Source organism: Microcebus murinus, chromosome 17, assembly GCF_040939455.1.
Source record: "Microcebus murinus isolate Inina chromosome 17, M.murinus_Inina_mat1.0, whole genome shotgun sequence".
Taxonomy (NCBI): Eukaryota; Metazoa; Chordata; class Mammalia; order Primates; family Cheirogaleidae; genus Microcebus; species Microcebus murinus.
In genome coordinates this window covers 57,839,206-57,983,384 of record NC_134120.1, presented here as the reverse complement: position 1 = coordinate 57,983,384, position 144,179 = coordinate 57,839,206, and the positions used below count along the sequence as shown (strand labels likewise).

Here is a 144,179-nt window from a genome sequence, read left to right as displayed (position 1 = left end):
GGCCAACCAAAAATATATAGAAAAAATCAGCTGGGCATGGTGGTGCATGCTTGTAGTCCCAGTTACCCAGGAGGCTGAGGCAGGAGAATCGCCTGAGCCCAGCAGTTTGAGGTTGCTGTGAGCTAGGCTGACTCCATGGCACTCTAACCTGGGCAACAAAGCGAGACTCTGTCTCAAAAAAAAAAAAAAAAAAAAAAAAAAAAAAGATAGAAGACCCTTATCTTAACTCAAGCATTTCTTTCCACTGACTCCTGGTCTTTTAGACAAAGCCTAACTTTTTCAGCAAATTGTCAACTAAAGACTCCCTAAATCTGCCTATGACTTCTAAGCCTCCACTTCAAGGTGTCCTGCCTTTTCGGGCCAAGTCAATGTATGCCTTCCACGTATTGATTTATGACTTTACCTACAACCCCTGTCTCCCTGAAATGTATAAAACCAAACTGTAACCTAGCCACAGTGAGTCCACTGGCTCAAGGCTTCTTGAGTATGGCTCTGGACCATGGTCCTCAAATTTAGCCCTAAAGAATTTAAAGAATAAACCTCTTTAAATTATTTTAGAATTTGGCTTCTTTTCCATTAACAAGATCCATGCAGAGCAGGTCATCTATTTGGCCTTTTATTGTACTACCCAACAGTATCAATTTCCTCCTTCGCCCCCTAAAAGAGAAAGGGAATGATTTGGTGTCTAAACTATGCAGTTTGCCTCTCTCTCTTTTTAATTTAATCTCTCTCTCTTTTTAATTTTATAATTTACATACCATAAAATTTACCATTTTAAAATATATAATTCAGTGGTTTTTAGTATATTCACAAAGTTGTGCAACCATCACCACAATTAGTTTTATAATTTTTTTTCTTGAAACAATATTGCTCTGTCGCCCAGGCTGGAGTGCAGTGGCACCATCATAGCTCACTGCAGCCCCAAACTCCTGAGCTCAAGACATCCTCCTGCCACAGCCTCCAGAGTAACTAGGACTACAGGCACGCGCCACCACACCAAGTTAATTTTTTTATTTTAAAATATTAAGAGAGTAGACATGTTTTGGTTACATGGATACCTTGTATAATGCTTAAGTCAGGGCTTTTGGTGTGCTATCACCAAAATCAGTAGCATTTCCATATACTAATAACAGTCAAGCTGAGAGTCAAATCAAGGACTCAGTACCATTTACCACAGCTACAAAGAAAATAAAATCCCTAGGAATATACTTAGCCAAGGACATGAAAGATCTCTACAAGGAGAACTAGAAAACACTGATGAAAGAAAACTCAGATGACAAACAAATGGAAAAACATCCCATGCTCATGGATTGGCAGAATCAACATTGTTAAAATGTTCTGCCCAAAGTGATTTACAGGTTCAATGCAATCCCCATCAAAATACCAACATCATATTTCACAGATCTAGAAAAAAATAATCCTAAGCTTCATTTGGAACCAAAAAAGAGCCCAAATAGCCAAAGCAATCTTAAGCAAAAAGAACAAATCTGGAGGCATCACATTACCTGACTCAAATTATAATACAAGGTCACAGTAACCAAAGCAGCAGGCTACTGGTATAAAAGTAGAGACACAGACCAATGGAACAGAATAGAGAACCCTGAAATAAAACCATATAGCTATAACCAGCTGATCTTCAACAAAGCAGACAACAACATACACTGGGGAGAGGAGGCCCTATTCAATAAGTGGTGCTGGGAATATTGGATAACCACATGCAGAAGAATGAAACAGGATCCCTGTCTCTCATCATATACAAAAATTAATTCAAGATGGATTTACGGCTGGGCGCGGTGGCTCATGCCTGTAATCTTAGCATTCTGAGAGGCCGAGGCGGAAGGATCACTCAAGGTCAGGAATTCAAGACCAGCCTGAGCAAGAGCAAGACCACGTCTCTATTAAAAATAGAAAGAAATTAATTGGCCAACTAAAAATAAATATTAAAATAAATAAAATTTAAAAAAAGATGGATCTAAAAAAATTTTTTTAGAGACAAGGGCTCATGATGTTGTATGCCAGGCTGGTCTTGAATTCCTGGCCTCAAGTGATCCTTGCACTGCAGCCTCCCAAAGTGCTGGGATTACAGGCATGGACCACCACACCCGGCTATTTTTTTAATCTCAAAAAGAAACTCCTTACTCATTAAGCTTATAAACTTTATGAACAGTTATAAAACACTTCTCCTCTTCTCCCAACCCCTGCCAGCAACTAATCTACTCTCTGACTCTATGGAGTTGCTTATTCTGAATATTTCATATAAATAAAGTCATGCAACATATGGCCTTTTGTGTCTGACTTCTTTCACTTAGCATAATACTTTCAAAGTTCATCCAATGTTAGGGACCGACCTTCCACAGCCCCACCGGACAGAAAAGCAGAGACATCGAGGATGTAATTACACAAGAGGAGGTTTATTTTCTGGCTAGCCAGGGTCCAAGCCCTAGAGCACCAACGCAGTGGCCACTCTCGCAGGCAAGGACCCCGACCGGGGTTGCAGCATGCCTTTTATCTCTATGGTGCATGTGCTATGCAGTGGCTGATCACGCGTGGATCATGCATTGACCTTTAACATGATTGGCTGGCTGGCAGCCCCACTATACAGGGGTTCGAACAATGCAAAGTTGGCGCAAACAAGCGAGCAAGCAACGGTTTCCATGGCAAGCAAGCAACAGTTTCCAGAAGCCGGATGTTGGTTCCGGCTTCACTGGAGGTGTGGGCCTTGCAGGTGTGCAATGTCTCGACCCCTCACACCATGTTGTAGCACATATCAGTACTTCATTTCTTTTTGCTGCCAAAAAACATTCCATTTATGGATATACTGCAATTTGTTTACCCATTCTTCAGTTGATGGACATTTGGATTATTTCCACTTTTTAGCTGTTATGAATAATGCTGCTATAATTGTGTGCCAGTTCTTGTGTGAACATATGCTTTCATTTGTCCTAGGTACTCTATTTGGCTGGGTTCTCCAGTGAACAAAAATGGGACTTATAGGATATACATGTATGTATAGATATACACACACATATACTGTATTATACTGTATGTATATACACATATACTTATATATATATATATACACACACACAGACACATACATGTATACAAATATACACACACACTTCACGATAAGGAATTGACTCACATGATTAAGAAGTCTGAGAAGTCCAAGATCTGCAATCAGCAAACTGGAGACTCAGGAGAACCAACGCTGTACTTTCCGGTCTCAGTCCATGGACCTGAGAACCGGGAAAGCTGATGTGGAAGCTCCAGTCCAAAGGCAGGAGTAGACTGTTGGAGACAGTCACACAGAGAGAAATTCTGCCTCAGTCTTTTTGTTCCATTCCGACCTCAGTGGATTGGATGAGGCCACCAGCATTGGCAAAGGCAGCCTGCTTTACTCAGTCTACTGATTCAGACTTTTTTTTTTTTTTTTTTGAGACAGAGTCTCACTCTGTTGCCCAGGCTAGAGTGCCATGGAGTCAGCCTAGCTCACAGCAACCTCAAACTCCTGAGCTCAAGCAATCCTCCTGCCTCAGCCTCCCAAGTAGCTGGGACTACAAGCATGAGCCATCATGCCCGGCTAATTTTTTCTATATATTTTTAGTTGCCCAATTAATGTCTTTCTATTTATAGTAGAGACGGAGTCTCGCTCTTGCTCAGGCTGGTATTGTACTCGTGAGCTCAAATGATATGCCCGCCTTGGCCTCTCAGAGTGCTAGGATTACAGGCGTGAGCCACCATGCCCGGCCCTGATTCAGATATTAATCTCATCCAGAAACAACCTTACAGACATACCTGGAAAGAATGTTTACCAAATATCTGGGTACCTTGTTGTGGCCCAGTTATGTTGACATGTAAAATGAACCATCACAAACACATACCTAGGAGTGGAATTGACTGGTCACATGGCAATTCCATGTCTAACTTTTTGAAGCCTGCCAAACTAGTTTCCACAGCAGCCCTGCCGTTCCACACTCCCACCAGCAGGTGTGAGGCTCCGGTCTCTCCGTACCCAGCCTCAGCCATCCTGGCGGTGAGAAGAGGTGTGTTAGTGTAGTTTTACTACACTGGATCTCAGCCAAAAGGCCGAGAAGCGATGTAGTTTTGATTTACATTTCCTTAATGACTAATGATGTTGACTATCTTTTCGTGTGCTTATTGGCCATTTTTTATCTTCTTTGCAGACATGTCCATTCAGAAACTATGCCCATTTTTTAATTGGGTCATTTATCTTTTTATTTTTAAGTTGTAAGAATTCTTTTTACATTCTGGATAATAGACTCTTACCAGATATAAAATTTTCAAGTATTTTCTCTGATTCTGTAAGTTGTATTTTCTCTTTCCTTCCTTCCTTCCTTCCTGTCTTCCTCCCTCCCTTCCTTCCTTTCTTTGTTTTGTAGACACTCAAAACAAAGTCTCACTGTGTTGCCCAGGCTGGTCTCAACCTCTTGGCTTCAAGCAATCCTCCTGCCTCAGACTCCCAAAGTGCTGGCATTACGAGTGTGAACCACCAAACCTGGCTCTTTGATTTTCTTGGTAGTATCCTTTGATACTCAAAAGTGTTTAGTTTAAAATGGATCTTTTTTTTTTTTTTTTTTTTTTTTTTTGAGACAGAGTCTCACTTTGTTGCCCAGGCTAGAGTGAGTGCCGTGGCATCAGCTGAGCTCATAGCAACCTCAAACTCCTGGGCTCAAGCAATCCTGCTGCCTCAGCCTCCCAAGTAGCTGGGACTACAGGCATGTGCCACCATGCCCGGCTAATTTTTTTTCTATATCTATTAGTTGGCCAATTAATTTCTTTCTATTTATAGTAGAGACGGGTCTCGCTCTTGCTCAGACTGGTTTCGAACTGCTGACCTCGAGCAATCCGCCCACCTCAGCCTCCCAGAGTGCTAGGATTACAGGTGTGAGCCACCACGCCTGGCCTAAAATGGATCTTTAAGTTGAGTGATGTAAACCCGGCTTCCTCTCACCTACAGAATCTTGGGTCAAACCCACATTGCTCACTAATGTGTTAATGTGAATACATTCCTTTGACATTGAGACCCTAAGAGAATAAGTCCCTAGGGATTCACAGAAATATTCTAGCTGCTTGGGCTTCCTCACACTATAGAACTGGGGTTTGAGGAACTTTATTTCAGCTCACAGGCCAAAGGGCCCAGTTCTCATTTAGGTTTTATCACTATTAAGGAAATATTATTTACTATTCTTCATTGCAAATATTGTTTACTACTTTTTATTGCAATTAATACATTAGTGTAGCTACATTTTGGGTAAGATAGACTTTTGTGACCCAACTTAAGAAGCACTTTTATTTTATTTATTTATTTATTTATTTTTGTGAGACAGAGTCTCACTTTGTTGCCCAGGCTAGAGTGAGCGCTGTGGCATCAGCCTAGCACACAGCAACCTCAAACTCCTGGGCTCAAGCAATCCTACTGCCTCAGCCTCCCAAGTAGCTGGGACTATAGGCATGCGCCACCATGCCCGGCTAATTTTTCTCTATATATATTAGTTGGTCAATTAATTTCTTTCTGTTTTTAGTAGAGATGGGGTCTTGCTCTTGCTCAGGCTGGTTTCGAACTCCTGACCTTGAGCAATCCTCCTGCCTCAGCCTCCCATAGTGCTAGGATTACAGGCATGAGCCACCGCACCCAGCCAAGAAGCACTTTTAGAGTATTATGCCTACGTGTAATGTTTAGAGTTCTGAACAACCACATGATAGAAACACAATCCACAAATAAGATGGGAACTTCCTATGTACAATTCCATGAGTTATTTCAGTAATTCAACTTGGTTGATTTTGAGTAATCAAATTTCCATCTTTGCAATATATGTTTCTTAGGGCATAAACTCTTACCTAAATAACTGTCAAAAGCAGAGAACAAATATGTTAACAAAAATCATTGAAACAAGATCCTTTTCAGTGAAAGAAAATACTTTTATGTTGTAATTTTACTAGGCTTTTAAAACTTTTTCTTGATAAATAGGATCAGTTTCTAACTACAAAAACAATGCATGCTTACTATAAGAAGTTTAGAAAAATCATCAACTATAGTTAAACAGCAATAGCCTGAAACTGGAAACCCTCTTTTTAGAAGTTCTGTATTTCTGCTTAAGATTAGGAGAATGACATTTTAAGACAGGGTCTCCATCCTCCTCCTTTGCTGGCAAATTAATAAACTCCTCTGTCCTTTTCTCAAAAAAAAATGTTTAGAAAATATAGTATAAAAGAACATTTAAAAAAATATACATCATCCATAATCCTTACAGCCAGAGTTAAAAATTATTAACCTTCTGGTGTGATTCTACCCAAATTTTTTTTTTTCTTTTTTTTAGATTCTCACCTGCTGTGTGATTACCCAAATTTTTAAAAACACATATATAAGTGTATTTACACACTTTTAAAAATAAATGTTATATTGTATATGGAATTTTGTATCTTTTAAAAATTCTTTAGTTATAAGTGACAAATACATTCTCACTATAAACAATTCAAACAATACAAGCACAAAATGCTCCGTCCACCTGCCCGCTCCACCCCAGCCCCTCCTCCCCAGGGTGACAGGTTTGCAGTTTGCTGCGCTGGCTCAGACCCGGGTGTGTGCACGCCACTAGAGAACACACGTCCAGCTTTCTCTTAAAACTTCCAGCAGAGGGAACTGTTTGACTATTTTCTCTTCAGATATGAATATTATATTTCTTTGCAAAACTTAAGCATCTTGGATGCCATTTACACAATGGAAAATGGTATATCAATTTATAAATATATTAATATTTAGCTCTAATGAATAGTTCCTAACCAAAATAAAATTTTAAAATTTTATTTTCTCCCTTCAACCTCTTTTTTTTTTTTTTTTTTTTTGAGGCAGAGTCACTCTCTCTCTCTCCCTGAGTAGAATGCAGTGGCATCATCATAGCTCACAACAACCTCAAACTCCTGGGCTCAAGCTATCCTCCTTCCTCAGCCTCCCAAGTAGCTGGGACAACAGGCCCATGCCATTACGCCTGGCTAATTATTCCATTTCTTATAGAGACAAGGTCTCACTCATGCTTAGGTTGGTCTCAAACTCCTAAGCTCAAGGGATCCTCCTGCCTCCGCCTCCAAGAGTGCTAGGATTACAGGTGTGAGCCCCCGTGCCCAGCCCCTTCAACCTTTTTATTGGTTGATTTGTTTTTGTTTTCTTTGACCTTGAGATTACATGGTTTTGCGCAGGCCTGTGTTCCCAGCTACTCGGAGCCTGAGGCAGGAGGATCGCGTGAGCCGGGGGTTTAAGGCTGCAGTGAGCTGTGACGACACCACTGCTGCCCAGCCTGGGCCAACAGCGGAGATCCTGTTTCAAAAAAAAAAAGTAAGATAAATATCAAGTCCCCTTTAAAAATGGTGACAATGATCTACATTGAGACATCCATGGAAATCTGTTGGAAATGATGTAGCTATAAAATGAATGTCTATTTTATAATTTATCTTGAATTTTAATGAAACCCTATTAATTTATTTAATAACAAAAGTGGTGTTATAAAAAATTTGATGACTTGAAAAAAATGTTCACAACCATGTGGTTAGTTCATGGTTATATTACAACTTGTTCCCTGGGCACCCTCATGAAGTAACAATAAGACTATATTTACCATGTAATCACAGTTCAGGGGGAAAAGAATATGTATATGCATAGCAGAAAGATGAGATAGATATTTACCAAAATGTTAACAGTGGTTATTTATGGGTGATTGTAAATTTTCTTGTTCGTTTTTTCTGTAAAGTCTAAATTTTCTGCAGTTAACATATTGTTCTTTTGAAATAAAGAGGGGAAATGTTGTATCTCATAATACTTTGTTTCACAGTGGTTTAGTGCCTGCTATGGCCTGAATGTTTGTGTCCCTCCCCCAAACTCATATGTTGAAATTCTAATCCCCAAGGTGATGGCATCAGAAGGTGGGGCTTTCGGGGTGATTAGATCATGAGGGTAGAGGCCTCATGAATGGGATGAGTGCCCTTTTTTTTTCTTTATTCTATGAAATAGTTTGAATAAGATGAGTGCCCTTATGAAAGAGACCCCAGAGATCTCCCTTCCCCCTTCTGCCCTGTGAGCTTACAGAGAAAAGATGGCCGTCTATGGACCCGGAGGCGGGCCCTCTCCAGACACCAAGTCTGCAGGCACCTTGATCTTGGGCTTCCCAGCGGCAGAACCATGAGAAACAAATTTCTGTTTATAATCACCTATTTGATGGTATTTTGTTTCACAGCCTGATAGACTAAGACGGTGCCAGAGCCACGGGAGGTGCCCTTAACTCTGGCAGCAGGCTCCCAAATTCATGCCACGACTCACAGAGGAGCCAGGTTCTAAAACATGGTGGTTGGTTGAAATCAAAATTATTCAGTATGTGGCAGGAGTTACTTGTGCTTTTGATATCAATTGGGTCTAGCTATAGTATCCTAGTCATATTCAAAAGAAGGAAAACTTTCCAAATTTAGTGGAAAGGAATCGATATTTCAAGGGAACAAATCAGGCCAATTTTAAAGTACAGTAGTCCCCCCTTATCTACAGCAGATATGTTCCAAGACTGAAACCTCAGATGGTACTGAGATCCATATCTACTGTGTTTTTTCCTATACATACATGGCTATGATAAAATTTAATTTATAAATTAGGCACAGAGATTAATAATAATAATTAATAGTAAAATAGAACAATTATAACAATACACTGTAATAACATTTATGTGAATGTGAGCTATCACTCTCTCTCTCTTAATATCTTATTGCACTGTACTCACCTATTTTCAGATTGTGGTTGACCAAGGGTAACTGAAACCACAGAGAGCAAAACTATGGAGAGGCGGGGACTTCTGTAATAACAGTGGAGGAGGAAACTCTACACCTAATGAAGTTGCCCAGGGAGCAAGTTGTAATGTAACCATGAATTTACTCACCATTTTTGGTAAAATGACTCAAAGAAGATGCTACAAGGCCACAGGTACAATACACTTAACGTGCTTTGTGTGTTTCTACTTATAAATAAACAACTTCAAATCCACTTCTGAATCTTTACCCAAGAAATTTAAAATCCAAATGTTGAAGAAATTGTTGCACCCCCATGTTCACTGCAGCACTATCCCTAACGGCCTCGCTGTGGAATCAACCCCAGTGTCCACCAGCAAATGAACAGATAAGCAAAATGTGGCACATATGCACAATGGAATACTATACAGCCTTTAAAAGGAAGGAGTTCTATTATTTGCAACAATATGGATGGAATTGGAGACCATTATGCTAAGTGAAATAAGCCAGGTGCAGAAAGACAAATGCCACAGGTTGTCGTGGCCTGATTACAGGCCAGGGGATGAACACATAGGACATAGACATAAGACGCAGACAGACAGAGTCGGCTGCAATTCCAGAAAATAAACTATGCAGAGACGAGACATGGTTGAAGACTGCAGCATCGTAAAGTGCCAGTCATTCTATTTTTATACTGTTTAACTGGGCGAGCGTCCCGCAGCTACTTTCTCATGCCAGCTACGTTCCCAACCACTTTTTGGTACGTGACTTCCAATGGCCAACAACACCTGCTTTTCCAGGCAAAGGAAAAAACATGCCTTCTACAAGACATAGCCTCTTTGATGCTTGATATCGCTTGCAGATAACAAACACTCTTGGCTCGAGTGTGAGACCCCAAGTCCTTGGCCTTTTTGCAACGTTTGGCTCCGTGTGCAGGACACCAGACCACCTCGGCTCGCATGCGAGACTGCAGGTCCTTGGCCATCTGCCCAGAGAAATAGTTCTTTTCGGCCGGTCAACAAGCCACATCCTGCTAATTGTGGGAACAAGCAATGGGCTCCCATTCTGCTGACTTTGGGTCTCGGCCAATCTGACCCAGGGATGGCTTGCTTCAGCTCACTTCACATGTTCTCACTTATATGTGGAATCTAAAATAATGAAATTCAAAGGTGCAGAGAGAAGCCAGGTATAGTGGCAGGCACCTGTAATCCCAGCTACTTGGGAGACTGAGGCAGGAGGATCGCTTGAGCCCAGAAGCTTGAGGCCAGCCTGGGCAACATATTGGGACCCTGGCTCAAAAGACAGACAGAGAGAGAGAGAGAGAGAGAGAGAGAGAGAGAGAGAGAGAGAGAGAGAAATAGAGAGAAATGAAGAAGCAGCAGAAAGAGAAAAATGATGATTATCATAGGCTGGGGGGCGGGGCAAATGGGAAGGTGTCATCCTCAGACTGTCATTGCTTTAGTTATTTATAGAACTTATTTTGTGCTATGCATTTGAAGTACACAAGACCATTTTCCACTTTATGCTGGGAAGATTGTTACATCACAGGTCACATTTATGGTATTTAAATGTGCAGGGTGTGGGAGAAAGGGGAGAGAAGTTGGTGGGGAGTGGTGGGCTTCATCCCCAGCGATGACAGTCCCCGAGGGGGTGAGTGGAGGCAGCTCTCTTACAAATTCATGCTTGGGTGGCAAAAGGACCTGCCAAGGACACAGAGCTGGCATTGGTGACCTCTGTGGCCCATGCAAGCAAACACCCATGATGAGTCGTAGCTTCATCTCTGGGCAGATTTTTTGCATTTAAAGTAGGTGAGGGGCCAGGTTTATGCCTGTAATCCTAGCACTCTGGGAGGCCAAGGGGGGGGAGGATAGCTTGAGGTCAGAAGTTCCAGACCAGCCTGAGCAAGTGCAAGAACCTGTCTGTACTAAAAATAGAAAAATTAGCTGGCATCATGGTGTGCACCTGTAGTCCCAGCTACTCGGGAGGCTGAGGCAGGAGGATCGCTTGAGCCCAGGAGTTTGAGGTTGCGGTGAGCTAGGCTGACGCCACAGCACTCTAGCCGGGGCAAAAGAGTGAGACTCTGTCTCAAGAAAATAAAATAAAGTAAAATAAAATAAAATAAAAACTAAAGTAGGTGATAAGCCAGGCGTGGCGGTGCACCCCTGTAGTCCCAGCTACTGAGGAGGCTGAAACAGGAGCATCACTTGAGCCCAGGAGTGTGAGGCTGCAGTGAGCTGTGATCATGCCACTGTACTACAGCCTGGGTGACAGAGTGATACCCTATCTCTAAACATTTTTAAAAATATATAATAAAGTAGGTGGCACATGTGAACATATATGTGCTTGTACACACTGCCTCTGAGTTTAAATGCAAGATGATACACTGACTCTCAGTAGGTAAGCATGTTTTCAGGCTATTTTGTTCTGTGCTGAATGACCAGTGTTTGAAATTAGGGTTGACATGCTGAGTGGCCATTCTTCACTGAACTTTTATTTGGGGGAAAAATAATTTGGTTCCTGAATAGCAGCCGATACTGTGGTCTCTCCAACTCCCACTCTTCCCCACCCCCGAGGTGGTTTCCCACTTCCCTCTCAGAGCAAAACGATTGCTCCCAGCGGCTGCAGCCAGCACTTTCCCAGCCAGACCATCCTATTCTCTGTCAGGGCCCTTTTTTAAAAGTCAGGCATGCCGGGCGTGGTGGCTCACGCCTGTAATCCTAGCTCTCTGGGAGGCTGAGGCGGGCGGATTGCTCAAGGTCAGGAGTTCAAAACCAGCCTGAGCAAGACCCCGTCTCTACTATAAAATAGAAAGAAATTAATTGGCCAACTGATTTATATATGTAAAAAATTAGCCGGGCATGGTGGCACATGCCTGTAGTCCCAGCTACTCGGGAGCCTGAGGCAGTAGGATTGCTTGAGCCCAGGAGTTTGAGGTTGCTGTGAGCTAGGCTGATGCCACGGCACTCACTCTAGCCTGGGCAGCAAAGTGAGACTCTGTCTCAAAAAAAAATAAATAAATAAAAAAATAAAAGTCAGGCAGATGAGTTTCAATACAGAGAAATTCACTCTTACTTTCCAATATCTCCCTTTTCAGTATTTGACTTTTGAAACGTTTTTGGTCTCGAGACAAATTTGCAAATAGTCATTATTCAGCAAATATGTGCTGAGCACCTGCTATGTGCCAGGCGTAATAACAGGCGTTGCAAAGCCCTGCCCTCTTGGGAGCGTACATTTTAGACAGGCAATAAACAACAACCATATGAAAATGCACTCTGATGACGATAGCTAATAGCAGTGTTCTCACCACCTAAAACTGCATTTGAGGCAATGCGTGTGTTATTAGCTCCATGCAGCCACTCCACAATGCACACGTATTTCACAGCATCATGTTGTGCACCATAAATGCATACAACTTTTAGTTGTCAGTTTTAAAAAAAGATACTCTGCATGACATGTGGGAAGGTAAGCAACATGGAAAGAGTGGATTAGTCTGGGATAGTCTCTATTGCCAATTTTTTTTTGTCACTGTCTCACCCAACAGTAGCCGCTGCTGCCCTTAGTCTGCCGCTCAGGCCCTCTGTCTGCCTCTCGCCTCTGCTGGCGTCTCAGTCCCAGAATCTCCCCTCCCGCTGCGCCTGTGCGTCCTCCCAGCTCCCCTCCCTTCTCCCCTCCCTTCCAGGCTCCAGCCCTCCTTGCTGGCTGCTTCGGACTAGGAATTGCTCCCTCCTCTTGGGTGTGGCCAGAAGAAATGGTGGCAGCTTCCCCCAGTCTCTGGGGACACCAGCACACACACTGACCTCCCTGCCCTCGGGACTCCCTGGTGTTTGTTCTTGGCCCCTTAATCACATGCCTGCTTGGACTGCTGCTTAGTGACCAATGGCCTGCGTGCGCAGACTCCCCCGTCCACATTATCAACTCTTGGAGGGAGAGGTCCCACTCAGGACTTAACTCAACTGCTTTCCTTGGGCATGACGGGCTCTCGGAAAAAATCCTGTTGTTCACTAAAACAAAGAAAAACGATTAAGTAGACACATTTGTATATGCAACTTCTAATTGGATGTACCAGAACCTTCCCTGGCTCTTAGGTGGGATAAACAAGCACAGATGAATGCTGATTTTTTTCTATTTGACAAACACCAGTTTTCAACCTTTGAGCAATTGTTTATAAAACTGATTTGATATGACATCATATTTTCTTTTTTCCCCCATATGTGCATTGTGCAATGACATCATATTTTCAAGCCATTTGGATTTTCTGTCATTACTCTCTAGGAACATTCTGTAAAGGATTTTTGGCAGGTTGCTTCTAAAACTCTAAATTATGGCCTGCTGTATTAATTCATTAGAATCCCATACAATCAAGTCCCTGTAGTGACAAACAGCATTGTTGTCTGTCACAAAGCCTGTGACTTGGCACAGCCGCTCCAAGACCATGACAAGAACTCTGAATGTGGTCAGGGCAGCTCAGATCCTGAGAAGCTCTTCCTTTTGAACAGGCAGGGAATGTTGACAGACATCTTGGAGAACATTGCTTCCAGGCATGGATTTTTCAGTGACTGTGCACTCAAAAGACAGAGCAGAAACGGCAAAGGGCACAGGTGTCTTGGTGGAATTAGCAGCCTACTCTGAGGACCCCAGAGCACAAGAGGGTTTGCACAAGGGGACCCAGCCATGATGTGCTGTTGGCAGCACCCGCCTGACACTGCTGTGAACTTGAACGCTGGATATAATCAATGCACCAACTGATGAGGTTGTCAAAACACACACACGCACACACACACAAGGTTAAAACTGATCATTGGAGCCAAGTGGACAAAAAATGGCGTCAAATGCCAGCGTCTACAGAGAGGCACAGTGATTGGTCCGATAGCCTAAATGCAGGCACATGACACGTGAACTCCTCCAGACTTCGTTTGACCTACACTTAAGGCCACGCCCAGGCAAAGTCATGACGCGGAAAGTAGCCCTTGGTGGCTTCAGTTTCCTCGTGTGATGTGTCATCCTCCTTTTTCCCTGAAACCTCCCATCCCCTTCACCTTCCAAATCTCACGGGGAACCCGTGGTATCAGTGGTGGCTTGAGAGAGTCGTTGCTCATTCCAGGAAACGCGGAAAGGGACCGGCGCTGGGCGCTGGGGCAGGTCTCAGGACAGAGGGCGCGCGGCGCCGGGTGGAGGGCAGGCCTTTCTCCGGCTCTCTTCCCCTGCGAGCCGGAGGACACACGGCCGGTGGCACTGCCCGCCGTTTAGCGGCCCACACGCCGGAAGGGAGGCGGCGATCGCGGCCCTGCTCCGCGCGGCGCGGCCTAACCTGGGGCGCGCGGAGAACGCGAGCGCACTCGGGAATGACACTTGGGCGCGCTTGCGTGTGTGCACGTGTCTGCGCGCGCGTGCACGCGTGCACGCGCGTGTACATGTGTGCGTGCATATCTGCGCGTGTGTACGTGTTGTGTGCGTGTGTGCACGTGTGGGCGTGTGTGCGCGTGTGTACGTGTTGTGTGCGTGTGTGCGTGCATATCTGCGCGTGTGTACGTGTTGTGTGCGTGTGTGCACGTGTGGGTGTGTGTGCGCGTGTGTGTTGTGTGCATGTGTGCACGTGTGTGCGTGTGCGCGCGTATGTGTTGTGTGCGTGTATGTGCGTGTGTGCGTGCATATCTGCGCGTGTGTACGTGTTGTGTGGGTGTGTGCGAGTGCGTGTGTGCATGCGCGTGCATCTGTGTGTGTGTGCGCGCGCAGGTACAGCAGACAGTAGCATAGTACCGAATAGCACAGTTCATGTGATCTTAAAATGGCTTAAGAGAATGAAAGAGAAAATGTTTGACTCAGTAACACTACAGGGATCCGATTTAGCTTCAGATACAACTGGATCCTGGGGGTACTGCCCTTCCCCGAGGGGCCTGGGCTGGCCTGGTGGCGCGCCAGAGGCGGCACCCGCCAGAATCCCACACACTGAGGGAAAGCCAAGAACTACAGCAGGAGCTGTGGGCCAGGTGGCGGCAGCAGAAGTAACAGAGGCCACTGTGTAGGTACTGCTCTAGATGCTACTAGCGGGCTCTGTCTTTAGTATCTGGTTCTAGACTAAGGCATCGTGTCTCTCCTGAGATTCCTCCGTGCCACTCGCCTGAGTGGGGAAGTGTGTGGCATAGTGACTTCAGCAGGCCTCAGCCCCAGAGTGAGTCAGGGCTGCCCAGGACAGAGCAGGGAGACAGAACAGATCTAGGCCTGTGCTCAACACTGAGCCAGGGTTATGATAAGCTTGGACCCTGCCCTTACTTCTTCTGGACTCTTCTGTGGGAGAATATATTTCTCTTATTATTTGAGTTTATATCAGGTTTTTAGTGGCTTCCAAACAAGAGCATCCTAACTGATACATCTATAATCAGAAAGGTAAAAGAGAAAAGCACATTAATTTTTTAAAATGATACTTGTTGGGGGCTGATTCTGGCCTTGTGCCTTATGCTAACCATGCACTGCAGTCCGTGATGTCCGTGTGCTGCCGGACGCAGCGGTAGTCGGCATTTTCTTCAGACACGGTTGCTGCCCTGTGACTTGGTAAGAGGCCTGAGCTTCTGCACATAAGGAAATGTTGCCCAGCTCCCACACGGAGGGCCCCTGGTGGGAGTCTGGAGGCCATGAGAACAAGAAGAAGAACTCTCCCAAGAACTGGCTCCCGATTGATGGTTGGTAGTCAATGACGGGTAACACTCCCCATGGGGGGGCGACCTAAGACGGACACAACCGTGGGGGCCAGGGAGGAGCCACCGCCTGGGATTGAGACCAAGAAGCACTTCAAATGGCTGCACTGTCTTATGTTGCCTCTCTCATCTCGGCCTTGGCTTTTGAGCTCTGTCCGGCACCTTAACTTTAGTAACCGTTAGAAGTCTGAGACCATGGGAAATTGTTCCCTTTTAAAACAACTCCAGAATTGGCTGATATCGCTGCTATGCTCAGATGCTCACATACAAGGAACTAACCTTGGGTCTGGGGGGTATAAAAATAAGGCGACCGGTGCATTGATCACTCGAGTCATTGTCATGTTCAAGCGTGCCTATGTCGTTATTTTATGTTCTGTGTCATCCCCCGTCCTGTAATCGGGCCATGACAGATACTCTTCTTAGATATTGATATTCTTAGATGATATTCTTAGATATTATTATTAGAATGATATTCTTAGATAATGATATTCTTATAAATTTTTCTGAACCTGAATATTTAGCTGTGCCCCCTACCTGATAGCTCTCTAAATTATCCTGATTTTTCCCAGTTCATTAATGCAAATATTTAGAGCCAACTTGAACTCTGAGTCTTGTGACTATCTGAAATAACTCAATCAAAAGTTAAAAGCCATGTGTTTACAATGGAGAGATCTGTTCACATGATCCTAAATGAGTGATTTAGCATCATACTCTTGGGACAGGCAGGTATTATGTTCGCTGAATAGAATGTAATATAAAGTCGACCGCATTACTCCTAAAGACTTGCCATAAATGTTTAACCTGAGTCTAAGAAAGACTTTAGCTTTAACTTCTAACATATGGGAATACAGGGGATAGAGGAATAAGTTAAACAACATCAAGAAGAAACAACCTGCTAAATCTAAAAGGTAGGATATTTTATGGGACAACAAGTGTATTAATCAGACTACTTTATAGACTGCTATAAAAAGATACCACAAAGTGGGTGGCTTACACAATGAAAACATATTTTCTCACAGATCTGGAGGCTAAAAATCCACGACCAATGTGCCATCAGGGTTGGTTTTTGGGGAGGCCCCTCTGGTCTCAGATGGTCACCGTCTTGCTATGTCCCCACGTGATCTTGCCTCAGCCTGTGCAAGGGGTGTTGGGTTAGGTCTGGAGTCTCTCCCTCTGTTTATAAGGGCACCATGCCTGTCAGAGTGGGCCCATCCTCACGAATCACCTCCCGAAAGGCCCCATCTCCAATTGCAGTCATGTTGCAGCAGGGCTGCAGCACATGGAATTTGGGAGAACGCAATCCAGTCCATAACAGCAAGTGTCGTCAACAAGTCAGTGAGTGGCAGTTAGGTGCTATTAAGGAACTTTTAATCTTGTTAGATATTATAATGTCATTGCAGTTTCTGTATTTTTTCACAGTTGTATAATGACGTATTCAGGAGTATGTACATGATGTATGCAATTTATTTCACAACACTTTACTAAGACAGATAAAGCAAAGGGGGGAAATGATGAATCATAAATCCAGTTGATGGGCATATATTTATACAATTTTCTCTACTTTTCTCTATACTTACATTTTTCATAAGTTAAAAAGATTAACACATAATTATTTTCAGGTAAATATTTTCAGAACAATTTTTGTAAATGCTATAATAGCATTTCTAAATGAAATTCTAGTGGAAGTATAAGGTCTCATATATTTCACTGTTTGTGTCAGAGATGGAGGTCTGAGCTCTGTCGCTCAGACTGGAGTGCATGAGTATGATCATAGCTCACTGCAACTTCAACCTTCTGGGCTCAAGGGATCCTCCTGCCTCAGCCTCTCGAGTAGCTAAGACTACAAGGGTGCACCACCACGCCTGACTAATTTTTTAAAATTTTTGTAGAGAGAGGGTCTCACTGTGTTGCTCAGGCTGGTCTCAAACTCCTGGCCTCATGTAATCCTCACACTTTGGCCTCCAAAGGGCTGGTATTATGGCTGGGAGCCACCAAGCCTGACTCTATTACATTTTTTGTTTTAACCGAGATCTTCCTTGAAGGAATCAGTCCTATTAGTTTTTAAACTAAGAATTGACATTATGTGTTAGCTTCTTAGGGCTGCCAAAACAAATTATTGCAAACTGGATACCTTGAAATAAGGAAAGATTATTCTCTCACTGTTCTGGAGGCAGAATACGAAGAGTAAGATGTCAGCAGGGCCACCTGCCACAGGGCCGCAGGGGAGGGCGCTTCCTTTCCTTGCCCAGCTCCTGGGGTTGCCCGCACTCCCCGCCGCCGCTGCGTCCCTGCAACATCTGCCCGCATCTCCCTGGGCCCTCTCCACTGTGCCTCTGTGTCTCTTCTGTATTTAGAAGGCTGTTGGGAAAATATGATTGAGGAATTAATGAGATGTGGCTCATAAGATCATTATTTTATTATATAACCCAATATTACTATATTAAAGACAGAAACAGGAGTTTGCAGGGTTTTGCCCTGAAGGAATGTGTGAAGGACTCAATGGTTCACTTATTAGAGGCTGCTATCATGGGAGAGCTCTCAAATCTCTGGTAGGGATGTTTTCCAGGAAGGCTTCCCAGTATCTCAAAATTTGTGAGCTTCCCTGTGTCTTGAAAGACAAGACAAGGCAAACATGGCCCACAGGATGGGAGCCAGAGACAATGAGTGCACTTTGCCCAGAGAAGTGCCCCAGTGGTTATAAACAACCTGCTTATTAGAGATGGGCTTCCTACTCTCTCCTGTCTGTCTACCTTTAAGTCCACCATAACTAATCAAAGAAATATAGAGTCACTATACCTCTTTTATTTTACCTTTGTTAATTGACAACTACCTCTTAGAACTTATAAGTTAGCCCCTGAAAGACTTTGTACCTGTTTGTTCACCTAGATAGATTAGAAGCCCCTTGAGAGGACTTTTGACCCTTACCCATTACTTGTATCCACTAGCAACTGCATTCCCTGATATGCAAATATGTTACCCTGACAACTGGTAATTGATGTCTGTGATTATAAAAACCTGTATGAATCTAACCATATTGCTGGCATTTATGGAGATACGCCAGTCTCCTAGGTGCCCCCCGCTGTGTTATATCTGATCTTTTTATGTATATAAAACTATAAACTATACCTTAGTCTCTGTGTATTCTTTTATTTCTCTCTGTTGCCTGTCAATTTCCTTATCCTCTGTGGCAACCCCTATCTTAGGGACTTGGCTCCGTGGGGAGAAGCAGCTATCTCCTCATGAGCCTGCCTCAATACTACTCTCCCCGCAGAAGGACACCAGTCATATTGGATTAAGGGCCCATCCTACTCTGCTGTGCCCTCGTCTCACCCTAACTAATTACTGTCGCGCCCGCCTCGCCAGCAAGGAAGACGCGGCAACTGGAGTTCTTCTGACAGTGCTTTAATGGGGTTCCCTTTAGACTTGCATGATGCGGAAGACCCTGAGCACAAGCTCTCACACACTTATATACTCTAAGGAAGGAGGGAAGTGATGGGGATAGGTTAAAAGCGCGCGAGGGTTATTACTGATAGGCCAAGCTAAGATCCTTCATATGAATACTTATAGAACAGGCCAGGACTTACTCTGCGCATGCACTGAACTTGTTTACTACAGGCGGGCCACCGGAAATCGGCGCCATCTTGTAATGGCGTTGTCACCGCGCCCCACATCTCCCCGTTTTATTAATTTAATGAGAGCTGAGCAACCGTTCAGCACCGTCCTTCGACCATGCGATCAAGGTTGCAGAGCCTCACTTTCACCAGCAACCACCTTACCTCGTGCAATGAGCAAAACTCGGAGGTGTGCAAAGGCTGGCTGTGGGATAGGAGACATGCCTTATCTGGTGCAATGGGAGAAATCCCTCAGAGTGCAAAGGCCATGTCTGCTAAAATACCCGGGGGTAGGAGCGGGTGCAACCCAAAACTAGGCTAACCTTTTAGCATGGTCAACCACACCTGTGTAGGCTGTCCCAGTTCAAGCGCAGCAAATACCTGTGCCAATACCACATGGTCCCTCCGTCTCTGGGCCTGCAGCCTACAGATGGCCCACAGCCCGCCGCCAGCCGCAGCAAGCAGCAAGACGGCCGTGGCTGCAAGACCGAAACAGAGTCATAGAGCTAGGAGCTTCAACAGGAACAGGAATGTATCTAGGCAAGCGGGTAACAATGGCAGAGGGGTGAGACGTGGCATTCTAACACAATGTATAATTGCACGTATTAGAGGAACAGTTCACATGTGTACCAGAGGGTTTTTCCGTGGATACCACCCAGATAAACGGGGGCCAAACACAGACGGGTGTAGGGGCAAAGGTCGAGTTTCGCCCTCCCGCAATCACCCTCACAGAACCTTCAAAAGAGTCGCTAAGATTCCATGCGAAACTAGCATTCCCTGCCATACCCCTAGCCACCAATGGACAGGGGGGCCAAGTCCGTGCAGCTTCCGTTAACCCCACACAAAACACAAAGTCCCCTTCAAGGAGAAGGATCTATTTCCCTAGGCGGGGGAAAACTGATGCGTCATGTGTCACAGGCAACGGCAGGGGAAGCACTGACAGGATCCCCCAGCGTGGCTCCGCTGCCATCCTCGCGATCATCCATACTGTCGTCAGGAGGAGTAGCCACTGGGTCCCCATGCTGCTCTGGAGGCTGCTGCACCGTTCTAGTCAGCCGCGTGGGCACCCAGATGGGATTGTCCTGGTCCTGTGGAAAAATACAAATAGCTCCCCTGGATCTCATTAACACTGGATCCGGGCCTTTCCATAGGTTAGACAACACACCTTTCCACTTCACTAATTCTTTCTGTGGCGGAGCAGGCGTGACATGCCTGTCTGCTGCCGAACGTCCCTTGACATCTAAATTTAAAAAATTTAAAGTAAAGAGAGCAAAGGAAAGGCGTCTTTGGGTGATAGCCCTAGCTGTAGGGCATCTCCCCCTTTTTGTTTTTGTAAGTACATTTTGAGCGTGCCGTGAGCACGTTCCACGATGCCTTGCGCTTGAGGGTTGTAGGGAAGACCGGTACGGTGCTCCACACGCAAGCGAGTGCAAAACTGCTGAAAAGATTTTGAGGTATAAGCCGGGCCATTATCTGTCTTAATAACCCGGGGCTTGCCCCAGGCTGCCCAAGCTTCTAGGCAGTGAATGATAACGTAACTTGCCTTTTCTCCAGCCAGAGGCGTGGCATGAAGGACGCCTGAGCACGTGTCAACAGATACGTGAACATATTGAAGCTTCCCAAAGGATGGGACATGAGTTACATCCATTTGCCACATATGTAGAGGACGCAAACCCCTAGGATTCACGCCCGTATGAACAACGGTGCAAAAAGGAGCACAATTTGGACATTGCAGTACAATCTCACGAGCATCTGCACGTGTGATGTTGAACTTAAGTCGTAAGGTTTCAGCTGGCACATGATAAAGTTTATGAAAGTCTATGGCGGCGGCGTGGCCATCAGACACCCAGAGGGCGCGAGTGGCGCGATCTGCCATAGAATTTCCCGCAGCCATAGATCCAGGTAACAAGGAATGAGCTCTGATATGCTGAATGGAAAATGGGTTTTTCCTATTTTGAATAGTATTCCTAATTTCTGTAAATACAGAAAAGACAGTACTCTTGGCAAGAATGTGAAAGGAGCTCTCTAACTGTTTAACTGCGTTGACCACATAAAAGGAGTCTGAGATGATGTTGATAGGTTCAGTGATGGTACTGAGAACCAGACCGACTATGGCACACTCTACTAGCTGAGGAGAAGAATAGTTAAACTGTTTGGTATACACCTTGTCCTGAATGACATAGCTCCCAATACCCGTCTTAGAGCCATCGGTATACACATCCAAGGCATCAACCAAAGGTAACAGTGAAGTTACTCTTGGGAAAATAAGCTCATTCCTCATTGCAAACTGCAACAAGGCATGTCTGGGATAATGGTTATCAATGCTCCCCGGGAAGGTGCATCTCAATATGGCCCATGCATCAAGAGTGGCACATAAGGTGTTCACCTGATTGGCAGTATATGGACAAATCAGGCTATCAGGGTGACGCCCAAAATGGGACACAGCCAAACTAACACCCTTTAAAGCTATCTCGGCCACACAGGTAGGATAATGGCCAATCACCTTTCCTGGAGAGGCTTGAGGATGCACCCATAAAAGGGGACCATCCTGCCAAAGCACTGCCGTAGGGAGCGTGGGAGAAGGGAGTACACAGAGGGAGAAAGGATCATGGTGTTGAATGCGCACTAGTTGCGCCTTTTGAATGGCTTCTTCTACCTTATGAAGAGCCTTAAGGGCCTCAGGAGTCAAAGTTCTAGGAGACGTGATGTGTGAGTCTCCCTCTAGAATCTGAAATAATGGCTTCAGTTCTGCTGTGGTAAGACATAAAAAAGGTCGAAGCCAATTGATATCCCCTAGCAGTTTTTGAAAATCGTTTAAGGTCCTCAAAGCATCTCTTCGGATGGACAGTCTTTGAGGCACAATTTTGTCAGGGAGAATGCTACTACCAAGAAACACGCCTACTTCTCCCTCTTGCACCTTTTCTGGAGCGATCAGCAAGCCTTTTTCCTTTAAGTGAGCCTGAAGGGACGCATAAGCTTGGCGAAGTACGCCATCATCACAATGACACAAGAGAATATCATCCATATGGTGTATAATTCTTACCTTTGAAAACTTCTGCCTAACCGGCTGGATAGCTGAGGCCACATAAAGTTGGCACATAGTGGGACTGTTAGCCATGCCCTGAGGCAAAACCTGCCATTGATATCTTGCATCAGGCTGCTCATGGTTTATGGAAGGAAGCGTGAATGCAAATCTGCTTTTATCTTGTGGGTGCAAGGGAATAGAGAAAAAACAGTCTTTAATGTCCAAGATAATTAGACTCCAATGTTTAGGCAAAGCTGAGAGAAGGGGCAGTCCTCTCTGAACAGGCCCTATAAGCTGCATCTGGGCATTAATTGCTCTAAGGTCATGCAACAATCTCCATTTACCAGACCTTTTCTTAATCACAAAAATAGGGGTATTCCAAGGAGAATGAGAGGGTTCAAGATGCCCAAGAGTAAGCTGCTCTTGCACTAGATTATGGGCCGCGAGTAACTTTTCAGAGGGTAAGGGCCACTGGGGTACCCACACTGGCTCGTCTGTATTCCAGGGTATGGGCAGAGGATCCCCAGCGGCGAGCGGCCCCTAAGAAAAACCCAGCCCTTCCCAAGGCGGGGCATGCGGAGGTGGGCGGTACCGCTCACAACCGGCCGCTTCCTGAAAAACTGGTTCCTCTTTCTTTTCTAGTTCCTCATCTGACTCTGGGCTATTTTCGCAGTCTGACTCAGAGTCAGCAGTGTCAGATAAATGTAGATTGTCAAAATCTGGTAAGGGGTCACAATCAGGCAGATCGGGCTGCGCTTTCCCTCCCTGCATTTTCCTTTTTTGAGCTCTATATTCCTTTTTTCCACCTTTTACCGCGGTCCCTCCCTTACTGCTTCTCTCTGAGCTTGCGTCTTGCAAGTCACTCAGTGCTCTTTGGCTAGCTGCTACGCGCGGGCCTGAGCTTTCATCATGCAGGCACTCCATAATTAGGTTGTAAACAAGGAGAGTGCCTGGCCTCAGAGTCCCCACACTACGAAGGTCCCGTCCTAACTTCCCCCAAGAGGGAATAGTCAAGGAACCCGAGTGGAGGAACCAAGGAGCTACACGGTCCACCTCCTTCAAAAATTTTATGAGGGTCCTTTCCTCACAGTGCACTCCTTGTGATGCTAAGAGGTTCTTAATAGGCCACAAAAAGCGCCGCAGCGGAATATTACCCATTTTTTGGAAGCAGGGGAGTTTTGGCCGTCCCACACGTCAGTTCTGAACTCACCTCTGTTGAGGTCGTCTCCGCTGGTGCCTCAAAGTTGTTTCAAGTCCCGGGTTTCGGCACCACTTGTCGCGCCCGCCTCGCCAGCAAGGAAGACGCGGCAACTGGAGTTCTTCTGACAGTGCTTTAATGGGGTTCCCTTTAGACTTACATGATGCGGAAGACCCTGAGCACAAGCTCTCACACACTTATATACTCTAAGGAAGGAGGGAAGTGATGGGGATAGGTTAAAAGCGCGCGAGGGTTATTACTGATAGGCCAAGCTAAGATCCTTCATATGCATACTTATAGAACAGGCCAGGACTTACTCTGCGCATGCGCTGAACTTGTTTACTACAGGCGGGCCACCGGAAATCGGCGCCATCTTGTAATGGCGTTGTCACCGCGCCCCACAAATTACATCTGCAATGACACTGTTTCTAATTAAATCACATTCTGAGGTACTAGGAAGGATGTGACTTGGAGGGAGACATTATTCAGCCCAGTAAATGTCATCTCAAGAGCTTTGTACGCCTACGTGGATCTCTCTGTTCGGGCTGTGCCGGGGGCCGTCCCTGGCTATGTTGCAGGGTTCCTGAAGGTCAAAGTTGTCCCCACAAGTACTGAAGGGCGATTTAAGCAAAATGGCTCAATGAAAGGTCACAGACGCAAGTTCCAGGTTTGTATCAGGTATACCAGGAAAATCATCCCTGAACATACTTCTTTCCCTCTTCATCATTTCAGTGTCTCAAGACAAAAAGTTTAGAAGGTTTTATAACTTTTCAAATACAAAGTAGTTTTTCAAATTTTATGGGTATACATTTAAGGGGTACAAGTGTAATTTTGTCACATGAATATATTTGGTAGTGACAAAGTCATGGCTAACGTATAGCCATCACCTGAATAACATAAATTGTATCCATTGAGTAATTTGCCATCATCTGCCCCCTTCCTCCCCACCCTTCCAAGTCTCCAGTGTCCATAAATCCACACTCCTAGTCCGTGTGTGCACACATTTAGCCCCGACTTCTAAGCGAGAGCATGTGGTGTTTGTCTGTGTCTGACTTGTTTCAGTTCCATCCACATTGCTTCAAAAGACAGGATTTCAATATTTTTATGGCTGAGCAGTCTTATTCCATTGTGTATATATGCCACAGTTTCTTTATCCAATCATCCATTTAGGTTGATACCATATCTTTGGTTTTGTGGGCAGTGCTGCAGCAAACATATAAATGCAGGTGTTTTTTTTTGATATAATGATTTCTTTTCCTTTGGGTAGATGCACAGTAGTGGGATTGCTGGATCGAACGGCAGTTCTGTTTTTCATTCTTTGAGAAATCTCCATACTGTTTTCCACAGAGATTGTACTAATTATATTCCCACCAGAAATATGTATGCGCTCCCACCAGCAACTGTTATTTTTTGTCTTTTTAGTAATAGCCATTCTGACTGGTGTAAGCTCATATCTCATTGTGGTTTTAATTTGCATTTCTCTGATGACTAGTGAAGCTGACCATTTCTTCACGTGTGTTATAGAGCAAATGAGCTCACTGCCTGACACGCATCCAAGCCAACGGCTATGGCACTGGATTTTGAGAAAAGCCTTCCTTGCAAGGCTGACCAACAAGGAGAGATGAGGCCTGGCTCAAATCTGTCTCCCTGATTTGGAGTCCGAGGCAAGTTTTAAGGGGTTGGAGGGCAAGGGAAAGGATTAGGAATGTTGGCTTGGCAGAGTCTGATTGGAGGGCTTCAAGTTTGACCATTTACAGTAAGGTATGTTGAGGCAGATTTTAGCCGTGGGTGTGATTGGCCAATGGACTCCTAGCTTCTGAAAATGTCCAGTGGTCAAGTTCTGGTCACGCCCCTGTCTTTTGCTTCTGTGGGGGAATATTGGTTCTGGGCATTGTTAGAGATGCGAGCTTTTTCTATTGCACATGCCCAGGCTACGTGACTTGCAGTTTGGCTCTGTTATACCCACAAAGTAACTCAACATTCTGCTATCAACAGAGTAGGCCCAGTTTGGGCTGGTTCTGTGGTTACAAATTCTGGTTGACCATTCCAGTGTCTTCTTTTGAAAAATGTCTATTCATGTCCTTTGGCCATTTTTTAATGGGATTGTTTGGGGGTTTTGATGTTGCTTTTTGAGCTTTTGTATTTTTGGTTTTAGAATTTATTTGCTTAATTGCTTGGAAAAGAGTTAGCATTGAACCATCCTTGGGACCAGCTGAGAGAGAACAATCAGACATTACGTATGATTTGGTCTCAGGGCTGGGAAAATTTTGTCCATCTGTGAAACTGAGTGTGAAATTGTTTGCTTTCAAATACATGAATGTCATCTGTAAAATATGACCTCACGAATTTATTCTTAGGTCATGGATAATTAAAACATTCTTTCCCTAGATTTTGTATTTGTCACTGCGTTTCTCAATTACTTATTTTATAGTAGATTTATAAGCTCCAGGAATTTGATTTAATGCAAAGGATTATCTCTGGTTCCATTTAAGTGAAACAAAATTGAGTGATAATATGAATACACTAGCAGAAGTGTACATAGTTCTAGTAAATGTCCCTACCTCCCCTGCACCATTCTTCTCCCAACTAGTTCTCCATAGGACTGCTGTTAATATTTTGGTGTCTTTCCTTCAAGACTGTTTACATGAATATAACAACTACTTATATATGTTATATGAGTCAGTGTGCATATTGTTTATTTATACAAAAGTTGAATTATATCACATATTTGGGGGGACTTCCAATGCCCTTTTTTAGCAGTAGCTTTGCTACAAGCTCATTAAAGGTATTTGGAAAAATAAGGCTGGAATACAGAAAGCAAGGAGTTAGTCAAAAGAACATTCAAAACTTCTAGCAGTTTTTATTTCTTCAGTTTTATCGCTGACACTAAAATTAACAAAATAGTAAAGAGAAAAACTAAAGGGGACTTCTGGTTTCTGGTCTGGCAGGTAAGGAACTTGGAAGTCATCATTCCATCCTAACAGGTGAAAAGCTGAACAAACTAAAAGCCAAGGACTCTTCTTAGATCCCTCAAAGAAGTGAGGTCACAGGACAAACTGCTGCCCCCCCAAACTGAAGAGACGGACAGGTGGACACAAGGAATCACATGTACCGGAGCAGAAATCACCACAGGAAACAGAACTGAAGTATGAAAACCTAAAAACCTAAATTATAATTAAAGAATTGCTAGAGGCTCATATGGACAAGTCTCAGAGTCAAAAGCATCAAAGGGACACAGTCACAGGGGGGTCCCCACCCTTTTGTTTTATCTCCAGGAGCTTGACCAGGTTCCCACAGTAAATATCGGAGAAAAATCTCCTTGAGCTTCCAGCAAGGGGAAGAGAAAAGGAACCCTTGTGAAAAACACCAGAGCATTCTGTTCTTAAGAAGGTCTGCCCTCAGGAGAAACTAGTTAACGAGTCTAACCTGCTGGGGTTTTACCAGAGGCTAACTAACCTCATCTTGCCTTACCTAAGGATGGGGAGGGGCTGAGAAACACGATGACCCTCACAGTCCAGGGACACAGGCCTGGTCAAAGGAAGAGCCCTGACCATGAGACAGTAGAGCACCCCTCCCCCAGCATCAACACCACACCACTGAAGGCCGATGTACCAGAGTCACTTTTACCCAATACATCAGGTCCACTTTCAAAAAAATATTACATGTAAAAAGGCAAAAAACACACTTTGAAGAGACATCAGAACCAGAGGTAGACATGACAGGGATGTCAGAATTACCAGGTCATGAATTTAAAACCACTGTGATTAATATGCTGGGGGCCCTAGTCAGAAAAGCAGACAGCGTGCAAGAGCAGACAACAGCACCAATGTGATCTGAGAGGTGAAAATCCTAAGTCAGAACAAAAATGAAATGCTAGCAATCAGAAACATTATACCAGAAATGAAGAATGCCTTTGATGGGCTCATTAGTAGACTGGATATAGCCGAGGAAAGAATCTTTGGGCTTAAGGATATGCCAATAGAAACGTTCAAAATGGACAAGCAAAGAGAAAAAAAAATCTTAAAAAAAAGAACAGAGTATCCCAGAACTGTGGGGACAACTACAAAAGGTATAACATACATGTAATGAGAATATCATAAGGAGAAGAAAGAGAAAAAGAAAAAGAAGAAATATACAAAACAATAATGACTAAGAATTTCCCCCAGATTAATGTCAGACATCAAACTGTAATAGAGGGAATGGCCTGGGAAAGGGCAAAATGTATTAAAAGCTGTCTCTTTAAAACCTCTTCCTCTCTTCTTAGGAATTAAAACCTGACTCCTTGCCCCAGGCCAGTGGTCAGGAGGGGCAGAGGAGTGCCCTTTGTTCTTTGTACCACTGGAGATGGCTCAATGAACCAGTGTACTGTCTCTTTGAGGTCTGGGCAGAGCTCATAAGATTGTCTTTGCAGTATATGGGACAGATCAGAATCACCAACTCTAGCTAAACAGCAGCAGCTCAAAGCTGAAAACCCTCCCTTTAAAAAGCTCTGTATTTCTGCTTTTAGTTAGGAAAATTGGTACTTTAAGATGGGAGCTTGCCATTTTCCTCATTTGCTGGCAAATTAATAAACCTTCCTTTCCTTTTCCTCAAACCACTGTCCTAGTTCTTATTATGCAGGCTTGGGGACAAATGCCAAACTTTTGGTCACAGAACTTGGTGTCCCTGGGTGGGCCCATCAGCACCCTGGTGGAACAGCATCCTGCAATGGCTGGAACCCGTGGGGAGCAGCCTGGGGTCAAGCCATGGGTCTGCACTGGTAAAAGAGAGAGAAACCACCCTAGCATTGCAGGAGCCTGTTTTAGCTTCGGGGGAACGCCCATCACATCACTCCCCCACCCAAAGTAGATGCAGCTCCTGCAACCTGAACTGAGTTGAGGAGAGGGAAAAGGATTTGCAAAGTGTCTGGACGCCAGGTCATTTGTCAGAGTGAGCTTCTGGTGTGCACACAGAGACCCTGATTCCACCCATTTGGGAGGTTTTCAGAGTGTCCTGCTCTGCAGCAGGACATTTTGTTTGCATTTGTTTGCAGGTGCTTGTTTGGGGGTGGAAGTCACGGTTGAGTGAAGCTAGGGAATCTGGTTTGGATTTGGAACTCATTTGCAGTTCCCAGGGAACCAGGAGGGATTGGGAGATGTTGGTTCTCATTTGGATTAAGAGATGCTTGTTCTCAGTCTGAGACTTTGGTTTCCTGTGGATGGTTTCCATTTTGTGGGCCTTGGCATTTTTGTTGGGGATTCCCTGTATCATCTACGCTTCATGTTTGTGAGTTTTATTGCGACATAAGGAAACTCCATCTGAAAGCCACTTGGGGAAAATCTTGTCTGAATGGTCAATCTATAACTATAAGTCTACGTCTAAGAAGGTATAGTGTTACTGTAATCCGATGTAGGTGCTGGAGTGTGAGGAGAAGGGAATGAAACTTTAAATTACAACTGGAATTATTTTGTCAAAGGTCAGATAAGTGAGGCGATATCCTATAGGTACAAGAGAGACCTCTACTGGCGGTGGGTGGGATAGCAGGCCCCTTGTGATAAAACTGGGAGGACTAAGTGGGTTGGGTCTCCTGTGCCCACTCTCCCGCTGCCAGCTCCCCACCAGCTGGGGAGGCGCCATGCTCGGCCATGCTTCAGCACACGCTGATGGGCCCCCTGCCAGAGGCCCAAAGCTGGTCCAGGAAGTGACCCTGCACAGAGCCCGGCCTGGGTTAACTGCCGCCCAATGCCACCACCGCCATCCCGGCACGGTGAGAGAGGCGGCAGGAGGGAGGGCGCCGCTGGAGCTAATTCTTTAGGTCCATGCCCACTAGAGTGTGACTCTGGGTTGGGTATGGTCTCTCCTGGCAGGGAACTTAATTGGGCCAGAGGGCACCCCGAGCTGTAGCAGGACAGTTTATGGCAATAGCAGATAAGAGGCTTGAATGTACGAGAACAGCTGTCAGGATCCTTTGAGACAGTCAAAAGGAAAGGGTGGAAAAAGCCACCCAGATGGATGTACAGTCATTGTGCTTTTTGTAAAGAAGGACATTGGAAAGAGCATTGCCAACAATTGCAAAGGACTCCAGGTAACAAGACAGCCCCAAGAGAGCAAATGGTTTTTTTCTCAAGTTCAGGACTCAGATGATGAAGGAGGGGGTGCAGGGGCTCCAATGCAAGTATCCCCACAGGTGAAATTGAGAGGTGATTCAATTGGTGCCAAGCCACCTGGACAGAAGCGGACCAGGGAGTCCCTTTCCGTGGCTGCCACCCCAACGCCTGGGACCAGGCATGAATGGCACTCCACAAGCCAGGCAGGGCATGGTGAGGAGAGGCCAAGCAAAGGTGAGGCAACCATAGGCAAGCAGTGGCTGAGGAACTCGATGAAGGGTACTCAGTCACAGCACTTATGTTTGCCTCCACTTTGGGTTGCCTGACTCACAGAAAAAAAAATTTTTTTTTTGAGATAGGGTCTTCCTCTGTCACCCTGGGTAGAGTTCAGTGGCATTATCATGGCTCACTGTAACCTCACACTCCTGAGCTCAAGTGATCTTCCTGCTTAAGCCTCCTGAGTAGCTGGGACTATAGGTGCCAGTGACCACGCCTGGCTAATTTTTTCTGTTTTTAGTAGGGACAGGATCTCACTCTTGCTCAGGCTGGTCTCGAACTCCTGAGCTCAAGCAATCCTCCCACCTCAATCCTTCCACCTCAACTCCTGAGCTCAAGCAATCCTCCCGGAGGGCTAGAATTACAAGTGTGAGCCACCATGCTCAGCCTAGAAAGAATTTTTTTTTTTTTTTTTTTGAGACAGAGTCTCACTTTTGTTGTCCAGGCTAGAGTGAGTGCCGTGGCGTCAGCCTAGCTCACAGCAACCTCAAACTCCTGGGCTCAAGCGATCCTTCTGCCTCAGCCTCCCGAGTAGCTGGGACTACAGGCATGTGCCACCATGCCCGGCTAATTTTTTTTTTTTATATATATATCAGTTGGCCAATTAATTTCTTTCTGATTATAGTAGAGACGGGGTCTCGCTCTTGCTCAGGCTGGTTTTGAACTCCTGACCTTGAGCAATCCGCCCGCCTCGGCCTCCCAAGAGCTAGGATTACAGGCGTGAGCCACAGCGCCCGGCCTAGAAAGAATTTAAATAACATGAAAAACAAGGAATGAGACTTGGAGTCTTAGAACAGGTGCGGGGAGACACCCCACACCAGTGGCGCACTTGTCAGAGCCATTGAGCAGTATTGTGAGAGGAAGGCCTCTTTGCTTCCAGGCAGTAGCAGCTACTTGTGAGTTGTCATTAAACACTGTGTCATTGTTCTCAATCCTGCCACCCTGTCACCAGCCGAGGAGAATGGGCCTTTGCAGCAAGACCGTTTAGAGGTTCTGGTGGCCGTCAGCCAATGCCAGAGCCAGGTTGGAATCTTTTCACCGGCAGGAGCAGCTTCACGGACAGCGAAGGACTGAATGCACGCTGGTCACGGTCCTGGCACGCACTGCCGCTTGGGACTTCAGCCCGGGAAGCCGAGGTGGTGGCTTTAACCAGAGTCTTTCAGTTATCCAGAGGAGGAAGGATGGGCATTTATACGGACTCTATGTGTGCTTTTGTGGTGGAGCATGCTCCTGGTGCCGTTGGAGGGAAGGGGGTCCTGACAGTGAGAAGTGGGGCCTTGGGGCCTTGACAGAAGCCAGAGGAGAAAAAACACCTTACCCATAGAGGAGCAAAGATACAAATTACATCTGTGAACTAAAATAAAATCCTAAGCCCCCTGACTGACTGAACAGACCCCCTTTTGGCCAAGGAGATCCCCGAGAAATCTTACAGCTGAGCTCCCAGCAGTGATAGGCCAGGAGGTCAGACAGCAGCCTTGCGTGCCCTGCCCCCAACAGCCATCAGCCTTTCTTCCCCAAGGGTGAAACAGAAACCAGACTCATGATCTGCTCCTCCCTTATTGCGGTTTTGGTGCTGCAACTGACCAGCATTCTTTCCTGATAAGAGACCAGCAACCATGGAGTGGTTCTGACTAGTCGAGGGACTATGCACAGTAAGGGTGTTTGTGTCCTCTGCTTCACCTGCTGACATTTCAGGGCCCAAAACTCCACCTGCTGATCGTGCTAAGAACACCATTTTCTGAGCATGGACACGTGGAGAGGCATGGAGCTCAGTTGTGCAAGTGCATTTTTCTCCTTTCATAAATATCCATGACTCCTCCTATAACTTGTTAAATATGTATATTTGACCACCCTGCTCAGCATAAATTCCTGTTTCCTGTACCATTCTCTCAAATTATATGTTTTTGGTTTCCAGCTGGAGGCTGTGCTTCCCAGCCTGTCAGAATGGCCGCTTGCAGGCTGCAACCCTTCGTGAGAAATAAAGCTCTCCTTAGCCGGGAATGGTGGCGCGTGCCTGTAGTCCCAGCTACTCGGGAGGCTGAGGCAGGAGGATCGCTTGAGCCCAGGAGTCTGAGGTTGCTGTGAGCAAGGCTGACGCCACGGCACTCTACCCCGGGCAACAGAGTGAGACTCTGTCTCAAATAAATAAATAAATAAAGCTCTCCTTTCCAAATTCAAGAACCACATCATTTCTTCAGTCGGTACATCTGTGTTCCCTCAGAAACCATGAAAGCAAGAAGAGAGTGGAGTGAAATACTAAAGACCTGAGAGAAAAAACCCACCTACCTAGAATTCTATACCCTGTGAAATTATCCTTCAAAAGAGAAGAATACTCTGGGAAGATGTCGAAGTAGTAAGGACTCTGTCTCCCCACCTAGACAACAACCACGCAGGTAGACTCTGTCTGATGGAACTATTGGGGAACACGAGTCTATTGACTCGCAAGCTTCTGGAAAAGCTTGGAAGGTATACTGTGGTTAAATTTGGTCAATTCCAGCTCTAGCACAGTAGCAGCCATCCATCCACCCACCCCAGCCCCCGGCAGCAGCGTGCAGGAGCCAGGACAGACGGTATGCACCCTGTTTGCCAGACGTTGAAGATCTGTGCTCGACTGCTCCCTCTGCTAGAAGTGCAGACAAAAAGGTGGCAGCCATTGTTGTTGCACCTCCTCCATGGTCTTAAGCCCTTCTGCCTTCAGCTGAAGTGACTTATAGAGGATTTAAAGGGCCAATGCCAGGTGCGGTGGTGCACATTTGTAATCCCAGCACTTGAGGCAAGAGGATCATTTGAGGCTAGGAGTCTGAGGCTGCAGTGAGCTATGACTGCCCCGCTGCACTCCAGCCTCACCAACAGAGTGAGATCCTGACTCAAAAAAAAAAAAAAAAAAAGACCAGTGCCCTCCCCCCATTTTTCTCTTTCCCCCATTTTTGAAGCCAGATATTCAATAATAGGACACTCAAAAGTAACTGCATATACAGGGAATATTAGAAAGGAACCATACATGCCCAGGGAAAGGCTGAGTCTCAGGATATTGCTGAAAAGACCTTAAATTTACCCCTCAGGCTGATCCATGGCACAGAGACATTCTATAGCAATCAAAAATACAACAAAACAAAACAAACCAACAAGCATGGTGCAAGGAGAGAATCTGATTTTCAGAGACCATATTATTAAATTCAAATATCCAGTTTTCAACAAAAAGTCAGGCAAACAGGAAAATATGGCCCATTCAAAGAAAGAAAATCAACAGAAGCTTCTGCTATATAGTGAATATTTGTATCTTCCCCAAGTTCATATTTTGAAATCTAACCCCCAGTGTGGTGGGATCTGGAAGTGGGGCTTTGAGAGGTGATTATGTCATGAGAATGGAGCCCTCATAAAGGCTATTCCTGCTCTTAAAAGGGACCCCAGGGAACTCCTTCATCCCTTCCACCAGGAAGAGCACTAGAAGTTAGGCGACGGTGTCTGGGACTCAGGAAGCAGGTTCTCACCAGACACTGAATCCACCAGTGTCTTGGTCTTAGATTTCCCAGCCTTGAGAACTGTGAGAAATAAATTTCTATTGTTTATAAGCCACCTAGTTTACAGTGTTTTGTTATAGCCTGCCAAACAAGGATACTGTTCCTCAGAAGGAGCTGATGGCAGATCTACTAGACAAAGACTTTAAAACACCTGCCTTAAAGATGCTCAAAGATCTATAGGAAGATGTGAAGAAAATCAAGAAATGATGCCAGAAGGCCGGGCACCATGGTTCACACCTGTAATCCTAGCACTCTGGGAGGCTGAGGTGGGCGGATAATTTGAGGTCAGGAGTTCGAAACCAGCCTGAGCAAGAGTGAGACCCCTATCTCTACTAAAAATAGAAAGAAATTAATTGGCCAAGTAATATATATAAAAAAAATTAGCCAGGCATGGTGGTGCTTGCCTGTAGTTCCAGCTACTTAGGAGGCTGAGGCAGAAGGATCGCTTGAGCCCAGGAGTTTGAGGTTGCTGTGAGCTAGGCTGATGCCACGGCACTCTAGCCCAGGCAAGAGAGTGAGACTCTGTCTCAAAAAAAAAAAAAAAAGGCCGGGCGCTGTGGCTCACGCCTGTAATCCTAGCTCTTGGGAGGCCGAGGCGGGCGGATTGCTCAAGGTCAGGAGTTCAAAACCAGCCTGAGCAAGAGCGAGACCCCGTCTCTACTATAAACAGAAAGAAATTAATTGGCCAACTGATATATATATATAAAAAAAAAATTAGCCGGGCATAGTGGCGCATGCCTGTAGTCCCAGCTACTCGGGAGGCTGAGGCAGAAGGATCACTCGAGCCCAGGAGTTTGAGGTTGCTGTGAGCTAGGCTGACGCCACGGCACTCACTCTAGCCTGGACAACAAAGTGAGACTCTGTCTCAAAAAAAAAAAAAAAAAATCAAATGATGTCAGAAAAATAAAGCAAAAGACATGAACAGATTTTTTTCAAAAGAAGACAGACAAATGGCCAATAGACATATGAAAAAAATGTTTAATATCACTAATCATAAGGAAATGCAAATTAAAACCACAGTGAGATACCATCTTACCACTATCAGAATGACCATTACTAAAAAGTCAAAAAACAACAGATGCTGGCATGGATGCATAGAGAAAGGAATTCTTATACACTGTTGGTGGGAGTGCAAATTATTAATAGTACAAGCTCTATGGAGAACAGTATAAGGATTTCTCAAAGAGCTAAAAGTAGACCTACTGTTCAATCCAGCAATCCTACTCTTGGGTATCAACCCAAAGGAAAATTAATCATTTTATCAAAAAGACACCTGCACTCAAATGTTTATTGCAGCACAATTCACAATTGCGAGATATGGAATCAACCTAAATGCCCATCGATTCATGAGTGGAGGAGCCCTCTGGAGCGATGTGGTGGTTCTCTGGAGGCTGAGTGTCCTCTGTAGTTTCCAAGGAGGTCAAGCTCTGTTACTCTGAATCTCAGTAGTCAGATCTGCTCGTGTCTAGGCCTTTCTCCAGGACCAACCCTGGATGGTGTGGAGAGCAGCACATACACCTGTCACCGATCCGCCATTCTGGCTCCAAGGCTGCGTCTCTCCACTGGACCAGTGAGAGGGATGCCACTGTTTTGCTCCTGGGCCTGTTTTCAGCTGCTATTTGAATCCTTCTTCTGCACTGGACTGCTCCCTGGCTGCAGCCCTTACTCTCCACAGTCACTGGGGCCTTGGACAAGTTGTTACTGACTATTTTCACGGAGATACATTGCAGAAAGCTGCCAAGGCAGGCCTTTTGGCATTTTTGGCTTTAACTTTTGTCGGGCTTTGTAATTTCAACCATCACAATGTGGAAATTTACAAAGCTCTTGCTGTGCTGTGTAAGCTCTGACCTTTTTGAGTTAATACCTTGCGAGCTGACTGTGTGCCTCTTGGCCTCTGCTTTGTCATGCCATTCAAGTCATAATAAGGAGGAAATAGCAGATAAGTCCACTAGTGGGCAAACCTCCTCTCATAATCACATGGTTATTTGCAAAATTTAATCTTTGAAGAAAAGGTTTAAGAGGTACTATGTCCAAGAAATTGTGAGACTGAGTTCCATATTCTGGTGGGTTTGTGGAGTTGTCTCTAAACTTCTCACAAGACTCCCAGTGTAATTAAATATGATATATGAGCTTTTGCCTTTTAATTCATCAATCTCTTAAAGAGAATTGAGCTTTACTACTGTCAATACATGATCAAACTTCTATATTTGCTCTGGGAATAATGGACAAAGGAATAAACTGTTAATTCATGAATAAAGACTTTGCAGAAAATTAGATAGTGTTTGATTTTTGAAAACTTCCCTCTCTGTTCAATTGATACCAGCTATTGATGGTTACACGTCCTAGGGAAACTTTAAAATTAGGAAATACTGATATCTCACATTACAAATTTCTAAATTCTAGGAAAAAGAGCTTGGAGAGCTTTTGAATATAGGGAAGTTCCATTTAATGACTAGGTACCCCTTGTATATGTATCAAACTATTACAAATTTTAAACTGAGACTTAATCCTCAAATGTGTTTTACTTGTTCTAAAATAATCTGTCCACAAATATAAAACTATAAGTAATAAATTGTTATTTTCCCACTATGGAAATCTAATATGAAAATGTATTCTATGAAAAGAAATTTTTTTAAAAACATTGCATAATAGAAATATATTCTACTCTTTTATGTAAAAAAAATACATGAGTCGATAAAGAAAATGTGTATATATATTCCATGGAGTACACTACCCAGCCATAAAAAAGAATGAAATAATATCAATTTGTAGCAACTTAGATGGAACAATAAAACAACTAGGAATAGAGGAAATTACTTCAAAATAATAAAAGCTATAATGCAACACCCACATTGAACATCATTCTCAGTAGAGGAAGACTGAAACCTTTTCCTCTAAGGACAGGAATAAAGCAAAAATGCCCACTCTTGTCACTTCTATTCAACATATTATTGGAAGTTTTAGCTGGAGCAAGAAAAAGAAATAATACCATCCAAATTGGAAAGGAAGAAGTAAAATTATCTGTGTTCACAGATGATATGGTCTTATATACAGAAAACCCTAAAAATTTCACACAAAAAAAGTTTGAACTAATAAATTCACCAAGGCTGGGCGCAATGGCTCCAGCCTGTAATCATAGCACTCTGGGAGGCCAAGATGGGTGGATTGCTTGAGGTCAGGAGTTTGAAACCAGCCTGAGCAAGAGCGAGACCCTGTCTCTACTATAAATAGAAAGAAATTAATTGGCCAACTAAAAATATATAGAGAAACATTTAGCTGGGCATGGTGGTGCATGCCTGTAGTCCCAGCTACTTGGGAGGCTAAGGCAGAAGGAGTGCTTGAGCCCAGGAGTTTGAGGTTGCTGTGAGCTAGGCTGATGCCATGGCACTCTAGCCCAGGCAAGAGAGTGAGACTCTGTCTCAAAAAAAAAAAAAAAAAATTCACCAAATTAACAGAATACAAAATCAACACATAACAATCAATAAGGTGGGTATATATACATAATGAGTGAGATGTACACCATCTGGGGGATGGTCATGCTGGAGACTCAGGCTTGTGGGGCGGGGGAAAGGGCATTTATTGAAACCTTAAAATCTGTACCCCTATAATATGCCGAAATAAAAAAAAATTAAAAAAAACAATAACATTTATATACAATAACAATAAACAATATATAAAAAGAAATGAAGAAAAAAATTCTATAGCATCAAAAAGAATAAAATACTTACAAATAGCTTAATCAAGCCGGGCATAGTGACACACACCTATAGTCCCAGCTACTTGCGAGGCTGAAGCAGGAGGGTCGTTTGAGCCCAGGAGATGGAGGCTGCAGTGAGCTACAATGATGCCACTGCACTCTTGCTTGGGCAACAGAGCGAGACCATGTCTCAAAACAATTTGAAAAAAAAGTAAACAAAAGAGAATAAATAATTTAAATAAGGAGGTGAAGGACTTGTACAATGAAAACTATTTAATACAAAGTATTAATGAAGGAAATTTTAAATGTTAAATACATTGAAATACATCCCATGTTTATGGACTGGAATACTTAATATTGTTAAGATGTCAATAGTACCCTAAACAATCTACAGATTCAATGCAATCTTTATCAAAATCCCAATGATATTTTTTGTAGAAATGGAAAAATCCATCCTAAAATTCATATGGATTGTCAAGGGACCCCAACATAGCTAAAACTCTGAAAAGGAACATAGCTGGAGGATTCACGCTTCCTGATTTCACAATTGCCTATAAAGCTACAGTAATCAAAGCAGAACTTGTGTAACCACAGACATGTAGACTAGTGGAACAGAATAGAAGCCCAAAGATCACATATATGATCATGTTATTTTCCGGTAGAGATGATTCAATGTGGGGGAAAAGCAATCTTTTCAACAAATGACACTTGGAAAACTGGATACCCATAAGCAAAAGAATGAAGTTTGGGCCTTACTTCACATCATCTACATTAATTATTTCAAAATGTATCAAAGACCTAAACCTAACAGCTAAAATTATAAACTTTATTATTTATTTTTCCTTGAGACAGGGTCTGGCCCTGTTGCCCAGGCTGGAGTACAGAGGTGTGGTCATAGCTCACTGCAGCCTTGAACTCCTGGGCTTAAGTTATCCTCAGCCTTCTGAGTAGCTGGGATTACAAGTGTAAGCCACTGCATCTGGCTAATTAAAAAAAAAAAAAATGTAGAGATAGGGTCTTACTATGTTGCCCAGGCTGGTCTCAAACTCTTGGCCTCAAGCAATCCCCCCACCTCTCCCTCCAAAAGTGCTTGGATTACAGGTGTAAGCCACTGTGCCTGGTCTAAAATTATAAAATTTTAGAAGATAACATAGGGCAAAACCCTCATGACATTGGATTTGGCAATGATTTGTTGGATATGACATCAAAAGCGAAGGCAACAAAAGAAAAAATAGACAAATTGTATCAAAAGACACTACCTTTCTCTGCATATCAAGATGTAGTAAAAAAAAGACACTATCAATAGAGTAGAAAGGCAATGAATAAAATGTGAGATAATATTTGCAAATCTCATGTATGATAAGGGATTAATATCCAGGATATACAAAGAACTCCTAAAACTCTACAGCAAAACCAACAACCCAATTTTAAAATGGGCAAAGAATTTGAATAGACATTTCTCCAAAGAAGACTTACAAATGATCAATGAGCACATTAAAAGTTGCTAAACTCGGGGCCAGGCGTGGTGGCTCACACCTATAATCTTAGCACTCTGGGAGGCTGAGGCCGGCGGATCGTTCAAGGTCAGGAGTATGAAACCAGCCTGAACAAGAGTGAGACCTCATCTCTATTAAAAATAGAGAGAAATTAATTGACCAATTAAAAATATATAGAAAATATTAGCTGGGCATAGTGGTGCATGCTTGTAGCCCAGCTACTCAGGAGGCTGAGGCAGAAGGATCACTTGAGCCTAGGAGTTTGAGGTTGCAGTGAGCTAGGCTGATGCCACGGCACTCTAGCCTGGGTAACAGAGTGAGACTCTGTCTCAAAAAAAAAAAAATGTTGCTCAACTGCACTAATCATTAGGGAAATGCAAATTCACACTACAATGAGACAGTCAGTCCCTCATATCCAGTAGAATGGCTGTTACTAAAAAAATTTTTAAATGTCTGGTGCAGTGGTACACATCTGTAGTCCCTGTTACTCAGGAAGTTGAGGCAAGAGGGATCCCTTGAGCCCAGAAGTCCAAGAGTTAGAGGCTATAGTGTACTATGATCATGCCTGTGAATAGCTACTGCACTCTAGCCTGAGCAGCACAGTGAGACTCTGTCTCTGAAATAAATAAATAAATACATAAATAAATAAAATACAATAAAATAAAATAAAATATAATTTTATTTTTATAAAGTAAAGTAAAATAAAATAAATAAGTAAATACATAACCAGAACAAAACACCAGAAAATAGCAAGTGTTGGTGAGGATGTGGAGAAATTGGAATGCTTGCACATTGTTGGTGGGAATGTAAAATATTATAAGCACTGTGGAAAACAGTATGGCAATTGCTCAAAAAAATTAAATATAGAATTACCATATGATCTAGCAATTCCACCTCTGGGTATATACCCCAAAGAATTGAAAGCAGAGTCTCAAAGGGATAGTTGTATACCAGTGTTTATTTATAGCAGCATTGTTCACAATAACCAAATGCGGATGCAGCCCAAGTGTCAATCAATGGATGAGTAGTTAACCAAAATGGGATTTGTACATACAATGGAATATTATTCAGGAAGGAAATTCTGACATGTACTTAAAAAGGAAAGAAATTCTGACATGTGCTACAGCATAGATGAAACTTGAGGATATCAAATTAAATGAAAAAAGCCTATCATGAAAATACAAATACTATACGATTCCACTTATATGAAGTATCTAGTCAAAAATGACAGAGACAGAAAGTAGAATGGTAGTTGCCAAGGCCTGGGAGGAGGCGGAAATGAGGAGTTATTATTTAATGGTATTTAGTGGGTAAGAGTTTGCCAAGATGAAGAGAGCTCTGGACACGCTGGTGGTAGTGACTGAATAACAATGTAAATGTACTTTAACACCACTGCATTGTACACTTAAAAGGGGGGAAAATGGAGGCCAAGGCGGGCAGATTGCTCGAGGTTAGGAGTTTGAAACTAGCCTGAGAGGCTGTCTCTACTAAAAATAGAAAGAAATTAATTGACCAACTAAAAATATATATACAAAATATTAGCTGGGCATGGTGGGGCTTGCCTGTGGTCCCAGCTACTTGGGAGGCTGAGGCAGGAGGATCACATGATCCCAGGAGCTTGAGGTTGCTGTGAGCTAGGCTGACGCCACGGCACTCACTCTAGCCTGGACAACAAAGCGAGACTCTGTCTCAGAAAAAAAAGGAGGGGGGAGTGCGGGGGGGGGGGGGGCGGAGGGGGGCCCCGGAAATGGGCCAGGTGTGGCGGCTCATGCCTGTAATCCTAGCACTCTGGGAGGCCGAGGCGGGTGGATCATTCAAGGTCAGGAGTTTGAGACCAGCCTGAGCAAGAGCAAGACCCCGTCTCTACTAAAAATAGAAAAAATTAATTGGCCAACTAAAAATACATAGAAAAAATTAGCCAGGCATGATGGGTAGTCCCAGCTACTTGGGAGGCTGAGGCAGCAGCAGGATTGCTTGAGCCCAGGAGTGTGAGGTTGCTGTGAGCTAGGCTGACGCCACGGCACTCTAGGCCAGGTAATGGTGTGAGACTCTGACTCAGAAAAAGGGGGGGGGGTTTGGGGGAATGGTAAATTTCATGTTGTGTATATTTTACCACAAAAAAAAAAAAAACAGGAAAAAAAGTAAAAGAGAAATATGACTTTCTCAGACAAACAAAATTGGAGGAGATCCGTTGCCAGTACACCTGCTCTGCAAGAGATATAAGAAGGAAAATAACCTAAGTCAGAAACTCAGACCCATATAAATAAGAGCATTGGAGAAGGAAAAAATGAAGTTAAAATAAAAATCAAAGGGAATAATGTTTTCCTTCCCTCTCTCTCTGTCTAGAAAACGTAGCTGGATGAGTTGTAATTGTTTCTGATGATTTATAGGCATTCTTATAAATAAGAAATCACTTTGTACACATTATGGGTATGCATATACATATTCCTAGATCATTGTTGCTTAAATTATAATTTTTATTTAATTCCAGTGAAGTAAAAGATGTTAATTTTAATCCATAAAACTATAATTACCTAAAATTATTTTTGTCCCTTTTATACATACTCTTAATTATTAGAAAAAAAATTGTGCTCTTGATTTAACAGAGATTTGAAGTCAGGAGAATTGATATGCCATAGAAAGTTTTGGATTGGCCTCTTTATGTCAGGGAAAATCTTTACTTTTGTGTTGAGAAAATATAATTGAGGAACTAATGAGATGTTTTTCGTAAGATCATTATTTTATTGCATAGCCCAATATTGCTATATAAAAGACAGAAACAGGAGTTTGCAGGGTTTTGCCCTGAAGGAATTTGTGAACTCATTAGTTCACTTATCAAGGGCTGCCTGACCTTGGTAGAGTTCTCAAAGCTCCAGTAGGGATGTTTTCCAAGAGGCTTCCTGGTTATCTCAGAATCTATGAGGTCTTCCTGTTCCTGAAAGATAAGACAGGTAAATATCTGGCTCACAAGATGGGAGCTGGAGACAATGAGTGCCCTAGGCAAGAGACATCCACCTGTGGTTATGAACAATTCGATTTGTAGAGATGGGCTTCCTGCTCTCTCCTGACTGTCTGCCTTAAGTCCACAACAACTAGATAAAAGAAATATAGAGCCACTAGACCTCTTTGTTATTCCTCTGTTAATGGATAACTATCTCTTAGAACTTAGAAGTTAGTCCATGAATGACTTTGTGCCGCTTTGTTCACCTAGATAGATTAGAGTTTGTTAGAAGCCCTTTGAAAGGACTTTTGACCCTAACTCACTACCTATTACTATGTAAACCTGTTACCCATAGCAACCAAAATTATCTGATATGTAAATCTGTTACCCTGGCAACTGGTAATTGATATCTGTGATTATAAAAACCTATGTGAATCTAACCCTAAGGCTGGACCACTTACAGAGATGTGGTCCAGACTCCTGAGTACCCCTGCTTTATCTTAATTTCTTTATATAAAACTATAAACTATACCTCGATCTCTGTGTATTCTCTTATTATCTATATTTCTTATCAATTTTCTTATCCTCTGTGGTGACGACTATCTAAGGGACTTGGCTTCTCTGGGAGAAGTAGCTGATCTCCTCATGGCCCTGCTACCCTGAAGTTTTGTGCTCTGAATCTTTGCAAAACTGTTGTTCAACTTCATCTAATTTGAAAGATAACTCTCCCTTCTTTGTTGGTATGCTGATTTTTCCCACAATTTTACATGGTTTTAGAGATCTAAGTCATGGTCTTTTTAAAAAGCTACAAAAAATATATTAAATTGAGAAAAGACAGAAGATACCAGATCAGTCATTCATTCTTCTTTCTACTACCATTTTTCCCTGAAAATAAGACCTACCCATAAAATAAGCCCTAGCAGGATTTCTAAGCATTTGCGCAATATAAGCCCTACCCCGAAAATAAGACCTACTGATGGGTGTGGCTATGCAGTGTATCTGCACAACCCATGCATTTCATTGCGGAGTGGTAAAGAAAATGAGCAGCCCTTCTCATCTGCCCCATAAGAGCTCTATTGCTCGACATGAGAGATTGGGGCCAATGGTTCTAAAGAAAATAGAGTCACAAGAAATTTAGGATGGAATTTGGAGAGTTATGATGATGTTCCAGAAGAAGATGACTTAACTACATTGAATAAATGTAGATTGTTGTACCGTACTTAAAAAAAAAATAACACATCCCCTGAAAATAAGCCCTAGGGTGTCTTCTTGAGCAAAAATAAATATAAGACCCTGTCTTATTTTCAGGGAAACACAGTATCACACTGCACTGAGGAACATGCCTTGGGAGGGAACCGAACATCTTCTTGTGTCCCCTGTATCCCCAGGCAGGACTGGCTGTTGGGTGGCTGCTCCTCCAAGGTCTAACGCTGACTGTCTCAGCAGACGCAGAGGAATGCTGCCCCCGCCCTGGTCATGGCCACGAAGTACAACACCAAAAGGGTAGGATATTAGAGTCATGTAATGAGACTGGGCTTCAGAATGCACAAACAGGAGAGATGCAGGATAATGAAGAAAGGAACTACCTTGAGATGTTAAGGAACAGCCTCAGTGCTGGGAGGCCACGGCGCACGGATCGTTAGAGCTCAGGAGCAGCCTGAGCAAGAGCGAGACCCTGTTTTTACTAAAAAAATAGAAAGAAATTAGCTGGACAACTAAAAATATATGGAAAAAAATTAGCCGGGCATGGTGGCACATGCCTGTAGTCCCAGCTACTGGGGAGGCTGAGGGAGGAGGTCGCTTGAGCCCAGGAGTTTGAGGTTGTGAGCTAGGCTGACAGCACGGCACTCTAGCCTGGGCAACAGAGTGAGACTCTATCTAAAGAAAGAAGAAAAGAGGCCGGGCGTGGTGGCTCACACCTGTAATCCTAGCACTTTGGGAGGCCGAGGCGGGCGGATTGCTCAAGGTCAGGAGTTTGAAACCAGCCTGAGCGAGACCCCGTCTCTACCAAAAATAGAAAGAAATTAATTGACCAACTAAAAATATATACAAAATATTAGCCAGGCATGGAGGTGCATGCCTGTAGTCCCAGCTACTCGGGAGGCTGAGTCAGTAGGATCACTGAGCCCAGGAGATTGAGGTTGCTGGGAGCCAGGGTGATGCCGTGGCACTCACTCTAGCCTGGGCAACAAAGTGAGACGCTGTCTCAAAAAAAAAAAAAGGAAAGAAAAAAGAAAGAAAGAAAGAAAAGAAAGAAAGAAAGAAAGAAAGAAAGAAAGAAAGAAAGAAAGAAAGAAAGAAAGAAAGAAAGAAAGAAAGAAAGAAAGAAAAGAAAGAAAGAAAGAAGAAAGAAAGAAAGAAAGAAAGAAAGAAAGAAAGAAAGAAAGAAAGAAAGAAAGAAAGAAAGAAAGAAAGAAAGAAAGAAAGAAAGAAGAAAAGAGAGAGGAAGGGAGGGAGGGAGGGAGGAAGGAAGGAAGGAAGGGGCTCAGTGTCTCTAATTCTGAAGCAAGATATCAGAATAGCGGATTTCTATTATTTAAACATTTCATTAGTTTTCCTTTAAAATCCCTATTTCTGTCACCACAGTCTATGTCTGGCATAAAGTGATTTCTCTGAAATGACAGTTTTCTGTGAAATGATATTTTACCATGGCAAGAGTTGCTGTAGTTCTCCCTTTCTCCCATTATAGTCGCAATAAATAATCTGCTCTAAACATCTATAGTTTCAAATTTCTGGAAAATGAAAAAAAAGAGCCCATAAGCTTTCTTAAAGGAGCAATGTGAATTGAAGTTGCAGCAAATGTCACGTTGCAGCTTTGCTCACATTGCAACACGCCGGCAGTGTGCACGAGATGTGTTCTCTTTTGCCCGTGTTTAGGGTCCTTTCATATCGCTCCTGTGCGTTAACTCAGTCAGAATTTCCCAGAATATAAAGGAGTTGGGATGAACTATGAATTGAGCTTTAAATTAGGAATGCAATTTATCATGGCAGGAAAAGTTCAGGACCCAGAATCACTCATGATGGCAAAATATTTTTGCGAGGCAGAGTTTTTTTGTTTTGTTTTGTGAGACAGGGTCTCACTCTGTCACCCAGACTGGACTGCAGTGCCACAATTATAGTTCACTGCAGCCTTACATTCCTGGGTTCAAGTGATCCTCTTCCTCCAGTCTCCGGGGTAGCTGGGACTACAGGAATACACCACCACACCTGGCTGATTTTCAGAAATTTTTTGTAGAGATAAGAGTCTTGTTATGTTGCCTAGGCTGGTCTCAACTCTTGGCCTCAAGTAATCCTTCTGCCTTGGCTTCCTAAAGTGCTAGGATTACAGGCGTGAGCCACTGCACCTGGCCCTGGGTAAAGTTTTTAATTATAAAAGTAACACATGCTGTTGCAAAAATTTCAAATAATTTTGTGCAAAAACACAAAATAAGGTACTGAAGTCCCCACCAACTTCCATCCCAGTGCCCAGGGTAACATTTGGAGTTATTCTTACCAGCTGTTTGCATGTGTGTGCCATTTATTGATCACACCACACTCACTGTTAGTAAACTCTGTTTTTCATTCACAAAATATCAAGGACAACTTCCGTGTCATTTTTAATGTGTCTTTTGAAGAATAATTTGATTCTGCAGATTTTATTTTTAAAGTAATACATGCTCATGGTAAAACAACAAAAATGACGTCAGCAGCATGAAAAGCTGTCCCCCAACTCTGCTCCCACGCCGCCAGTCCCTGCCCAGAAGCACGTGCTATTGGGGTTTTTTCTTTCTGGGGAATCCCTCTGGAGATACTCTCTGGTATTTCAATATTAACTGAAGCTCCCCCGAATCCTTCTGCAGGTTACACGGTGACCATCTCCCCCTTTGGTTGGACATAGCTAATGCTTCGGACTGTTGTGATAGGAACAGAACAGAAGGCACTTAATACTGGCCTTAGGTCTAGGTTCGGAAACACATAGCACCATCATGAGAGTGAAAGTTTTTGCTAGTAAGAGTTGGGATTTTTTTTTAATTGAGTAATAACATACAGATGGTGAAGTGTGGAAATCTTAAATTTACAGTTTAATTTTACATATGTGAACTTCCATGTAATTCTTACCCAGATTAAGAAATGGAACATTTCTAGACAGCAAGAAAGCAGATAGGCTTTTGAGAAAGGAACAGGGTTTTGAGTTCCAATAGGCTAAGAATACAATTAAAGCATAAAGTGTATACATTAAAATGCCTTCCAAAGAGATAAAATATTATAGTAGGAGAAAAAAGTTTTCTCTCACCCTGTACCCTGCTTCCTGCTAAGGCCAAGTATGGGGTTGGTTGGTATTGTGGACTGATTTGTTTTTCCCCAAAGTCATGTGCTGCAGCCCTCACCCCAATGTGATAATATTTGGGGACAGAGCCTTTAACCACTTCAGTACCAGGGTCGACTGTAGCAGGCAGCCACCGATGAGCGCGCACAGCGACTGCAGCCGTCAGCCATAATGTGACTTCTCTCATTTTTCATTTGTCAAAATAAAATTGTGAACATTTAAAACTAACGTAATGAAAACATATATGTACATGTTACCTGTTCTGTTTTACGCTGCCTGTGAAGTAGAACAAGCGTTCAGGGTTTGGAGGTTTCCTCACCACACGAGCAGACGGCCGCGCCGTCCATGGCAGCGCACGCCGAGCGCCCGTGGTGCGGCTGCGCGCCAGGCGTCGCGGCCGGGGGCGCCGCACCCAGGTGGTTAATGTACGTTGAAAAAAAAAAAACATAAATGCCAATGACAAGGATCTGCTTATGAAAGTTAATGATGAGCAGCAGCAGAAAAAATAAATGACCCAGCCAGCAAGCCAGCAGCCATCTTTATTGAAAGAAGAGGAGAGACGCCAGCGACTCCCGAGCACCCTCGGAGAGGCCGCGCGGGCGCAGCAGGGAGCCCGGCAGCGAGCCCGGAGAGGAGCTGTCGCCGGAAGCCGGATTTGTGGGCGCTTCGATAATGGACTTCTAGCCTCTGGAACTATGAGAAAATAAATGTCTGTTCTTTAATGCGCCCAGTCTGTGGTGTTTTGTGATGGCAGCTTTAGCAGACTGATACAGTAGGGAGGGACAAAAGAAACCCCAAACAGATTTTGGGGTGCAACAGACTGAATGCTTATGTCCCCGCAAAATTGCTGAAGTCTAATCCCGCATGTGAGGGTATTAGGAAGTGGGGCCTCTGGGAGCAGAGCAGGTCAGGAGGGCTCTGCCCTCACGGGATGAGTGACCTTATTATAAAAGAGACCCCAGAGAACCAGAAAGCGCCTAGCACGTGGAGCACGCCGCAAGAAGGCGCCGTGTCTGGGCGGGAAACGGGCCTCACCAGACACCGGAGCCGGCGGTGCCGGATCGCAGACTGCAGCCCAGAACCGCAGCCGCGGACAGCCGCAGTGCCGGCGCCGCCAGACAGCAGCCCGGGCAGGCGAACGAGGTGCGAGGGCAGAAGACGCCCGCACTCTCTCTCCAGGCCCGGTGGCGGCTGCAGTCCTCCCAGAGACAGCTCACGCCTGTAATCCCAGCACTCTGGGAGACTGAGGCGGGAGCATCACTTGAGTTTAAGAGTTCTAGACCAGCCTGAGCAAGAGCCAGACCCCGGCTCTTCCAAAAATAGAAAAATTAGCTGGGCACACCTGTAGTCCCAGCTACTTGGGAAGTTGAGGCAGGAGGATGGCTGGAGCCCAGGAGTTGGAGGTTTCAGTGAGCTAGGCCGACACCACAGCACTCTAACTCTAACCTGGGCAACATAGTGAGGCTCTGTTGAAAGAAAAGAAAAAGAAAAGAGAAAGAAAAGAAAGGGAAGGGAGGGAGTCCATATAAGGAGTCTGACAGCTTCTACAACTGCCCCAATAGGAACCCTTGTCTCCTGCAGCAAGAGGGCTGAGATTTCTGAACACCACAACTGAAGTCCAACCCTGTGTGGCTGATGACAATCTAAATAGATCCCCAGCCTCCCAGCTCTCCTTTTCTGACATCAGGCACTGCTTAGGAAGGAGGGGACCCAGACAATTGGAATGGGGACATAGGGGCGGGTTCCAATGTGGCAGGGAGACTTGAAGCTCTGAAATTCTGCTGAGACTTTGTTGCCAATGGAAGCAGCCTTTCTGACTCCTGCCCAAGGGAGTTTCTGTCCCGTGCCTTGGGAGAGACTGCTGCTTTTCAGAACCAAGCCTGGCTGCCGCTCCTGGTTGGTATGTTAGGGACCGACCTTCCACAGCCCCACCGGACAGAAAAGCAGAGACATCGAGGATGCAATCACACAAGAGGAGGTTTATTTTCTGGCTAGCCAGGGTCCGAGCCCTCGAGCCCCAACGCAGTGGTCGCTCTCCTTGGGCAAGGACCCCGACCTGAATTGCGGGGTGCTTTTTATCCCCCCCCAAAGGGCCCTAGCAAGGCACAAACTAATTACGCGCTGGCCATGAGCTGACCTTTGAAGTGATTAATTTTCTTTGAATTCTGCGCGATCCCTGCGCATCCCACCTCCCTTTTGCCTTCCTTCACAACCCAAGAGATAACTGGAGGTAAGAGTATAAACAGATGTGTGCTGTTCGCTAATTGCCTCACCCTACTTCACACGAAGGGGGGGAAATTCCTTTCTTGTTGTGCCACTGAGAGGCTGCCGAAGGGCCATCGAGGCGCCCCCACAGGTAGACCTCAAACTAGACTCAGGTCCCAGCAGGTCCCCGAGGGTGAGAGACAGTGTCAAGCGTGCGGAGGTGCACTGCACACCAAAAGAATTGCATGATTTTGCCAATTTATGTTGATAGAAGCCTTGGCAGTATGTGTGGAAATGGATCTTAAGGGTATGAGGTCAAGGCATGCAAGGTGGTCTCAGGCTGTCTTCGTTGACACGGCCCATCGTGCGGCCTCCAGGCCCAGCGTGTCGGTGTGGGACTGGGAGAGGGTCTCAGTGAGCTCCAAGCATTTCTGAAACATGGACCCAAGGGGCCATGGCAGATGAAACGTGACTGCCAGGGCTTCCTTGGTGTGCTGTGGAGGAAGACAGTATGCAAGGCTTTGGGAGACGGGAATGTTAGTGTGGGCTTACCATGTAAGACCCACTCACCATCACACTGTCCCCAGGAGGGTCCAGAAGACATGCTCGTCACCAAGGCTCTGGGAAACAGATGTGTGAGGGCAGCCAACACCCTTGCGGAGTGCCACGGTGGCAGGAATTGTAGTGGGTCGCTCTGTTTGACTGGCACCCCTAAGCTCCCTGGGAATGGTGGGGCCCAGGGTACAGCGGCCAGGCAATGGCATTTCATCACCAGACACGAGGGGGTGGTTCCTGCAGTAGCCAGAACGCTCCGACTCAGCGGGCCCTGCGGTGCTGGCTGCGGGGTCAGGATGTCCCTAGGACTGAAGAAGAGGGACAGCCCACTGAAGTCTCATCTGATCTGCATAAGCAGAAACATTTTATAGCCAGTAGACGGAAATCCAACCTGAATTGCCAAACTCATTGATCACGTCCCGATGTGCCCCACCTCGCACACCCAGAGCCCCTTCTAGAAAGGGAGCCAGGTCCCTGGGGAAGGGCCTGTGACACTGCAAACATTCGTCCTGTTAGTTTCCACCTCAGCCTACCCCGAGGGACACAGCCATCTAGTGCAACTGCGCTGCGGAAGGGAGAAAATCGGACCTTAGAAGACGAGACGCCGGCTCTGAACCGGACACCGCTCACACCGCCGAGGCCCACATCAGGTGACCAGTGGGGTTGGGGCGCATGCTTGCCTCATGGGGCCAGCAGGTCCCAAAGCCACCCTGTGGCCACCGCCACAGTTAGGAGTGCGTAGACGCACGCAGCAACCCGCAGAACCCCACAGTTGAGCCCTGGTCAGAGGGCAGTTATGGCAGGAAAGGCCAGTGGAAGCCACCAGAACTGCCTCTGCCGACAAAAATATTAGCCCCCAAAGCAATATCACGTTCCTGGACAGACTGCAGAAATAAGTGTTATCGAATGTAGAAATGTCATGACTCTTGAATATTCCTGTAGCTAAAATGTAATGAGCTTCTTTTTTTGGGTAAGGACAGTTCATATTGATCTTCCTGTTTATCTTCACCTTCTCCTTGTCACTGCTGTAAGGCAAGGGCGTGTTGCTCTCTGCTGTCGCGTGTGGGCTTTGGTGTCCCTGTGACCTGTCCCACACTGGGCTGTCCGCTACCACCCCAGCACTGCCCCTTGCTGAGCCTGGAACATTCCCTAGGATCTTCTTCCCTGCATGGTTTCAGGTGCGAACGACAGAAACACCAACATGAGGTGGGTGTGGCAGTGAAGCTGAGGCCGTGACTCCCCAGGGCAGCTGTGGTCCGATGTGCGGACACAGAAGAGACCTGGGCAGCTTTCTGGCAAACTCTGGAGAGTCACTCGCTTCACTGCCGCAGACGGAAATGCCGAGGCTAGCAAGTGCACAGCAACCCAGAAAAGGTCTGAGATTTATCTGCTTAGATGCGGCAGGCTGGGCGCCTCCCTGGTAACTTCTGGCGCAATCATGCAAGCCTCAGCCTTTGGCCAATGGGACATTAAAGGAAACCAAAATACAGGGTGGTTAGTATAATATACCAAGGCCCCAGGCTCTAGCTTTGCGGACAGACCTCCTATACAGAGAATAGTGATAGGAAAATCAAGTTTGAGATCATCCACATTCCCATTCTTCGTTCTATGGCTTAAAGTTATTAACGTTGGACTCTAATATAACAGATTTTGGATACATACAGATATTCATTACCTTGGTATTTTATCATCTAAACTTCTTCAAAGCCAATTAAGAATATCAGAAACACAAGTAAATTAATATTAAGAATTATTCAGATGCTTTAGTAACTTTATCTAAAAAAATCGGTGGAATAATTTCTTTTGATTCATATAATTTTCTTAAGATTGTGTGGGTTCTGCAATAATCAGTTCATGAAGGATGCCTGCACGTCTGGATTACAATGCACATCAGTGCAATATTTGGTCTGCCTTATGTCTTTTTACCACCCCTACTCTAGGCCAATACTGCCTAGAGTAGAGACATTGTTTATTAGAGAAAGTGCAGGACAGTCGTGGAAATTCAGCGCACGAACCCAAGTCCTTACGCGGCCAGCATGCGCTCTGCCCGTGCTTCCAGTTCTGCATTCGGTGATCACTGTTCAAGTACCGCAGAGGTGAGATGCAAAGACGCGTTCTCTTGTGCTACTTGTTACACGGGACTCAGAAAGATCCTGAGTGATCTCCCCTATATCCAAGCACATCTCCCAGGCGTTCAGCTTCCTGCTTGGGTCTCAGCAGAAAAGGGCTGTGGATTTGTTTTTACTGTTTATAGCAGGTTGTGTGTGGGTAGCTCAACTCCCTTTTTTTTCTTTTTTTGAGACAGAGTCTTGCTCTGTTGCCCAGGCTAGAGTGCCGTGGTGTCAGCCTGGCTCACAGCAACCTCAACCTCCTGAGCTCAAGCAATCCTCCTGCCTCAGCCTCCCCAGTAGCTGGGACTACAGGCATACATCACCGTGCTCGGCTAATTTTTTCTATATATTTTTAGCTGTCCAATTAACTTCTTTCTATTTTTGGTAGAGACAGGGTCTCGCTCTTGCTCAGGCTGGTCTAAACTCCTGAGCTCAAGTGATCCACCCACCTCGGTCTCCCACAGTGCTAGGATTACAGACGTGAGGCACCGCGCCCAGCCTTCAACTCCATTTTAACAGAGCAGCAGTATGCCTGCTGAAATATTTAATCTTCCAGATTTCCTTGCAACTAAGTGCATGGATGTGGCCAAATTCTGGCAGATGAGATGGAAGTGGAATGCCAACTTCAGGAACACCTGCTTAGTGCAGTCCCATGGCCTGTTTGCGGGATGGGGGATGAACACAGAACAAAGAGACACAAAAAGAAAGACACAGACACACAAAGATGGTTATAAGACTGCCGTGCCAAATGCACCAGTTGTTTTATTTTTATGCCCTAAAAAAAAAATCAAAGTTACTTCCTTGTACGTGACCACCCAGGCATTGCAGCAATGGCCGTACATTCCAGAACACGTAGCCTAAGGACACAGATGTCCCCTGACTCAAGGTTTCCAGGCAGTTGCTTGAGGCGCCAGGCATAGATCACAGGCTGAGATAAGAAAAGGTTAAGCAAGGCAGCCACAAGGGGCACTTTCTGTCCCCAGTTCCTCCTGGCTATGCCGGGCCTGCCCCCCCCCCCCAGCTGTGTCTGCTTTAGGTCGTTCCTCCTTGAGGAATTTTACCAGTCATTGACTAAGCAGCCATTTTACAGGGCAAAGCAGCAATAATAGGAACAATGTGCTTATTCTGTGGCCTCCAGGCCTCCACTTATGGTGGGGCTGGGCAGCTCTTGCCTCAATGCAGAAACTCAGGTCTATTGTTGTGCCTCTAGGCAGCAACCTTGTCCAGAGCACATTACTCTTAAACATTCTGGGCAGGGCACGTACATTACTCACTAAATTTAATTCTTAAACCAAGAAAGTATACTGTCAGTCCCCAACAGTGGAGGCTGACTCAGCCAGGAGTGTGCTGCACTCCCGGAAAGTGAAAGTGATATCGCAGGGGCCTCAGCAGCCATCTTGCACTGGGAGGCAATGATGAGAATAAGAAGCATATGTGGTAGAGTAGAAAAATAGATACATGGGTCTCTGAGTTGCTCCATGTATATCTGAATTTCTACCTTGTGCAGGCCATTCTTTTTTCCAGTGTGTCAGTAGTAGCCAGAACAGTTCCTAAGATAAATTATGTGATTCTGAGGTATCTCCATGTTTCAGATTAACCTCTACAGTGTGGCAGTCCCAACTCATTCTACTGTCACTGCCAGGAAAGGCCACTAGTTCCCTGGGGCAGAGAGCTAAGCTGATCGCCACTGGGCACTCGTTACTTAGAGCAGCAGCAGGCCTAAACTTGCTTCCATTTCTCTTCACATGGGAGCTGAAGAGTGCTAGGTACCCCTGGCCCTGCCGCCTCACCTGAGCTCCCTCCGGCTGCTCCCAAGACAGGCAGGAATCAGGGACTGAGGAGCTAGGGATGGCGATCCCTCATGCCCCTGAGCCTCCTGCCATGGGGTCTTTCCCTGCTCTAGTTCACTGTCTCAAGTACTCTTCATAAAATACTCATTTTACTGATTTCCCTAACTTCACACAGTCTTACTAATTAATGCCAATAATCTAACAATTTTTCCTCCTGCAATGATTTTTCCTGTGCTCAATAACATTAATATTCTCCCATTATCTGTCTTCTAGTGTATATCTCCACACTTAATATATCTTTTAAATTCTTTATCTCCCCATAGAAAGAAGTCCACCTCTTTGTTTTCAAGCTGGGTGACAGATAAAAACTTCACTAACAGCCCCTTAGTTTGTATGGATCAATACAAATAATTTTTTGGTAGAAAGTAGTAAGAACTCTTAACTGTGTCACAATGACCTTTTACTATGGGTGGGGTTGCTGCTGCTCCTCAGGTCAGAAGCTCTGGGCTCAAGTAAAGTTTCCACAGAAATGCAAAATACAGATCTTTCCAACCTGCTCCAACCCAAAGACTAGTGTCTATCTTTCTGTATCTCAGTTGTCTCCAGTACAGCAAAGCCCTCTCCTGAGTTAGGCGGTCCCAGCGTGTCAGTGGTCTCTCACCACATGTCCTGCCATGGGTCTGGCAGGACACACTCCATAAAGTCACCTAAGGATGCAGGCCAGCAGACTCTGCCTCCTTGGATGACTGGGCAGGGGCAGTAAGGAACAATTGTGCGTGGCTGTGCACACCTCGTGCCTCACTGTCAGAGGAAGTCATGTGCCCCATCCAGCAGCTGGGAGCCTGGGAGAAGCAGCGAAGAAACGGGGTACCATTGTCCCTCAGCATCTGCAGATTGGTCCCAGGACCTTCAGCAGATACTGAAGTCCATGGGCGCTCAAGTCCCTGATATAAAATGGTGTATTTGCTCATCCTCTTGCATACTTCAAATCACCTGTAGATTACTTATAATATCTAATATAGTATAAATGCCATGTAAACAGTTGTTATACTGCCTTTATTGTTTTGGAGACAGAGCCTTGCTCTGTTGCCTGGGCTGGAGTGCACAATCACAGCTCACTGCAGCCTTGAACTCCTGGGCTCAAGCAATCTTCCCGCCTCAGCCTCCCAAGTAGCTAGGACTATAGGCAGGAGCTCCAACACTCAGCTGATTTTAAATTTTTTGTAGAGACAGGGTCTCACTATGTTGACTGGGCTGGCCTTGAACTACTAGGTTCAAATGACCCTCCCAACTCAGCTTTCCTAAGTGCAAGGATTATAGGCATGAGTCTCCACTCCTGATCTGTACTGTGTTCTTTATTTGTATTACTTTTTATCATTGTATTTTTATTTCTCTTTTCTTGAATATTTTCGATCCATGGTTGGTTGAATCCAGAGGGCCAACGGTATTTGGTGAGGAGTAAAGGTCTCTCTACATGTTCCAGACAAAAGTAGATCAGTCATATTTGTTAACATTAAAATCAAGTCATCTTGCAGTCATTTGAATTAAGAATTTTTAGCTTGCTTAGAAGCCATTATTTTCCAAGCAGAATATTAGTTACTACCTGTCTTAATATCAATTTCTTTTCATTTTTCTCATTCACTTAATATGCACAATTTACAGAGCTCTAGACACAGTTTCTTCCAGCCTTATCTGTGGGAGCTGCAAGGTTGGTTCACACACACTAATTAGAAGTAATTCTGAGTCAGGCGTGGTGGCACACGCCTGTAGTACCAGCTCCTTGGGAGCCTGAAGCAGGATCGCTTGAGCCCAGGAGTTCTAGGCTGCAGTGAGCTGTGATCCAGCCACCACACTCCAACCTGGATGGAGTGTCTCTAAAGTTTTGTTTTTCTAAATTTTTAAAAAGTAATTCTGATCCTCCCCCTGCCCCTTGCAGTCTGCTTCTGTACCCTATGGCACATTTTCCTCCCTGGTAGAGAAAGTTACAGCATTTCCTGCCCTCACTCTCTCCCTTCCACACCTAACAGCAGTTATTTGACTTCAGCTGGGATACAACCGTATGCCATCTACAGAGGGTGTCCTTGGGGCCTCCCCCATTTCACCATTCACCTTTTTGAGGGAAACCTAAGTGTTCCTACTGTCTTGATTAGTGGAAGGCTGGTGTGATGCCATCAATCTGACTGGATCAGGGGATGCCCAGATAGCTGGTAAAGCATTATTCTCAAGGCTTCAGGAGGTGCTGAACCCATCCTCTGCCAAAGGGGAAATGTGGGTGGCTTGGAATTTGACTAGAAAGACTGTGCTGCCCCAGGTGTGTCTGGGTGTTCGTGGGGGAGATGGCATGAGTCTACGGACTGAAAAGGGAAGATCCGCCCTCAGCAAGGGTGGGCACCGCCCTATCAGCTGGATGCCTAATGGAACAAAAAGGCAGGGAAAGGCGAATTCTTGCTCTTCAGGAGCAGGGACACCCTTCTTCACCTGTCCCCGGACAAGACAAGGTTCTCCAGGTTGTGGACTCTCACCAGCAGCCCCCAGGTTCCCAGGCCTTCTGCCTCAAACTCAGAGGAAACTGTGGGCTTCCTCAACTCTGAGGCCTTTGGACTTGGACTGACTTCCCTGGACCTTCAGCTTGCAGGTGGCCTGCAGTGGGACTCCTTAGCACCAGTCACTGAGTGACCAGTTCCTCAGCCCCTTCTCATCTCTTTCTATGTATTAATATATTCTACTGGCTCTGTCTCTCTGGAGAACTCTGACTAAAGCACCAGGGAATTGTGTTGGGCCACCTTGCCTTCATCTCAGCTTCCTTAAGCTGTCCACCAAGCCAATGAGAAGTACTAGAACAGTGGGTGAACTTTGCTGTTACAGCTTGCTTTTAAAAGGTCCCTCAACCTCCCAGGCATTTCAAGCCATGCGCTGTCTGGTCTCCATCTGGTAAGCGTCAGCTCAGCACTCCTTCAGTTTTCCAACTCTACTTCCAAAGTCCAACCACAGTGGTTGGGGTTTTCACACCAATCCCATTTTGATAATAGCTGCATTTCAAGAGTCTAAGAATCGTTGGGAAGAGATCCATCCAAACACCCACAAGATTACATTTTCTGATTCTGTTGGTCGAGATAAACCTTTATCAAAAGGTGACCATGTAGGGCAGTGGCAGGCAGCTTACCTCAGAGGCAGCGCCCAGGTGCACAAGCCAGCGCAGTCTGCAGCCACCAGGCCGGCTTCGCATTAGACCCGGACGGCTGAGTTCTTGCCTTGCCACTTCCCTTTCCACACTGAGGGCCTATGCTGCCATTCCAAAAGAGCATTTACTGCCCAAGTATTCCTATCTCTGCTTCTGATTTCGTAAGTTCTGGAAAGTTCCTTCTCCACATCTAGATGGTAGGTATCTGTTTATTTCCATCACAGCACTTTAACTGCGTATTTGCTTATTTACATGCTTATTTTTTAACCCCCTTAAGACTGTGGTAGCCTACAATGTTTTCCTCCCCATCACTGGATAACCAGTGTCTTGTATATTGCCGAGCATGACTGTTTAATAAATATTCATTCAGATATAAGAGCAATGTTCCAGGAATTCTAAATGGTGTGGTGGAGCTGCAGCTTGGGGTGCCCACTGCGGAGGAAAGGCAGATAACAGCCAGAAGATGGAACAGAGCACACAGCATATTGAAGCTTTGGGATTGCAAGTGAAGGCAAAGTGGACTAAAATGCAGTTGAGAATTTTAAGGAAGGTAACAGGTATGCAGAGTGGGCTGGCACGAACAGGTGCACACTAGGCAGGAAGACTGCTGCTGTGGCCCACAACATAGGAAAGTTTAAACTGCTGCAGGGGCAGTGGAAGTGACAGTGTGCAGAATTAACAGGACCTTGTGACCAAACTGGATGTGGAGCCCAAGTGGAGGAACTTGCAATGGAATGAGGGGCTGAGGGTAAGGAATTTACGCAAAGACCATTTAAGGGAATGGGACTAGATATGTGGTTTACAACGCTGAAGTAAGATCTGGCCTGGAGTTGAAGACGTTGCATATAATCAGCTTAGTGTTAAAGATTTGTGCAAAGATGAGATCATCCAAGGTTAAATGTGTTAAAATCAAAGGAAGGCCCAAAGATGGAGTCCTTGGAAATGCCAATATTCAAGAGTCAGGCACAGAAGAACTGACATGAAGAAAACCCAGAGAAAGGTCTTACAGAGTTAAAGGAGAAAGCTTCAAAGACAGAGTTCTTAACATTGCAGCCAAGGAGTCATACATGGTAAGAATTGAAGAGTGTTAGCTTTATTTGGCTACAGTACCAGATAAAATGACCTTTTTGGGTCAATTTCGGAGTGCTACAGAAGAAAAGTCAGGTAATGGTGGGATAAAGAGTACAGGAAAAGTAAGGAAACAGAGGTAGCTGAGAGTGTACAATGCTTTCCAAGAGCTTTGTTGACACATGGGAAGATTATTTTCCTGTGCTGCTTTGTATTAAACAGTATAATAAACTTTCCATGTATCCTTTAGGAAAGATCTAGCAGGAATTAATAAAGTTTACTTATACCTAAAATAGACACAGAGAACCTGGCATAAAAGGCAAAAAGGAACATTAAATCATTTAAATTTTTAAAAGATGAAACAGACATATTTATGAATGGCATAAGAATTTCACAGTTGGCAAAACAAAAAAAATTGAGTTGTAATACCCTTAAAATGCTGCTCATGATGTGGAGGCTCGAGTGTCTCTGGATAACAAGAATACCTCCAATAATCTGACAATAAGTGGATACACAACCCAAACCCATCAGTCGACTGGGAAACGAGATGGCAAATACACCGAAAGCCTCACTCAGGAAGGAACTTTTGGCTTTCTCATAACAGAAAATATTTGAGTAACATCCAACACAGAAATAAGACTGTGATTTTTAAAAACTGCATTGCTGTACTTATTTGAAATTAATTTAAAGCAATACCATTACCTATATTAATATTTTTCCAAGTAAGAAAAGGAACTTTATAACTGTTCTATCATTGCTTTCACCTAACCAATACTATTAGGATAGAAAGACTACAGAGGATAACTAAAAAACCCTATAAAGCAAACGACCAACATTTTGACCCAATTACAATTTAAATATCAATTGCTAGTTATAGAAATTTGAGAGTAAACCCATAGGAAAATATCCATTTAAAATAGGGCTATCCTAAGATAATTCACACAAACCAACATAGTCTATTTAATAAAAATATTTAATGCTGCCAAAGAGTATAAAAATACAGTAGGAATGGCAGTACAATACAAAGTAGTCTCTCCTAATTTATTTCTTATACATCTTTCTACATTTCATACATGTATTAAAAAACACTTAACAATACATCAAATTAAAGGTTCTGCAAAGTCTTCTGCTGGTGGGTGCTCTTCATCCCCTGGATGTAAAGTTTACTTTGTAAACACACAACTGTGAGGCAATCTACAGGGTTAGCAAGCCTCACTTCAGTTTCCGGAGTGGGCTTCAGGTCTTGCTTTGCACATCAATGGTTCAAAATTTATAGCTGCAGAATATTTTCAAGTCATGAATATTTAGGTGTCTGTCAATCTTGGCCTAAAACATAAAATAAGAAGTCATCTATTCAATTCATATTTACCAAACACACAGACATACATAGATACACACAAACATAAAAGGACTAACAATGAACTAAAAAGGCAACCAAAAATCATTCCAACATATCACATTCAGCCACACTAAGTGCTTCACTGTTTTCTTGGTAAAACTGCCAAAGTGCTCGATTTTCAAACAGAATTGGTGGTATGAGGTAGACTCATGTTAACGCACTGTAACTCATATTCTTCAATAATTACTATGAATTTTTTAGGTCATCCTGTTTTACTAAAAAAATGACCTCTAAGTGAGATACTGACAGACAGGTTAAAAAAAAGATGTACCCATAAGAATTTACAAAGACTATATGGTATATGCTAAACTTACCAATACTTTGAAATTCAATGCAAAAGTATAATCCCATTTGGACCTCCACTGTTTAATACTGATAAAAATATTATTAATGTAATGTTTGAACATAAAGTTGGTTTATATTTTTAAATCACAGACTGTTAGACAGCTTTTGTCTTGAAGGATAACATGAATGATTATAGCTACAGAACTGAAATGGCATGATACTTAAGTTACTTACTAACAATATAAAAGAAAACAAAGACATAAAATAATTGACAGATTTATTGTTTTAATGCCAAAAAGTAAAAATAAATGAGAGATGAAACAAGCAATAGACAGATGGAATAACTACTGTAAGGACAGTTGAGTTTTTGATGTTATTGCACAATATTTGCAAATAACTGAACGTTGGGGAGGTTGATGGTATTTCCATTCTTCCCCCAATTCTCGTCACTACCACAAGAAAACCCCAAATCTAAATATTTGTCAGTATTTTATCTCCACATATAAAAATAGGAAATATAAACCACATCCACACATTTAGTCCAAACCCCCAAAATATTGAGAATTGGGCTTTTTCCTGCCCACTGGCTCCCTCTTCTAAAGGCAGGCACCTTGGACCAAGCACCTTGGTGTTCTGAAGTCCTTTCTTCTCTGATTTTCCAATGCTTATGGAGAAATGTCAAGTCATCAAGAAACATTCACATCAGATGTCTGTGACTCAGAAAACGACTATAGAAGCTTATTGCAGGGATCTTCAGAACCCTGAACTGAAGTTGATAAAAATAAGGAAAAGTACTTTTTATCGATTCTGACTGCTGCAAAATATATATTTATCTTCTAAGCATTCAGAGGTCTGTTCTTTAAAACAAAGAAACAATTCAATCAAAGCCAATGAAATAATGATTAGGTTTAGAGAATATTCTCATGTTCCACTCCAAACTGTTGCACAACGTTGGTTTTTTTTTTTTTTTTTTTGCTCCACTTAAAAAACTAAAGAGGACTACTGTAGCCTCCAACTCCTGGGCTCAAGTGATCCTTCAGCCCCACCCTCCTGAATAGCTGGGACTACAGGCACCACCATGCTCATCCAATTTTTTCATTTTTGTAGAGACAGGGTCTATGTTGCCCTGGCTGGTGTCCAACTCCTGGCCTCAAGTGATCCTCCCACCTAGGCCTCCAGAGGTGCTGGGATTGTAAGCATGAGCCACTATACTCAGCCTACTCTGGATTTATTTATTATTTTTACCTTGGTTGTCTGTTTCCCCACTTACATGTTTGGTGTAAATATTCCATAAAAACAGAATTAGTGTGACATAATGGAGAAAGTATGAGTTATCGGAATTCTACAGATTAGAGTTTGAATCTCAGCTCTGTCATGTACTAACTAGCTGTGCAATCCTGGTAAGTTATTCTTTGACTCCATTTTCTTATGTGAAAATAGGGCTAATGCTATCTACACCTAGAATAAGCGTTATGCGGGTTAGATTATGTAGTTAAACCAGTTGGCAGAATTGTAGCTGTTCAACATACTGTTGTCCCCTGTAGTCTGTTAAAGACCTATTTACTAAGGACGAACTATCATTTATATCTACTAAAAATCAGTGTTTTAAAAAATTCACTCATTGTTCCTTTATGTAAATATAATTTGGCTGGGGGGGGGGAGGAGAATAAGATTAAATCATTGGTTAGCTGTTTTAAAAGACTATTTTAGGCCAGGTGCAGGGGCTCATGCCTATAATAGCTTAAGCTGAGGAGTTCAAAGCGGCCAGGAGCTATGATCACATCACTGTGTACTCAAGGCTGGGCAACAGAGCAAGATCTTGTCTCTATTTAAAAAAAAAAAAAAAAAAGACTTTTATTTGCAAGACTAAAAAGACAAATGGGCTTCATTTTAGAAAATGCTAATATATTGACTTGAATCAATTTTTGCTATTTTTATTTAATAAGGCAAAATAGTAAAATGGGTCCAAACAAATCAAATGTAAAGAGCTGAACCCAGTAACTGGGTACTTCCTTTGCAGAAGGTGGCCCTCGCAGACTGCTCCATGCTGGTGTGGTGCACAGGCTAGGTACAGTACAGGGCATGCTCTTCCCAAGTTAGCCCCATGCCTGAGGTGATACAAAGTCAAACTGCACCAAAAGTAGTTTTTGCCACCAGGTATGCACACTATGATTCTACTGAAATGAATCAAGGTTCATCACAGACTTTTCCGTGGTAAGCACAGCACTGCCTTAAAGATGATTTACCACCTAGGTAAATTTCACATCCTGAATTCACTAAACTCAAAGTAGAGTTTTTTAAATAGTAGTAATTTGAAATATCAACAGCATCATGTATCTGAAAAATATATGCCAAATTAGAGCAACAATAATTTGATGCTTCTTAAAAAATGGTGTCTAGAAAGAAAAAAAAAATTCCCATGCAATTCTCCTTGTAGCTCCTCAAAACATACTATATAAGGTAAAACCAGACAGTATCAGACTCTAAGTAATATCCTCATTAAATTGTATAATCCCCATATTCTACTCTAAATTAAACAAAATGTAAGCAGTTCAAAAGGTTTAACTTTTCTTTCTCTCAAGAGATTGCTCAGAAATGGTTAGGGCTCTTTCAAATGTTTTCATTGTTAGAATGTTACTCATAAAATGTCAGCCTCTCAGACCAGTCACTGCTTACACTTGGTAATGGCTCTGTGCTGAGGTAAATAGCATACAAGAGGAGATAAGGTTCAAATGACAGTGAAGAAAAGTACTCCCCACAGGACAATGAGCCTTTCTAGAATACAGCAGCCAGGGAAGAGAACGGTGTCCCAGAAGAGTGCTGAGAGGAAGCACTTGTGAAGAACTGCTCAATGCTGTTACCGGAGCAATCTGAATGTCCCAAATATTCAGAAAATTCCTGCTGCTGAGGGAAAGATAAGAGAACCAAACTCATACCATTTTCCTAGAAGTTTTTACTTTAAGAACACTACCCAAAGAAGAGAGAAAAAACTTAAATTCCTGAATCTGGATGAAAAGCAAAATGTGTGTTAGAATCAGGCACCGAATACAGCCAATAAGTGCATAGTATTTAAACTGGAGATTCCTTGGTAGGGCAGGGACTGAGGAGTTTACACAACCTGAGTTTCTTTCTAGCAAGGCATGTTACCATTTATACGTATATTCAATGGAACAAAAATAGCTGTAATTTCCAGTATATACACTGTTATAGGGGCTCTTGGTGATGCTGCCCCATAAATATTGCTTTGAAAGTAGGTAGAAGGAAAAAATGGAATCAAATCCAAACAAATTGGAAAAAAAGATGAATGAAATAGGTCAACTCCAGAGTAAATCGTCCAGGTAATAACCAAGACCAACACCTGTATTTTCAAGACCTGTATTTTAAGTCATGAGAAGACAATTTTACTACATGGAAAAATATTACATTTTTATTTTTCAAAATCTTATTTATAAGATTCTATGCCCTTATCATCCTAATAAGTCAAAGCCACATAAGGGCTTCTTAAGAGAAAGAGACTTTATTAGCTATTGATGTATAAATGAGAAGGCAGGACGGACATTTCTGTTACGTACTTAGTTCCAAACTGTGGATATTTGAGTCAAGTACAGCAAGCAAAGGATGACTTCAGAAACACCCACCGCCGCCAAGTGTACAACAGACTGTGTACAGCTGTGCCCTGGCTACATTCTCGATATTCACTGAGAACCCATGTACAGATCTACTAGAAGAAAAAATAAACCGATTTTATAGAAGACTTGAACTCCTGCCTGAACATGGAAATAAATGGACTACATACCTAATGACACTTGGCTTATAATAGACTACATTTTTTAAAAATCTCTTAAAAGATTTGAAAAGTAAAGATGAAGGCAGACGAGATTTTTAAATCTGTACAACCACCAGGCAGGCAGGAAATGTAGGTACTCACTATGAAATACAGTGGTTAATAAAAACACGTTTAATACCATCAGGTTCTGGGCTGTGACTAGATATAGAATCTGGTCAGTGATATTTTTCTAAGTAGGAAATGAATTGCAGTCTTTCTTTGAGAATTATCTAATTCTAAAATATGCTGTTCATCTGAGACCCTTCAATGATAGCACCATAAAAGGATGTAGAAATGCCATGTCTCAGGCTGATTATGGCTGAATAGTAACACCACCTACCTCATACGCTTGTGGTGAGGATTAAATAGATAGTATGTAAAACGTGCTTGGCACAGTGCCTGGCATATATTAAACGATCAATAATTGGTAGCCATCATCACTTTGAATTGATGCTGAAAGCAAAGAAGGAACTGATATAAAAACTGGAAGACTGTCAAAAACTACTTTTTAAACCAATACATAGTGTTTGATTCATATCATTAATTCTAGTTTAAGACAAAGGGGACAAGCACAAGTGCACATAAAATTAGAGTTATAATCTCTGACATACCTGTTGAGCAGAGCTATTTTAAAAGAAAATGATTAACAACCTTTTAAAAACTTCCTTTCTCTTTTCTTGTTCATTCCTAGGTAGAAATATTAAAACAGTGAAATCGACCAAAAAGCTAGAAGAGAAAAGGGACCGAGAGGTAGAAAACTTGTCAAATATATAAAATTTCCTCTGAACATGAGAAATGGTCTTTATAAAGTCCTCTATAAAGTGTTCTAAAGTCCTCTTTATACTTATTAGATATTACTTTAAAACCATTAACAATGCAGAAAATGGGTCTGATTTTCATTTTTTATATGGAGAAATTAAACATGGAGAATTATATTTTTACATTTTATATATGTACAAGTATAGATAAAAATCACTAGTAGGGTAACATAAAATACTTGGCTGAACTTGGAAAGGGGCACATAACCAGTTGGTGGAGTGAGAAAACATGCATTAAACTGAAGGTTATTGTCAATTTATTAGCAGGCACAGACATGAATGGAAATGAACTAAAGATTCTTTCCTGAAAATAATAAAGCCAGTTTTAAAAAAAATCTTTGATGTTCCTTAAGCTATTCAAAAAGTAACACTCCCTCATTGAAGTCAAACTACACATCTGACTTCTAAAATGTGTTAAAATCAGAAAATATTATGTATAACATGCTGCCATGTCTTTTCAATAATTAGTACATGGCACCCACCAAAATTATTACTGCTGGTAAAAACCGAATACCATTTATAGTTTCCACTGTCAACACCATTCTCAAGGATCTGCTTGGAGAAGGAAAGATGACTAACCTTGGAAGAAGTAGGCCAACATGTTCACTATACTGAATGTGATTTTAAAAATGTATCACACCAAACACCACCCAGAAGCACAAAAAAACAGACAAAAAGCAAAGCTGAAATGTCAAATCCAATGAAGCACGTTCACTTAGCAAAGGGGTGAGGGTGCATTCTTATTAGCATGTTTCCTTAAGTTTAAAGCAAGGCTATCTTCAACTGGAAGTTTAATAAGTCCTACCCATATCTGACTTGCAGAGGAACATGTTGTCTTTCAGCAAAGATAAACCAATGCAAACTGGGAAGAAAGACTTTAAGCCAATAATAGCCTACAATGTTAGGGTCTTGATGCCTCCACACAGGTTTAATGCAGACAGATATATGAAATGCCCCTCTTACCTTCTCTCCATTTCAAGGCTACAGGACACAGTAATACTGAACTAGGACACAGGCACATGTTATATAAATCTTATTTAATATGTTGTACCACCTACATCCTGCTTTCATACTTGCAGTATAATTTAACAAGTTCAAGAAGGCTACTCAAATCAATTAGAAGTATATATCTATACCAATGGTTTTCAAACTGTTTTTAAATTATAATTGCCCCCTTTAAAATAATTAAGTCTATGCAGAAATCTTATGTGGCATATAAAAAGAGATGAGATGCTGTGGTTGGAAGTAACCTCTTGGTGACTCCCCTGGAAATCCAATGAGCATAGTTTGAAAACCACTGAAATAATGTTTACTATCTATGCCTCCTAGCAATTAAATTTATAACAACTATTTCAAATAAAACAAGCTAAACATTGAATGCAATGTTGGGATCTGGAGAAAGTACTCAAATGAGCAGTTAAATTCATTAAACATTATGCTTTGAAAATACTCATTAAAAAGTTAAAATGACAATGTAAGGTTTGCACATCATCATACTATTTATTGAAGTAGAAAGAACTTTAAAAAAAATTTTACTTCAAAGCTTCAGTCTAGTAAACTGAAACTGTGGATCATAAAATGCTATTTCTTTTACTTCCTAAATCATGACTTATCCCAATTATAAATTAGGGTAATTACATTGAAATTTTCATGAAAAGTAAACATTATTAGTAATGGGCTTTACAAAAACCAATTTCTTTACAAAGCCTTGACCAACTGTTACCTGACTATCCCAGTAAGGAGAGCTTTCCTTCAAAGATATTTTTAGGAAAAAATTTTTTTTATTTTTCTTTTTAAAATGGGAAAAACTGCAAAACAAAAGAAACGTAAATATATAGTAGAAATTGCTTATTCATAGTTTTAACTGCTCATATCAAACTTCTCTTCAGAAAAATGGAAAATGTATCCAGTACAATTGAATCAACATACAATTTATTTTTTTATGGTAACAGATTTTTCAAATTGAGCTTTCAAAAAGTACAGTTAACTACAAAATTAAGATTAAATACTTGTAAAATATATCTACCCTGAAATGGTTAAGAATATAAAGTGTTGCTGCCCATGTCAACAGAACATTATACATTACACACATTTGTCATTTTCTTTCCATTATTAATGTAGATAAAACCACAATATTTATTGCTTATATCAACTGCAGGTTAAAATCCAGATAGCCTCCCAAAATAAATCCTAGGATAAAGGATTTCTCAACATTGGTCAGGCGAAATACTACTTTTGACATGTATGAATACAGTTGCAAAATGTACCAGTTTTTACAAACATGAATGCCTTTATTTTAGACGCTGTTTACACTTTGGGTTTCAGAGGAACCTGCAGTAAGAGAGTCCTGAGATGCTGGGCTTCTGACTGTGAATACCACTGATCTGGCTGATGTCTATTCTACTGCACCATTTATGGGATATGAGGCATTTGCTGCGAACAGACAAACCCTTATGATTAATGTAGCACTGTTAGCTACTAGTGCAGAAGCTTGCTGAGCAAAATTAATTGTTTATTTATAGGACATTTTGCTGAAAAAATAGTGTCCAGCCAACAAAAGCGCCAACCAAAATGACTGACACAAACCCCATCTTAGTGAGAATAGGTTGCCAATATAACCACCTTTTTCTTTTTCGTTCAGTCTCATTTAGCCTCTGTTTCATCTGCTGCACCTTCTGAGCTGTGGTAGCTTTTCTGTCCTCTCGAATACGTTTCCGTAGAACACTATGAATAAATAAAGACAAATAAAAGGAAATGCACATCCAAAATGATTTAATTACTCTAGTACAGAGGACCAAAATGCAAATAAAACCACACATATCTACATACTTTTTTTAATCTCAAAAACTGGAATAAAAAAGGAGAAAGGCCTCAATATTCTAAATGGTTCATAGATGTACTCTGGCAATCATTTCTGGTAGTTTTATGTTAATAAACACTTGTAGTAGGACCTGAAAATAATAATTTGAAAATAAGGTACCTTCTTTCTTAAAACGTGAACTGATGACTTAGTTTTCTGTCCTTCTGTGCTAACGAGCGAGCAGAAGCAGGGGTGGGAGGACAAAGGGGTCCCCTTGCCATGTGATCTCCTTTCAAGCTCACATTTGATGTTTCACAAAGGCCCCTGATAGAGCTATCTATTTAATATTTCCATGAATATTCTGCTGTGGGAGTGCCTATTCTCCTGTTTGCCCACACATATTTCTATGTCCTCTTTGGTACAGGATTTTAATGTCAATGGCAGTTCTATGACTCCTAAGATACCTGGTCCTAGTACTACATAAAGAATAATTGCCACCCAGGAGGATGGCAGGAGCCTTAGGTAGGAGGATCACTTGAGCCCAGGAACTCAAGTCCAGCTTGGGCAATATAGTAAGAACCCATCTCTTAAAACAAAAGATAATGGTCAATGGCAATATATAAGTTACTATTTAAAAAAAATTCACAAAATTCATCTCCTCTTTTCATTTATAATCTGTATTACACCCTAACCAGCTTATCTGCCCTCAGATTAAACATTATTGCCATGGTAAATTTTCTGAAGTGTAGCTCTGAACTTGTAGCTTGATTAAAAATCTTGAATGCTTCTTCAATGCCTATCCTACATGAAGAGAAAAAAAGAGAACTTTTTTCCTGGCTGAAATGTTTAACCTGAATCTAACTATGAGAAACAATGATTAAATCCAGATGGTGGCGTATTCCAAAAGACAACTGGTCTAGAAGCTTCAAAAATACAAATGTCAAGCATGGAGGGAAAAAGGGGGGAGATGGTTCCAGATTAAAGGAGACCAAAGACTCAAATCAACCTAACATAATGTATGGTCTTTGATTAGATCCTGAAGTATTTCTTTTAAACAGAGCTAGGATCATGAAAATTAAGACTGTGGTGTTGGCAAGACAACTCTGTAAATATATTAAAGTTTATTGAATTGTATGCTTTTGATGAGTGAACTTCATGGTATGTAAATTATATTCCCCAAAAGCTGTTTATTAAAAAAGCTATAAGGTGGACTTTTTAGACAACTAGAGAAATGTGAATATGGACCATATCAGAATATTTTATTTTATCAATGTTACATTTTGTTGGTATAATGGAACCTTCAGAGATTGCTGGTGGAAATGTAAAATGGTGCAGCTGCTGTAGAAAACTGCTTGACAGCTCCTCAAAATGTTAATCACAGAGTTACCACATTACCCAGTAATTCCACTGCTAAACTAGTACCCAAGAGAACTGAAAACATATGTTCACGCAAACTCTTGCCAATATTCTCCTGCTATGAATAACTTTGTTGTTGTCCAAACGCTTTTTTGCTGTTCTCCAAATTTGTTCCCCACTAAAACAGGAACCTTCTCTTCTCTCTGGTGTCTCATTTCAATTCTACTCTTCAATTCTCCCTCATTCCATCCCCAATAGCCCTTCCTTCCATTTTTATCTTACAGCATTTAATTTGTAGTAAGTAACTTATAATTTACTAATAATTTGTTAATTTGGTTACTTGTTTTATCCTCATAATACATTACCAACTGGAGGACTATGTTTTGCTTATCTTTGTGAGTCCTATGTGCTTTCTTACGTCTTTTTCACTTTTACTTAACATATATACACATATCCCTGGCTGTCTGAACTCTAAATATTTGCTATAATGACCTACAAAAAGTATTACTCTCTTGAGCTGAAAATTCACTATGACAAACATGCACATACCTGCTAGCGAAGATATTCAAGTGTGTTCAAGTACAGAAAAAGCATATGTAAAATACATAAAAGTACAGAGGGGGTTAGCCTTCAATGGGTCCCTGAATATGCTTTGGACAGGAGCCTGGGGACATCAGCAACAAGGCTCCAATTCAGATAAAAGCTTTAACATATTAATTCATTTTTTATTTTCACTGCAGTGCAGAAGGAAATTGTAATCTCTATGTCGTATTTTACACTACTGTGATTTATCATATAAGCCCAATAATGAGTTCATTAAGTATTATATGATTATATAATTAGTACTTTAAATGCTACGAGTTTAAAAGGGTTTTTATTGTATTTGGGAATAAATTGGTTATATCTTTTGGTTGGGCTGGGGACACGCAGTTTTTCTCATTTAAAATGACAGAATACAGGTTCTTGCTTTCCATAAATGTACTATATAATTCAGGAATGGACTAGATACAAATACCAAGACATGCCTTCATTTTAGTTCAAGAACCACAATTCCAGAGAAGGATGGACTACTCTCAATTTGTGATATAATACAACTTTTTTTTTTTTTTTTTTTTTGAGACAGAGTCTCGCTTTGTTGTCCAGGCTAGAGTGAGTGCCGTGGTGTCAGCCTAGCTCACAGCAACCTCAAACTCCTGGGCTCAAGCGATCCTTCTGCCTCAGCCTCCCGAGTAGCTGGGGCTATAGGCATGCGCCACCATGCCCGGCTAATTTTTTATATATATATCAGTTGGCCAATTAATTTCTTTCTATTTATAGTAGAGACGGGGTCTCGCTCTTGCTCAGGCTGGTTTTGAACTCCTGACCTTGAGCAATCCGCCCGCCTCGGCCTCCCAAGAGCTAGGATTACAGGCGTGAGCCACCATGCCCGGCAACTTTTTTTTTTTTTACTGTGCTGGACCTAAGGAATTATTTCCATGTAATAACCCGGCGAGTGGGACCTGGCCAAGTTTTCTCCTATATTTGTACAATTTAGGTCATTAAGCAAGAAGGAATATCTCCAGTGATGGCTGCCCATGGAAGAGCATGTGGAATTACTCATGGTAGCACACATAGCAGACTACTGCCAATACATGCTGTGGCAGGCTTACTTTATACTACATAAATATACAGAAGAAGGGTCTGAATAATCACACCCTTCATATGTCCAAACTGTTCTCCACTCTCAGTGATCTGGGTTTCTGGGGTACACTATAATTAAGAATACCACTTTCAAACAGACTGCAACCTACAGTAAGAAATATCTTACTGCCTCAACAGAGTAACCATATACACACATATTTACATATGTATATAATATACATGTATATGTAAAATATAGAATTTATAGATGACATGTACATATCCAGAAAAGATTAAAATATTCATGGTTACTATTTATGACACTTAAAAATGTTTACAACACAATCAACTGATTTCATGACTATGGGATTTGACCTCCAATATGAAGACCACTGCTTTGGAGGATATTCAATAATGAAAATGAAGAAAAAGAAGGTATTGTATTTTATTCTTTTGACAGCTGAAATTATTTTGATAAGATTATTTTATTAGGATCTCTAATGCGAACTTATCTATCAGTATTCAAATTTACTGGAACTGAGTAATACAATTGTTATTTATTTATTTATTTTTTTGAGACACTTTGTTGTCCAGGCTAGAGTGAGTGCCGTGGCGTCAGCCTAGCTCACAGCAACCTCAAACTCCGGGGCTCAAGCAATCCTGCTGCCTCAGCCTCCCGAGTAGCTGGGACTACAGGCATGCACCACTACAGGCATGCCTGTGGTCCTGCTAATTTTTTCTATATATATTAGTTGGCCAATTAATTTCTTTCTATTTATAGTAGAGATGGGGGTCTCGCTCTCGCTCAGGCTGGTTTCGAACCCCTGACCTTGAGCAATCCACCTGCCTCAGCCTTCCAGAGTGCTAGGATTATAGGCGTGAGCCACCGCGCATACGACTGTTAAAGGCAACTTTCAGCCATGTTCCTTACCCTAACCCCCCCCCCAACCTCCACCTGCTTTTCCATCTCTATCATCTTCCTCGCCTAGTCATGGGTTCTGTGCTTAGCATCCTGACTTTTCTGTTGAGACCCTCCTTCTGTTTTCAAACAGTCTCATCTATTTTGCACGGAAATTAAAAAAAAGAAAGAAGAAAACGACATATGTGAACATATGTACAGGTATGTGTATACTTACACACAACTTATAAAACAATCTTTTGCAATCACTCTCTAACTCCTGAGTGGTTTTGTTAATAGCATCTATATTGCCAAACTTGGACAATGAGTAATTTAACTCATTGGAACTGTTAATATTGTTGGTCTGTGTCTTTAAAGATTAAAACTCAATATTTTTGAAATATTAAGAAGATCAATTCAGTCATTAAACCTATTGTTAATTTAATTTCACAGACAGTACTAGTCAAAAGGAAAAAAAACCCCAATACTAGAAATCTGAAAATCCCATGACTAAAAAAGATAAGGTAATTTAAAATAATATTATTTCCTTATTTAAAAGTATTATATTTAAGGAGGAAAAACGAACAAATAAACAACTTTATGCTTTCATTTGTAGTCTAAAACATTACTGACGCCATAAATTAGGAATAACATTGCTAAATCATAATAAATTCTTCTAATATAATATATAACAACATGTGTACTATATATTATATAGGCTTTTACAACATTTCAAATATGTGATCTTTATATCAGGAAAATACAGAAATGAAGCTATATGGCAGACCTTGACTTTTTTCCAGGGTATACGCTAAGACCCTAACAAATATGACAACATAAAATTCCCTACAATAAAAAGTATATTTGACAAAAAGAAAAAAAAAGTCACTTGGCAATTCAAGAGAAATAAAATGAGCTTATTCACTTTGCTAAGTGACTTATACCAGATACCAGCTTCCTACCATGTGTGAGATAAGTAGAGCTTTAGAATTTTATTTTTTTTATTTTTTTGAGACAGAGTCTCACTTTGTTGCCCAGGCTAGAGTGAGTGCCATGGGGTCAGCCTAGCTCACAGCAACCTCAATCTCTGGGACTCAAGCAATCCTCCTGCCTCAGCCTCCCAAGTAGCTGGGACTACAGGCACGTGCCACCATGCCTGGCTAATTTTTTTCCTCTATATATTAGTTAGCCAATTAATTTCTTTCTATTTATAGTAGAGACGGGGTCTCGCTCTTGCTCAGGCGGGTTTTAAACTCCTGACCTCAAGCAATCCGCCCGCCTCGGCCTCCCAGAGTGCTAGGATTACAGGTGTGAGCCACTGCGCCTGGCCTAGAAATATAGTTTTAATTTAAGATTTTGAATAGTTTATACATTCATGTGGGCTCAAAAATCACAAAAGTATGAAAGGGTATTTTATGTAATTTTAGAGGAAAAGACATCCTTTTCTTCCTCCAACAATGGAATTAGGTTTAAATATTTTATAAATTCATTAAAAGCATATTATTACAATAATATATTCTATGATTATACAAATGGAAGGTATTTACTCCATTTACTGTCTGTACCATATTATCAATATATATTTTAGCACCTAAGTACATTAATTTTTACACTCAATTAGTATTGTTTTAAACAGTTTTTCAACTAGTTTCTAAGTATTGGCTTTTTAATAGGACTGAAAGCTCCTTGAAAACAATTATGTCATCAGATGCTACCTGAACACCCTTAGGTAATAAATAAAAGATTATATTAATTCAATAAACAGACAGCTTATATCACTTCACATCCACTGAATTTATTAAAATAAAAAAGCCTCATCTTTTTGAGCATGTAACTGCAGAAAGCTTACCTCTCACTGTTCTCTTCCATAGTATCTTGCATTTTAGAGGAAAGTCCTGTGCATCGGTCACCTGTTAGTTTTTCTTCTTCTAGACCTATTCTGTTTCCATTGTATTTTTCAGTCATTATTTTGTTTGGTAAATGATCAAAAGCAGGAGATAAATCTTCCTTAGATAGTTCTTTCCACCGTTTCTAAGTAGGGAAGAGAAATGACAGACAAACGCAAACACTCTTAGTCACGGAGTTAAGACTTTAACACATGCATCCAGATCCATGGAGCTCAATGACCCCAAACAGATTCAATCCAAAGACATTCTCTCCCAGGCACACTTTAACTCAACTGTCAAAGACAAAGAGAGATTTCTAAAAGCAGCAAGTGAAAAGTGTCAAAAGTCACCTATAAGGGAATCCCCAGCACATTTCTATCAGCAAATTTCTTAGCAGAAACCTTGCAGGCCAGGAAAGAATGGGATGATATATTCAAAGTGCTGAAAGAAAAAAAAAAAAAACTACCAGAAAAGCTTTCCTTCAGAAATGAAAAAGGAATAAAGTCTTTCCCAGACTAGCAAAAGCTGCAAGAATTTATCACGAGACTGGCCTTACAAGAAATAATTAAGAGAGCTGCTTCAACTGGAAGCAAAAGGACAATGATCACTATCATGAAAACAATGAAAGGGTAACTTCACTGGTAGAGGTAAATACACTATCAAATTCTGTAAACTCCATTACTGTACTGGTGGGATAATCTTTCAAATCTCTAGTATGATGGTTAAAAATCAAAACGGCCAGTAATAAATATAGCCACAATAAGTTGTTAAGGAACACACAATATAAGAAGATGTGAATTAAGTAAGAAAATTATAAATTGTATGGGTAGCATAAAAGTCTAGAATATCTGTATAAGACCAAAGTTAAGTTATTATCAGTTTAAAATACTCTATTATTAATCTGTAAGATTTTTTAATGTAAGCCACATAGTAATCACAAAGAAAAAAAAATTACAGCAGATATACAAATAAGACAGAGAAAGAAATCAAAGCTGTCACTACAGAAAATCACTAAACCACAAAAGTAAACAACAGGAGATGAAAAAATGAACAAAGAATATATAAAACAAGCAGAACAGGCCAGGCAGGGTGGCTCAGGCCTGTAATCCTAACACTCTGGGAGGCCAAGGAGGGTGGATCCCTCAAGGTCAGGAGTTTGAAACCAGCCTGAGCAAGAGTGAGACCCCATCTCTACTAAAAATAGAAAGAAATTAATTGGCCAACTAAAAATACACATAGAGGCTGGGTGTGGTGGCTCACGCCTATAGTCCTAGCACTCTGGGAGGCTGAGGCGGGAGGATTGCTCAAGGTCAGGAGTTTGAGACAAGTCTGAGCAAGAGTGAAATACTAAAAATAGAAAGAAATTAGCCAGACAACTAAAAATATATAGAAAAAAATTGCTGGGCATGGTGGTACATGCCTATGATCCCAGCTACTCGGGAGGCTAAGGCAGAAGGATCACTTGAGCCTAGGAGTTTGAGGTTGCTGTGAGCTAGGCTGATGCCACGGCACTCTAGCTGGGACAACAGTGAGACTCTGTCTCAGAAAAAAAAAAAAAGTAAAAAGATGTCAAATAACCTAATATTGCACCTCAAGAAATTAGAAAAACAAGAATAACCAAGAAAAAAAAATTAAAAAAAAATAAATAAAAATAAAAAAAATAGACCAGCAGTTACTTGTTATAAAAAAAAAAAAAGAATAACCAAGATGTCCATTTTTGCCAATTTTATTCAACATAATACCGGAAGTCCTACCCAGAGCAATTAGGCAAGAGAAAGAAATAAGGGATAAAAAGGAATAAAGCCACCTGATTTTTGACAGAGGCACCAAGAATGTAAATTGGGAAAAAAACAGTCTCTTCAATAAATGGTGCTGGATATCCACACTAGAAGAATGACACTAGACTTGCACCTCTCACCCTATAGAAAAAAACAACTCAAAATGAACCAAGGACCTAAACTAAGACCTGAAACTATAAAAGTACTATAAGAAGACAGAGGAAACATTTCAAAACATTGGTCTAAACAAGGATTTTTCGGACAAGACCTCAATAGCACAGGCAAGAAAAACAAAAATAGACAAATGGGATTATATCAAACTAAAAAGCTTCTGCCCAACAAAAGAAACAATCAACAGAGTGAAAAGACAACCTACTGAATGGGAGAAAATATTTGCATCTGACAAGGAGTTAATATCTAGAATATATAAGGAACTCAAAGAATTCAGTATCAAAAAACCCAAATAATACAATTTAAAAACGGGCAAAAGTACTGAACAGTCATTCTTGAAAGAAAATATACAAACAGCCAATAGGTATATGAAAAAATGCACATCACCAATCATCAGAATAATGCAAATCAAAACCACAATGTGATATTCACCTTACCCCAATTAGAATGGCTACTATCAAAAAGACAATAACAAATGCTGCTGTGGATGTGGAGAAAGGTGAATTCTTACACATTTAGTGGGAATGTAAGTTAGTATAGCCATTATGGAAAACAATATGGAAGTTACTAAAAAAATTAACAATAGAACTATCATATGACCCAGAAATCCTACTTCTGGGGATTTATCCAAAGGAAATAAAATTAATTTGTTGAAGAGAAATCTGCATTCCCCTGTTTATTGCAGCACTACTCACTACAGCAAAGACATTAAATCAACTTAAGTATTCAGCAATGAATAAAGAGAAAAAGAAAATGTGGTATGTATACAAAATGGAATACTATTCAACCATAAAAAATAATGAAATTCTATCAATTGCAGCAAAAAGGATGAACCTGGAGGACATTATGTTAAGTGAAATAAGTCATATACAGAATGACAAATACTGCATGATCTCACTCATATATGGAATCTTAAAAAGTTAATCTCAGAAGTAGAGAGTAGAATAGTAGTTACTGGAGGCTGGGGAAGGTACAGAGAAGCAGGAATTGGGGGATTCTAGTCAACAGATACAAAAAGTTACAGTTATCTAACTGTAGAGGAATAAATTTGGTGTTCTATTGCACAGCAGAATGACTATGGTTAACAATATTTTATTTTATATTTAAAAATAGCTAAAAGAGACAATTTTGAATGTTCTCACAACAAAGAAATGATGGACATATGAGGTGACTGATATGCTAAATGGCTAGATTTGATCACTATATATGTATCAAAACATTGCACCGTACCCCATAAATATGTACGATTATGTGTCAATTAAAAACAAAATCAATAAAATCAATAAAAAAGTAAAAATAAGCCAAAAAAGATAAGATTTTAGCTAAAGTTAAATTTTGTTTGCCTCTTAATCCAGTCCTAATCCACTGGTTATGCAACACTGGAACAGTGACCTAGATGGCACTTGCATGTCATCTGGTACTTTCCTGGTCTAAGGGAGAACCAACTGTGACATCCCCAAGCAGACACTTACGATACCAGAGGACTTTAATTTGGTTGTACCTACCAGGAGCACTTGCAGCTCCAGGTAGCTAGCCTCCCAGTGAGCTAAGGAAATGTCCTCTAGCATGCCTGGACTTGAGAGTAGATGACAATTAAAAGCAGAATTCAGACGAAGATGAAAAGAAATTTCCATTTGTTCTATCAAAAAGGACATTATAACCTACCTTGAGAGACTGTTGTGGTGATGAATGAGATGGCACGTGAAGAGCCTAGCATCATGTTTGGCAAATATTAAGTTTCCCATGCCCTCACTGCCACCATTCCTAGGGACAAGGGTAGAGGAAGAAGAGGTACAAAGTATATCTGAGCCCCTGGAGATGAAAGCATGACAACTGCACAGGCCAGAGAAGGAAAAGGTGTGTATAACTTACACACGTGGGACTATGCTCTCTAAAGTCCTTCAAGAGTCAGGAACACAACCACCTTCTATCCACCTGTCAAAAACAACAGTGGTAGAGGTAGCAGCAGTGGAAGCCAGTGGTTGAGCCAATGGTTTTGATTACCTGTGATTCTGACACTGGCCCAAATGACTTACATGGACAGTGGTGGCCCCTTTGAAATTACTATCATGAAAGCAAGGAGTCTTGGATCTCATTAATAAGGAACACACTACTTGTTGCCTGAGGAATTTAATGATTTTCCACAGAGATATAACACTGCAACTTACACTTTTCTGGGCCTTAGGAAATAATCATTCCCAGATACTTTTGTGCAAAATGGTACTTTAAAAAGAAGTGCTTATATATTTAGATTCTAAAACACCTTGGGAAATCCATACACCAGATAAACTAGTTTCTAATGTGTCTCATTATCATTATACAACAGAGAAATTAAAAAGTAAATGGCATTTTACCCACACTCAGCCTTTCCCAGATACGGCTATTTAAATTAGTCACATAATTAAGGTATCTTTTTGTTTTATAATAGTTTATATACAAAAGAATTAGAGAATGAGAAATTCTATAATCTATTGTATTTGAAGGATAGTGAGTAGTACAGTTTGATACAATGTGACTGGAGGATGGAAAACATGCAGTGCTTGAGCAGGAGAGATGAAGCTACGAAGGAAGGATACCTCAAGGAAAGGAGTCTCTGGACTTAGGGAGAAGCAGTGAGGTGGAACTGAACAATCCTGAGCCCTAAGAGGGCTCATACCATGTCCAGGAAGAAGACTGTGCCAATAGTTAAACTACTATATAATAGAAGATAAGATGTTCTCACTTTAGATGACTGTGTCAATTTTTCTTTCTTCCCTTGTTAAATTTCTGTTACTTGGTCCAAATAGATTTTATAGCAAACACATTGTGGAGCACTTTCGACACCCTATGCTATGTTCTGACACTTCAAATGTACTAGCTCTTAATCCTCATGATAATCTTAGGAGAGAGGTACTAATACTACAGAGGATATGGGTGCAAAAAGTTAAGATGACTTGCCCAAGGATATGCAGTTAATAAATAGTTAAGACCAGAATTTTAATCCAGACAGTCTGGGATGACTATTTTAGACCACTTCCCAGAATATGCAACAAGTTCAGAATATGCCAATAAGAAAAAAGTACTCAGCAAAGAGGAAAAAAGACATATTTAATGCTAGTGAATTAAAACAAAACAAAATACAAAACAAGAAGACTATCATCTTGCCATGTCTATGTTCAGCAAACTCATTCATTTTTGCCCTCTGTAACACACAAGTGAGCAGGCACTCACCAGTCACCTGCCTCCGCCTGTCACTGCTGACTGGTAGAAGCCAAAGATTACATCCCAGTAACTACAATATCACGAGCTCTTGTTTTGAGGCCTGGTACAGTTTCATCTCTCTTTCTAACTCTATACTCATGGTGAATCACACCCCATGTAGCACATGCTACTAGGAACAATGTTCCACACGCTGCCTGAAACCCTAACCTCACCCATTTCTATTCACTGAAGAAAGCAGTAAAGTGATATAATTAAACTTGAAATTCTCGGCCGGGTGGGTGGCTCACGCCTGTAATCCTAGCTCTCTGGGAGGCCAAGGCGGGCGGATTGCTCGAGGTCAGGAGTTCGAAACCAGCCTGAGCAAGAGCAAGACCCTGTCTCTACTATAAATAGAAAGAAATTAATTGGCCAACTAATATATACACAAAAAATTAGCCGGGCATGGTGGCGCATGCCTGTAGTCCCAGCTACTTGGGAGGCTGAGGCAGGAGGATTGCTTGAGCCAGGAGTTTGAGGTTGCTGTGAGCTAGGCTGATTCCACGGCACTCACTCTAGCCTGGGCAACAAAGTGAGACTCTGTCTCAAAAAAAAAACAAAAACAAAAAAAACTTGAAATTCTCTATAATTTGTTAAATAATTTACATTTAATACTTTATTAGTAGTATCAAACTATTAGCTAGAGATTTTACAACATCAGGTCTGAATTACCAAACTAGATATTTATTCTGGGAGGTTTACTGTCGTCATTGATACTGGGGGTTATTAATAAATATGTGGTAATACCAGCAATTACTTTATGTATTTATGTCTGACCTTGTGCGTAGAGGCAACTACAAATTATCTATATTTATCTAGGAAGGTCAAGGCCATTGGAAGTGTTCAGTAAATGAATATATGCTATATGAATATAATCACATATATGTATTTACAGACTTAAAATGTAATCATTGTAGATATGTAATATTAATAGCTCCCCTTTGTCCCTATCGGGCCTAAATCACTTTTTATACATATGTGCAAGAAATCTTCACAGAAAAACTAACATATAACTGTATCTAATATTGAAAATACCACTGACATCATATAAATCTAAAATAAGACTGAGGGTGAAGGCAGATGTCCCTTTTAGGAAAAAGGGCCGGAGATGAGGAAGAATTACATGGGTTGAGTACTACTGAGCAGGAAGACAGTTCCCCTTAGAAAGGAGACAAATGGAATCATATAAAATGCTTAACTAAAACCATAAAAGGGACAAATGAGCAGAATACAAAACAGAAACAGAGAGCAAAGACAACAACAAACATAGTAAATATTGGTCTAACATTATCAGTAATCACTTTGAGTGTCAATGGTCTAAATGCACAACAATAAAAAAAGATTCTCAAAGCAGATAAGAAACCCATTTAACAACACATATAGACTAAAAAATATACCATGCTGACACTTATCAAAAGAAAGCAAGAGTAGCTATATTAATTTCATACAGCACAGACTTTAAGAAAAGTTATCAGAGAAAAAGAGCATTACATAATGACAAACAGGTTGATTCTCTAAGACGCAAAAATCCTTAACATGTATGTACCTAACAACAGAGCCACAAACTACGTGAGTCAAAAACAGACAGAACTGCAAGGAGAAATAGAAGAATCTATTTTCATAGTTTCAATCTATTTTCATAGGAGACTTCAACATTTCTCTATCAGAAATAGACAGATCCCGGAGGCAGAAAATCAGTAGGGACAGTTAAACTCAACAACACCATCAATCAAATGGATATAACTGAGATCTGTGTAGATGTATACATAGTATCTATAGATGCATCTATGTAGATGTATATGCGTATGTGTTCCCAGACCACAATGGAGTTAAACTGGAAATCAGTAACAGAGAGATAACTGGAAAAATCTCAATACACTGAGATTAAACAACACACTTCTAAACAGCACATAGATCAAAGAAAAAATCTCAAGAGGAATTTTAAAATATTGGTTTTAAAATTCAAATTTAAATCAAATTTAAATCAAAATGAAAACACAATTTATCAAAAGTTGTGGGATGCAGCAAAAGCAGGGTTTAGAGGGAAATTTATAGCTTTTAATACATATTACTAGAAAAGAAATACCTAGGCTGGGCACAGTGGCTCATGCCTGTAATCCTAGCACTTTAAGAGGCTGAGGTGGGAGAATTACTGAGCCCAGGAGTTAGAGACCTGCCTGAGCAGACCTCATCTCTACCACAAAAAAAAAAAAAAAAAAAGAGAGAGAGAGAGAAGAAAGGAGAATAGAAAAATTAGTTGGTTGAGGTGGTACACGCCTGTGGACCCAGCTACATGGGAGGCTGAGGGGAGGAGGATCGTCTGAGCCCAGGAGCTGAAGGTTGCAGTGAGCTATGATAATGCCACTGCATTCTAGCCTGATAGACAGAGCAAGACCCTCCCCACCCCCAAAAAGGAAAAGAAATATCTAAAATCAATAATCTAATTTTCCTCCTAAAGAAACTAGAAAAAGAACAAATTAAAAACAAAGTAAGCGGCCGGGCGCGGTGGCTCACGCCTGTAATCCTAGCTCTTGGGAGGCCGAGGCGGGCGGATTGCTCAAGGTCAGGAGTTCGAAACCAGCCTGAGCAAGAGCGAGACCCCGTCTCTACTATAAATAGAAAGAAATTAATTGGCTAACTGATATATATATAAAAAAAATTAGCCGGGCATGGTGGCGCATGCCTGTAGTCCCAGCTACTCGGGAGGCTGAGGCAGGAGGATCGCTTGAGCCCAGGAGTTTGAGGTTGCTGTGAGCTAGGCTGACGCCACGGCACTCACTCTAGCCTGGACAACAAAGTGAGACTCTGTCTCAAAAAAAAAAAAAAAAAAAAAAAAAAAAAAAACAAAGTAAGCAAAAGAAAATAAAGAATAAGAAAAAACAGGAAATCAATAGAGAAAATGAAGGAAACCAAAAGTTTATTTTTTGAAAAGATCAATAAAATTAATGAATCTGTAGCCAGACGGAGAAAAAAAGAGAGGACATGAATAAGCAATATCATAAATGAAAGAGGGGACCATCACTACAGATCCCATGGACATTAAAGAATAATAAAGGAATATTATTAACAACTCTATGCCCTTAAATTTGATAACCTAGATGAAATGGACCACTTCCTTGAAAGACACAATTTGCCAAAATTCACACAGGAAGAAACAATTTAAATAGGCTTATGTATTCGGTTCGCAAACAGAAAAAGAAAAAAATTATTGATGTTATGGTTGGTAGGGAACAGGTATCATTAACAAAATAGATACCAGAGTTTTTAAACAGGACAATGTTCACTTTAATGAAACAATCCCATTTTTGATTGAAGTACCTATTTACAGACTAATTAATAACCTTCCAAAACAAAAAGCACCAAGCCCAAACAAGTTCGCTGGTGAATTCTACCAAACATTTAAGGAAGACATAACAATCATCTAAAATCTCTTTCAGCGGGTAGAAATAGAGGGAGTACTTACTAACTCATTACCATCCCATGGTAAACTTGTTCATATATGAGAAACATAATGAAAAGAGACCCTATCTATTTATACTATCTATATTAGTATTAAAAAAATAAGTAATAGTATCTACTTATATCTAATAATAAAAGTATCTTCATGAGAATAAAGCCACCAACCAGAAAAATATAACATTTTACTGGTATTTCATTGTATCTGACATAAGCATTCAAGTTACTCACTGATATAAAGTGAAATATTATATAAACTAAATATTCTATAATCCCATGTTAAGTATCTAATGGGGCAAAAGTACCTAAATTTTCTGGTTTATTTTAATAATTAAATGCTTAAGCCCCCCTTACATGAAAAATTCAATTTATTTAATGAAATCTTGTTCCTACTAGGTTTTTTAAGTAACACACATTAATTCAAATATACTTTTTAGAAGGGAGAAGACAAGGGCTCAAGTAGAGTACAGTTATTTGATGCTGTGTTTAACAAACCAGTATTATTCTTCCCCAAGAAAAGTTTACCTGTATATTAGAATCTCCCTTTATATACTTTGCTCCTTCTATTATAGCCATATAGGAGAATCTAAGTTGATCTGGGGTCTGTATAAGTCCCATTCGATATTTTCTCATACTCAATAACACCTGCTTAATGTTAATATCTTCTCCTTTTTCCACCTGCAAGAAAAGTAAAAGTAAGTCAAGCCTTTTGTTTTTAGAGTCCAGGAAACAGAAGCAATACAGGATCATTGCTAAAATTTTTGCTATACATTTGTTCCTCCTTAAGAATAATCAAACACTGCAGCTGTAACTGTTGTGTACACAACTATCTCAATCTACCCATCCTCCCCTGCTCAAGTAGTAAATGAAGGGCTTTTGATTCTTTAGCTGATTCACAATTGATTCCAAACCAATCTAGTAATCCCATTCATTTTGGTTAGTAATTGGTCAAAGGAAGGATTTATGGTCACTTCCGGCTAATATAAGGGTAAATTTGCTGGGATTAGTTTTTATTTTCAATGATCTTGGTAGGAGTAAATCTTTTTGCCCATCGCCCTTCTGCCTTCTTTATGTCTACCCTATAGACATGATGTCTAGATGTCTGCCCTCTAAAGATGGTGGAAAAGAAAGTCAGAAAAAGCCTAGATCCACAATAACACTGCTGAGCTACCACACCAGCTCTGGACTATTGATCTGATATTAGAATTCCACCCCTCCCTTCCACAATTTAACCGAAAACGAAAAAAATTATTGAAGTTATGGTTGGTAGGGAACAGGTATCATTAACAAAATAGATACCAGAGTTTTTAAACAGGACAATGTTCACTTTAATGTAACAATCCCATTTTTATTCAAGTATACTGTATATAAGCAAAGTAATACAGTAAGTGTGTTAAGACTCAGTGTTTCCTAATTTCTAGCTTTCACTAGAGATGCACTATCCAAACTGTTCTACCAAGAGGACCACTTCAATGATCAAGCTCCTGTTAAAGTACACGTGTTTGCAATGAATAACATCATATTTCTTCATTTGACAATCTACTTTGTGCTAGCAGTCATGTTAGAAAGTTTGAGAATGCTGAGATAAGTGCAAAGAAGTATAGCTAAGTTTTACAGGACAGAGAAGAGACTAACAGAGGAAGGCAGGACAACACAAGGCCTTAAAGTAAAGGTTGAAGATACCACTCTACTAAATTGCCCAGGTTGTTGATAATCTTTTTTTTTTTTTTTTTTTTTTGAGACAGAGTCTCGCTTTGTTGCCCAGGCTAGAGTGAGTGCCGTGGCGTCAGCCTAGCTCACAGCAACCTCAGACTTCTGGGCTCAAGCGATCCTGCTGCCTCAGCCTCCCGAGTAGCTGGGACTACAGGCATGCGCCACCATGCCCGGCTAATTTTTTTTATATATATATCAGTTGGCCAATTAATTTCTTTCTATTTATAGTAGAGACGGGGTCTCGCTCTTGCTCAGGCTGGTTTTGAACTCCTGACCTTGAGCAATCCGCCCGCCTCGGCCTCCCAAGAGCTAGGATTACAGGCGTGAGCCACAGCGCCCGGCCTGATAATCTTAAAACAAGCTCAGGAAAGCAGAAGTAAAACTACAGGGAATACTGAAGGAGTAGATGGTATGGAAATCAAGGCAGAAGGTATTACTGACGGGTTTGATTCTATAATATAATACAAGGAGGGAGAAAGAAGACAGAAGTTGGAAGGGGCATAAGAGCAAACAGAAGCCCCCATTTCCAAGTAAGGAAAATTAAAGGCCCTAAGAAGCGAAGAGAAGGCCTGGGCTGTCTCTGGGCTGGGTATGGGGGTATCAGTGGAGAAAGAAGCAGCCGCGGGGGGTGGGGGCAGAGATCCGAATCTCAGGAGAATAACAATGATACTAACATTTATGGAATGCTTAGAAAACACCAAGGACTCTTCCATGTGTCCTAAATATATTAATTCGTTGAATTCTCACAGCAACACTGAGGTAAATCTATCATTATCCCTAGTTTTTAAATAAGAAAAAAAGATAAAGTGGCTTGTCTAAGGAATGAATTCAATATTACATATAATTTTATATTTGAAAAAAAAAAGAGGGGGGGTCTATTATTTCTGTAATACAAAGACACCAGGAAGAAAAAAGTCTTCTTGGGGATCTCTAGAATCAGATTGGACACATCCCCACCACTCATGAACAAGAGGCAGTTGAAAGGGTAGAAAAGAGATTTTTAGGTTTCTCCAAAAGAAGGCAGAAGTCTGAGGAACCCAGTTCTGGGATATGACATCAGAGCCTACTCCTTGCCAGTGGAAACAATAAAAAAAAAAATCAATGAGACTAAAATGAGATAATAAGAAGAGAAACACTTACCAGAACAAGACAGGTATCTACCAGAGAGAAGGTGCCAGAGCGCCCAATGCCTGCACTACAGTGGATCACTGCAGGCCCATGGTCAGGGTTCAACGAGCCAGATTCTCTCACTTTAAACAAGAAATTGAGAAATGAAGCTGGTGATTCGGGGACTCCGAAATCTGGCCAGGTAGTATAATGAAAGTGAGATATTGTTCTGGTTTCACCACTCTAAAAAGTAAAAATCGAGGGAGAAGAAGTTAGTTCTAATTTCTTTTAAAATTAAAAACTACGTCAGAAAGATCATGTGTTTTGCATAATGCTTTTAATCATTCTGGACTGTTTATATGATTTTTTCCATTTTGTTTTTGATAGTCATGAACATACAAATTAGGGAAGATTTTCTTTAGGAGAATTTGGAATATATTAATAATAGCTAACACATACAATACTAATTATTTTGGAGGTCTGTTCTAAGTTCTTTACTTATTAACCCAATCCACACAAGAATCCTATTAAAACCAAATAGGTTTTAATGGATTAGAAAACCAAATAGGTTTCTGGATGAGAAAACTGAAGCAAAGGCTAAGTAATCTGGCTCAAGGTCACATAGCCAGAAAATGGCAGAGCCAGGATCTGAAGCAATCCATGTAGCATTTGGGTTCTTAACTACTAGCCTATACCATGCACATTACCAATATTTTCTTTAATCTGTGCATAATGATGAGTGGATTCTTTTTCTCTATTTTTAAAAATTCCTACCAGCATAATTTCACATTTTTAATGTCTTCCTTTTTAAGAATTCCAGAGTTTATTTTTAACATATACTCTCCCCTTTATGTGATTTATCTTATAGATTCTACTACAAAGGCACAGAGGAGCAACTCAAGAATTAATTTAAAGGAACAATCTTTATATCTTTAATTGAAATTGCTCCTCTAACTATTGTCTTTCCCCATGGTAATAATCTCCAATCCTAACACTGCTCATATGCCTTTGCTGATGTGCTAAAGTGGTTCGCCAACATGCTAAGTGTTTCCTGTCTTCTAAGCCTGCCTGGCATTCACTACCACTTCCTGGATATGCCTGATGATCTTTATTTCTGACAAACTCATTATAAAAATGTTCCTTAGCTTTTGCCAATTGCCTTTTGCCCCAAGGAGCACTTCTCTGCTTTATACTCTTCATTTCTGTAAACGAAGCAGTACTTCTACTAATATTGTCTCTGTATAATTTTTTAGTTTTAGCATAGGTCTTTTTTGTAGGAGGAGGCACAGAAGCAATATATTGATATGTTTCATGGTTCACAGCTAAAGATTATTATTACAACATCCTCCTCCCAATAAAAATTTTCAAAATTAGATCTTTTATTTTTAAAAATAAATTTTCCTATTTTTCAGTAGAAATTAAGATTCCTAAGTTCTAGACTCAGTCATAGAAGTCATAACACTGATAAAATATAGTGTAAATTTTTAAATTTATGTACTTTTAGGGACCCTTTTTTAAAAAACACCCAGCTTTAATGATTTCAAATACACTGTGATCCATGGGTTCTCAATGTACTAAAGACAGGAGAAAATTTCCTCATTACTAATTAAAACGATGATCATGATTCCTAGATTTTCAAAACATTTCCCTTTAGAGTCTAAATTATGTTAAGTGAACAAAACCAAACTAAAGCTTATATACTATATGATTCCATTTATAAGACATTCTGGAAAAGGCAAAAATCATAGAAACAGAAACCAGATCAGTGATTGCTGGAAGCAGAGGATAGGGCTGACTGTAAACAGGCAGCTTGAGAAAATTTTGGAGGGTGATAGAATCATTCTGTTTTTTTATTTTGGGGATGGTCACACAACTCAATGCATTGTCATAAGTCATATAACTGTACACCATAAAGAGTCAATCTGGGCCAGGCACGGTGGCTCACACTTGTAATCCTAGCACTTTGGGAGGCTGAGGCAGGAGGATAGCTTGAGGTCAGGAATTTGAGACCAGCCTGAGCAATAGAGAGACCACTGTCTCTACAAAAATAAACAAATAAATAGAAAAATCAGTGGGATGTGGTGGCCAGTAGTCCCAGCTACTTGAGAGGCTGGGGCAGGAGGATCACTTGAGTCCAGGAGTTTGAGGTTGCTGTGAGCTATGATGTTGACACCACTGCACTCCAGCCTAGGTGACAGAGGGAGACTCTGTCTCCAAAGAAACAAACAAAGAACAAACAAACAAAAAAAGAGTCAATCTTGCTAGAGGTTTTAAAAAAAAAGTGAATTATATTTACTGTATTGAAATAGGGAATTTGGCTGGTCACAGTGGCTCACGCCTGTAATCCTAGCACCCTGGGAGGCCGAGGCAGGTGGCTCGCACAAGGTCAGGAGTTTGAAACCAGCCTGAGCAAAAGCGAGACCCTGTCTCTACTATAAATAGAAAGAAATTAATTGGCCAACTAAAAACATATATATAAAAAATTAGCCGGGCATGATGGTACATGCCTGTAGAGCTACTCGGGAGGCGGAGGCAGGAGGATCACTTGACCCAAGAGTTTGAGGTGGGCAAGGCTGATGCCATGCACTCTAGCCCAGGCAACAAAGTGAGACTCTGTCTCAAAAAAAAAAAAAAAAAAAAATAGGGAATTTGAAACATTCCAAATTAAGAAGGCTAAACTGTAGTTTCCTTTTACAAAGTAGTAAGTGGGCAGTTAAGAAGGCAATATCCACAAAGGAATGGAAGTTGGTCCTTGATTAGCCCAGGGAATTAGTTAACTCAAAAGTCATGTTTTCCTTTTAATGGGGTGTAAGATTCCAGTAGGTGTTTTCAACCCTATTTTTTTCTCACTGACAACTGCCCTGCCATGGCCATCAACAGGGTCAGGCTCAGTCCACATGAGCCTAAATCAGGTCCAGCATAAACCAGCCAAATCCCTAGGTCCCTGTCCTATGTGAGCGTGTGAGCTCTGCTCGCCAGGCTGTGGCTCAGAACTCCTAGTGTTGTATGCTCCATTAATGCACCACACATCCTGGCGTAAAACATGTGGTCACTCCAAAGTCCCGAGTGGCTGCTTGTTTTTTCTTTGCTTATATGATTTTGGCTCAAGACTAGTGATCTCTTGTTTTTTTTCAAATTCATACTGTCTGGGATACTGGAAGTCAGTTCCTAGAAATACTCATGACTATTTGTATAATATAGTTAGTCTTCTCCACTAATACATTTTTGAAAATCAGTGTTTTTCTTTTCCCTATAGAACCAGACTAAAAGACTTTTGAGAGGTTCATTTTGATTAACTCACAAGATTCAAAGAACATAGCTTAAGAAATCACATAATTCATGGTTACAACGAACCATACAAAGGAATGAGACCCATATGTTTACTACTCTGGTACAGAACTGTTCATGTGCATGACTAGACCCTTTTTCCTCTTTTTCATGTTGGAAAAAAAATGTGAGAGAAAAAAGGGTTGCTAATGGATACAGAGCTAAAACAAAACTCATCTTTATTTCAAAGAAGCTCTATATTTAGACTTTACACTTTTTGGCAATTTCCTTATTTCAAAACTATGGAAGCATCCTTTCCTTCTCCTCAGTCCCCCAATCATGCTGCTACTCCTGTGACCCCCAGCCTGTGTCTCCCACGCCTTCCCACTGCTTCACCCCACTCCCCATGCATACACAGGTGATGCCCACAATTATAGGGCTGTCCCCATCTGCAGCTGTTCCACACATGCCTGCCAAGTTTTCCTTGTAAAATTTTGCATTATATGTACCACATTCTGCACAAAAATGTCAGTCAGTGGCTTAATGTTCTTTTTAAGGCAAAATCCCATTTACATTTTTTGAAAGAGATTCTAAATTTAAAGTCTTTGAATAAGGATGTTAAACTTGTTATAGATGGAGGCCCAGAAAATAATCTGTGGGTTGAGTAGGTGTAAGACAATGGGGAGTCATTAGGCCTATGGCAATTTTTTTTTTTTTTGAGACAAGAGTCTAGATTTGTTGCCTAGGCTAGAGTGAGTGCCGTGGCGTCAGCCCAGCTCACAGCAACCTCAAAGTGCTGGGCTCAAGCAATCCTCCTGCCTCAGCCTCCCAAGTAGCTGGGACTACAGGCGTGCGCCACCATGCCTGGCCAATTTTTTCTATGTATATTAGTTGGCCAATTAATTTCTTTTTATTTACAGTAGAGACGGTGTCTTGCTCTTGCTCGGGCTGGTTTCGAACTTCTGCCCTCAAGCAATTCGCCCGCCTCGGCCTCCCAGAGTGCTAGGATTACAGGTGTTAGCCACCAAACCCGGCCAGGCCTATGGCAATTTAAGGGTATGCCCTTTCTAAAGCCAATCAATTTCAAGTTAATAATTTATTATATATTTTTAATAGATTATAAATTTTCTAATTATCATAAAATTCTATAGAGCTCTATGATCCTAGGCCCGATTATTTTCACACTTTAGGTATATATAGAAGGTGTCAAGATGTTTCTAAAAGACTTTCACTAAGTCCCAGTTTTGTCATCTATAAATGTCATTTATAATTTTTACCTTATAAAGCTGTTGCAAGGAATAAATGAAATAATGAATGTAAAGTACCTGCCATATGCCTGCAAAAGGTAAATGCTTAACAGATACTGGCTATTTCTAAAGCAATTATACTCACTAATTGCTTACATTATAGCCCCTAAAAAGCTCCAATCAATCATAAAACTCAACACATTTTCAACCTCTTCAGTGAACATTTCCTCCATACTGAAGAGTGATAAAGTTTGTTAACCCTATCTCCTAACTTGATGTCAAATCTGTACCCTCACTGTCACTGCCCTAGTTCATCAATTTTTGCCAGGATCATCATATTCTGTTGGTGATAAATATTTACAGATCACAATTCATTTTGAAAGATGGACAGAACATACCAGATCAGGAAGAGAGTGGCAGGAATAGCTAGGCACAGGCTTGTATTCTATACAGAGAGAAAGCAATATGCAAGGGCTAAGCCTGTAGGAATCAACCTATTAGAGAAGTCTGTCTGTGAGCATGATCCAATCTTGTAACTGATGGGAGCCACAGAAGGATTTTTAGAGCATGGTGGAAGATCATAACTGTGTTTACAACATTCACCCAGGTGTAATGTGCATAAAAATGTACTTGATATGATGGCAGAGGCGAGCTCCAAGGCAGCAGGTAAGGAACTTACCCATGGGAGTTAAAAACTTTGTTATGGAGCTTAAAAAATATGTATGTGTGTGTATGTGCATGCACACACATACACACACACACAAGTATTGAACAAGCCAGTAAAATGATAAAATTTAAATTACATAAAGAAGTGTAAGACCAGGCGCGGTGGCTCACACCTGTAATCCGAGCACTCTGGGAGGCAGAGGTGGGAGGATTGCTTGAGCTCAGGAGTTCAAGACCAGCCTGAAACAGAGCAAAACCCCGTCTCTACTAAAAATAGAAAAAAATTAGCTGGGCATGGTGGCGCGTGCCAGTAGTCCCAGCTACCCAGAAGGCTGAGGCAGGAGGACTGCCTGAGTCTAGGAGTTTGAGGTTGCTGTGAGCTAGGCTGATGCCACAGCACTCTAGCCCAGGCAACAGAGTGAGACTCTGTCTCAACAACAACAAAGAAGTGTAAGAACTGTAGGTGCTAGAATTAAATGTGTCCAGGCATGTTAAAACGGGCACAATGAGGCACTGAAGGAAGGGCGTGCAGGCAGAGGCAGAGAAGAGAGAGGAGAACATTCTAGGTGGAATAAATTGTTTAAACTATTTTGAACCAAATCCCAGCTGAGCATCATGCTAATCAGACTCTCATCCTGCTCTGAGTAAATCTATAGGGACAGAGAAATAGAAGATAGTCAGCATTATAACAGTATTCCTGGAACTTGCTAAACATAAAGCTGGCCAACAATATTACAGAAAACAGTGAAGGGCAACTAAATAGAGAAATCTGAACGACAAACAAGTACTTTAGATGACCTTTTATTTTAAAAACCCCTCAAAACCATCTCCATAGCTTAACCCACAAGCCATTGTGAACGCAGAGTTAGAATCTCTTCATTCCAGAGCAAGAGTGCAAACTTTTAGCTCTAAGTAAGACACTGAAAAAGGTTCCTGGTATATAGTTTTGCTGTTCCATGAGACTGAAGGTCTCTAAAAGGAAAGGGCCTGCTTAGACAACACCTTTGGCCCTGGACTTGTTAACAGATAAAAGTCAGACTCCTTTAGAAGCAAAATGGTTCTTTGCTTCTAAAGGAACCTCAATAGCCAAAGACCTACAGGCTGAGGCTGGCCATTATCCCCTACTTCCTCATCACTTTCTCTAGCTCCTTGTTCTTTCTTTCTCCCTACATTTATTCTGTTCAACTGCCTCTTGCTCCTATTGTCCCTCTCAATTCATTACTAGTGCAAAGGAAACAGATAAACATAACAAAAAGGTAATTAATCATCGTGTATGACATTTTAGGGACTGCCATGGTATCAACTCACCTGATGCTTGTAGCAATCCTATGAAGCAAGTATGTCACACCCTCATTTTATAGATGATAAAACTGAGGCAACGAAGTGAAGTAAGGTGATCCAAGTCACTCAGCCAGAGTGGCAGAATCGGGGTTTAAACTTAGACAATCTGGTTCTAGAGTCTATGTACTTAACCAAAGGTAATTCGGCCTCTTATACAGAAATGCTACTTTATGCTTCTAACATTTCTAATTCTTAATAAATATTGCAAAGTAGAACATAAACAAATTATTGCTATTTTATTTATGGCAGATTCTAAACCCAGGCCAATGAGAAATCTAGTGATCATTTCATTATACCACACAGTTGCTAGCAACTAGAACATGGTGGTTGGCTAACTCCAGGTGGCCTCAACTCCAGAAGATGCTTTAGAATCAAGATTCGGCCCATTCTACTACGTGAAGTATCCTAAGAATGGAAAAACAAGCACTACTATATATTCACCATCAAATTGGAATTAACTGATCAACGCTTAAGTGCATAAATAGTATTAACATCCACTGGGTGTCAGGCAGATGGGACGGGGGGAAGAAGGGATGAATATATACACATGTAATGGGTGCGGTATGCACCGTCTGGGGGATGGACATGCTTGATGCTCTGACTCAGGTGGGGGCAAAGGCAATATACGTAACCTAAACATTTGTACCCCCATAATATGCTGAAAAAAAAAAAGAATCAAGAATCTACTTAGGCCGGGCAAGGTGGCTCACGCCTGTAATCCTAGCTCTTTGGAAGGCTGAGGTGGACGGATTGCTCGAGGTCAGGAGTTCAAAACCAGCCTGAACAAGAGCGAGACCCCATCTCTACTATAAATAGAAAGAAATTAATTGGCCAACTAATATATATAGAAAAAATTGGCCAGGCATGGTGGGCATGCCTGTAGTCCCACCTACTCGGGAGGCTGAGGCAGGAGGATAGCTTGAGTCCAGGAGTTTGAGGTTGCTGTGAGCTAGGCTGATGCCACGGCACTCATTCTAGCCTGGGCAACAAAGTGAGACTCTATCTCAAAAAAAAAAAAGAATCTACTTATACAACAATTAGCATCTTTTAAAAAAGACTCATCCCAGTGTCAGAAGTTAAGAGGACCTGGATTCGACTTTAGTCTGTCACTTATCAGCCAAGCAATGTATCTATAGAAAAATTCCCATAACCTAATGTATTTTAAGGCTTTTCTTTTAAGAAAATATTAAATATGGGGAGAATAAGAATATTTAGGCTGCCCACATAAAAAGAAGACTGTGGCTCTAATGATATGCAAAAATGCTTTGCAACCTGATAAAATATAAAAGTCATCCTATGTTTTTATTATTTGAGGTATAATCGATTCTCAATTAAGATTATTTCAAAAACAGAGAAACACATTTTACCTTTCATCTAAATAAATTTTAATGCCATAAGCAGATCACTCACCTGGAATAAATACCAAGAGAAGATGATTCACAGAACTGTGAGAAGCTTATAGAAATACAATTCTGTTTCTGGGAATAAGCACAATTCAGTATCAAACAGTTACTGAGGAGGTCGGATAATCCTAGCCCTCTGGGAGGCCAAGGTGGGTGGATCGCTCAAGGTCAGGAGTTCAAAACGAGCCTGAGCAAGAGTGAGACCCCGTCTCTACTAAAAATATAAAGAAATTAATTGGCCAACTAAAAATATATAGAAAAAATTAGCCAGGCATGGTGGCACACACCTGTAGTCCCAGCTACTCAGAAGGCTGAGGCAGGAGGATCGCTTGAGCCCAGGAGTTTGAGGTTGCTGTGAGCTAGGCTGACACCACAGCACTCTAGCCCAGGCAACAGAGACTCTAACTAAAAAAAAAAAAAAAAAAAAGGTACTGAGGTATCTCAATGCAGTAGATGACATATGTAAATGGGACAGTAGGGACAAAGTAAATATACTAATGGGAATTTATAAATAAATCTAAGCATTATAATTCCTAACCTTGAGCCTCTTCAGGTGACTCAAAAGATCACATAATAAGCTTATTTATGTCATGGGAAGCTGAACAATAGGAAAACCAGAACCTGGGCCGTAAGCACATAGCATGCACTCATGCTTACTCTACGCAGTAAAAACAGAGAGGTGTTCCAAGAGATCAACTGTAAAAAGGCATTTCCACACATCTGAAAAGTATGTGTGGGTGTGAATGTGTGTACACATATCTCCCTACTCCCTAAAGCTTTTTTGTGTTGTTAGTGATCATGTTAATCAGTTAATGCACTTAATGGCTAACTAAAACAGTTTTCACTTTATAAACTAGATACATTCCTGAAGTCATGTCTGGCCAAACATTTTCCTATTTTCTAGCTATCCAAGTTTCTATTAGCATCTCAGAATCACTCTCTCTTCATATTTTCCAGCTTATTCTAATTATAACACAAAAAAGGCAAAAGAGGCGAGTGGGAAAAGGGGGAGAAATGCCTTGATCACTAGCTTAGAAACAGCAGGTTCATAACCTACCTCAATCAAGGACCAATTCATAGATTTCTGGGGGGGAAATCCAAGTAAATGTTCTTAAGACCATATGCTACATTTATTTCACTATTTTTCCAACTCAATAAGGACAAATTTCTGTGTCATGAATGACTTAACAAAAGTAAGTTCTTTTCAAAACTATTTCGTTATTCTCAACAGTAATAAGTACCAGGAGCTATTTATTGGTTACTGGCCATTTATTCTACATTAGATGCTTTGCATATACATCTTCATTTGGTCTCCATGACAGCCCCAGAAGGGAGGTATAACCTCTATTTTAGCTCAGGGAAACTGAGGAACAAATCCAAAGCACATATCTACTAAGTGCAGAGCAGGGATTTGAACCTAGGTTTGCCTGATTTGAAAGCCCCCCTCTTAATCTCTAACTAGTTTTAAGAATTAATTTTCAATCACCAAATATCAACCTCAACCTTGAAATTCTTAGTCACTAGGTTTTCTTGAGAGTCCTCCGAGAACTACTACATACAGGAACATAACCTGAAAACAATGATTATGACTAGACACCATTATCGATATTATCCAAATGCATGTGCTGTAACAAACTTCAAATCTAATAATAAAGATTTCTTAAACTGTCATATAAAGTCAAAAAATTGGGGGCAAGAAAAGTCTTACATTGATATTTTCTAATTGTAGTAGATGTACTGTGTAATATGACTTCACATCTTCTGACAACAGCTTCACACTGAATCCTGTTTCTTTAAACAGCATCTCTCGGTCATCTGTTGGCCAGTACTGTGCACATTTAACCTAAATTTTAAAACATGCATTTTTTTATAGTTTATAGACATTATTAAACCATAAAAAGTTGAAAAATACAAACAAACCACACACATATTTGCTACCCAAAGCTACGAATAGTCACCACTATATTCAATGTTTAATGTATTTTAATAGGATTGACATTTTATAAAATAGCTTTGTGAAATGTTCCTATAACTTATAAACAAGCCATAAACAGATATTCATAAAAAATAAATTTATTATTTTTAAAGCATAACCTATACTTTAAACATCACATGGCTTTCGATTTATTTCTAAAAGTATGAAATTCTTGCAAGAATCTCATCTTCAAACAGTAATGGAAGAGCTTTATTTTACAAATACTTACAAATCTGCTACTAAATACTCCATCTAGAAATAACATTGTATATTTACTTACTCAAGTTAAATCAGGGCAGAGAATTAGAATATAAGCCCTCTTTACCTAGAGTTGTTAATTAACAAAGCAGAACTACTGAAACAGAATTCAAATTTGTGGTAATAAAAGCATCTTCCCAAAGCCAAATTATGAAGCCATCAGACTGAGGCAAGGTGAAATAAAGAGTCACTACAAAAAAATGCCAGAAAAAAAATCCTTTAAAAATAGCCATTACTGGCCGGGCACGGTGGCTCACGCCTGTAACCCTAGCACTCTGGGAGGCCGAGGCAGGCGTTCGAAACCACCCTGAGCAAGAGCGAGACCCTGTCTCTACTATAAATAGAAAGAAATTAATTGGCCAACTAATATATATAGAAAAAATTAGCCAGGCATGGTGGTGCATGCCTGTAGTCCCAGCTACTGGGGAGGCTGAGGCAGGAAGATTGCTTGAGCCCAGGAGTTTGAGGGTTGCTGTAAGCGAGGCTGACGCCAGGGCACTCACTCTAGCCTGGGCAACAAAGCGAGACTCTGTCTCAAAAAAAAAAATAGCCATTACTATTTTCCAAATCACGAAAAGCTATAAATAAACAATTAAAATGCCTCCAAAACAAATACTAATGAATACTATGAGCTAATACTTCAAAAGGTACCAAAGGAATTTTTTAAATGATATAAGATAGTAAGAGAGTATAAATAAGAATTGGAACAATTCAGAAACAAGGAGATGGAAGACAGAAAAGAATTACAAATAACAGAACACATCATTTTGGAAATGAGGAGTAAACTAGAAGGAAAAAAGGAGTGAATAAACACAACAGATAATGTCTTAAGAAGAAAAGAAAGAAATTTTTAAAGTAAAAGAGAAATGAGAGAGAAATAGGTTTAGAAATAATATGACAAATATAAAAGATAGGCAAAGAAAATCCAACATATGTATAATAGGAAGACCCAAAGAAGAACACCAAAGCAAGCAAGGCCCACAGAAAATATTAAGAACTATAATTCAATAAATATTTCTTTATAAAAAGAAAAGTAGAGCCAGGTATGATGGCTCACACATGTAATCCCAGCACTTCAGGAGGCCAAGATGGGAGGATCGCTTGAGGTCAGGAATTCAGGACCAGCCTGAACAACATAGCGAGACCTGTATCTACAAAAAATTTTTTTAAAAATTAGCTGCACATGGTGGCACGTGCCTATAGTCCTAGGTATTTGGGAAGCTGAGGCATGATAATACTTTGAGCCCAGGAGTTTGAGGTTACAGTGAGCTATAATGACGCCACTGCCCTCTAGCCCAGGCAACAGAGTGAGACCTTGTCTTTAAAAAAAAAAAAAGAAGAAGAAGAATACTTAAAAAAATAACGAAAATAGTCATTTCATATAGGAAGCTTTCAAAATAGAGTTGATTCCTAGTGTCCTCAACAGACAACCAAATAGAGGCATCTTTTGTAAGGAGTGGCAGGAGGGGTTGATTACTATGGATTTAAACATATTTGATTCATTTTATTCCTTTACAGTTATTCATACTGTTGGTCAAATTAGCTGGGCTAGTTTCAATATTTTGAAACCAAATATCAAAAGAGCACGTCATGCACCTAGAAAAACTGATCCAGAATGATCAACTACTAAGACAAATTTTGGTAAAATTAATGATATTTGAAGGAAAAGGAAAAAAATCCTTTGGGTAATGTAGGTAAAAAGAACAAGAGACAAAGAAAAAAAAATAAGATGTCCATTTGACTGTGATAGAATGCTAGAAGGAAATGGAGTAATACATTTAAGTTGCTTCAAAAAAAAAGACATGGGAGCCAAAGATTTTATATTCTGCCAAACTGACTTTCAGGTACTAAGACAGCAGATAAACCATCATTGACATGTAAGAAACCAAAGAGTCCTTCCCTAGGATCCACCAGAAAATGAGCTTTAGTCAGAACTACTAGAGAGGCCAGGCATGGTACGGCTCACGCCTGTAATCCTAGCACTCTGGGAGGCCAAGGCGGGTGGATCCCTCAAGGTCAGGAGTTTGAAACTGACCTGAGCAAGAGCAAGACCTCATCTCTACTAAAAATAGAAAGAAATTATTTGGCAAACTAAAATACATATAGAAAAAATTAGCCGGGCATGTTGACACATGCACGTAGTCCCAGCTACTCGGGAGGCTGAGGCAGGAGGATTGCTTGAGCCCAGGAGTTTGAGGTTGCTGTAAGCTAGGCTGACGCCACGGCCCTCTAGCCCGGGCAACAGAGTGAGACTCTGTCTCAAAAAAAAAACAACAAAAAAAAAAACTATTGGAGAGACATCAATAAAGACTAGTGATGAATATTAAATACATATTTACATGTAAAACTAACTTAAAAGGAGATGTAAAGGAGAGGCTATAGTTTATTATATGCTCTGACAATGTAGGTAAATACAGTAACAACAACAACAAAAGAAAACCACACACCAGGAAGAAAATGAAAAATATATATATATATATAACTTTAAACCATTTTTAATAATTATTTTGGTGGTAGAGTTGATATTGTTATTATGACTATGTTTTGTGTGTCATCTGAGATGAAGCAATTAAGTCATTAATAAGATAGTCTACATCACTGATGTCCCCGAGAACCAGGATTCTTGGTATGGAAAAAAGCAACAGAAACATAATAGAAGGGGTTAAGCCAACCTTTACGGTTCCAAATTTGAACTGGAAATATCAGTAAGAACTCTTGAGGTATGTTATCTTAACACGTATTTTTTCCTTAGCTCTCTCCGCTGAAAAGCCCTAAAAACAATGACCAACTCAGTAGCAGTAAGTATCCTTATTTTTGTTGTCATCTTGAAATGTCATTACCCATTAAAAGAAACCAAGGCTTCTTAGAGAAATGGCTGATTCCAGGTCTGGGGCAGCAAGAGTTTAAGATGAGCCTGCAATATTAGTCATTCCAGATAACAAGAAAGCTACTAAAGGTTTGTGTTCAAAAGGACTCAGGAACCAACCTGAAGAGATTCCTGCTAGACAATAAAGGAATGATTTCACCAACACTAAGAATAAATGTAAAGGAGTAAAATGAATGAAATATGTTTAAATCCATAGTAATCAACCCCTCCTGCCACTCTTCACCAAAAAAATACCCCAACTGGTCACCTGTTGAGGACACTAGGGAATCAACTCTGTTTTGAAAACTGCTTTTCCTATATAAAAGTGCTCAACTAACTAGAATGGGAAGTTTCTTTTTATAGAAGTATTCCAACAAAAACTGAAGAAGGAATGGTAGAATATCACCCCATTTGTAACCCCTAATGAATTAAGGAGCTAAGCGCTGACCAATAACAGCCACTAATATCATAAAAAGAAAGATAATGAGACATTATGGGTCTCCTGATAAAGAACATACCACCACCCATGAAGTAATCAGCCCCAAAATAATGAAACCCGAATCTTATTAAGCATCCAGATCTAACCCCATAAATAGGATTTCTAAATTCTGGTAGCAGTCTTATCTTATTTTTTTTTTTCTTTTTTTGAGACAGAGTCTCACTGTGTTGCCCTGGCTAGAGTGCCATGGTGTCAGACTAGCTCACAGCAACCTCAAACTCCTGGGCTCAAGCAATCCTTCTGCCTCAGCCTCCTGTGTAGCTGGGACTACAGGCACGCGCCATCATGCCCTGCTAATTTTTTCTATATATATATATTTTTAGTTGGCCAATTGATTTCTTTCTATTTTTAGTACACACGGGGTCTCGCTCAGGCTGGTTTTGAACTCCTGACCTTGAGCAATCCTCCCACCTCCTAGAGTGCTAGGATATTTCCTAACTAATCACAAAATTCCAGGCCACCATGCCCGGCAGTCTTATCTTATTAATACAGTAATTATACTCCCAAATGAAAGGGATAAAACTTACAAATCACCTAGTCTGCAATGCTGCTCAAACTGACAATGTCATCATCACTTAATTTTTAAGTGATATTATAGACCATGAAAAACTATTGTAAATGACTATGCTGATACTGTTGGAAATTCTGGTATATCAATGCCACTTCAGATTAGAAATAGATCAGAACATTTTCACCATCATTGAAAACCAGCAATTATGCAGAAAAAAGAATCAGGAATCTGAAGAACCATAGATCTTACACCTAGAAGAGACCTGATTGACAATAATTTCCAATTTGCTTGCTTGACACATAAGGAATCTTTTAAAGCTACAGAAGCTAAAAGACTTATCCAAAGGTATATCACTAATTGGCATTTTGTAATTATATTCTAACTTAAAATTTCAATAAATTTATACTTGCACATATTTATTATCTCATGACCTCTGAGCCAACTATAATTTATAAAGATGAAAAAAACCTGTTTTAATCATTTTGAAAATATTCAAATTTTTAATAATAAATTATAATTCTAATAAAGCCTTGGGATTCCAAAGATTTGTATATCACTACTTGTCAGTATTTGTTTGATTTTATTTATATCTTAGAGACTCATGGTCTGCAACTGCTATATAAATATTTTAGGCAAGAAAGGAAAAGGAGGCCGGGCGCAGTGGCTCATGTCTGTAATCCTAGCACTCTGGGAGGCCGAGGTGGGAGGATCACTCAAGATCAGGAGTTCAAGACCAGCCTGAGCAAGAGCAAGACCCTGTCTCTACTAAAAATAGAAATAAATTAATTAGCCAACTAAAAATATATAGAAAAAATTAGCCAGGCATGGTAGTGCGAGCCCGTAGTCCCAGCTACTAGGGAGGCTAAGGCAGTATGATTGCTTGAACCCAGGAGTTTGAGGTTGCTGTGAGCTAGGCTGGCACCATGGTACTCTAGCCCAGGCAACAGAGTGAGACTCTGTCTACCAAAAAAAAAAAAGAGAAGAAAGGAAAAGGATACATTAATTTTCCTGGTCAGAAACACACTGACCACTAGCCTTTAGCAATTAAAGTCCAAAAATAAGTAATAAATATTCCAAAAAAAAGAAAATCTTTATAAGTTAATGATCACATACAGTATACTAGATTGTAAATATTAAATATTACTCACCGATTCTTTCTCCACAATGCGGTTTAGCATGACAACTGCTTTGGTCTTTTGCTGCCAAACCATGAGCCAGAAGTGGCAGCATGTATTAGGAAGTGGACCCTGTGAGAATAGAGCAGAAAGAGTAGATGACGGAAGGGGACAAGAACAAGCAAGGCTCCAGGGAAAGCCTCCCCAAGTCTGCTTCTGGGATGCTAAAAGACAGGCTCAGGAGAAGTAAACCAAGACTTTTAATCTACTGGAACTCAAAAACAGGTCTGTACTAGTTAGAATTTTTGGTTATAAATAATCAAAATTGACCTTTATTTACTTAGGCAAAAAAGGTATCAGGTGTTTTTCAGAGTTGGGAGCTAGAGAACCAGGCTTGGGTAGGAGCCAAGAGTTAAGCACAGACAAGAGTCTGTCCCAAAGAGTCAACTTGGGACACTGCTCCCGATACTGGCACTACTTTCATCTTGCTTTTGTTGGCACTGCCACAGAAAGGTGGCTGGAGTATTCATGCCTACTATAAGAGTCAAAAATCATGAGTGGGAGTATCTAATAGGTCATGTTCTAGCTGTAAAGAAGGTAGGAAAAGGAAATCTCTGTCTCCTTCATCTTACATAGCAGAAAAACAGGCTCTGCCTCCAACAGATCATGGAAGCCCCACAGCATGAGAGGGTCTGTGCTGTCACTGGCCAGCCAACTAACCTAAGTCAACTATAAAAAGATTTTCCAGGCCGGGCGCGGTGGCTCACGCCTGTAATCCTAGCACTCTGGGAGGCCGAGGCGGGCGGATTTGCTTGAAGTCAGGAGTTCGAAACCAGCCTGAGCAAGAGCAAGACCCTGTCTCTACCATAAAAAAGAAAGAAATTAATTGGCCAACTAATATATATAGAAAAAATTAGCCAGGCATGGTGGTGCATGCCTGTAGTCCCAGCTACTCAGGAGGCTGAGGCAGAATGATCGCTTGAGCCCAGGAGTTTGAGGTTGCTGTGAGCTAGGCTGACGCCATGGCACTCACTCTAGCCTGGGGAAAAAAAGGAGACTCTGTCTCAAAAAAATAAATAAATAAACAAAAATTTTTTTCCAGAAAAAGTAGAAATGAAAGTACCTGAACCTCTACGAAACTGTAAAATCTACAAAAGCACAATATGTGCAGCCTCAAGGGCAGAGTTAAAGGGGTAATAGTCCACATTACAATAATGCCATGGGGGAAAGCATGTCATCTTATAATAGCATAGGGGAAAAGAAAAGACAATGAAAAGTCCATGTCCAAATTGTAACTAATTTCAAATGAGTAAACATTAAAAAATGAAGTTTTATTGTATCTAAAATAACTCTGAACAAGCATTCAACTCATAGGGCAGTATGGTAGAATGGTGAGTTAAGGGCAGAGTCAGGACACTGGGGGTCAGGGCCTCCAAGAGCTTCAACCCCACATGCAACAAGGGGATTCAAGTGGTTCTAGGGCAGATGTACTCCTTGGTATGTAGCAGATGCTCAATAAATATTATTTAAGTGAACAAACGCTAAGGTTAAGTTGTAAAAATGCTAGAAATCTACTGAGAATCATGAGAAAACTACAATCTAATGTTTGAGGACTGTTTTCCTCACTCAATGTATGTATATAATGTTTCATCTACTTCAAAAACAAAACATACATTCTAAAGGTAAAAAGCAATGAGAAAATATCCAGTAAAATGAATGCCCTTTTCTTTAATCTAAAAAATATGGACGTAGCAATTCACCAGTGAGGTCACTCCTTAGTGTTTACACACATACCCCAATCTATTAGTAGCTCTAAAGACTAAATAATAAATAGGAAAATAGTTGCTATAGTAAAAAGAATACAGGTTTTTCTTTTTTTTTTTTTTTTTGGAGACAGGGACTTACTCTTTTTTTTTTTGAGACAGTACAGCTCACTGCAGCCTCAAACTCCTAGGCTCAATGGATCTTCCTGCCTCAGCCTCCTGACTAGCTGGAACTACAGGCATGTACCACCACACCTGGCTAATTTTTAAATTTTTTGTAAAGAAAAGGTCTCACTATGTTGCTCAGGCTGGTCTTGAGTTTCTAGGCTCAAGCAGTCCTACCACCTCAGCTTTCCAAAATGCTAGGATTATAGGCATTGAGCCACCACACCTGGCCTAGAATACAGGCTTTTTTTTTCAATCAGAGGGATAGGGATTTATTTCTCAGTTCCTCCACTTCATAGCAATGCTACCAATTTTCTTCATCTGTAAAATGGATGTAATAGACTATAGAGCAGATTTTAAAAAACTAATTCATAAAACTCTGAGGAAAAGGCAATTAAAATAATAAGTAACTGAAGACAATCAGAAAAGCTGAGGTAATAAACATTCAGCATCTCCAGTTTTCTCCATCCTTTGAAACACTTTCTGAGTACTTATTCTGTTCCAAACAACATGCCAAGTATGAGGGCAAAAGCAAACCTGAGATGCCGTCTTACCATCAAAAAGAGCTTGCAAAGTTGGCAAGAAGTAGTATTTGTACAACTAATGAACACATCCAGTGCCACAAGCGTAAGGATAAACCATCAGGTCTTGCAGGTAGGAAGGACACAACAACAGAGCCTTAAAAAAGAGAGTCCTGGCCGGGCGCGGTGGCTCACGCCTGTAATCCTAGCACTCTGGGAGGCCGAGGCAGGCGGATTGCTCAAGGTCAGGAGTTCGAAACCAGCCTGAGCAAGGCCCGTCTCTACCAAAAATAGAAAGAAATTAATTGACCAACTAAAAATATATATACAAAAAATTAGCCGGGCATGGTGGCACATGCCTGTAGTCCCAGCTACTCGGGAGGCTGAGGCAGTAGGTTCGCTGAGCCCAGGAGATTGAGGTTGCTGTGAGCCAGGCTGATGCCATGGCACTCACTCTAGCCTGGGCAACAAAGTGAGAGACTGTCTCAAAAAAAAAGAGAGTCCTGATGCAAAGAGGGCACGGAGAAAGATGGGAGGGAGGCAGGGCCTGTTTCAGGCACTCCAAGCATATGGCAAGGCATGTGAAAGTTTATGCGGCACATTTGGGAGAAGAGGAATAGATTAGTGAGGTGGAAACGGCAGTAGTAGTAGGAAACTACACCTGTTCAGTAGGAGGGACAGTGGAAAGGAGAGACTTTAAAAAGCTGCTACATCAGTACAAGTGACATTTAAGAGAGCTCTGAAAAGGGGCGGGGACAGCAGAAAATGGGAAAGGACTTGACAGATGATGAGGACAGGAAGGGAACTGGATTGGTAAAAAAAGGATATGGAATGTACAGAATTTGAGATCTAAGTGAAAACATCCAGTACAGACCTGGAAAATATAGGGGAGAATTCAGGAGAGAAGACAAAGCTGGAGACAAGCTTCTGAATTCTTACACTCTAAATGAATAGGACTCCCTCAAGATACACAAAAATGGTTCAACAGAAACAAGAGGTTTAAAAACAATCAATAGAGTATTAGCCAGGCATTTTCTTTATCATAACGGGATGTAAGATCCTTTATAAAAGGATAACTATTACCGTAATTACTACAATAACACATGGAGGGCCTACCACAGTACCAGGCACTATAGGAGTTTCTCATAACATTTACCTATAGATGACTGATAAACTGATTGATTGATTAGATAAGTAGGTAGGTAGATTATATATAGGCTTGGGAAGTTAAGTAATTTGTCCAAGGTCACACAGCAATCACAGGTACTAGAATAGAACAACCAAGGGCAGGAACCATGCAGCCTATTTGGTTTCAAACTTTGGTTTCATCTTACTTGTTGTATAACCTTAAGTTATTTATTGTCTCTGGGTCTCTTTAGATCCCTCATTTATAGAATAAGGGTAATAATATTTACCACAGAGGGTTGTCCTGAGGTTTAAATTACACAAAGCATGTAAAATAGAGAACATTGGTTACCACCTGGCCTTGGGGCACCTGGTCTCAGCATCCTCCCCAACCCTGAAGAAGGCCAAACATCATGCAAGGCATGGCACTCTGTGAAAGTATGTGTCATAGGGGTAGAGAAGTGCTGCCAAGAGCCTCTGATGATGCTCCAAGGTGTGGAAAGAGAAAGGGAAGAAGCTAAGACAGCATTAACAGAAGCTTATATCAAGCATAAAGCAAGGAAGAGAATTTGCCTGCAAAGAATTGGCCTCCTAAGCCACTTTATAAAATTTTTCCTTCACAGAATGTATAACATTAAAAATAACTTGACTTTTACCTTAACTATTCAAAGCTTCAAAACTTTATAATGTCTATAATTCATTATATCACCAGAAAAAACTGAAATAACATTTCTTTTCCAAAAGAAATCAATATATACTTTTAGCTTTGTTTTAAAGCAAACCACCACAAAAACTTCATTTTCAAGCATCTGCTTGACATTATACTACTTGCCTGTGTTAAGACGTAACTCCTTTGTGCCACTTCTATGTCAACTAAGCTGGCATTAATATAATCATTTTCCGTATTTTGCAGTTTAACACGACTGTGATCATCTGAAAATAGAGAACAACAAACTGTAACTGTCATTTCAAATTTATCATTTCTTTTTTCTTAATATGAATGTTCTAGGTATTCATAAAAGGATAGGAGAAATAAAACAAATACAAATTAGCAGCATAGAGGAGTTGAGACACATTCTAACTTATTCTCTATTTTTTTTAGGAAGCATAAAATGGAATCTTGTTTATTAATGTGGTACTGGAAGGGAAGTGCTTTTTTTTTTTAAAATTTAGTCCATCAGTAAGTTGGAAAGGGGAGTGCTTCTGTTTGTAATATATTAGCTATTATAATGTGAAAAACTGACTAGAGTGAAATATAGTAAAATGAATAAAGTACTTACCTTCCTAGAAGTAAAAGGATCATTTAGATTCTTGGTACCTAAGAATTGGTCTACCTTAAAAAGATAACTGGCCTCAAAGAGATGAGACTAAATTTCCAGGTAATTATGTTACAGTTCCTTTATTTCTCAATAGATATACATTAAACTACATTTAAATAATTTTTAGCCCTGAACTATGTTTAGGTTAAGTGCTGAAAATATTTAAAGACAGTTGGAATATTCAAACTGTATTCTCTAAAAGACCGCTGAAGATAACTTCATTAATTAGGTTGTTTTAACAGTTTAGATATATTTCTAGTTCTTAAAAGTAAAAATCTCAGATTTAGAATTTATGCTAATTTAAATATGTGAAATACAAAACTTGACCTCATACATTTAGATGAGAAAGAAAGAGAAACATGTAACAAGGAGAAAAAGCTAGTGCATAACCACAGAATTCACTGAGAATTCTAAATGCACAACTTTTGGAAGCATATCACTGAATTATAAACTGAAAACATGAGGTTTGACGTTTAACTCTGGAGAATACATTCTATTATAAGTTGTTCCCCTCAAGGAAATCTATACTAAATACTCTTTGCTTTTAAACTAAAAACGTTGTTTATATTATCTCCATATGAAAGAAAATGTTAAATGGTTTTAGTTTCACACATCAATTTATCTGAGATGTTTCTGCTGGACTGAACCCAAGACCTCTGTAAATATTACATGTTATTTGCCAATAGGAAAAACTAAGATCTTGTTATAGTAAATCACATATACTAGTGTTCTCGGAAAGATGATGTCAACAAGCACTTTTTTTTAAACAGTCACTTTTTTTTAACAGTTTAATCACCCTTTAACTGTTAAATTATGTGAAATAGTAAAAAGGTCAGCAACCTAATTAACAAAGACCATATATCCTTAGATAAAAGAATAATGCAAGCTTTTAGAATGCTATACAAGCCTTAAAATTAAAGTTCCACTAAAATATCACACCAAAGGAATGTACTTCCTCATGTTGTAATCACAGAAAGAACACAAACCCAAAGGCTACTCATATCTATTGCACAACTGAAAACAGACGTTTGCCCAATGTACAATAAGAAGAATCCATAGGCCAGGCGTGGTGGCTCACGCCTGTAATCCTAGTACTCTGGGAGGCCGAGGCAGGGGGACTGCTCGAGGTCAGGAGTTCGAAACCAGCCTGAGCAAGACTGAGACCCCATCTCTACCATAAACAGAAAAAAATTAATTGGTCAACTAATATATATAGAAAAAATTAGCCGGGCATGGTGGTGCATGCCTGTAGTCCCAGCTACTGGGGAGGCTGAGGCAGCAGGATTGCTTGAGCCTAGGAGTTTGAGGTTGCTGTGAGCTAGGCTGACACCATGGCACTCACTCTAGCCTGGGCAACAAAGTGAGACTCTGTCTCAAAAAAAAAAAAAAAAGAATCCATAAAAACTAGAAAGGTTTATCTCACAGGCACTGGGAATCCGGTTACCCTACATGGTGCCATCCCAGACCACTACATAGTTATGGAGGAACTAAGCCTGGAAAAAGACTTTCAGCAGTTCAGTTTTTGGGTTTTTGTTTGTTTGTTTTTGTGAGACAGAGTCTCACTGTGTTGCCCAGGCTAGAGTGAGTGCCGTGGCATCAGCCTCGCTCACAGCAACCCCAATCTCCTGGGCTCAAGCGATCCTCCTGCCTCAGCCTCCCGAGTAGCTAGGACTACAGGCATGCACCACCATGCCTGGCTAATTTTTTCTATATATATTAGTTGGCCAATTAATTTCTTTCTATTTATAGTAGAGACGGGGTCTCATTCTTGCTCAGGCTGGTTTCGAACTCCTGACCTCAAGCAATCCGCCTGCCTCGGCCTCCCAGAGTGCTAGGATTACAGGTGTGAGCCACCGCGCCCGGCTAGCAGTTCAGTTTTAAGAATATTTGATATTCTGTCCTCAAGACTTTGAACTAGAACAAACTGTCATTTTCTTTCAATCCTTAAAATCTACAACAGGTGTTCCCTCAACACAGTAATCACACACCAGCATGAAAGCACAGATCCAGTCCTTGGAGCCAGTGTGGAGTAGGTGCTACCTGAAAGGCACCTGGAGCCTTGCAGGGCCCGGTCCCGGGTAGTGGCCTTGCTTCCCGTTTAACATTAATTTATACAAAGTCAGCAAAAGCAAAGGAAAGCTGTGAATGTACTCAGGAAAAAAATTGTTTTTTAAATTTTGCTAACAGATAATACTAAAAGAGGAAGTTGATACTTGGGAAACCTCTATGGCTATTTAGAACTGGCTACAAATGTTGGTTGAACCTATATTTTCTTCTCAAGACTGATTAAAAACGAAACTCTTAAATACACACTTTCATCCCTAGATATTTATTTTAATTCTTGTGTTCTATTAAGAAAATTAATACAGGCCGGGCACGGTGGCTCATGCCTGTAATCCTAGCACTCTGGGAGGCTGAGGCGGGCGGAATGCTCGAGGTCAGGAGTTCGAAATCAGCCTGAGCAAGAGCGAGACCTCCGTCTCTACTATAAATAGAAAGAAATTAACTGGCCAACTAATATATAGAGAAAAAATTAGCCAGGCATGGTGGTGCATGCCTGTAGTCCCAGCTACTCGGGAGGCTGAGGCAGGAGGATTGCTTGAGCCCAGGAGATTGAGGTTGCTGTGAGCTAGGCTGATGCCACGGCACTCATTCTAGCCTGGGCAACAAAGTGAGACTCTGTCTCAAAAAAAAAAAAAGATTAATACAAAATTAAAATACATATAAAAATACTTCTTTATTCAGAAGAGACTGTAGAGAAAAAATAAGACTGCTTCTGGTGTTAACTAAAACACATCACCTTAAAATAACTATCTAAAAAGATTGCAAATATATGTTTCAGGAAGTGAAACTATCAAAGCCTTTTTTATGAGAAACTGACCTTATAATTTATAGCCTTTGGCAAAGGATAACACAGAAGGGTGCTGCCTCTTTTTCAACGAAGACTCACTTGAAGTTGAGTTTAGTGTCTGGTGAGACCAGACCACCGGCCCCCTTACAACCTGAGTCACAAGTCTCCTTTCCCTGCCCCATTACTATTGGTCCAAAATCTGTGAACTGATCCTTGCAAATCAAACTTTTGGGTTCTGAATTTTAAAAACCCAGAAAAACAGATGCTTTTTCTACTTCCATAAGAACCTCTGGAATGAGATCATCAAAATGACAGTGTCCCATAACCCTTGGGCTATATAGGTTAAATCCCAGAGCCCAAGTACTTTATCATCATTTTAAGTCTATGGCTATCTCCCCCTTTCCTATCTTTTAAAAGGATTCAGTAAAGGGAGAAAAACAAAGATAGTTCAAACTATATAGCATAAGACACCACAAAAGCAACCAAACCACAATTCCACAGGAAATCTTATTTCTCAACCTATAATAACGCCAGTAGCAGAACTATCAAGAACAGATACTTTTTTCTATAGGCATCATCTGTTCTTAATTCTTGTCACTGAGTGAATGGAGAAATGCAATACCCACACATAACTGTGGTTTATAACTTGGATAAAAATTAGGCCAGGTGCGGTGGCTCACACCTGTAATCCTAGCACTCTGGGAGGCCTAGGCGGGCGGATTGCTTGAGGTCAGGAGTTCAAAACCAGCCTGAGCAAGAGCGAGACCCCGTCTATACTATAAATAGAAAGAAATTAATTGGCCAACTAATATATATAGAAAAAATTAGCCGGGGATGGTGGCACATGCCTGTAGTCCCAGCTGCTTGGGAGGATGAGGCAGGAGGATTGCCTGAGCCCAGGAGTTTGAGGTTGCTGTGAGCTAGGCTGACGCCACGGCACTCACTCTAGCCTGGGCAACAAAGCGAGACTCTGTCTCAAAAAAAAAATTAAGCCAACTTCTGATCAACAGTACCTTTGCCTCCTACCCTCACACTATATTTTCTGAGAAACAGTTCCATCTCTAGCTGTGGCCTCAGCTGACAACACAGATTAGCTTCCTCTTTCAATACTGTCATAATAAGCTTTTTTTTTTTTAAACCCCACAGGTTTCACCAAATTTATCATTATTATAAAGGTACCTCCTTTTGGAAAGTTTTGCAGGTCAAACAAGAAGGAGGATTCATATCCATCATAACTATCCTCAAAAGGTTACACCACATCAAAGCTAAAGAAAACTTACCAACCAGGCCAGGAGAAGACCAATTCTACTAGTACAGCATTAACAGCTGACTTTCCCTCTTAGAATTTCCTATTTTCAACCAGGGGTCATCAGTAAGTTTTCAAATACTGATGTCCATACCTATATGGTACTTTCCTGCCAAGAACTCAAAGCCTTTTTTTTAATAGACATGTCAACCATCTTCAACCCTACAAGTAAAATAGTTGAGGAACAAATATTATGAATTTTCTTCCTTAATTGAGCAATGAGCTAAAAACAAAGCTCAACTAAAATCCAAGTCACAGTAAATGCTACCATATTAATGGACAAGAAATGCAAACCTTGATACACATTTCTATTGTCTGCTCTGTAAAGAAAGTTCTATTATATTTGATGAAAGGTTTCTCATTGTCCACATAATCAACTAGAACCACTATGTAGAACTATTTAGTGCCTGTGATGTGTCAGGCCTGGATGATGTATCTTACTTAGGTTATCTTTCCTAAATCATCACAACCCTGTGAAGTGGACATTATCACACCCATTTTCCTGTCACTTAGGGAAGTAAAGTCATCAGTATACGATAACACACTAGGGAAGCACACAAGGAGCGTAACTTAGGTTTGTATGATTTAAGAAACTATATATTTCCTACATTACACCATCTCTAACACATTCAAGTTGGTGCCTTTACCATCCTTTCCATAAACCCTGAATTCTACCCAGCACCACATCTCACACCTCACCTCAGGTGTGATTTCCACCCCATCTCTCACACAAAGTCCACTTCTGTAACGATCCAGCCTGTGACAGATCTTCTCTGAACAGCCTCTCTGATGGAACCCTCTCTGTGACAATCTGGTCTGATCCTACATCTAATGTCTTGAGCACTCATATACAATTTCTTGTTAACAAATATAAGTGCCAGGCAACAGGGCCAGAGATAAGACATTACTTGTTTAAAGTTTTTTAAATGGAAAACAATTCAATGAAGTAGTGACTGCAAGGACTGCGCTATACTGCAGTAAGGACTGTGAAAAGCAGCCTGACCAGCTGGTGCCTGCACGGGCCTAGTGAGAGGAGAGGAGAGGCTAGGCTAACATAGGCCAGGAAGGAAGGGGAATTCTAGCAGAAGGAACACCCATAAAAGGAAATGGCCTATCGGGAAGGTATGGTAAATTCAGAAAGGCTAAAAAGCTTAGTAGATGAGATAGAGGTCCCAAAACTGTCGAGAGCAGGTTCTTGTGGGCTGCGTGACAGGCACAGGCACTGGACAGGACCCCAGTGAAGTTCTCTAAAGGACTGGTATGAGCACATATGATTTTCAAGAAAATAACTCCTAGCAGCACAGAACATGGACTGGAACAAAGAGGAAGGCAATTTCACACACTGATACACTGAAGGTTTAATTAAGAGGTGATGAGGGCCAGCTGCAGCAGCTCATGCCTGTAATCCTAGCACTCTGGGAGGCCGAGGTGGGAAGATCACTTGAGCTCAGGACTTCCAGACCAGCCTGAGCAAGAACAAGACCCCATCTCTACTAAAAAAAAAAAAAAAAAAAAAAAAAAAAATAGAAAAAATCAGCTGGGTATGGTGGTTTGGCCCTGTAATCCCAGCTGTTTGGAAGGCTGAGGCAGGATTGCTTTAGCCCAGGAGTCTGAGGTTGCAGTGAGCTATAATGATGCCACTGCACTCTAGCCAGGGCAACAAAGCAAGACTGTCTCAAAAAAAAAAAACAAAAAAAAACGGTGATGAGGCCTGAGCCAAGTGGTTACAGTAGGAATGGGAAGAGTTCTACTAATCAAGCATTTCAAAGGTACACATGAACCATCACAGTCTTGCTAATAAAGTATATATTGTTTTGGAAACATCTAGTGGGGTTCAACCTTTTCCAAACAATAGGTTGACTGTCCTTGAAGTCTTCAGTCTCTTTCAATCCATCATAATTTCACGGTCCTAAACTTGACAGGACAACATTATTGATTAAATCCTAATTCCAGGGCCAGGCGCGGTGGCTCACGCCTATAATCCTAGCACTCTGCGAGGCTGAGGCAGGATTGCTTGAGCTCAGGAGTTTAAGACTAGCCTGAGCAACAGCAAGACCCTGTCTCTATTAAAGATAGAAAGAAATTAGCCAAACAACTAAAAAAAAAAAATAGAAAAAATTAGCCAGGCACGGTGGTGTGTGCCTGTAGTCCCAGCTACCCGGGAGGCTGAGGCAGGAGGATCACCTGCCTCAGGAGTTTGAGGTTGCTGTGAGCTAGGCTGACACCACAGCCCTCTAGCCCAGGGCAAGAGAATGAGACTCTGTCTCAAATAAAAAAAAAAAAAAAAAAAAATCCTAATTCCACACATTCTCAACTGAAAAAGCCCTAACCTATTGCTGAAAGTCTCTGAAATCCAAAAAATGCCTAGGAAAATATCTTTACAAAATAGGTAAACTTCATTAATGTGGTTTGGAAAATGGATAGCTTTCCTCTTATATAAAATAAGATATACTAATCTTCACTTCAAATAACAAAATCAGTAAGCCTCTCCCCATCTTCCTTGCAGGCACCTCAGTTACTGAGACACTAGCGCCCTGTGATGGTCAGTGCTCCTGGGCCTGTTTTCTTAAAAGATGGAATGGCTGCACTGGAGCTGTCCTTTTTGATTATTTTCACCAATAGATTCTCCTTAATACCCTACATGGATATGAAAGTACAAAATTCCTTGGTAATTCCTAATTTATCTTAAAAATTTACAGGAATTTAAAAGTTCTACTTCATCATGTATCTGTATTTTTTTTTTTTTTTTTTTGAGACAGAGTCTCACTTTTGTTGCCCAGGCTAGAGTGAGTGCCGTGGCGTCAGCCTAGCTCACAGCAACCTCAAACTCCTGGGCTCGAGTGATCCTCCTGCCTCAGCCTCCCAAGTAGCTGGGACTACAGGCACGCACCACCATGCCCGGCTAATTTTTTTGTATATATACTTTTAGTTGGTCAATTAATTTCTTTCTGTTTTTAGTAGAGACGGGGTCTCGCTCAGGCTGGTTTCGAACTCCTGACCTCGAGCAATCCGCCCGCCTCAGCCTCCCAGAGTGCTAGGATTACAGGCGTGAGCCACCGCGCCCGGCTCATGTATCTGTATTTTAAGATATAAACACACACCACCCCCCCCCCCCCGATTCTGAGTATAACTGGTGGTCCTGGAAGCAGGGCCACGTTTCCCATGACAGAGTACTCTCCCTGCACACTGCCGCTGCTCCCCTGCTCCAGTGTGAGTGCTCCAGGGCAGGGCTCCCCACAGGAGAACTGTGGCACACACCAGGGGCCTCTGTTAAAAGGCTACTGTTAGACAAGATTCCAACCACTCAGCAGAAGGCAGGGGCAGCACCCAGGCCTCCAGCCAGGAGCAGGCTACTTATCAGAGGTATACTCTTTGCAGCCAGGGACCCTCTCGGGTTCACCACGGAGCCCCAATACCAGCAGTGTGCTGCCCAGGACCCAGTTCAAGAAGGCCATCAAATTCAGAAGCAAGGAAAAACACTGGTACAATCCTCAGACCTTATTCCAATTTCCCGGTTTTACAGGCATTCATTCGTATAAGTGTGTGCAGTTCTATGCAATTTTATCACGTATGGATTCGTGTAACCACCGCCACAATCAAGATGCAGAAAAATTTCATTATCACAAAGGTCCCTGTGCCGCCCCTTGGTGGTCACACCCTTCCCCACCCAAACCCTAACCACTTACCCACTAAGGGACATGTGGGTTGTTTCCAATTTAGTGCTATTACAAGCTGCTAAGTACATTCATGTATATATTTTTATATGGACAGAAGGTTGCCTTTCTCTGGGATAAATGCCCAGGAGTGCAACTGCTGGGTCATGTAAGATAAGTGTATGTTGAGTTTTTTAAGAAACTGCCAAACTATTTTCTACAGTGGCTACACCATTTGATATTCCTACCAGCCATGTATGAGATCCAGTTTCTCTGCATTCTTAGAATATTATGGCCTCTACATTTTAGCTGTTCTAGTAGATGTCTAGTGGTACCCCATCACCACTATTTTATTTTGCATTTTCCTAATGACTAATGATTTTTTTCATATGCTCATGTGCTCATATCTACCATCTGTGTTCATATATTTTGTCCATTTCCTAACTGGAGTGTTTTTTACTGTTAAGTTTTGTGGGGTTTTTGCCCAGAGAATGTCAACCACAGAACACTGTTAAATTTTGAGAGTTCTATATATATTCCAGATTTAAGTTCTTTGTCAGATACATGGTTTACATTTTCTCCCAGTCTGTATTTCTTTTTTCTTTCTTTTTTTTTTTTGAGACAGGGTCTCACTCTGTTGTATGGGCTAGATTGCAGTAGTGTCATCAAGCTCACTGCAGCCTTAAACTCCTGGGTTCAAGCAATTGTACTGCCTCAGCCTCTCAAGTAGCTAGGACTACAGGTGCACACCACCATGCCCAGCTAGTTTTTTCTATTTTTTTTTTTTTTTTGATAAGGTCTTGCTTTATTGCTCAGGTTGATCTCAAACTCCTGGCCTCAAATGATCCTCCCACCTCAGCCTCCCAATGTGCTAGGATTACAGGTCTGAGCCACTGCACAGGGCCTCATCTTTTCATTCTCTTAACAGGATCTCTTGCAGAGCAAAAAATTTTAATCTTATTAAGTGAAATTCATTAATTTTAAAAATTTCATGGTTTGTGCTTTTGATATCATTTCTAAGAATCCCTCATCTAGCCTTAGATCCTGAATTTTCTCCAGTTTTTTTTTCTGAAAGCTTTTACATTTGTGATCCATCTTAACTTTTATATAAGGTGTGAGATTTAGGTTGAGATTCCTCTTTTTGGGCTGTGAATCTCCTATCTTTCTTTCATTAAACTATTCTGCACCTTTCTCAAAAATCAGTTTGCCATACTTTTATGACTCTATTTCTGGATTCTATTCCACTGACTTATGTGTCTATCCCTCTGCCAACATCACACAGTCTTGATTAAGTTACACAGGAAATCTTAATATCAGGTACAGTGATTCCTCTATTTTTCCTTTTCAAAATAATTTTAGCCATTTTGTAGTTCCTTTGCCTTTCCACATAAATTTTAAAATAAGCTTGTTTATATCTACAAAAATTTTCCTTAACCTTTGATAGAAATTATGTTTAATCTATAGAACAATTTGGGGAGAACTGACATCTTCACTATGCTGAGTCTTCCAATCCATGAACACGGCAGTCTCTCCATTTATTTAGATCAGCCTTTTATCATCCTTTTGGTGCTTTCAACATACAGGTTCTATACATATTTTGTTAGATTTGTCCCAAAATGTTTCATTTTCTTAGACCAATTATAAACACTGTGTTTTTAATCTTGTTTCCATGTGTTCATTGGTAATATACAGAAATATAATTGGTTTTTCTTGGGGGAGACAATTATTTTTGTATGCTGATCTCACATACAGCAACTTGGCTTAACTCGCTTATTAAGTTCTAGGGAGGTTTGGGGGCAGATTCCTTGGGATTTTCTACATAGACTATCATGTCATCTGCAAATAGGGACAGTTTTGTTTTGTTTTGTTTTTTGAGGCACAGTCTCGCTTTGTTGCCCAGGCTAGAGTGAGTGCTGTGGCGTCAGCCTAGCTCACAGCAACCTCAAACTCCTGGGCTCAAGCGATCCTTCTGCCTCAGCCTCCCGAGTAGCTGGGACTACAGGCATGCACCACCATGCCTGGCTAATTTTTTCTATATATATTAGTTGGCCAATTAATTTCTTTCTATTTATAGTAGAGATGGGGTCTCATTCTTGCTCAGGCTGGTTTCGAACTCCTGACCTCGAGCAATCCGCCTGCCTCAGCCTCCCAGAGTGCTAGGATTACAGGCGTGAGCCACTGTGCCCAGCCAATAGGGACAGTTTTATTTCTTTCTTTCCAATCTGTATGCCTTTTATTGACTCTGTGTGCTGGCTAAAATTTAGTACCCCAATATATTTTTTAAAATTCACATGTTGAATTTAAAAACCTACAGAGAAATTCCAAGAGAAGCACAAAGAACTTTTTCCTGAATCAAGATGCAAATTGCTAACAAAATGCCTCATTACCCAAGTATTGTTTATGTGCATTTTATACAATGACACAGAACAGCCATCAAAATCACAAAACTAACAGTGATGCTTACTGATCCAGACCCCATTCGAGTTTCACCAACTGTCCCAATAATGTCCTTAAAATATCCAAAAAAGAATCCAATCTATAATAGCACGTTGTATTTAGATGTCATATTTCTTTAGTCCCCTGCAATCCAGAACCATTCCTCAGTCTTTCCTAGTCTTTTTTAACCTTTTGGGATTTTGAAAATAAAGTTTTGAAACATTTAAAAAAAAAACAAAAAATCTTTTGAAGATGATATGTCAGTTGTTGTACAGTGTCTCTCCATGTGAGTTGCCTGATATTTCTCCACAAATGAGTTTAGTGTATGCATTTTTCATAGGTTCATCAAGAGTGATGCTCTGTGCTCCTTGCACCTTATCAGGTGGTTCAGGATTTTCATGTGATGTGTTCCATTATTGGTCACTTGTTTAAGGATAGTGTAAGCCAGACTTCTCCACTGTATAATGTTCCCCTCTTTGTATTTAATAAATATTTTTAAAGAGATACTTTAAGACTACATAAATACCTTGTTCCTCATCAAATTTTCACTCACCAAGTTTAGCATCCATTTTAACATTTATTAGTTGGCAACCTATACAAAGGTAGAACCTTCCCTATTGCCTATTTATTCATTCATTTCTTTATGTCAATATAGGTTTATGGATTCCTATTTTATTCAATAGGTTATAATCATTATTTATTTTGATGCTCAAATTAGCCCAGATTCGGGCCAGCAGGCTCAAGCTGGCTTTTGTGTCCTTCTTACATGCCTTCAACATTTTTTGAGCATGTTCTTATGTTCTGGCACGACAAGACATTCCATGCTATTCTTATATTTTCCCTGTCCTAGCCCTGGATGCAGCCATTTCTTCAAGGAGCCCTATTTTCCTCTTAGTGGAGAATAAAATTTGGCTATCAAAAGCCAAGCATGCCCAATGATAATACAGTGTCACTACTCCCAAAACTCAGTGGACAGAGCTAGGGAATATATGTATGTATTCATACACTTACATCCATATCTATCTGTATATCCAAATTCACTGAAAACCACGCATCTACACACTGATACACTAATGCTAATCTAACACTACAGGGCTCACACTGGTTTTTCCCCCACTCTTCACACACAGGCCCCCCCTTCAAGGACGTCACCAACCCTACTTACATGCCTTCCACATGTGGGCTCCTAACATCATGGACTTTTAGACTGAATTATTCAGGCAGAGGAAAGGGGAAGCTTAATGATATCTTTAATACTTCCTTTTTTTTTTTTTTTTTGAGACAGAGTCTCACTTTGTTGCCCAGGCTAGAGTGAGTGCTGTAGTGTCAGCCTAGCTCACAGCAACCTCAACCTCCTGGGCTCAAGCAATCCTTCTGCCTTAGCCTCCCGAGTAGCTGGGACTACAGGCATGTGCCACTATGCCTGGCTAATTTTTTGTCCATATATTTTTAGTTGGTCAATTAATTTCTTTCTATTTTTAGTAGAGACAGGGTCTCACTCTTGCTCAGGCTGGTCTCAAACTCCTGACCTCAAGCGATCCGCCCCCCTCCATCCTCCCAGAGTGCTATGATTACAGGCATGAGCCACCATGCCCGGCCTAATACTTCCTTTATTAACCTATTATTCAGAGATTACAAAAATTATGCACAATGTTTTTTAATATCAGTCCAAAAAAAGGGCTGTACCTGTTAAGGAATCAACTGTGTAAGAAGAAAGGTGAATGGGAGAAGGAGGAGAAAGGGACAAACGGTGGCAGGAAATGAAGCATACAAGAAATATTTCAAAATCATCTGATGAAGCCCTCTATAATTCACTCACAAATATTCTCTACAAAGTCTCTGATAATGAGAAAACCATCTACAATAATGAGCGTACTAGTTCAGAGGGTTAGTTTGTATGTTTAAACAGCTCTTGGGAGTAAGAAAGATCAGCTTATGAAATTCACAAATGTTATTATTCACTCGTGAACACTCTAGTTCTGCTTTGGGTTTAACACAGGATAATGAATTCCTTTTTCCACATAAAAGGACAAGTATCTAAAGTCAGCTATCAATCTGACAGATCAAACAGAGCTATCTGCTCTGTTTAGGTTTTTTCTTTTCCTATCTAATCAATTCTAGCTTCTTTACTAAGAGTTCTAGTTCTTATTTCTTGGAAATACTCCAGTGCATCAATAACCTGTAGAAATAAATTATTAAAAGCACAAATCCAAAGACCAAAGCCCTAACAGTTAATGAGAAAACCTTTAAGTAAAAAAACTGTCAAGAATAGATTTTGAGAATGTAAAGTACTAAACTGACAATTGGTCTTTATTTTCAAACTTTAGAAGGGATATCAGCAAATATTTACTTAATATTATAGTTACACATAAAATTTATAATAAATCTATACTTATTCTGATAACTATTATAAAACAGTTTTTATTTAAATCTTCTTACTAAGAAGGGTAACAACTACTTTCTTATAATGTATAAATGTTTTTTAATATCTGAAGGTCTACTGTCTTATAATTCTGAGACTACCAAAGTGTTTCTTAATTTTTTGATCTGTCTACACATTTTCAGGGATTTATCTGTGAAGAAAATCATAGCACGTGTAATTGTGGTGGTTTTGAAACATACTCATAATTCTTTGATACTTCTTCCAACAATCAATATAATATTAATCCTCTCCCTTTCAACATACAAGGTCTTAGTGACTCAGTCCTAACAAACAGAATGTGCTGGAAGTTATGTGCAAGTTCTGAGCCTACATCACAAAAGGCAATAAAGGCAGGTATGATAGCTCACACCTGTAATCCCAGCACTTTGGGAGGCCAAAGTGGGAGGATCACTTGAGGCCAGGAATTCAAAAGTCTGGGCAATAAAGCCATACCTCATCTCCAAAAAATTTCAAAAATTAGCTAGGCATGGTAATGTGTGCCTGTAGTCTCAGCTACTCAGGAAGCTGAGGCAGGAGGATCCCTTGAGTCCAGGAGTTTAAGGCTGCAGCAAGCTATGCTGCTCCAGCCTGGGGAACAGAATGAGACCCTGTCTCATAAGAAAAAAAAAAGGGCAATACAGCTTATGCCTGGCTTTTTAAGAATGCTCACCCTTAAAACTTAGCTGACATGTTGTGTTGAACTCCAGGTCACATGGAGATGCCATGTGTAAGTGTTCCAGCTGACAGCCCTAGTTGAGGTCATAAAAGTCAACAACAGATGAAGAAGTCTTCCAGGTGACTCCAGCCCCAGCTGAACAACCAACTGAACAAAAGACCTTGAGCAAAAATCACCTATCTGAGCCCAGTCACCCCCCAGATTTGTCAACATAACAAACAATTGTTATTGTTTTAAGCCACTGTTTGGCTTAGTTTGTTATATAGCAACAGATAAAATGACAGGTTCTTTTCTTTCCAATTCTTACGCCTTTTATTTCTTATTCCTGCTTACTATACTGGCCAGGATCAAAAACATAATATTAAGTAGAAGTGGTAACAGTGGGTATCCTTTTATCATGTCATCATTAAGAGTGATGTTGTAGGCCTGGTGCGGTGGCTCATGCCTGTAATCCTAGCACTCTGGGAGGCCGAGGCGGGCGGATTGCTCAAGGTCAGGAGTTCGAAACCAGTCTGAGCAAGAGTGAGACCCCGTCTCTACTATAAATAGAAATAAATTAATTGGCCAACTGATATATATAGAAAAAATTAGCCAGGCATGGTGGTGCATGCCTGTAGTCCCAGCTACTTGGGAGGCTGAGGCAGGAGGATCGCTTGAGCCCAGGAGTTTGAGGTTGCTGTGAGCTAGGCTGACACCATGGCACTCACTCTAGCCTGGGCAACAAAGCGAGACTCTGTCTCAAAAAGAGTGATGTTGTTGAAGTTCTATCTAGTTTGCTACATGTAGTTTTTATTAATCACCAGCACTATGAATTATATTTATGAGATTTTCTATGAAGCGACACTTACATTCTTAAAATAAAGTTAATATGAACATAACATATTATCTTTTTTATATATTGCTGTATTCAGTTTGCTAAACTTTTGTTAGGATTTTTACAGCTATATTCACAAGGAAGATAGGCTTAGAACTTTCATTTCCGTTAATGAATGGTTTGGCTAGCAAAGTTCTATAATGGCCTCATAGAAAGAAATGGGAGTATTCTCTTTTTTCCTATTATCTTGGAGAGTTTGCTTCATTATAAAATACACCTGCAAAACCAACTAGCCCAATTAATTTCTTTAACCGTAACAGGACTTTTCAGACTCTGTACTGCTGCATGAGTCAGTTTTGGTAAACTATGTTTTTCTTTTCTTTTTCTTTATTTTATTTTAGCGTATTATGGGGGTACAAGTGTTAAGGTTACATATATTGCCCATGCCCCCCTCCCTCCTCGAGTCAGAGCCTCAAGCGTGACCATCCCCCAAACGCTGCACATCTCACTCACTATGTTTGTATATACCCGTCCCCTTCTACCCCCTCCCACCTGCCCGACACCCAATTAAACTATGTTTTTCTAGGAATCTGTTCCATTTCTCCTAAATGATCCCATTTATTATCACAAAATCATTCACAGTATTCAATTCACTTAATTCCTTTTACATCTGTGTTTATGTTCCCCTTTTTCTCTTAATATTGTTTATACGTATCCTCTCTCTGTTTGATTGTTCTTGCTCACTCTTGCCAGAGTTTAGTAGTCTTATGAAGGAACTAACATTTGGTTTTGCTGGTTCTTTGTATTATAACTTTTATTCCTATTTCTGTTCTTTGTTTTAAATTATTCCCTTACTGCTTTGTGCTTATTCTGTTATTTTTTACTCTAAATTAGGTTAGACAGCATAACATTTGTTTTTAATATAAACATTTATAGCAATATGTTTTTTGGGCAGTACTGTTTTTGCTGCTTTATGCAAGTTTTGGTAAGTAGTTAAGTTTAAGTTTTCATTGTGACTTTGTCTTGACCTCCGTATTATTTAGAAATGTTAAAATTTCCAAATTTATGGAATTTTTTTTTTTGAGACAGAGTCTCACTCTGTTGCCTGGGCTAGAGTGCCATGGCGTCAGCCTAGCTCACAGCAACCTCAAACTCCTGGGCTCAAACAATCCTGCTTCAGCCTCTCAAATAGCTGAGACTATAGGCATGTGTCACCATGCCCGGGTAATTTCTTTTTATTTATAGTAGAGATGGGGTCTTGCTCTTGCTCAGGCCAGTCTAGAACTCCTGAGCCCAAGCAATCCTCCCGCCTCGGCCTTCCAGAGTGCTAGGATTACAGGCGTGAGCCACCGCACCCAGCCTGGAATTTTTATCTTCTTCTTAATAATTGATAATTTGCATTAAGATCAGAGAATATGGCCTATAATATAGCAATTCTTAAATTTCAAGATTTACTTTATAGCCTAGTTGATGGTCCTTTTTTTTTTTCTTTTTACATAAGTCCTCATAAGTCCTATAAGAACATGCATTTTCTAATTGTTGGATATAGGATTCTCTATATTTTTCGTATTAACAGTGTTGTACAAATTTTTTTTTTCTTTTAAAGAGACAGGTTTTCACTCTGTCACCCAGACTGGAGTGCAACGGCACAATCATTGCTCACTGTAGCCTAAAGTCCTGGGCTCAAACCATCCTCCCACCTTAGCATCACAGGTAGCTAAGACTGTGAGTACACGCCACCATGCACCACGCCCAGATAATTTTTAAATTTTTCTGTAAAGACACTATGTTGCCCAGACTGGTCTCGAACTGCTAGCTAGCCTCAAGGGATCCTCTTGCCTCAGTCTTCAAAAGTTCTGGGATTATAGACATTAGCCATCATGCCTGGCCTGATTTACTTCTTTACAAATACTGTCTTCCTTCTTAAGAAGCCCATGAACATGGACTTGTCAATTTCTCCCCATAATTCTATTCATTTTTACTTAATACATGTTGAGGCTACTTTATTAGCTGCATACAAATCTCAAGGCTAACATCAACATTTAATTTAAAGTAGCTATGCCATTTGCTGAGATCATTAAGGGGGAGGCAGGAAGCCTAGAAGTTTTTCTTACTTCTTCCATACCCAGTAACTCATTAAAAAAAGATTATTTATTGAGAATCTTCTTGTTTTGTAACAGCAACAAACTATGGACTATATAACCTGACATACTACTGGAACCATAAGTCTGTGTTAATTTCCTTCAAAATCTGGCTGTTTCACAAGGATGAACTTTGAGAATATTATGTCAAGGGACATAAGCCAATCACAAAAAGACAAAACTGCATGATTCCATTATATATTTGGTATCTAAAAATAATCAAACTCTTAGAAAGTAGAATGGCAGTTGCCAGAGGATGGGGGTTCAGGGGAGAAGAAAATGCTGGAGAGTTGTTATTCAAGGTGTATAGTGATTCAAGATGGGAAAATTCTAGAAATCTATTGTATAACAATGCATACACAGTTAATAATACAGTAATGTACACCTACAATGTCTAGAAGGGTAAATCTGTGTTATGTATTTTTTACCACCCTCTGCCAACACAGAAATTGACTGTCCAGTGAAAAGAGATGACAGTTCACTAAACTACTGCTGGCACTTCCTTTTAGAATAGTAAACAGATTTCTACCTGTATATCAAATAGTAAGGAATATTTCAAAATTTGGCAATAATCTCTAATAACATAAACACATTCCCAAGGTGACCATTAAAACCTACTTCTCTCTTTTCAAACAACCAAGTTCTAGCCCATCTCTTTTATGCTGTCTCATAGCTAACTGAGGCAACTCTGAGTTGTGCCAATTATAGGATAATTGTGGATTTCTTCAAATTCTTTCTATTTCAGAATTGGCCTTTTCCTTTAAGTTTCCCATATTCAGACTTCCAAATGTAGTTTCCATATGTCAGTCTGAGTACTGGTGCCAAAGTGGGTTTAAAAGAATCATGTAAGAAGACTATTTAAAAATACAGATTTCTAGACCTGCTAAATCCAAACTTAAAAAGAAAGATCCGGGACTGAATTTTTTTAAAAATTATTTTTCCATTCCCTTTTATCTCACAGGCTACCATTCATTCTATCAAAGGCCATCCCTGACTCCTTATGCAGAGCTAAGTGCCTCTTGTCAGCTCCACCAATACACTGTCATATCCAGCAGTATCTATAATTACATATTTATCTCCTCAACTATACTGTAAATTGTCAGAGGACAATGAGCGTACACTCATCATTGTAGTCTCACCACACAGCATAGCATCAGACATACAGCTGGTTTCCTGAACAAACAACTGTAAAGTATCTATTATGTACAGAAACACAAATTTAAATGATATGACTGTAAAGTATCTATTATGTACAGAAACACAAATTTAAATGATATGATGACTACCAGTCAGAAAAGGTGTATCAGTATCATCCCAAGAGCTTTTAAAAAACACATTCTTGGGCCCATCTGGACTTAGTGAAAATGAACCACCATCTACTGCCTATTTCCATGAACTCCTCTATTCGATGAGAATACCACTCATGGGAAAGTGGTTGTTGAGTTGATATTTGTAGAAGGGGACTTTGATTGAAATGGGTCAAAATGAGGGAAGGAGAAGAATATTTCAAAAAGGGAATGACATATTTGAAGACACTGAGGTGTTGAAAAACAGTCAATAAAATTCCAAGTGATTCAGTTTTCCTGAAATGAATAATTTATGGGAAAATGGCTAGAAAAAATTTAGAGGTGTGTTCCCAAAAGGTCTAGTATGATAATGCTAAAAAAGTTTAATTTTTTCATAAACAGTTATAGAGCACTATTGGAGGAAAGAGAGGAAAACAGACTTATGTAAAGATTATATTATATAAAAGAGTACTCTCGGCACAGTGGCTCACGCCTATAATCCTAGCACTCTGGGAGGCTGAGGCGGGAGCTCAGGAGTTCGAGACCAGCCTGAGCAAGAGTGAGACCCCATCTCTACTAAATATAGAAAGAAATTAATTAGCCAACTAAAACTACATAGAAAAAATTAGCCTGGCATGATGGCACATGCCTGTAGTCCCAGCTACTCGGGAGACTGAGGCAAAAGGATGGCTTGAGCCCAGGAGTTTGAGGTTGCTGTGAGCTAGGCTGACACCACAGTACTCTAGCCAGGGAAACATAGTGAGACTCTGCCTCAAAAAAAAAAAAAAGTCCAGTGGCAGTGGTGCTTCCCTGAATCTCGAAATGCTGGCTAAAAGATCACTGAAATTGGATGGTCTGGTAGAAGAAAATTCATTTGATTCTTAAAAAATCACAAGGAAACAAAGTATTATACCTTACTCTCCAACAACTGGAACTTGTCAAATGAGCCCATTTGCTTCTCCCAGAAGTTCTGAAGAACAAGAGCACAGAAATGGACCATCAAATGGAAAGAGAAAAAAATGTAATCCTCTCAGTTTAACTGAAAGAAAGGAATCTTCAATGGAAGACAATGATGAATTCATGATGTTGCTATCTAAAGTTGAGAAATCATCAGAAGAAATCATGGAGATAATGCAAAATTTAATTAGTATACAGGCTTTGGAGAGCAGTAGAGTGCTTGAAAATCTCATTGGTATCTCCGGTACATCATGTTTCTTAAAAAGAGAAATGCAGAAAACCAAAGAACTGATGACAAAAGTAATAAAACAAAAACTATTTGAAAAGAAGAGTTCAGGACTTCTTCACAAAGAATGTCATCCTGACAGCTATGAATTCCTTAAATCCCTTTTAAACTGAGGCATTTAGAATGCACTCACTATGAGCAGCAGCCTCTGCATCTGCCTGATCATATTTAAAGGAAGAGAGAAATATTTGTAATTAATCTGCCCAGTAAATACCAGCTCATAGCACTAGGCAGGTGCGTGTCTAGATAAAATTTCTTGCAGCTAATTTAAACTATCTACACACACCAGTAGATAATCTCAATGTAAATAATACATTTCTTCTTGACCCGTATTTTGTATCACATACATTTCTGTATACTTTTATCATTTGTGGATAGACTTAATAAAGCACATATGAAAATGGAAAAAAAAAAACCCTCATGTTAACAGTGTTAACACTACAGAATTATTCTCTCTAGATCAGTGATCCTCAGGCAGTGATTTGGAGGGGATAAAGGAGCACTTCAGTGTTAGAGCTACTGCCCACACCCCCATTTCCTGAACATATCTGCCACAACCACTGGTGTGATGAGCCCCAAGTGTCAGAGGAAGTCTTTCATATCCTCAAGGTACAACTGAAGAAAACCACTCTTCTAGCTACTTATCTTTACAAACACTTCTAACTGGTAAGGAAAAAAGTATTTAAGAGAAACATAATATTTAATAGTAATTTATAATAAACATGAAATATTTTAAGAGACTGTTTCTCATTTGTTTTGCCCAAAATCAGCCAATACATTCATTCATCATGGAAATGTACTTTGTCGACAAAGAAAAACACTCTATTCATATAAGAATAAAAATATGGGTTTTTTTCTCTAGTAACTGACAGATTTTCAGTGGTATACGCAAACCCTAAACACCTATAATCACGGACTACAATGTATTATATATAAAGGTATACAGTGTGAAGCCTTGAAGGGAGTGAAATTATTCAACCTATACAAGAGGATGTTGGCATGCTGGCACCATACCCTACGGGGTGGAAGGGAAGCAAAAACTTGAATGCAATCAATTTGATACTGTTTAAGTTCCTACTAACAAGTAACTCTAAAGAGAAAACCTATATTTAGCCCACTAAAATCAAACAAGGGGAAGCATGAAGTAGGAAGGCAGGCAATTTCATATGAATGAGCCATACCAATCAGAAGAAAAAGTAAAATCACCTTATGATAAACACATTTATAAACCCTAGTATATGATTGTTTACAAAACTTTATGGGGGGGGGTGTGTACATCATAATCTAAATGTCCAACTACAAGGGAACTGTTATGTAAAAGAATAATATATATCCATCCTCATTAGCATAGTGGTTAGTAATATATCCAAAAAAGAAAAAAGAGGCTGGACGTAGTGGCGCCTGCCCATAATCCCAGCACTTTGGGAGACTGAGGCAGTAGGACCACTTGAGACCAAGAGTTTGAGACTAGCCTGGGCAACATGGTAAGACCCCATTTCTACAAAGAAATTTTTAAAAAGCTGGGCATAGTGGTGTATGCCTGTAGTCCTAGCTACTTGGGAGGCTGAGGCAGGAGGATCACTTCAGCTGAGGAGTTTGAGGTTGCAGTGCTCTATTATCATGCCACTGCATTCCAGCCTGGGCAACAGAGCGTCACCCTGTCTCTAAAAACATTTAAAAAGAACAAAACAAAACAAACAAAGAATGTTATATCCAAAGTCACTGTCAAAGCTATTAAAAATTGTGTTTATAAGAGGAAAATGTTTACAATACCTTGCTAAGTAGGAAAAGACCTACGAATCACTATGTGCAAGCTTCTAAGCTAGACACAGTTATATATACTCCCAGCCCTTTGGGAGGCCCAGGTAGAAGAATTGCTTAAGACCAGGAGTTCTAGAGCAGCCTAGGTAACATAGAGAGACACCGTCTTGATAAAAAATCTAAAAATTAGCTGGGCATGATGGTGTATGCCTGTTGTCCCAGCTACTCAGGAGGCTGAAGTGGATCACCTGAGCCCAGGAGTTTGAGGCTGTAGGGAGCTATGATGGTATCAGTGCTTGAGTAACAGAGGAAAAAAAAAATTAAAAAGATTCTAAATTTGAATGTATTTATTTAGAAAAACACCCAAAGAATATAAATCCAAAAGTTATTATTTTTTTTAAATCATGAGTTATTTTTCCTTACACTTTTCTATGTTTTACAAGTTTTCTGCAATGAGTACATACTACTTTCATAATTTGGGGAAGAAGAAATCAAACTTCACCAGTAAGTACTTTAAACAATACATATAAAGGCAATAAAATACTATGAAAAGGAAATATATATACGCATATATTATGTACACATATATGATTACAATTAAACAAAGAAAAATCATGCATCAAGAAAAAAACGATGATTGGGAAGTACACCAAAATAATGGTACTTGTGTTTGAAGGATGAAATAATTATGGGTAATTATTTTTTCCTGTCTATGCCTTGAAATTTTTCTTCAAAGGATGTGTATTATGTAACTAGAAAAAAATTACCACATTTATCAAACCTGACCCCAAACCCTCCTTTATACTGTATCCTCCTCTTAAAATACACCAAAACAAAACAAAACAAAAAAAAAATAAACCAAAACATATATATACATGCACACAAACCCACAAGTACTTACATGGGCTTACATCTCTGTATCTGTTTCGATTTCTGTTTTCTGGAAACTTGGCCACTCTATGAGGATAGTCATGGGACTCATTTCGAATTTCCTTAAAATAACAAAAATATATTTTAATATCCTCTTTTTTAGTATCTCTCTTAAATTTTATACAGCAAAACATATTTTCCCAGCCAGTATAAAATAAAATGTATTAATCCCTTATGATACACCAAGTACTATGCAAAGGCACATTGTCTACATTGTCTCATTTAATCCTCACAAAACTAACAAATGATTCTCCTCCCATTTTATGTGTAAGGGACAACAGGCTTTACAGGCTTTCAGAGGTTAAACAATCCACCCAAAGTCATAAAGCTCATAAGTGGCAGCTCCCAGAACTAAACCAAGGTCCTTCAGGCACTGAAGTCTTGCGCTCTTGATCTATTTATTTACTGCTAACAGGGATCTATTCAACAGCTATAAGCAAGCATGAAACACCTTATGTGGCAGAACGAATGCAATGGAGGTATCTAAGGTTAGCCACATCATATTCAAATTCTGATTAAAACTCTTATAAGGCCAACCTAAACTGTGGAATTTCTACCTTAAAATTCTGACCTATTTCTTCACTTTTCTGTCATATAGTTGTTAAGTTATTTTGAAATATCCTCAAATTTTATTTTTAGAACCATAAATGCTTAACACAACAACTAGTATGCCTGAGGTTCATTTTCGGACCCCTATGGGTCTCTACATTACACTTTGGAAGATATTCTGCCAGAGTATCTGCACTAAGTACTCTCTACTGGGTGTATCTAATAAGGCCAGGTTTTATCTACCAAATGGAACATTATTCTAAGAATTCAGATAAAAACAGAAGCATAATAAAAACAAATAAAAGTGCTTTAACAGCAAAAATTAAATTGGGCTTTTGCTCATGCTACCACATATAAGAAAAAGCATTTTAAAAGTTAGGCACCATATTGTTTTATAAATTAAACATAAATAAGTTTTTCAATTCATTTCTTGAAGAATGTTCTTATTGAGGGTTCCTTACTTTACTGTCTGCCAAGACCCTACAAGCCCTAGGACAGGTAACAATTGTCTAGTTTATGACTTTACCCTTTGGGCCTAGTAAAAAAATTCTTCAGTGAACAGTCAAACTATTCTCTGCTATATTTTATTAAATTTTCACCTAAATTCCAGGAACCCTTAAAACTCAATTATTAGTTCCTGGTAAGTTTTTTGGAGGTAAGAGAGGAGAAGAGATAAAATTTTATGAGATTAAAAAATAAATATTCCTTAATAATTTGGGGACATAAATAAGATGCCTATAACTCTAATTACACCATAAAACCAACACACCCAAACTGAGTATCCGAAGTTTTTACCGATGGAACATGATGAACGCATTTCTAATATAAACTCAATTTTTCTATAAGTGAATGAAATGTTAACAATACTTTTGCAAGATGTAAAACACTATTATTAGCCTGCAGTGTGGAATAAGAGTTTAATTTTACTCTTTCCAGATAGTGTATTGATTTAATACCATTTATTGATTTTTTTGCATTTATGAGTAACACCTGCTTTATCTTAAACCAAGTTTCCACACATGTTGGGTCTATTTCTAGGTTCTCATTCTATTTCACAGAATCATTTTTTTACTCTTGAGCAGTATCAAATTTTAGTTACTCCAGCTTTGTAATACGTATCTGGAAAGGCATGTTGTATCCTATTTATTCTGTCCATTTGCACTGTAGTTCACAATATTTTAATTCATTTTATAATTTTCTTCAAAAAGATATGCTAAAGGCTAGTATAAATGTACACTAAAGGTTTATTCTTGGAAACCTTATAGGCTTGTTGCTATTGTACATGAGAATTTTTTTTGTTTGTTTAAGGAAAGATAATGATTTCTTATTGGGGAAGGTTAGGACTCCCTCCATTATACCAGTCCTTCCTGACTTCTGTTATACACCTGTTATACGCACACACTGATTTACCAGTTAAGTCCATGTCAGTTGCTACTTCCTATTTTTAGACTAGAAAAATACATTTGTGTATACTACAACAAATGGTTACTGATGTTGTAAAAGAGGGGGTGGTCCCCAAGTAAAATAGGAGGGAAGAGAATTAAAATTCACAAAACATGGCACGTCGCTCACGCCTGTAATCCTAGCACTCTGGTAGGCCGAGGTGGGTGGACCTTTTGAGCTCAGGAGTTTTTGAAACCAGCAAGAGCAAGACCCCGTCTCTACTAAAAAAGAAAAAATTAGCCAGGCACGGTGGCACATGCCTGTAGTCCCAGCTACTCAGGAGGCTGGGGCAGGAGGATTGCTTGAGCCCAGGAGTTTGAGGTTGCTGTGAGCTAGGCTGATGTCACAGCACTCTAGCTGGGGCAACAGAGTGAGACTCTGTCTCAAAAAAGAAAAAAAAAAATTTTAATTTTAGTAGAAATACTTCTAAAGTACATTACATATTTGCCTTTTAAAATAAAAATATACAGAGCATAATTTAACCCTTTCATGAGTCATCACACATATTATTAATAATTTAATGTGCTGTAACACAAGTATAGCCTCAGGGGATTGCCCAAATAAATACAGCTCTTTATATTAAGTAGCCAAAGTGCTTTATTTTGAGTTTTTATATGTGATTTATTTGGAGAGAAAAAAGTATTTACACTTTTTAATAAACTAATATATATTCATTGTCAGAACTCAGGACTCTATAGATCAGCCAAAAAGAAAATTAATAGAGTCTATGACCACATAATTCAGAGATAACCTAAATTGTCTGGACTCTTTAGTTTATGGATAAGTTGGTGTAAATAAATATATACTTCAATTTTTTAAAAAGCATGGGACTACACAGGCATATTATTTATAAACCTACTTTAATCTCTTAAAATATCACATCATAGATATATTTTCCTGTTAATACATTACCATCATCATCTTTAATGATGATGTTTGGCCTGCCATAACAAAATATCTTAGACTGGGTAATTTACAAACAGAAATTTACTTCTCACAATTCTGGGGCTGAGAAGTCCAAGATCAAGGCACCAGCAGATTTGGTGTCTGGTGAGGGCCTGCTCTATTCAAAGATGTTGTCTTCTTGCTGAGTCCCTCACATGGTAGAAGGAGAAGCAGGTTCCCTCAAGGATCTTTTATAAGGGCAGAGCCTCATGACTTAATCACCTCCCCAAAGCCCCCTCCACTTAATACTATCGTATTGGGGATTTAGGTCTCAACATGTGAATTTTGGGGGGACACACACATTCAGACCATGGCAACTACAAAATACAAAATCTTTTGTTACAGGATATATCATCGTTTATTTTACCCAACTCCCCAGAGAGATTTCTAAAATTTCACAAGTACTAAAAACAATGTGATGAATATTCTTAAATGTGATTATATATACTTTTTAAAGTATTTCTTGATAACCCTCTAAAAATGGAACTCCTGAATCAAGAGCGTATTTTGCCAATATTTCTTCAAGAAAGATTGAAAATGAGGTTTTGTTTCACATTCAATAATATCAGCACTAAAGGCTTATCTCTTTTTCTTGTCCTCACATGTTGTCTAGATTTTTTCTGTTAAGCTTATTCTTAAGTATTTAAAGTTTTTTTTTTTTTTTGCAGGCCGGGCTGGTGGCTCATGCCTGTAATCCTAGCACTCTGAAAGGCCAAGGGGGGAGGATCATTTGAGCTCAGGAGTTCGAGCTCAGTCTAAGCAAGAGTGAGACCCAGTCTCTACTGAAAATAGAAAGAAACTGGCCAACTAAAATATATTAAAAAATGAGCCAGGCACGGTGGTACATGCCTGTAGTCTCAGCTACTCGGGAGGCTAAGGCAGAAGGATCACTTGAGCCCAGGAGATTGAAGTTGCTGTGAGCTAGGCTGATCCCACAGCACTCTGGCCTGGGCAACAAAGTGAGACTCTATCTCGAAAACAAAAACAAAAAACAACATATAATGGAGAGTCCAGAAATAAATTCTCACATCTATAGTAAATTGATTTTTGATAAGAATGCCAAGACTATTCAATTGGGAAAGGACAGTTTTTTTCAACAAATGGTGCCAGGAAAACTGTGTATCCACATGCAATAGAATGAAACCTAACCCTTATCTTACATCATATACAAAAATTAACTAAAAATGGAACAGAGACCTAAATATAAAAACTAAACCTATGAAACTCTTAGAAGAAAACATAGGGGCTGAAAATCTTCATGAACTGGATTTCTCAGTGGTTTCTTAAATATGACACACCAAAAAGCACAGGCAACAAAAATAGATAAATGACTTCATCGAAATTAAAAACTTTTATACATCAAATGACACTATCAATAGAGTAAAAAGAAAATCACAGAATAGGAGAAAATATATGCAAATCATGTATTTGACAAAGGTTTAATATTAAACAAAAAATGGGCAAAGGACTTGAATAGACATTTCTCCAAAGAAGATACATAATTGGCCAATATACATATAAAAAAAAGATATTCAATATACTAAGTTATTAGGGAAATACAAACCTAAACCACAATGAGATACCACTTTATGTATACTTGTATGATTATAATCAAAAAAGTAGAAAACAACAAATGTTAATGAAGACATGGAAAAATCAGAATCCTCATACATTGCTGGTAGGAATGTAAAATGGTGCAGCTGCTGTGGAAAACAGTGTGGTCATTCCTGAAAAAGATAAATATAGTGGTGGACACCTGTAGTCCCAGCTACCTGAGATGCTGATGTAGGAGAATCGCTTGAGCCCCAGGAGGAGTTCCAGGCTGCAGTAAGTTATGACTGTGCCACTGCACTCCAGCCTGGGAGACAGAGCAAGATTCCATCTCTTAAAAAAAACAAACAAACAAACAAACAGGCCAGGTGCAGTGGCTCACACCTGTAATCCTTGCACTCTGGGAGGCCGAGGCGGGAGGACTGCTTGAGGTCAGGAGTTTGAAACCAGCCAGAACAAGAGCGAGACCCCGTCTCTGCTATAAATAGAAAGAAATTAATTGGCCAACTAATATACATAGAAAAAATTAGCCGGGCATGGTGGCGCATGCCTGTAGTCCCAGCTACTCAGGAGGCTGAGGCAGCAGGATTGCTTGAGCCCAGGAGATTGAGGTTGCTGTGAGCGAGGCTGATGCCACGGCACTCACTCTAGCCTGGGCAACAAAGCGAGACTCTGTCTCACAAAAACAAACAAACAAACAGAACTAAACAGAATTACTGTACTATTATTATCCAGCAATTCCACTTCTAGGTTATATCTTAAAAAACTGAAAACAGACTCAAGATACTTCTACATCAATAGTCACTGCAGCATTTTTCACAATGGCCAAAAGTTGGAACAACTAAAGATCTACCAACAGATTAATGGATAAACAAAATGTCTATATCCAGACAGTGGAATACTAATCTGCAATAAAAAGGAATGCAGTTCTGATACATGCTATAACATGGATGAACCTTGAAAACATTACATTAACTGAAAAGAAGCCAGACACAAAAAGATAAATATTGTATAATTCCACTGATATTAGGTACCCAGAAATAGCCAAATTCATAGAGACAGAAAGCAGAGATTACCAGGGGCTGGGGGCAGGAGACAATAGGGAGTTACTTCTCAATGGGTATAGAGTTTCTGTTTAGGGTGATGAAAAGGTTTTAGAAATAGTGGTGGGCGGGGGCCCAGTGGCTCACGCCTGGAATCCCAGCACTCTGGGAGGCGTAGGCCAGAGGATCGCTTGAGGTCAGGGGTTTGCCTGAACAACAGTGAGACCCCTTCTCTAATAAAAATAGGAAAAATTAGCCAGGCATGATGGTACACACCTATAGTCCTGATGCAGAAAATGACGGGTGCCGGGACGTGGCCGATTGCCACCTCCCAGTAGTTCCGCATCTCTGGGGGCCAGTGCTGTGCATGGCCAGTTAAAGGCATGCCGCTGGGGCTGGGCCCCTCGGCATGCAGGAATGCCCCAGGGCCCCGAGCTGGGGCTATTTCCGGCCACGCTGCTCGCATGATCCTGATTGGGTAATTTTTGAATCCCACTGTTTTTGGTTGGATGTTAAGGCTTGTTGTTGATTGGATGTTAAAGCCTGTTGCTGATTGGATGTTAAAGCTTGTAGTTGATTGCATGCTTCTTGAGCCCTACCAAGGGTATAAAAGCAGGGGCAGGAAGGGAAAGAACATCGGAAGACACAAAGAGAGCTGTAACACTAGGTGTGCTGAGCCTGCTGTAGAAGAATAAAGGCTGTTCTCCGATTCTTCGTGTGCTGCTCGGTTCTTCCCCGGTCAATTGAATAAGAGCTGTAACACTAGCTGTACACACTGCCACAACAGTCCCAGCTACTCTGGAGGCTGAGGCAGAAGGATCACCTGAGCAGAGGAATTAGAGGTTGCTGTGAGCTAGGGTGACAGAGTGAGACTCTGCCTCAAAGTAAAGAAAGAAAAAAATAGTGGTGATGGCTGCATAAGATTGTAAAGGGGGCTGGATATGGTGGCTCGCACTTGTAATCCTAGCAATTTGGGAGACTGAGGTAGAGGGATCGCTTGAGCCCAGGAGTTTAAGACCAGTCTGAACAATGTAACAAGACCCCATCTCTACCAAAAAAAGAAGAAGAAGAAAGAAAAATTAGCTGGGCATGGTAGCAGCACCTGTAGTCTCATCTATTTGGGAGGCTGGGGCAAGAGGATTACTTGAGTCCAGGAGTTTGAGGTTTTAGTGAGCTATTATGACATCACTACACTCTAGCCTGGGCAACAGAGTCAGACCTGGCCTCAAAAAAAAACACCACAAAAAAACAACAAAACAAAAAGGCAGGTGCGGTGGCTCGCCTGGTAATCCTAGCACTCTGTGAAGTGAGGTGCAAGAATAGCTTGACGCCAGGAGTGGGAGACTAGCCTGAGCACAAGCAAGACCTCATCTCTACCAAAAAATAGAAAAAAATAAGCCAGGCATGGTGGGGCTTGCCTGTAGTCCCAGCCACTAACTAGGGACGTCTACTTCATTTCTTATATAAAAATAAAGTCCTGGATAAGCAATGATCTAAACATAAAAGAGATGAAACCATAAAACTGTGTAAGAAAACACTGGAAAAAATGAAAAATAAAATTTTTTAATTAAAAAAAAAAAAAACACTGGAGAAGATTTTTGTAATCACAGAATGGAGGCTTTTTAAAACCATGTCACAAAAACCTAGAAAAGGCTGATAAATTTGATTTGATAAGTTTTTGACATGAAAAGATACCATTAAAGGTCAAAAGATAATAAATTTTTCAAATACTTGCAATATGAGACAAAGGCTTAACTTTAATAAGAGCTCCTGTATATGAAAAAAACAAAGGAAATACAAATGGCTTTTAAAAAACAAGAAAAGCTGTTCACTTCCACTCATAATAACAGAAAAAAATAAGATCATCTTTCACCTATCAAGACCAAAGTTTGATAATATAACTGGATAGAGGTCAAGGTATAGGGAAACAGGCACTTTCTTACTACTCATTGGACTGTACATTAATACAACTTCTTTGAAAGGTCATTCATGGCTGCATTGGTTATAATAGCTAAGGACTAGAAATACTCTATATGACCATTATAGATGATTGGTTAAATAAAGAATATTATTCAACTGTTAAAAAGAACTCATGAGATCTATATGGAAGTATTCTCAATAAACATTAAGTGAAAAAGGTGCAAAACAATATGCTAATATCTGTTTCACGAGGGTGGAGCACATGGATAGAGGAAGACAATTAGGCTTATACACAGATAGAATACTTGAGAAAATACACAAGAAACTAGTTACAGTGATTACCTGAGGGAGAGGACTGGGGGAAAGTGACTTACATTTTTCTTATCTACCTGTTTAATTTTTGTCATGTTCATGTAATCCTATCCAAATTGTTTATTTAGTTATTTATTTAAATACAGGCTCTAAAGTTAAGTCCCGATTCCTATTTGGATCTGCTAAAATACAATATAAACTTAGAAAAGTCTAGTCTGTTTACTCATTTGAAACCACCTCTTAGATAATCCACGTAAAGTATATAGCACATGAGCTCAGTTAACATTAACTATTTTATTCTTTATACTCTCTTCCTCAAAGACAGGAGCTTCTCAAAGAGAAGTGTGATGAAGAGAAGAACCTATTCCACCAAGTCTCTTATCTTCCCAACCAGCAAGAGGAATTATGGACCAGGCCATGTGTGGTGGCTCACGCATGTAACCCTAGCACTCTGGGGGGCTGAGGCGGGTGGAGGCAGGTGGAGCATTTGAGCTCAGGAGTTCAAGACCAGCCTGAGCAACAGTGAGACCTCATCTCTACTAAAAAAAAATAGAAATAAATTAGCCAACTAAAAAATATATATTATAAAAAAAAAAAAATTAGCCGGGCATGGTGGCGCATGCCTGTAAGAAAAAAAAAAAAGGAATTAAGGACCATAACCAACTTCAAACATCCTAAAACAATGGTTTTTCAAAGTATGTGAAATACTTCATACTTCATTGTGTCCTTTCACAGTTATCTCCATGTAGGCTATATGTACAAACATTTGACTAATAAAAGAAAGTTAACACTTTCCATCATATAATTTAGGATTCACTTAGGGATCTAAAGTATAAAAAAGAAATGTAGGTATGTCATCCCATAAGTAGAAACTCATTATCAATTTGGGATTATCTTTAGGTCCTACCTTTCTCTTATAAAATTAATGGAAGATTATTTTTTTCTGATTTCTTCAATTCTTATTTGCCACTCCACCATAACAGTTCAAGAGAGACTATTCTACACTGCAGGATATAAAGTTTTTTGTATATTACATATAGAACAAAGCTAGGTACTGAATACTAAATTATTACTTGATATTATCTAATAAATTCTGTGTGTGTCAGCATGAGATGGGGTCTCACTCTACTGCCCGGGCTAGAATGCAGTGGTGCAATCATAGCTCACAGGAACCTCAAATTCCTAGGCTGAATCGCTCCTCCTGCCTCAGCCTCCTGAGCAGCTGAGACTACAAGTGTGTACCATCATATCCAGCTAATTTTTTTTAATTTTTGTAGAGATGGAATCTCGCTATGTTGCCCAGGCTAGTCTTGAACTCCTGGCCTCAGGCAAACCTCCTGTCTCAGCCTTCCAAAGTGCTATAATTACAGGTGTGAGCCACTGCACCTGGCAATTTAATAAAATATTATAAAATAACTATTTCAGGGCCAGGCGAGATGGCTTACACCTATAAGCCTAGGACTCTGGGAGGCCAACCTAGGAGGATCACTTGAGGTCAGGAGTTCAAGACCAGCCTGAGCAAGAGTTCAGAACCTGTCTTTACTAAAAATCAAAAAATTAGTCAGGCGTGGTGGTATGGGCCTGTAGTCCCAGCTACTTAGGAGGCTGAGGAGGACTGCTTGAGCCCAGGACTTTGAGGTTGCAGTGAGTTACCCAGAGTGACAGAGAGAGATTCTGTCTCAAAAAAATAATTATTTCACCCTGGCAATAATGAAAATTAAGTTACAGTAATAGACATTTTAAAAATAAAAACTTTAACATTCAAAACGTAAGCCTATGTTTTGTACCTTAACTTGTTAAAACATACATCAAGGCCGGGCGCAGTGCCTCACACCTGTAATCCTAGCTCTCTGGGAGGCCGAGGCGGGAGGATCACTCAAGGTCAGGAGTTGGAGACCAGCCAGAGCAAGAGCGAGACCCCGTCTCTACTATAAATAGAAAGAAATTAATTGGCCAACTAAAAATATATAGAAAAAATTAGCCGGGCATGGTGGTGCATGCCTGTAGTCCAGCTACTCGGGAGGCTGAGGCAGGAGGATCGCCTGAGTCCAGGAGTTTGAGGTTGCTGTGAGCTAGGCTGACGCCACGGCACTCAAGCCCGGGCAACAGAGTGACACTCTGTCTCAAAATAAATAAATAAATAATAAAATATTAAAACATAAATCAGAGCAGAAGCAGTTCCCACCGTTATGGAGAAGCTGCAATTTTCTAAAGTTACTCTTGCGTACCAGGTCCTTTACTGGGAACAGAGTGGTACAAACTCTAGTATTAATAATTATAAAACCTTACCTTAATCCACTGAAAGAATTCCTGGAAGCACTATAAAGTATATTATAAAGAGGAATTGACAGCTTTCAGAGTATAAAACTGTTCAAATATAGTGAAAGAAAAAACAAAATGATTCAGTATGAGGCTTTCTTCAGACGAATGAAAGCAGTTTGAAAAAAGGTTATAAATGATCAGTGACATGAATCAAATGAAACTGATAGAACAAAGAGCATATTAAATCAGACATACTCCTGTGTAAGCATTGTCAAAAGATTAAAAAATAAATACTTGGTTTTCAAAGGAATTAGAAGAGCACATGGGAAAAAAAATCAAACATGAATCACATCAAAAAAGAAATCCACAGATAAAAGCATTTAACCTTAAATCAGTTTCTTGACCACAACTTCTTATCCAGGGGATCACCAACCCCAACAATCTTTAGGGGGCCTATAAACCCAGTAAAATCACATGCTAAATTTCGGGAGATTTTATTTATGTGGATATTTCTCTTACACCCAAGTTTCATCTTAAAGGTGTCTAAAGATCTTTAAAAGCAAGGCTTTCACTGTTAAGTCAAAACAACTTCCTGAACCATTAGTACTACTGGACCATATACAGAACATTAAATTAGCACTACATTTAAAATAGCATTACATTCATTTTTAATAGCTATTTCAGAAAATAGTACTGCAAGGTAGAGTATCATTCCAATTAATATAACAGAAAAGTCTGGTATTCTACTCAGAACAGGGGAGTCAGAATTTATATTCTAATATATATTTTTTTTTTTGAGACAAAGTCTCACTCTATTGCCTGGGCTAGAGTGCCATGGCATCAGCCTAGCTCACAGCAACCTCAAATTCCTGGCCTCAAGTGATCCTCCTGCCTCAGCCTCCTGAGTAACTGGGACTACAGGTATGCGCTATATATCTTTTAGTTGTCCCGTTAATTTCTATTTTTTCTTATAGAGATGAGATCTCACTCTTGCTCATGCTGGTCTCAAACTCCTGAGCTCAAAACGATCTGCCCACCTCAGCCGCCCAGAGTGCTATGATTACAGGCATGAGCCACCTTGCCTGGCCCTAGTTTTGTTTTTTGTTTTTGTTTTTTTAAGAGACAGCCATCCAAGTTAGAGTACAGGGGGGTGATCACAGCTCACTGCACCCTAGAACTCCTGGTCTCAAGCAATCCTCCTGATTAAGTGAGACTATGGGCATGTGCCACCGCACTTAGCTAATGTTTTCATTTTTTTTTTTTAAGAGATGGGATATTACTATGCTGCCCACACTGATCTCAGACTCCTGGCCTCAAGTGATCCTCCAACCTCAGCCTCCCAAAGTACTGGGATGACACAAGTGAGACAACATATATTCTTTAAAAATTAGCCTGATGAATTATATCTCTTCCTCAGTTATCAGCTGCTGTGTTTTAAATTTTATATGCTAAATTCATTCAGGATTTAATATATGACTAATCACACAGGGGGAGGGAACCTGTGGCCTTCTGATTTCAAGACTTTTCTTTTTTAAGCACCAAAGGAGGAAATGGGTATTACCAAAAGTTTTAGATTACTATCCTCTGACTCTTAACAGCTTTCCAATAAGAAAAAAATATCTTTAATGGAGCATTAAGTGAAACTACAACTCAGACAAGGAACAGAGAGCAGAGAATCTAGATAAGAATTTCCAGGAGAAACAAATCATAGGCATGTTTATTTGACACAGTGAAGAGCATGCGTATGTTAATTTTAATTTTGCTTACCTAGACCTTATCTGTCCACATTTCTGGTTTGCCCAGACTATTTGATGGCCAAAGGGAAAAAAGTAGGGAGAACAAAGCAAGCTGATTAAGAGAGCAAAGATGAGGCAGCTAACAGAACTCAGGAGACTGTCAGAGCTGTAATGGTTCTCCAAGTGGGAATCAGGAATTTTCTGCATTGTAAGGATCTGGGAAAAGTCATAAAAGGGCTTTTAAGATTCTGGTTAAAATCAAGAAATCAAACAAGAGGCAACTAGAAAAGCTAAGGGACAAATGCAACTATCTTGATTTCCATAAATACAGGTATCAATAATCTACAGAACATCTGCCAAAGGCAAAACTATGATTTCTAGGTTTATGTTCTCCACTGGGGCACTGTTCCCAAGGCTACTTTCCATTCAAACAGTGGTCCTTACCTTTTGAAGAGTTGCACACAGATCCATTAAGAATCTGATAAAAGCTATGGAATCACCTAGAAACTAAATACACATACATGTAATTTAGCAGACAATTTCAGGGAGTTTGCAAATCCTTTTCAAGTCTGATCCCTGGATCCCAGACACTGTTTTAAAGGCCTCAAGTCCCCAAATGATCCTATCTATTATAACACATTCCACTCCCTCCTCACCAATAAGAATTAGGATGATTCCCTAAGTGCCATTAATCTCCAATAAATTATAAGAAAGCAATATAGGTAGTCAGTCATGTTGGTAAATTAGGGCAGTGCTGAAGTGAGAATCAGAAGGACTGGATTTGGCTCCCAGGTGTCATTAATGGATGTTGTAACATTACATAAGTCACAACCTTGTGCTGGACCAGTGTTTCCTCAAACATAAATTAGGGGTTTAGAATAAACCAAGGTGCTGACAATTTAAAATGGGAGCAGTAAGTCTAGTAAATACTTACCGAGCATCTAACATGTTACAGGTACTATAGCTAGGTGGTGGAAAAACAGAAAACAAGACCACCCTCAAGGAACTAGAGCATACAATTTTGCCTAAGGAGATTGGAGTCTAGTCTTGAAGATGTTTCCCAGATAGATAAGGTAGGCAGAGTATATCCAACATGTGTGAAGACTTCAAGGTGTGAGAAAGCAGCCGATTTTCAAGGAAATTCAAAGAGTTTGTTTAACCATGTAAAAGCACTGAGATTAGACAATAGGTAGGAGAATGTGTAACTAGTAGGCAAGGGAAGTGTTTTACAATAAGACAGCTTTGATTCACCTGCCTAAAACTGGCTGCCCCGCTATAAATACAAGAACAGAGTGCACTTATCTGACTTCTGAAAATTAGATGACTCACAAATAGTAAAAACTGCTCTCACTCTGACAATATCTGCACTATGAATTTCTAATAAAGAAAAATGATCAGTTGAGTTCCATCATTCATAAACCCTGATTAATCAACCAAATTCCTTCTGAGCCATAACTTACTAGAAACATTTTACGACTTAGCTTTGCCATTTCCCCACAGTTTTACTCCCTTTCCCCAAGGGGCTCACAAGACTCCATCCCTCTTCTTTGCCATTCTCATGCCAGTGAACTACAATACTCACCCCCCCCCACCACCGGAATATCCTAAAGCAAAAGTGCCTGCCAGGAGGAGGGAGGTCAGACGTGCCTTACCATGCACCCCTCCCTTCTTAGAGACTTCCTTTGTAACTCATTAACAGGCCTAAGGGTCTGCAAGACAAACCTGAAGGTCCTCAATTTATGAAACAAATGGTGGCTTATCTCAGGTAAACAGTTTATGTTAAAACATTCCAAGTCTTTAGACAAAGCTTCATGTCAATTACAATCCGAAGACTCTTTAAAACCCACCAATAAGCTGTAAGTCCCCCCCCCAGATGGCCCACCTTTTTGGGCCAAACCAATGTGTGCCTCCCACGTATTGATTGATGGCTTTACCCGTAACCCCTGTCTCTGAAATATATAAAAACCAAACTGTAACCCAGCCACAACGAGTCCACTTGCTCAAGGCCTCTTGGCAGTGGCTCCAGGTCATGGTCCTCAAATTTGGCTCAGAATAAATCTCTTTAAAATTATTTTGCAGAGTTTGGCTTTTTTCCGTTGACATGCCCTAGCCTGATTTGGACAACAATCAGCAGCGACTAATGCAAAGGCGATCTTGCACACTGCTCAAAAAGCCAAACTAACCTCAGACTACATTAATGTCATTAGTTTGTCAATCAAACCAAATTAAACTTTTCCAGAAACCTGACTGCTGCCAACTGTGCCCTTTCAAGGCCAATTCTTCTACCTGTGTGCTCTTAATTCCATCAACTCCTCCTTTCTGAGGTTTCTGGCTCTAACAATATCCCTGCTATTTCTTCAACCTCCACCTCTCTCCTTAGGTTAAATCTGGCAATTGTGTAAACACACTAAGTTGCTCTTTTCTCTTAAGAAGTCATACATTCAACAAACATTTATCAAGTGCTTACTAAGTGCATGGTATGTTGTTCAAAGCACTGGCACTGCCTTCATTAGGCTCTGATGAGGTAATGAAGATGATAAACTAGGACTAATAGAATCTGTTCTACTGCAACCTAAGAATTCATTCCCAAGAAACCTCCTATTATCAAAGTCATGTTATAAAAGCAACTGTTCAAAAGAGGTAAAAGAAGTAAGAGTTTGAGATGAGTCTTTATCCTTTGCCAGAAAAAAATAAAGAAAAAAGTAAAAAAATGAAAAAGTTAAGAAAAAAAGAAGTAAGGGGGCAGAGAGTTTCAGGCTCAAAATATGAAATTATTTTTTCCCCACAAGAATTTCAACTAGGTGTAAAGTAAAAGTTCTCATACCAATAACCAAGTCTGGCTTTTAGTTAGACCTAGTTTTTGCTCAAGAACAAAGCCTTTCTTTTCCTAGAGCCTTTTACACTACCAAAAAAACCACAACTCTACACAAACATTACCATAAAAGTCGCCCATTGTTGTGAAACCACCTTAAACTCAAGCACTTTTTCCTACTCAAGCAGCAGTTACTTTTAGTAGTGATTTGCATAATGCAAATTGTGTTCCAGAAATACATCCACTTCCCGCTATGAAAGGGGAAGTCTTGGGATGCTCTAGAAATATGTAGCAGGGCCTCATACCAAGCATGGGCAGGCAGGAAGGCAGGACAAAGAAGTGGGACTTCTGGGATGAGTAGGAGGTGGTTAAGCAAGAAGGGAAAGAATACGGGGGAAAGTTGTGCCAAGGTAAAGGGAACTACATTTATAAGGTCCCTAAGGGAAGAATTGACACAGTAGAAAAGAGCTGGAGGGAAATGAGCTGGAGAAGGGGTTGAACTTTACATTGTGAGCAACGGGAAGCCATTAATGGGTTTACAGAGAAGTCACCTAGTCATGCTTCATTTTAGCCACTTAGCCCTATGCCTTCAAGTTCGGTTTCTTAAAAGAAGCATCTGCACTTGCTAGTTTGCACTTCTTGCAACATACTCATCTGTCTTCTGTAGTCCACAGAAATTGCTCTCTTTGAGGTATCTGTTGATCTAGCTGATCAATTCAATGCCCTTTCAATCTTGACCTTATGTATCCCATCCTCAGCACATGGCCCTGCGGTGGCTCTTCCACAGCTTTTCTCCCCACTTCTACAGCTATTGCTGGCCAGTCTTTTCTTGCAAGTTCCTCTTTCCCCACCTACTCTCTTCAATGTTGTTGTCTGTCAAGATTCAGTCGTTGACCTTTGGCAATTCTAAACCCTTTTTATCTTCGTTCTAGGACCTCAAACACCACCTAGATGCTCATGATTTCCAAAATTGTATTGACACCTCAGACCTCTCTCCTGAACTCCAAATTTATACATTCAACTATTTCCATTTCAATGTCTCACAGGCACCACAAACAGAACTAAACCATTTCAAAACCAAACACATCTATCCCTTTAACATTTCATTTCAAATCTGTATCTCCCCCTCCATCCTTTCTGCCACTGCCTAAGTTTAAGAGCTCAGGTTTCTCTTCAGGTTTACTCCAACAGACGACTGTCCTGTGCTGCACGCCCCATCCAACCTACTAGCAGTCAGAATGATCTTGCTAAAAAGTAAATATCATGGTATTTCCAGGCCTAAAATTTCTCAGTGAGTTCCTATTAATGGGTCAAATTCCTTAGTCTGACCTCCCAAGGCTTTCCAGGGCTTGCCTTATTCTTTGGCACCTCAAATCCATGCCAGACTCTAGGCTAACCTGTGGTGATGCTCTCAGCATTCTACCCTCAGTGCCTTTGTGCACAGCACACTGGTTCCTGCCCCAGAACACTAATTCTCTCCCCCTTCCCTGTCCTCTTCACCTGTCCAACATGTCCTTCAAGACTCCAAGAAGCTTCGCCACAATTCTCAGGTTCACCCCTTTATGGGAAATACAGGACTCCTGGGCACTCACTTCCACAGCACCTTGTACTTAACACTAGAGTTACATTCATAATGTTTTTATCTGCTTACCTGTTTATTACTCCCTATAAGGATGGATCTTTAAGAGCAAGGACTCTGTCTTAGGTATCCTCAGTGCCTAACACTGGCACGTAACAAGCATGTTTTCACTTAATGAATGAAAATATAGATTGCAATGAGGCCCCAAGAGAACAAGTCCCAGAATGTGAGCACCTCAAGTCAAGAGCAGGAACCTTATCAATGGCATTCTCTGCAGAACCCCCAAGGCCGAAGGCAACAGCCAGAGCCATTGGAGGTCAGTACATATTTTTGTAGAATGGCTGAATGGATCTTTAAAGGCCACAGGAAGACACTTAGTCCAAACTCTTCCTGAATTGCTTTCCATTACTAGATTTCTTGGTTTCTGATCTACTTTTACTGTAACACTAGTGTGCAAGGCATAGTTTCTAGGGACCAAAATAATGCTCTTGTTCTTCCATTAGGAAAGAATAACAATATGAGCATTGACCAACCAAGTAAACTACAAGATTCCTCAGTAAGAGTCCATGGAAGAGTTTCCTGAACTCCTTGAAATTGGATGTGAAATATGCAGTGGATGCAAGTTTATGTGTATTTTTCTGTCAAGAGGAATCACAATTTTAATTGAATTTTCAAGAATATTAAGGAAGCCAAAAAAACCTGGCTTAACCAAAATGTTAGGCTGAATTAAGTTGTAGCATTCACTTTTCTCAAATCTGTATTCAGACATATCACTTATACCTTAGAGACAGTAGCTTCTGCTAAAACAAATGTAACTGGAGAAGATGCAGCTGGAAGACTCTCACATAAACATTCCTACTAGAATTTGCATTTCAGATTGTCTACAATTGGAAGTGTCTTTACCAGCATTCTTTAAAAGTTAGTACTCTATTCTAACATACTCTGTATCATGTGAATCTGGGTACTTATCTTACTGCCTAATGCGTTCAAGAAAACATTACATTTCAAACATAATGACAATGGAAAATATTTTTTACTGTCATCTAATCAAATGGAATAGGGAAAAACCCAGGATCACACTGATTTACAGGAAAACTCTTTTTTCCTTTTACTATACACAGAGTGAACCAAACATCAGAAGCAGCATTTAACTCACCAACCAACAAATTCAATCTTGGGAACAATATGCTAATAATTAAACAGGAGAGTATAAGCAATATAAATCATTTTTAAAGAGATAAAATAGTTTGAATCAAAAGGGAGTCTCGTTGATGTAAAAAAAAAACTAGTTAAGTGCTCACGGTGTTCACTTATGTGACTTGAATAGGCAAGATTATTTTACGGTGATGGGCATCAGAACAGCTGAGGCCAACAAGGCGGGGGAGGCAGCATGATGACACTTTCCGGGGTGACAGAAAGGTTACTTTGATTTGAGCGGTGCTAGCACCGGTGTATACATTCGAAACTCGTTTGAATGCATACATAAGATCTGTGCGTTTGACTGCAACGTAAGGCACGCCCTAGTAAAGAAAATTAGAGAAGGATACTTTATCACTGAACTAATACAACCAAAGCCTACTTTCGTTCCGGGAAGGCTTTGGCGCCTTCCCAGACGACCCACACGCCAAGAAACACTGTGCCCTCTGAGAAAATCAGGAGTGGTGACCCCCGGAGCTCCTATCGCCACTGCTGTTTGGGCACGGCCAGCGCCACAGGCCCACAGAGGCTCCGCGAGGAAGAGCGGGCTTCACCTTCGGACACCGGGGCGCGGCTGCCCAGGGCCAGCCTGCTCCCACGGGTCCCGAGCCGGCGCGGCCGCGGCCCCCGACCCCGGCGGCCTCCCGGCCTGCCCCCACCCGCCCCCCGCACGTCCCGGGAACGCCGGCCGCCCGCTCGCTCGGCCACGGAACACGGCAGGCGAAAAGGGTGGCCCCGAGCGAGAGCCACGCACAGGGAAGCGACGACGAGGCTGCAGCCCAGGGTCCGCGGCCGGGCGCCCAACCCCGGTTCCCGCCGGCGCTCACGCGGGTTCCCCGTGACACGCCCGCCCCGCGCCGAGCGGGTGTCGGGACCCGTCCCCGCTCGCCACAAGGCGCCGCTGTGGCGCCGCCTTCCAGAACTAAGTCTGCGCTTGCGCCAACAACGAGGCCGCACGTCCAAAGTCTTTTTTTTTCTCCGAAGGCGCAAGAGAGCGGTCGGCGCAGGCGCGCCCCTGACGCGAGCCGTGCTGCCACTTCCGCCCCAAGCGAGAGGCTGGGGAGCCGGGCGGGTGCCGGTGGGCATGGGCCCGGGTCTCGGAGGAGGACGGCGGCCACCGCCGGACCAGCGACTCACCAAGTACAGCGGCTGCCAGCGACACTGAGCGTCCAACTCCTCGAACTCCCGCTCGATGGTGGTGGGCATGGCGACGGAAGCCAGCTGGCGCGAGCCGAGCCTGCGCCGGCGGAGAGGCTCAGGCCCCGCACGATCCGGGGAGCGCGCTGGCCTGCGGCGCATGCGCGCTCTGCGCCCCGCCCCGCCCCCACGCCTAGCCCGGCGGGCCGTGGGGAAAGTACCTGGAACGTCGCACGTCAGCGCGCCGACTCGGCGCCGGAGTGCCGCGCGGGGTCTGACGGCGGCTGGGCGGGGCCGGAGCGCGCCCAGGTGGGGAGGGGCGGGGCCAGAGGACCACCGGGAGGCTGCGGTGGCGGCGCCAGGCGGGGACGGCCCGCCCCCGGCACTCGCGGGCTGGCCGGAGGCGGGAGGTGGGCCACACCGAGCTGGACTGGGAGCGGCCGGGGGAGTCCCCGGCGCGCTCTGCCTTCTTTCTTGCTGTTCCATTTCTCTTTTCTTACTCTTCATTTTTTTAAATGCGGTATTTGAATTTTATTTTAAACTTTATCTAGCTCCGTTTAGCGGCCTGTGTCCAACTTTGAAACAGATTTCTCAGCCCTAGCGTCAGCTCCCGTGCGTCTGCAGGTGTTGTGCCAAATAAACCACTGCGGCAAAAGGAAAGGCAACCTCTCCTGGAATTTGGGAGAATATATCTTGTTAAGAAAACGTTCCACACCTTAAGAATTATCGTTACCTGTATGTATAAAAAGCAAATCCTCTTTTAGGAAACAAACGTACTGGTTATTGAAATTATCTTGCTTCAGATTAAGATAGTTCACTATTAATGAACTCATGTGCACATAATGTCTTACTATATCATCTTCGTAAGAGTTAGGAAAAGTTTAGCTCTGCTGTCCATTATTGAAATTTAAATTTTAGGCGGGGCCCAGTGGCTCACGCCTGTAATCCTAGCACTCTGGGAGGCCCAGGCGGGTGGATCGCTCAAGGTTAGGAGTTGCTCAAGGTTAGGTGTTCGAAACCAGCCTGAGCAAGAGCCAGACCCCATCTCTAAAAGAAATAGAAAGAAATTAATTGGCCAACTAAAACTATATATAGAAAGAATTTGCGGGGCATGGTGGCGCATGTCTGTAGTCCCGGCTACTTGGGAGGCAGGCTGAAGCAGGAGGATCCATTTAGCCCAGGAGTGTGAGGTTGCTGTGAACTAGGCTGATGCCACGGCACTCCAGCCAGGGCAACACAG

The 144,179-nt window shown here is 40.9% G+C and overlaps 1 protein-coding gene, 1 long non-coding RNA gene and 2 pseudogenes across 4 annotated transcripts; 2 read left to right on the top strand and 2 right to left on the bottom strand.

Moving 5' to 3' along the window:
- Positions 1-18,862: 18,862 nt before the first annotated feature.
- LOC142861588 (uncharacterized) lies at positions 18,863-23,706 on the bottom strand. Its single transcript, XR_012912822.1, has 2 exons — positions 22,131-23,706; positions 18,863-20,175 (listed from the first exon to the last, which is right to left on the bottom strand). It is a non-coding gene; the product is annotated as an uncharacterized LOC142861588 (long non-coding RNA).
- Positions 23,707-34,539: 10,833 nt separating this feature from the next.
- Positions 34,540-35,040, top strand: LOC105860896 (succinate dehydrogenase [ubiquinone] cytochrome b small subunit, mitochondrial-like; annotated as a pseudogene).
- A 22,458-nt stretch (positions 35,041-57,498) lies between these two features.
- On the bottom strand, positions 57,499-143,109 carry PTPN2 (protein tyrosine phosphatase non-receptor type 2). Of its 3 annotated transcripts, XM_075993701.1 has the most exons (11): positions 142,940-143,109; positions 124,425-124,515; positions 102,448-102,548; positions 98,075-98,173; positions 92,526-92,660; positions 82,927-83,136; positions 80,599-80,751; positions 71,395-71,576; positions 65,494-65,595; positions 62,394-62,506; positions 57,499-57,869 (listed from the first exon to the last, which is right to left on the bottom strand). In XM_075993701.1, exons 1-10 carry the CDS (start codon positions 143,099-143,101, stop codon positions 62,491-62,493), a joined length of 1,251 nt encoding a protein of 416 aa, XP_075849816.1. In that variant the 5' UTR covers positions 143,102-143,109; the 3' UTR covers positions 57,499-57,869; positions 62,394-62,490. The 3 variants fall into 3 exon arrangements, with proteins under 3 accessions (XP_075849816.1, XP_012601681.1, XP_012601680.1); XM_012746227.3 differs by lacking the exon at positions 62,394-62,506; XM_012746226.2 differs by lacking the exons at positions 57,499-57,869; positions 62,394-62,506 and having other exon boundaries at positions 65,142-65,595.
- LOC142861586 (centromere protein R pseudogene) lies at positions 121,315-121,875 on the top strand (annotated as a pseudogene).
- Positions 143,110-144,179: the final 1,070 nt, after the last annotated feature.

Bases quoted from the DNA above. Each gene is read 5' to 3' on its own strand.
- PTPN2 (XM_012746226.2), bottom strand. From the start codon at position 143,101: ATGCGCCGCAGGCCAGCGCGCTCCCCGGATCGTGCGGGGCCTGAGCCT. The intron at 102,549-124,424 runs GTAAGTACTTGT...CTCTATTTTCAG, and splicing joins ATACAGAGATGTAAGCCCAT to ATGATCACAGTCGTGTTAAA. The intron at 65,596-71,394 runs GTAAGCTTTCTG...ATTTATTCATAG, and splicing joins ATGGAAGAGAACAGTGAGAG to TGTTCTACGGAAACGTATTC.